This window comes from Chiloscyllium punctatum, chromosome 3 (genome assembly GCF_047496795.1).
Source record: "Chiloscyllium punctatum isolate Juve2018m chromosome 3, sChiPun1.3, whole genome shotgun sequence".
NCBI classification, from domain to species: domain Eukaryota; kingdom Metazoa; phylum Chordata; class Chondrichthyes; order Orectolobiformes; family Hemiscylliidae; genus Chiloscyllium; species Chiloscyllium punctatum.
This window is the reverse complement of record NC_092741.1, coordinates 53805934-53950112: the sequence shown is the minus strand read 5'-3', so window position 1 is coordinate 53950112 and position 144179 is coordinate 53805934. Positions and strand designations below refer to the sequence as shown.

Here is a 144179-nt window from a genome sequence, read left to right as displayed (position 1 = left end):
TCCACCTGTGCAGCAACCATCAGGTACAATGGACCTGCACTCCCAGATCTCTCTGCCCATCAACTTTTCCCAAGGCTCTTCCATTCATTGTATAATTCGCTCTAGAATTAGACTTGCCTAAATGCATCACCTCACATTTGTCTGGACTGAAAGGCCTCTGCCATTTTTCCGCCCAATTCTCCAGTCTATCTATATCCTCCTGTGTTCTCTGACAGTCCCTTATGTTTTCTGCCACTCCACCAATCTTTGTGTCATCTGCAAACTTGCTGATCATACCAACAGTGCCCTCTTCTAGATCATTTATGTATATTACAAACAACAGTGACCCCAATACTGACCCCTGTGGAACACCACTGGTCACCATTCCCCATTTCGAGAAACATATTGCCATTCCTTTGCTGTCATTGGGTCAAAATTCTGGCACTCCCTCCCTGATGACATTGTGGATCTACTTACATCAAATCGACTCCAGCTGGTCAAGAAGGCAGCTTGCCATTACCTTCTCAATAGCAACTATCGATGAACAATAAATGCAAAGACCACATCCAATGAATGAATCAAAAAAAACTGAGTGATATGCTAGGCCGTTTCAGATGGCAGTAAAGAGTCAACATCATTGCCATATCTCTGGACTCAAACAGAGGCCACACTGGTAAGGACGGTAAATTTCCTTCTCTAAAGAGCATTCGAGAATCAGATGGATTTTTATAACAATTGACAATTGTTACATGGTTGCCATTAAACTAGCTCTAAATTCCAATTTTTTAACTGAATTCAAATTTCACCATTTGCTGTAGTGGAATACAACCCCTTAGCCCTACAGCAGTACTCTGGGGTTCTGGATTGCTCACCCATTGTTATCAACACATTGTCGCTGCCTCCTCAATAGTTTGTCACTTTGGTAACAAGAATAAAAAGCCAGGGTACGACTTAAACAGCAAATGACTACAGAATTCTGAGCTGGATGCTCCAGTTCAAGAGTCACAAAGGTGTGGGGTAAGTAATTAATGCTGGCACAGCAGCCAGCCAGTCAGAGCCCACACTCAGTCAGCACCTGCGAGAAACAGAGGGCTGTTGGAGATCAGAATCGAAAAGTGTGTGCTGAAAAAGCACAGCAGGTCAGGCCGCATCCGAGAAGCAGAAAAGTTGACATTTCAGGTATAAGCCCCTCATCAGGAATGTGGTGGTGGGGGAAGGGGGCTCAGAGATTAATAGGAGGATAGGGGTGGAGTTGGGGGGGAAGGTAGTTGGTAAGGCAATAGATAGATGCAAGTGGGGGGTGATGGTGATAGGTCAGAGGCACCTTCCCTTGCCATCTCAAGAGGTGTAAAACCTGTCTCACACCTCCCCCTTCACCTCCGCCCAAGGCCACAAGGATCCTACCATATCCGGAAGAGATTTTCCTGCATATCCAAACATGTCAACTGTGTCTGTTGCAGCAGATAGATGGAAAGGAAGATGGACAGGTAGGCAGTTCAAGAGGGCGGTGATGAGTTGGAGGGTTGGATCTAGGGTGAGGTGGGGGAGGGGAGATGTGAAAACTGGTGAAATCGACATTCATGCATTGTGATTGGAGGGTCCCAAGGCATCCCAGACGGTCTCCAATTTCAAGAACTACAATTTCCCTTCCCACACGGTCAACAATGCCCTCCAGCGTATCTCCTCCAATTCCTGCCCTTCTGCCCTTGGACTCCACCCCTCCAGTTGCAGCAAGGATATATCTCCCAACACTCCCGCCCCCCACTCACCTTCCACCCCACTAATCTCTGGATACAGCGCATTATCATCTGCCTTTTCCACCACCTACAATCAGACCCCACCACCAGAGATATATTTCCCTCCCCACCCCCAACCAGCATTCTGCAGAGACCATTCCCTCTACCACTCCCTCATTAGGTCCACAACCCCATCAACCCATCCTCCACTTCTGGCACCTTCCGTTGCCAGCACAAGAGTTGTAAAACCTGTGCTCACACCGCCCCCCTCACCTCCATCCAAAGCCACAAGGATCCTACCACATCCGGAATAGATTTTCCTGCATATTAAACTACCTCATCTACTGTGTCCGTTGCTCCTGATGTGGTCTCCTCTACACTGGGGAGATAGGACACCAACTCACGGAATGTTTCAGGAAGCATCTCTGGAACACATGCACCTCATTCCAGACCCAACCTTCTAACTCATCACCGCCCTCTTTAAATGGCCAACCTGTCTATCTTCCTTCCCATCTATCTGCTCCACCTTCCCTGCCAACCATCAAACCCCACCTGCATCTATCAATCGTCTTCATAGCTACCTTCCCTCCAGCGCAACCCTCACCCTCCCATTTATCTCTCAGCCCCCTTCCCCCCCCACCCCCCACGCATTACTGATGAAGGTTTTCAGAAGATTTGTAGCTCAGGTTGAGGATGTAGGTTTGCTTGCTGAGCTGGAAAGTTCAATTCCAGACGTTTTGTCACCTTACTAGGTAACATGTTCAGTGGGCCTCCAGGCGAAGCACTGCAGATAATTCCTGCTTTCTATTTATGCATATATATGTATCAAACAGCATATATATGTATCAAACATATAAAACCCAAACTTATAAATAGAAAGCAAGAATTAGTTTAGATTACTTACAGTGTGGAAACAGGCCCTTCGGCCCAACAAGTCCACACCGACCCGCCGAAGCAACCCACCCATACCCCTTACCTAACACTATGGGCAATTTAGCATGGCCAATTCACCTGATCTGCACATCTTTGGACTGTGGGAGGAAACCGGAGCACCCGGAGGAAACCCACGCAGACACGGGGAGAATGTGCAAACTCCACACAGTCAGTTGCCTGAGGCGGGAATTGAACCCAGGTCTCTGGCGCTGTGAGGCAGCAGTGCTAACCACTGTGCCACCGTGGAGGCCCACTGAAGATGTTACCTAGTAGGGTGACGAAACATCTGGAAATGAACCTACCAGCTCAGTGAGCAAACCTACATCCTGATGAAGGGCTTAAGCCCAAAATGTCGATTCTCCTGCTCCTCAGATACTGCCTGACTTGCTGTGCTTTTCCAGCGCCATACATATTGACTCAGTCAGCACCCAAACCATCAGATGACCATGACTTCGTGCAAGCCAATTAGAAAACATAATCAGATCCCAAGGTACACCCAGGAGCAGCCAACAGTGAATCACAGTATACCTACCTGACCTGGTCTACGATAGGAACCTACTCGGAGGCAGCTGAAAAGTCTAAAGCCCAACTTGGCATTGATGGACTTCCACAGTCCACCTAATCTGTGTTCCAACCAGTTGAGGCAATTTTCACTTGACCATTGTTTTATGAGACAAGATTAGGCTCAGCTCAGATTGATTAGATGCTGGTATAGTAATTATTTAGTGTTACCTACATTACTCATTCATCTGGATTGAACCAGGAATATTGTGGTCCATTGCAGATTTCCATGGGAAGGTATTGTCATGCTCACTGAAGACAGGTTCATTCCCTCTTATCTCGTGTCAAACTGCAAAATCAGCTCTAATACTCTGTGCTGGTTAGTTTTCCTCTCTTTATGTCAGTTTTAGCATTTCCATGTATTCTTCTATCCTTTCACTTTAGCTTCACCAGCGGGCACTACATCTCCAGCTTTCCATGATGCTACTTTTGCTGATGTCTCCCAGAATATGTCCAGCCAGAGTTAGCACCCTTACTATTCTGTGTGACTTGGATACTCACACAATAAACAGGAAGCTAATTAAGTGTATTTCAAAACCACCCAACCGATGAGTGAGTGCACAAACACACAAATTGTTATGTTATTCGATTGTGAAATCCCACGTTAAATGTGTCAAACCAGTTTGAGGCACATTCATAACCTGGTCACACTCCTGTAATATAATGAGCTAATTTATTTTGCATTATAGTTATATCTGGAAGTGAATGCCAGGAGCTAAAACAAATTACTCTTACAGAAAGCAATTATGTGGCCACATCACCGACCATTAATCAGATTTCTGGCTGTTTAGAAGGTATCATTCACAATTTTTGCACCAATTTTCACTGTAATTTCTAATGTATTTGGGGGAAGCCAGGTAGATTAGTAAATTTGTTTCTTACCTAATTTGTTTCAAAGATCCTCCAAAGTCTCTGCTATTTTCCAAATTAAAATCAAACCTAGAAGCACCAACATCATGTGTTCTGCTCACCTCTGGCCTGTAAAACAGATTGTTAGCATTCGAGCTAATGGCAATACCAGACCAATCAGATCCAAGAGTGAAACTCTGCTTGATAATCTCTTCAGTTTTATTTTCATAGGGAAAAAAAATTACACAGGACAAGAACTATTGGAATGGTTTTAGTACAAACGCTAAAAAGATTTGTCCCTTACATCTCAGCAATCCCTCAGACGTTCAAATCTCAGTGAAGTGTCACGCTTATCTCCTCGCCTCTCGCTCAGCTGGCACTCGTATAATCAGTTTCCTTCCAACAAATTTCTGCGCATTCACCAGATGCTGTTTTCTTTAGTTAATGTCTCTTCCTGAGACCCATAAAATAAAATGTCAAACAGTTTTTAACAGCCTTGCATAATGTCCTCCCCTGTGACACTTCCATAGACTCCAGCTTCTTGAGCTCCCTTTTCACTGACTTCTCTGCAAGTCAGAACTTCATTTCAGCCTTGACCGCTTGGAGACTGCTCATAACAACACCTCTGATGGTTTAGGCCACCTCCCCACACCGAAATGCAGCTGCTTCTTGCTCCTTTTTGCTCTCCCTATGGTGGCCATAAAACCCAAGTCAGCAAATATAGAGTCATAGAGATGTACAGCATGGAAACAGACCCTTCGGTCCAACCTGTCCATGCCGACCAGATATCCCAACCCAATTTAGTCCCACTTGCCAGCACCTGACCCATATCCCTCCAAACCCTTCCTATTCATATACTCATCCAAATGCCTCTTAAATGTTGCAATTGTACCAGCCTCCACCACATCCTCCGGCAGCTCATTCCATGCATGTACCATCCTCTGCGTGAAAAAGTTGCCCCTTAGGTCTCTTTTATATCTTTCCCCTCTCACCCTAAACCTATGTCCTCTAGTTCTGGACTCCCGACCCCAGGGAAAAGACTTTGTCTATTTATCCTATCGATGCCCCTCATAATTTTGTAAACCTCTATAAGGTCACCCCTCAACCTCTGACGACACTTTTGCAATGATCTCTCCAGATGGCTTGCTCGTCATTTAGCTGAAATCACACGATTTTCTGTAAATTATGTTTTGAAATCAAAGTTCCGAAATGACTTTCTGACATTTAAAAACAACAGGTAAGAACTTCACAGAACCAAAAACCAAGATCCAGTTCTCCACTTTAGAATCCTAGTTCTCAAATCTTAATAGTATCTTATGAACCTTCACAACAATACACATCACTAGAGAAAGCCATATACACCAACACTCTTCAACTCTGATCTCCAGCATCTGCAGTCCTTACTTTCTCCACACTAACCTCATAAAGAGTCACCTTTATCTTCAGCAGTTCTGCTGGTCTACAACAGCATAACCAAGTGGAATTGGGAAAAGAGCAAAACAAAAATCAGAGAAATTTAAACCTGAGCAGTGCACAGCTTGTGTTTTACCTCAGTCTCTTAAACTGGTTCAAGATCCAAATTGCCTGAATTGGGCCCCCAAAGCTGCTTTTAAACTTTAAGCTTTCATTTATTGGGAAATAAGATTTACAGATTCCTGTGCAGAATTCAGAAAGAGATGAATTGCATCAGAGAATGCAGTATAAAAATAAACCCCAGTGGGTTGTGAAGAGACATTTGTACTAAAATTGGCAATCCAACATTGACTTAATTCCATCAGCTGTAGGTGGGTGTTTTGATGCTGATGCAGAAAAGACGGGATGATTTCAATGACCACTGCTGTTAAGAAAGGAGTTCCAGAATTTTGACTGTTAAGCAATAGGGATATTGTTCCAGGTAAAGGGAGGGGAACTTTCAGGTTGCAGTGTCCCCAAGCATCTACTACCCAATGGTTCTTTTAGGTAGTACAGACACGGATTTAGAAGGTGCTTGCAAATGCCTTGGTGAGTTGTTGCAGTGCATTTTGGAAATGGCCCTCACTGTCCATCAGTGGTGGTGGGGGGAGTGGAGTTTTAGTTTGTTTAATGAGGTGCCATATAAGCAGGTTGCTTTGTCCTGGATGGTGTCAAACGTCTTGAGTGTTGTTGGAGCTGCGCTGATCAGGCAAATGGAGAATATTTCATCACAGTGAAAACTTGTGCCTTGTAGATGAAGGATAGGCATTGGGGAGGTAAAGAGGTGAGTTATTTGTTACAGAATTATCAGCCTCTGATGCACTCTTGTTTTCATGCTGATTAAAATCAATTTAAGTGAACTAATATGGCTGTACTGATCCTGGTTCTGTTTCCATGTTGTAGGCAGAGCATTTGGTGGTCATTCAGCTTAAATGTTCCATTTTATTAATCCAATTATGTGGGTCCTTGACCTGTATCACTATTTCACAGAAAAACAGATTTTCCATCAACTCAAATAGGATTTTTTTTGTGGGGGAGGAAGAGAGGAGGAGCCAACATTTTTTGGAAAACTAATTCAATATAACAAATGGAAAAATAGCTAAGCTGCATTAAAAATATTCGGAATAACTATAGGTTTGAATAAATCGAATTATGAAAAATCTTAAAAGGCTTGAAAGAAATGAGATCGCATCCTTCCTGAAAGTCAGCAAGTTTTCAAAACTTAAAAAAGTGTAATGTTTCAAAAAGAAAGAATAAATGACGAAATGATGATGCCTGCAAGAAAAACAAAGCAATTAAACATTTCCCAAAGGAGGGTGAAGTTTCAGCTGGTTTTACTCCACAGCTGAAAATTTAATCAGTACAATGAAAATGGAGTCATTAATTCTGATATGGTCATGTCTAGTATTGGTGGGCACTCATCCTTGTAAGTAACACTGTGTTTGTCATGTCATTTTTCAAAAATGCTATGTTGACTGAGAATTAACATTTAAATGAGTATCCGAGAACCTGGTCTCACCCCTTGCCAAAAATGAAATCTTGTCCTGAGAATACAAAAAGAGATGAATTACACCAGGGAATGCTGTATTAAAAATAAACCCCACTGGTTTATGATGAGACATTTGTATAAAATAGCAATTCACCATCGGCTTAATTCTGTCAGCTGCTAGTAGGTGTTTTAGCACTGATGCAGTAAAAGATGGGACTGATTTTAATGGCCAGGCTCCATGTAAACCTTGTTGCCTAACTTCCCAGCCATTCTGGTAAATGTAAATAATGAGATTGGCTGCTCAGCCATCAAGCTGGGGGCCCCTCCATCTAAAACCACATGAAGGAAAGCTTCTGCTTCCATAATGTGGTCGAAAAGAAATCTTCCGCACTTTACTACTACCACAAGGCAAGTTAAAACAAAAGTACAAATGTATCTGTATGCTATCTTGCTGGCATGGCCTGCTTACTGTGCTTTTCAGGTAGCCTACTTAAAATTGAATATAATTGGGGCAAACGTGGATGTTTTACAACTCAAAGAAACCTACTGGCTTGGGTGATTTTAAGTACTGTACTTCCCTGGTTTGTGCTGTCAAGCAGCTGCCTGCTCTACATTCTGATCTCCATGTCCCAGGACAAAGAGTGAAGGGAAGTCAGACATAATTCCTTAATTACTATTCTGTGAGGCCTGCTGGGGAATGAACGGTAGTGCCAAGGAAAGATCGGCCAAGATCACGGAATCACAGAATTGTTACAGCACAGAAGGCTGCCAGTCAGCCCGCTGTGTCTGCACCAGCTCTCCAAATTAGCATTATGACGTTATGATGTAGTGCCAATGTCCTGTACCTTGCACATTGTTTCCATTTAAATAATCACTTAATGTCCTCTTGAAAGGCTGAATTGAACCTCCCTCAATCAAAGTTCTAGACCAAAACTTCTCATTGCAAGAAAAAGTATTTTCTTACATCATATTTGCACGTGGCAAATTCAGTTTAAATCTGGACCCTACCATACCTGATACTTTTAGAAGCCAGAACAGTTTCTCACTGTCCACTTCTTCCACACCACTCATAAATTTGAAAGCTTATTTGGAAAACAGCCTCAGTCTCTTACATCCAATAACTGAAGTTTCTCATCCCTGAAATTATTCTTGTGATTTTCTTTAGCCTCTCTGTAATGCATTGACATCCTTCCTCGATCACCCAAAACTGCACACAATACTCCAGCTGAGTCATGGAGCTATACAATATGGAAACTGACCCTTCAGTCCAACTTGTCCACACAGACCAGATTAGTCCCATTTGCTAGCATTTGGCTCATATCTGCCTAAATCCTTCCTATTCATGTAACCATCCAAATGCTTTCTAAATGTTGTAATCGTAGCCGTCTCCACCACCTCCTCTAGCAGTTCAGTCCATACACGCACTACCCTCTGTGTGGAAAAGTTGCCCAGTTCAGCATTATCTCCTTGCTCCAGTCCTCTGTGCTGTCATTAACAAAGTTTGGATACTGTATGCTTTATTAAACGGTCACTCCTGTCCTGCCACCTTCAATGTTCCTTCCTTTTTTTCAATTCCTGCAAATGCTGGATGAATAATTGAAAGGAAGGAATAATCAAATATAATTATCAAATTTCTTGTGGCATTGCTCACAGCAAAATGGTAGAATATTGTTTCATAATAATAGGGGTGTTTACTGTCAATGTGGTATGGGCGGGAATTATAACAGGGAGCAAGTGTTGAAAATAAATTACAAATGAGGCTCCTTCTTCTTGACATAGTCATGCTTAAAAACTGGAGAGACCTGTCTTTATTCATGCTACTTTTTAAAGCACACCATGAACAGGACTGATTCTAAACATGGAGGAAGCAAGTACCACAGCAGAAACAAGCCCTAGGAGTCAGGCTGAGGCGGGAAAATTCAGAACAGCAAGTGTTGAGGCAGGGTCAATATATATTTGACAAGAAAACAACTGGACCAGAAGAAAACAGCGAAAATCCCTGGTGTGAACAGGGGAAACCTGGACTAGGATGGACCTGTATCCTAACACAAATGTATCCCTATACTGTAGGTGCTTACATACAGAGTTTGCGATCAATCCTTTATATCAGCAACTTAAATTGTAAATATTGAAAATCATGCCATTGGAAGTTGGACAGCAAAGTCATTACCATATGAAGTATTTAATATTCAGATTTAACAAATTAAAAGTTAGAGTTATAATTGGCCTTTGATTGAGGTCAACAATTGGTTATTGAATATTGTTCTATTAAATGTTTTCCCAGATACAAATTTATATTATGCTTATTTCATCCAGATATTTGTCTCAATTTACTGTGACAAGCCAACTGAAATGGAACGGGCTTTCCAGTTCTGCATATTCCAATGTAATTCAGAACATTCAGCTTTTAGCACAGTAAGTAAATATTTCACAAAAGCTGAAAAGAGTGTTACCACCTCTATAATACTCAAGGCCAAATTGGCTGTTCTCTTACTATTCCACAAACAACTCAAAGCCCTTCAAAGACATCCATGTGTATGTCAGTAGGAGAGAGATGGGTACCTGCTGGCACTCGGAAATGACCCTGCAGTTTTCAACCCTGATTATGGAACCCATGATGTTTCAAGGCATCAGGTCATACATCGTTAAGATAATTTCCTGCTCATTACCTTCCTCCCTTACCTGATAAGTCAATATTCCTCTAAGATGAACAACACTTGAAAGTAGCACTTAAGAATAACAAGGTCACAGGATGTACTCCGGATGATCAACTTCAATATCCACCACAAAGTGTGCTTCATAGAATCACTACTGACAGTGCTGGCCACGGCAAAGGACGTATCTATCACACAAGTGAGACCACTAACAAAAAGGAAAAGCAGACTTGAATTCACCAATGTTCTCTCTGATCTAACTACAGATGCAGCTGTCCATGACAATCCTGATGGGAGTGGTCACCACAAAATCCTTGTGGAGACAACAGAGATAATAGTATAGTGGCAATGTCACTGGGTTAGAAATCCAGAGGTTCATGCTTCTGGGATGTGGGTTCAAATCCCAACCAAAGTAGCTAGCGGAATTTAAAAATTGTGGGTGAATGGTGTGATGCATTAGCTGTCTGACTTCAATGTTAATTAGAAGATAGCAGGTTCAAGTTCTAATTTGATTGTTTACGGGAGGCACTATGGCTCAGTGGTTAGTACTGCTGCCTCACAGTGCCAGTGACTTGGGTTCAATTTCAGTCTTGGGAGATTGTCTGTGTGAAGTATGCATGTCCTCCCTGTGTTTGTGTAAGTTTCCACTGGGTGCTCTGGTTGCCTTCCACATTCCAATGATGTGAAAATTAGGTGAATTGACCATGTTAAATTGTCTGTAGTGACCAGGGATGTGCAGGCTAGGTGAACTGGTCATGGTAAATGTGGAGTATTGGGGATAGGGTAGGAGACTGGGGCTGATTCTGGGTGGAATGCCGTTTCAATGGGCTTTGATTCAATGGGCTGAATGACCTCTTTCCGCACTGTCGGGATTCGAGAACAAAATCCCATGTTCATACAGAGGACACTCTCCAGAATGTTGTGCAGCATTACCAGAGGTGATAGTTTCAGACTGAAGAACTTCTTTTCTCAGAGGGTTGTAAGTCTTTGGAACTCCTTGCCACAGAGAGCTGTGAGTGCAGTGTCCATGTTTATAGTTAAGGCAGAAATAGATTCTTGACCAATCAGGAAATGAAGAATTATGGGTTCAGGGCAGGAAAGTGGATACAAGGAGGGCCCAATCAGCTAGGACCCTAATGATGGAATGCATCCCAGTATGCTGAAAGAAATGGTGGAAGTTATAGTAGATGCATTGGTGATAATTTACCAAAATTCACTGGACTCCGGGTAGGTCCTGGTAGACCGGAAGACAGCGAATATCATGGCACCATGATATCATGAGTATCATGAGAAAGGGTGTAGGCAAAAGGCAGGTAATTATAGGCCAGTTAGTTTAACATCTGTCATTTGGCAAATGCTGGAGGCTATCATTAAAGAAGAAATAGTGAGACATCTGGATTAAAAGGATTCCATCGGGCAGACTTAGCATGGATTCGGGAAGGGAAGGTTCTGTTTGACAAACTTATTGGAGGGGAACAGGTGGAAGTTGCATACTTGGATTTCCAGAAGGCATTCGATAAGGTGCTACTCAAAAGACTCATCCATAAGATAAGAATGCACGGAGTTGCGGGGAATGTACTAGCACGGATAGAGGACTGGTTAACCAATTGAAAGCAGAGAGTTGGGATAAATGGGTGTTGCTCCAGTTGGAGATCTGTGATGAGCAGGGTGCCACAAGGGGTCGGTGTTGGGCTGCCACTATTCATGATATATATAAATGGTTTGGAGTAGGAGACCAAGTGTAAGGTATCGAAGTTTACTGATGACACTAAATTGAGTGGAAAGGCAAACTATGCAGAAGATGTGAAGGTGTGCAGAGAGATTTACATGGGTTAAGTGAGAGGGCAAGGGTCTGGCAGCTCGAGTACAATGTTGGTAAATGTGAGATTATCCACTTTTGAAGGAAAAGTATTTGGTCAGAGTATTATTTAAATAGTGAGAAATTGAAGCATTGCGCAGAGGGACTTTGGAGTGCTTGTATATGAATCGCTAAAACTTGATTTGCAGGTGCAACAGGTAATCAGGAAGGAAAACAGAATATTGGCTTTCATTGTTAGAAGGATTGAATTTAAGAGCAGGGAGGTCCTGCTGCAATTGTACAAGGTTGAGAGTGTGGTGCTGGAAAAGCACAGCAGGTCAGGCAGCATCCAAGGAGCAGGAGAATCGACGTTTCGGGTAGGAGCCCTTCATCAGAAATGAGGCTTGTGGGCAAGGGAGCTGAGAGATAAATGGGAAGAAAGTGGGGTTGGGTAGCTGAGAATGTAATAAGTAGATGAAGGTAAGGGAGAAGGTGATAGGTTGGAGAGGAGAGTGGAGTGGATACATGGGAAAGGTCATGGACAGGTCATGAGGGCAGTGCCATGTTGGGGGCTTCTGACTGGGATAATGTGGGGAGAGGGGAAATGAGAAAACTGTTGAAATCCACATTGATCCTGTGTGGTTGCAGGTACCCAAGGTAGAATATGAGGCATTCTTCCTCCAGGCATTAGGTGGTAAGGGTTTGGCAATGGAGGAGGCCCAGGACCTGCATGTCCTTAACGGGGTGGGCAGGGGAGTTGAAGTGTACAGTCATGGGGTGGTGGGGTTGGTTGGTGCTGAGATGATGGGTAGATCAGCCATATCTTAATGAATAGCAGAGCAGGCTCAAATGGCCTACTCCTGCTTCTATTACTATGAAACTATGAATGGTAGAACAGACTTGAGGGGCCAAATGGCTTTCTCCTGTTCCCATTTTTTTACAGCCTTATTGCTACAATGCTAAACAGAATAAACATAGGTCAGAATCCCACAGTCCAGAGATATGCAGATTATGTAGATTAACCATGCTAAATTGCCCATAGTATGCAGGGGTGTGCAGGCTACATGGATTAGCCATGGAAAATGCAGGGTTTTGGGATAGGGTGGGGGCAGATGCTGTTCCAAGGAATGGTTTGGACCCGATGGGCCAAATGGCCTGCTTCAATACTGTAGGGATTCTATGAATTCTCAGCTCAAAACTGGACATCCATGAGACTATGTGGGCTGTCAGCAGGGGCACAATTGTAAAATGCACATATTTGCATTTATACAGGGTGATTGGAATTATTTCATTGGTTTTAAAGGACTTTAGTCCAACTGTTAGATTACTGTAGGTAACATGGCAGCCAATGTGCACAAACTCCTACAAATAGAAATGTTTAGAAAAGGTTTCAGGAGGGATGTCTGGTATCCTCCCACTTTTAGGGCATGCTGTCAGCAAGGGAAACTTTAATCCTGATACTCCGTTGATTCCATAGAAGTTTTGATGGGGTGCTGGCGAGTCATGCTACTGTCAAGTTCTGCGAACCCTTGGTTTTGGGTATGGCAGCTAATTAGTGTAATAATCTCAACTGAATACCTTTATTGCAGCCTGATTTTTGTTTTCAGTAAGTTTTTTGCACTCTAGTTCTCTCTTCGACAAAATTATAGTTCTTTGCTAAGTTAAGATACAGACAACATTAGCCATCCACTGGGACTTGGCATAAGGACCTATTTGAAATCAATCTTAAACACAGTTCCGGAGACTATTCACCAAGTGTCTTCAGACAATGAGCAAAAGCATCAGCTGACCACTTTCCTCCTGAACCCGGAGCCCTGAGGCACATTTGAACACTGATACCTGAGGAAAGATCAGTTAGCTTGGCAGCTGACTGATAAATTGTCTTTCTTGTTTTATTTATGACTTGGAGATACTGTTAGGATAAAGTTATTTGTCATAGGCATTTTGGACTATAATGGCTGGAATCTTTGAAATTCGTGGAAGTGATTTTTGGGCCGACAGCTAGAAGACACTGAAATGTTGTTAAATTGTTGCAACTATCTTGAAAAATAGTTTTTACAATACAGGCAGTTCTGCTACAACATGACATAGAAAATTGTGTAATAGCAGCAACATTTAAACTATTGGGGCCAGAATTTCGTTATAGTCAAATTTTAAAATTCATACTTTGGAGGCAGTGTCCCCAATTCGTCAATCATGTTATCGTGAAGGTGTGTTAACGAAACGCGCATTATAGCAGAACAATTGTTCTGTACTGCTGAACGACAATTGATTCAATGATATTCATGATATGGACCACAACCTCCATGCTGCCAAAAATACTTTAAACTTTCTCTCACATAGTAGAAATTTGCAAAGGTAGAGTTGTCAAGAGTCTCAAAGAACCGTGGGGCTGCTCTCTTAGCAAGAGACAACTCATGGCATGTTTAACCTAAAGGTCCTCAGGCAAGTTTGAGAAGGCATGGTGTTGATGGAAACCTCAGGACCTGGGAATTTATCCACCTTTATGCATTTTATTCAGCATCTCCCCTTCTGTAATATGGATATTTTTCAAGATGTCACCATCTATTTCCCCACATTCCTTATCTTCCATGTCCTTCTCCACAGTAAAATACAAAGGAACCTCAATTATCCGAATGAGATGGGCCAGCACTATTTCATTCGGATAATTGATTATTCGGTTAGTTGATTTCCTCTGGGGTTCGGAGTTTTCTATGAAGTCTGCTCCCCGTTCAGGAGACTAGGCAGCAGCACCCTGCGCACGAGACTCCGCGCCCCCCCCATCCACCCCACCCTGCTCCTGCATACCCCTAACCCTGTCCGTCCCCCACACCCGCCCCCAAGCCTGTCCGCTCCCACCGCGCCTGCTCCCCCAACCCCGTACCCCCATCCATCCCCACTCACTGTCCAACCCCTGTCTGTGCCCCCGCACCCCCATCCGACCTGCTACACACACAACTTTTTGACAGGTTCCATCTTTGCCCTGTACAGGACAATATTAGAGCGATTATCTAGGGAAGGGGGGGTTTAGAGTACACCCCTGTGTAGAACTCCAGGGAATGTGTGGGGGGAGGGCGGGAGGTCAGTCATTTAGAGTCGATGCCTGGACTCTCCAGGACTGTGCTCGGTAGCATTTCAGTGAGCCGGGTTCGTTTTTTAATCATTGTACCTGTAAACAAAAGACACGATCAGAGTTGAAACAGCTCTTTGACGTAACATTTTTATCGGGACCTTGAGATCCCCTTCAGATAATCTGATATTTGGATAATTGATATTCTGACAATCGAGGTTCCTCTGTACTCATTTAGTATCTCCCCATCTCCTGTGGTTCCACACATAGGCTGTCTTGCTGGTCTTTGAGGGGCCCAATTCGCTCCCTAGATACCCTTTTGTCCTTAATGTATTTGTAAACACCCCTTGGATTCTCTTTAACCCTATTTGCCAAAGCTACCTCATGTCTCCTTTTTGCCCTCCTGAATTCCCTCTTAAATATACTCCGACTGCCTTTATACGCTTAGAAGGATTCACTTGATCTCTGCTGTCTGTACCTGACATATGCTTCCTTCTTCTTCTTCTTGACCAAAACCTCAATTTCTCTAGTCATCCAGCTTTCCCTACACCTATCAGCCTTGCCTTTCACCCCAGCAGGAACATACTGTCTCTGGACTCTCATTATACCATTCTTAAGGCTTCCCTTTTTCCAGTCATCCCTTTTCCTGCCAACATCCATCCCCAATCAACTTTTGAAAGTTCTTGCCTAATACCGTCAAAATTGGCCTTCCTCCAATTTAGAACTTTAACTTTTAGATCTGGTCTATCCTTTTCCATCATTATTTTAAAACTAAAATTATGGTTGCTGGCCCCAAAGTGCTCCCCCACTGACACTTTTATAGAGTAATAATAACTCTTATGTACACCATTAACCAGAAGGGCAACTGAATAAAAGTAAAACATTTTTTCTAGCACAAGCTTAACGTAGCAGGAATCAGCAGACCATTGAGTGATTAAACTACTGTGATGACATCAATTATGCAGGAGACTACAAATCACAAAAAAATGTGAAATTTGAAACATGTTGGTCTTGAGTTCAATTAATTTTCCATCATTCTATATTTTACACAGAGACATATTCCTGACCTCTGGCACATTACAAAAATAATGTGAAATGATCAAATGCCAGCTGATTCATATTTTCCTTATTACAAATCTGAACTGTAGCCAACATAGAAATAAGGAGATAAGTACATCTGAAACTTTATGAATCATTAATAAAATGAATATAACCTCCAAGTATTGTAAATTACTTACTTTTTAGGCTGCTCTTGTTATCTCAGCTTTCCTGCAGACGTTGGGGTAGAATATCAAATGTATTAGAGACAGAGGAGAAAAGATGCTTCAAGATGAGGAAGTGAGGAGATTTGAAAGAGGTATTCAAAATCACAAGCCTTTGAAGTGTGTGGGCTAATTTAGGCTACAAACCCAAACTGGACACACTTGCCCTGGTTGGTTGTATTGTGGAGATAGACATGTCAAATCCTTTGCAATTTTGATGGAGTCAGACCAGCTTTTAAAAAACTCGTGATTCACAGCACCACAGAAGCATCATAAACCCTTGTTTGCATATGAGAAGCATTTGAAAGGCAACTTTAAAAAATATCTTCCTTCTTGTAAATGGATGCTTCTCAACCCACACTAATGGCACCTCAATTCTTCCATGTCAATGTTTGTCCTCCAACCCATCCCCAACAGTCCATCATTGACATCATAGCAGGCTATAGCCCTGCACCAACACCCCATGGTATCTCATGCCTCACAATGGCACTTACATGCCCACTGCAGCAACATTAGGATGTCTAAAGAAAAGCTTTGTAAATGTAATTCATTCATTTCTTTCCAGTTTCTTCAAATCAAAACTCATTTTTACAAATCAAATAAATGTATCAAGGATCCAGGCATTTTGAAGAATCAACAGCAGGAACTGCAAACATTAGAAACTTCTTAACCATAAAGATTATGAAATTGACAGCAGAAACAGAAAACCAGAAACTTACCAAGGTCCCTCCAACAGCACTTTTCAAATCAGCAACCTTTACCATCTGGAGGACAAGGATAGTAGCCATATGGGAATGCCATCAAAACAGAAAGTTCCTCTCCAAGTCACACATCACCCTGAGTTAGAACTTTATTAGCGTTTCCCCACTGTTGATGGGTTAAATTTTTGTAAATCCATATCTAAAAGCAGTATGAGTGTACCTACCCCTCATCAATTGCAACAGTTTAAGGCAATGTCTCACCACCACCTTCTCAAGGAAAAAGAAATATAGGTAAAAGATTTTAGTTGAATCAGAAACATCAAAATCCCAAAAATGAATAAAAAACATAGTCAGTCAAGCAGCTTTCAGATGTTTCATCAGACTAATGAATTTCTGAGCTTGCAGACAAGTTCCATATGTCTGTTTTCCTTGGATGGGACTGCACTCATCTGCTCCTCATGCCCTTGTTTACATCAAATCTCATTCACCCATCAAACCTGTCCTTGATGACCTATGTTAGCTCTTGGTGTGGCAAAACAACATTTTAAATTCTTCTGCTTGTTTACAAAACCCTTCATGGTCTGACCATCCCTATAATCTTTTCAAGCTTTGCAGCCATCTAAAATCAATGCATTCATCTAATTCTCGCTGCTTGTGAGTCCCTGATTTTAATCACTAGACCACTGGTCTCATTACCTTCAGTTGCTTGGGCACTATCCTCTTAAATTCCCTCACTAAACCTTCCAACCTCTCATTTTCCTTTAAGGCACACTCTAAAATCTTATTTACCAATTTTTTTGGTCACTTATCCTAATATTGCCATGTGTAGCTTAATATCAAATTTTATTCAGTAACTTTCAATAAAGTGCCTAAGTTAGGAACACTAACAAAATAAAAGCTGTTGTTGCAGTCATTTCTTAGCATAAAACTTTGAGCTGCAGTCATTTTCATAGCAGCTAATAGAACTGTGTTTTGTGACAGAACTGTGGCTTTAAGAGGTGCATTTTGTCTTTTTTATTGTGAAGAAATGTTAAGACAGGGGTGTCAAGCAGTCTGCTCCAGTTCCAGTAAAGTAAACAGAAATGAAAACAGAAATTGTTATAAAAGCTCAGCAGATCTGGGAGCATCTGTGAAGAGAAATCGGAGCTAACATTTTGGGTGCGGTGACCCTTCCTTAGCTTGTAAGACCTCAGGTTTTTTTAAAGTTGGAACAATAGAAGCAGACTGAATGGATAGAGTCAGGTTCCCACAGAACCAAGATTTTCTTTTAGTTTTAACAGTCAGTAGCAGTTGCTGGGGTCTTGCTTACTCCTCTCTCTGTTACAGCTAAAAGCTGGGGTTCTCTTCCTGCTGGTAGAATTGCATGTGAGATTATTGAATTTATTGAATTCGCCTTTGCCAACGGTGTGTTTATGGGATGCTACTGTTATTGGAACAGTTAATCGTAGTAGTTAATATATACATTACTTTGTTAAGCATTTTGAAAGAGTTACAGTTAAGCCAAAAATTTTGTTTGTATTTTAACTATAGTGTATTAATAAAGTGTGTTTTGTTTCAAGTCTGGTCCTCACCTCCACCCCACTAATCTCTGGATAAAGCACATTATCCTCTGCCATTTCCACCAACTACAATCAGACCCCACCACCAGAGAAATATTTCCTTCCTACCTCTATCGGCACACTGCAGAAACCATTCCCTCCGCAACTCCCCTGTTAGGTCCACATCCACCACCAACCCACCCTCCACTCCCGGCACCTTCCCTTGCTGCCGCAAGAGGTGTAAAACCTGCACCCACACCTTCCTCCTCACCTCCATCCAAGGCCCAAAATGATCCTTCCACATCTGGCAGAGATTTTCCTGCACAACCAAACACTTCATCCACTATATCTGTTGCTTTCGATATGGTCCCTTCTACACTGGGGAGACAGGACGACAATTCACAGAACATTTCAGGGAACATCTCTGGGATACACGCACCAAACAACCCCACTGCCACTTCAACTCCTCCTCCCACTTTGCCAATTTTATGCAAGTCCTGGGCCTCCTCCACTGCCAAAACCAAGCCACTTGATGCCTTGGTGCCCGACAACCACACGGCACCAACGTTGACTTTACCAGTTTCCTCATCTCCCCTCCCGCATCTCATCCCAGATCAAACCCTTCAACTCAGCACCACCCTCTTGAACTGTCCTACCTGTCTATCTTCCTTCCCATCTATCCACTCCACTCTTTCCTCCAATCTTATCACCATCAACCCCTCCACCTGCATCTACCTATTGCCTTCTAAGTACCTTGCCCCCACCCTCACTATTCTATTTATCTCTCAGCCCGCTACCACCACCAGCCCCCCAATTCCTGATGAAAGGCTTATGCCCAAAGCATTGACGCTCCTGCTCCTCAGATGCTGCCTGACCTGCTGTGCTTTTCCAGCATCACACTTTCCAACTGTAACAGTTTACATAAAAGCTAAAGGAAAAGCAGATTTAAAATGAAAGAATGCTATTTCAGGTAATAATGTCATGCTAGATTCATGCTGGTAGTCAAAGAGGCTGCTATAGCAACAAAGAAGTTGGCATGAAATCAGGGTAAAACTATAAAGAAGATTATACTTAACATTTACCCTCTAATGACAAATTATAGCTTGCATACACCATCTTATTGCTGTCTTACTATTGCTGTTACTATTGTTCCTATTACATGTTTATGAGTTTATGTCTGAATCTTGTGCTCAACTAGATGATCTGGCTGGGTCAATAAACATTGTTCTTCCTTAGCAAGTGATAGCATCATGCACTTCTGCTTTTTTTTTATAACCTCAAATTTACCAATATCTGAATACCATTGTTCCTCTGTACTGGCAGTAAGTATCATGTATCCTGAACGAGTTTGCCAAAGCAGTTACATGAATGTCAAACTATGCTGTGCTGTTGACCTGTGGTCATGAAAACAGAAAATCAAGCCAAAGATTGTTCAAATTAGATTATTTAACAACCAAAGAATAAGATTCCTTCTCCCTGATTAAATCTTCTGGCAAAGGTGAAAAACCAGTATTACCCTTGAAGCTGGTACAAAACTGAGAATTCTCTTGTCTTGAATAAAAAATATTAACAACTATATTCAGACATTAGGCGTTGCGACCATGGAAATTGTCAAAGTGTTTTTGTTTTGATATAAATACTTGAAGATAAGCACTTATATTTTAATACCAAGCTATGCTAAATGTTTTGTTTTCATAAGTATATGTATTTGTTTACTAGGATACAGTCCTAAGTCACATAATAAGTATGCAAATGTATACTGTGATTTCCTTGTATCATTGAGAACAATGAAAAATATTCATGATTTCTAATCATTTCTAAACTTAAATTTTCATTTAAATGGAGTAATTTTAATGATTTTTTTAAAGGCGCATTTCTGTTTTGGTCAAAAATCTGCATGACAACGTAAAAATGGAAAGAATCTGACAAAAAGGTAATAATCACAAAGGGCTATAAGAAGGGTGATACAATTTTAAAAGAAGTTTCACTACAGCATCTCAAGTGCATCCATTTCCTTCTCCAGGACAATAACATCACCACTATGTACAAAAAAGTTGGAGGAGATTGTAGAAACAATTAACCAACAGGATAGGCCACCTCCACTTATTAAGCACATATTAATTTGCAACCATTTAAGCTCACCCTAAAATGACAGTATTTCAATCAAGCTATTTTGACACATTCTGACACATCTCTAGAGTAGGTAGGACATGAATCCAAACTCTCTGGCACAGAGGTAAGGACATTTGACTTCAACACTTCCAATGTTCGGAAAGGCATTTCATAACAGAGATTATCCTTACACTTATGTCACCCACCATGCAGTTAAAGATAATTGACTTAAATGAAAAATAAATTATCCAGTAGACAAAGACAGTAATTTAGAAAGAAAAAGAATTGCTCTTTCATGCTACTTCTTATGAGTACTGGATGCCTTAAAGACCTTTACTGCCATTGAATTTCTTAACGCATCGCCACTATTGTAATATAGGTAATACAGTGGCCAATTTACATCAACCCCAAGAAAACAGATGGGGCTCCATTTAATAACTCATCCAAAAGGCTGCTTCTAAATTACATCATATTTCACTGGACTATCAGGTTTGATTTTTGTGCTAAACCATAGGGGTGGAACTTTGTACTTGGAACCTTACGATCGAAGCAAGAATACTATTTTTCCTGAATAGTTAAACTCTGCATGTATCATCCACACAAATTAAAATCCTAGAAACATATCGGACAAGCACCTCAAGGTTATAAATAAGAATACTGCAGCTACATATTTTAATTCTCTATGATGAAATTATAAATTATAAATTGGTTCAGTAGCATTCTGCATTAGAGAACCAACACTTTTGATTTGATTTGGTTTGGCTGTGCATTCTATCCAGGCAAATAATACCTTCCATGAGTACATCAGGATGGTATAGCTGAATACAGAGTACAGTGTTACTGCTACAGAAAAGGTGCAAAGGAAGACCAACTCTAAAATATGAGAGGTCCGTTTATAAGTCTGAAAACAGCGGGGAAGGAGTGGAGAGATACAGGTTAAGTCCCCCGCCCTAGTAGAAGGTATCAATGGAGAAGCTATCCCTCGCTTACTTGGCAAGTAAGAATTAAGTGCCGCCCCCGCTTTGTGCCTCCTCAGATCTAACAAACGGTGGCATTAAGAACGGGGTGAGGGCAAGGAGAGTACTCGTTACATCAGCACATCCTAAAGAAATAATGCAATTATTCAGATCTGAGGAAATCCATCTACCCGGAACACAGTCCTTAACTCGAACCTTCCCGCTCACTTTAGATTATGACACCGATGACAATGCATTTCCAAAGTTTTGTTGCGTATGAAAAACACATCTGAACTCCCTTTGTATCTGTGACAGCAGCAAAGAAAAATTCTAAATCCACAAATCTGCAATGGTCATTATGAGAAGTAGGTCACACATGTTATATACTGCATCATACACATTGTACTTACAGCTGGACGATAGCAATACAAGATAACGCAAAAAAACGTTAGTTTGTTTGAAGTCTGAATCCCAGTTGCACTAAAATATAATGCGTCAATAGTTCTTTATAAAAGGTCTATAAATAAATTGTATTTATTCTAGTTGCTGAAGCGAAGTCCAGCTGCAAAGCAAACATCACCCTAACCTCCAAAGCAATAACCTTCTGGTGCGGCGACAACATTCCCACTTACCGCAACAGAGGCAGAAGACGAGGCGATGAACACACGAATGACCATTTTTTCCAACGCAGGGGAGAGAGAGAACTGCGGATTAAGTGAGCAAAGAAATCTGCTCGAAACCTAACCGACAGTGCTACCCAGTTGCTGCCTACGAATGCATGACACGGAGATGCCAGGTAGTAAATAAATAGGTGCACGCTTCCCGATCTCATTCCCGATCGCAGCCTGCCTATGATTTGTAAGCGTTCTGCCCATTAACTGATGCTGCAATCGCGGATCGCTCAGCGCGGAATTCTGGGTAGTGTAGTCGTTGCCCTTAGCTACCCTCTGGGAGCGGTGGGACGGACAGACTACATCTCCCGGCGGGCAGCGCGGCACTGACTCTTGCCTCCAGTACCTAAATTGGCCAGGAGGGGTGACTCTGCCTCTGACATTGACCAATCTCCCAAAGAGGAGTGAGCCCCATTCATTAATTTTTTTTGAAGATGCGCGGCAAAGAGCCACCTGTTGTCAAGAGTGGTGCATTTCAGCTGTCCTTCCAAACTTGTATGAAATCCGAATGACAAAGGAGCATTTTGGAGATGCTGCAAATCTAGAGGTTCAGAGCAAAGTCTTGAAAGATCAACACTGCCTCAACCTGCTGAGTATTTCCAACTGTATTGCCTTGAACCATTGGAGAGCACCTTGAAAATCCTAAAGGTGGTTCAGAAAGTGAAAATTACAGAAGGCTTCCCAGCTCAGCCTTGCTGTTACGATATAGTATGGTTGTAATGTTGCTTCTTGGGTGATGACATTGAAGTTTGGTCAAGCATATTCTACTAACAAAAGTAGGACAATTCTAATGCAACCAAATTTTTTTTCTGTTCTGGTGATAGCTTTTACACCAATAATGGAAAACAGAAAAATGCGTGACTACACTTGACACAAATGTAATTTTTGACTTACTAGGGCATCAAAGAGCAATGGTAGTCAGAGGGGAAGGTGGACATAAAGGAAGATGGTTGTATGTGTTGAACAGCAGCCATCAGTGTCTTAGGATATCACAGCAAGAATTATAATGGAAATAGTCACAGCTAATGGTTCTTCATTTAAAAAAATATCAATATTGTGATATCGGTATCATTGACAAGGCCAACTTTGATGTTCATCCCTAATTGGATAATGAAGAGTCAACCACATTGCTATGAGTTGAATGTCATATGTAGACCACGTGAAGATGCCAGATTTCCTTCAAAAGAGCATGAGTGAACCATAAACAATTAATTATAGATGTCATGGTCACTGCCACTGAGGCTAGCTTCCCATTTCATAATTACAGTAATTGAATTTAAATTCTACCAGTTGTCTGTTGGGCTTGAACCCTTAGATAAAAAAGGAGCACAATGTGGTTAAATGTAAAGTTATGCACTTTGATGTGAAAAACAGAAAGCAAGATTATTATTTAACTGGTGATATATTGGAAAGTGTGGATGTACAAAGGGATCTGGGTGTCCTTATACACTACTTAATGCAAGTAGACATGCTAGTGCAGCAAGCAATTAGGAAAACAAATAGTATACTGGCCTTCACTGCAAGAGCATTTGGAGTTCAGAAGTAGGGATTTCTTACTGAAGTTATACAGAGCCTTGAAGAGAATGCACCTACAGTATAGTGTATACTTTTTGTTTCCCTCCCTAAAAAAAGGTATACATCATTGAAGGAGTGCAGTAGAGGCTCATTAGGCTGTTAGCGAGATTGGCAGGACTGTCCTATGAGGAGAGTTCAGTTTCACTTGTCATATACTGTATTCACAGGAGGTTAGAAGGATGAGAGGCAATCTGACTGAAATGTAGAAAATTCTAACAGGACTATTAGGGTGATACCATGGCTCAGTGGTTAGCACTGCTGCCTCACAACACCAGTGTCCCAGGTTTGATTCCAGGCTCGGGCGACTGTCTGTGTGGAGTTTGCACATTCTTTCTGTCTCTGCATGGGTTTCCTCCGGGTGCTCCAGTTTCCTCCCACAGTCCACAGGTGAATTGGCCATGCTAAATTGCCCATAGTGTTAGGTGCACTCCTCAGAGGGGAATGGGTCTGGTGGGTTACTCTCCAGAGGTCGGTGTGGATTTGTTGGGCCGAAGGGCCTGTTTCTACACTGTTGGGGATCTAATCTAAATGCAAGAAAGATGTATTCTCTGGTTGAAGAGTCTAGAAACAGGGGATACAGTCTTAGGATACAGAGTAGAACTATTTATGACTGAAATGTGTAAACATCTCTTCATTCAACGAGTAGTTAAGCTATGAAAGTCTCTGCCACAGAAGTTTGTGTAGGGCAGGTCAATGAATATATTCAAGAAAGAGACTTTAAGAGTTTAAAGGCATCAAAAGGTATGGGGAGAAAGCAAGAGTATGGCATTGAGATTAATCATGATCATGTTGAATTGTGGAATAGGGTCAAAGGGTCGAATGGCCTACTCCTGCACCTAATTTCTATAACCTGGACTTCTAGATTACTAATCTGGAAAACTTAGCACTATGTCACTATTTCCCCCCACCCCCAATACTTACTCATCTTCAATGACATGTTACCACATGCTTTTATTGTCATCGCTTCCAATGTTTAATTTTTGCTTCCGTTGTTCTGTGATTTTCTCATACTCTAATTTATACAGTTTCAATATATTCCATTCTTACAGTCCAATTCTTGGCTCTTGTTGGCTCAACACAATTCACACGAGTTGACAAATTTACCCATAGTTCTTATGTTTGGGTAAGTTATTCAAGTCCGGAAGTCCACATAAGAAAATAGTATTTGGAAAACTACACCAGGACCTGAATAAAAGCCAAACATTAGCTGTCTGTGCTGCATGCTCATACTACACAAGTGCTAGGTTGCAACCATCTCAAAAGAGAGAGAAAATCCAGCCCAGCCACCTCCCTTTTCCCTTCAATTGTGCTCCATTGCTGATTCTTCCATGACTTCATCATCTTGGAGGATCAGTATTGACCAAAACCTGAACTTGGTCAGTCATATGAAATCATGACTGCAAGACAAGAGTTAAGAATTCTTGTCCTTTAAAGCCTTTACATCAGTTGCAAATCCCACCACTTGAGTGGACTGCTAAAATGGCACTGAATCAGTGTAAAAATGGACCAATTTGCTTGCTTAATGTCCAACAACTGAATTCAGTATTCCCGGCACTGGAGCAAGCACAAAAGCAACTTACCAAGGTTATTTTAGTAATTCTCCTTATGTTTTCCAAGAGACATGAAGGTAAGAGAAGAACTGGGGCAAACAGATAATAAGGGGTAGATCTAGAACTAAATGTTAACGAGCAGAAATAATGTAGAATGGAAAAACATTCCACCTAGTGTTTGGAAGCTTGCAATAATTTTTAATTGGAGCATGCCAATCAAGTGTTTAAAAGAATAACCAATCCTGTGAAATGTTGCCACTGTAGCTTAGAAATATTACCATAGAAAATATGCCATATGTGTATTGGATTTGTATGACAAATTTTATCTCTTGACTTTATCTCATGATCTCATTTTACTCTGTGACTATAAGTGCAAATAAATGAAATTAGTGTACATAGTTTGGTGTTTGTTGATTGGCACAGACATGGTGGGCCAAAGGGCCTGTTTCTATGCTGTATGACTCCAAATATAAGACTTTTAATGTATGTCAAATTGATATCTAGAAGGTCTGTAATGGTAGGCAACACAATAGATGTTTCAGTTGGAAGGTTTCAGACAGACCTAGCTCCTGGACTATTCAGAAATGGTCTATGCCAATCAATTTTTTTTTAATGATAGGTTTGCTCATCAGCAGAGGATACATTTAAGCAAAAGATTGCTTTAACACAAACACCTTAATTGTTTAAAAGTGTTGCCTAACAGTGTTTAATAATAATAAATAGAACAGTACAGTTGTAGTGCTATGATGACCCTTTCACAGTACAGATAATATGATTATGATTTTTCTCCACATATACTCATATTTATGAATAACATTAGAGTTTATACTGATCTAGGTGAAAGATACTTATGTTTGAAAATTAAACTTTTTTTTATTTTAAGGAATCAAGCAGCAGTGTTTCGGACATCATGGCAGTCTCTCAACCCAGGGTGGCCTCCTCTCGGCCCAGCGTGGTGGTCTCCTGGCGTGGCGTGGTGGTCCCCCGATCTGGCAAGGAAAACTCCTGGCCCAGCATGGCCTTCTCTTGGCCCGGCATTGCAGCCTCCTCTTGGACCAACGTGGTGGTCCCCTGACCTAGTATGGAAGTCTCTCGGCAGCCTGGTGTAGTAGTCTTTCAGTGACTTGTGGTGGTCTTTCAGCCCGGCATGGCCTCAGCATAGACTTCTGGTCTCCAGGTGATTCCAGACTGGTCTCCCAACCTCGAGAACCTCAAGGTGAAACCTGACATGGTCTGGAGTCAAGGCCCAGTGTGGACTGGCAGCTAGGTGCTAGCATGGACTGGACTGGAAGGACAGTTGTTCTAATTTTTGTTATAATATTTCTCTATTTTCTAATTTATTCCTACAGTGTGTAAAGCTGGCCTTTTTTATTTCTTTACTTTTCTAAAATTTTTTCTAGCAACTTGTACCAAAGAATCTGTAATTCAGTACCTCATACCTAAGATTGTGCTATAATCGATGACATAAATTTTTCACTGAACTCATTTAAATTCATGTGATTATTTTGACAAAAATGGTAAATTTATGTGCATGTTTACAAGTAACTTAAACCATCAGTTTAGTTTTGGTTTGGGTGAAACTACTGATGGAATCTACTGAACTCATTTCTCATGGTGTAACAATTGAACTGAGACAGGAGATTTTCATCCCATTGGATCTTACATTTCTTCTATTCATTCAGAGGATGTAGGCATCACTGGCTAGGTCAGCATTTATTGCATGTTCCTAATTATTAAGAGTCAACCACATTTCTGTGGGTCACATGCAGGCCAGACCAGGTAAGGACTTCAGATTTCCTCCCCTGAAGGACATTACTTCAGCTATATTCCAGATTTTTAAGAATTCATATTTCACCATCTGCGATGGTGAGATTCAAACCCATTGGCTTGGGGTTCTCTATTGCCAGTCCAATGGCATTGCTACTACAACATCACCTCCCCAAGATGGACATTAGTGTGGTGTAGGACCTAGATACAATTAAAGGAAGAAAGAAAAAACTTGTATTTTTCTTGTATTTTTCACTTACATCAATGAATGCCTCAAAGGTCTTACCACCAATGAATTACTTTCTCAAATACAATTACTGTTCTAAAGTCGGAAATGTAGCAGACGATTTCAGCACAGTCATATTCACAAACAATGATGACATATCGAGCATAAAATCTGTTGTACATATATTGAATAATGGATACATTTTGACCAAGACACAGGAAAGAACTTTACTGCAGTTCCAATAGTGCAATCGAATTTTTTACATCTGTCTGAGAGGGCAAGTGCGTCGGTGATTAACGCCTTAACTCAAAGAAGGCATATCAGACAGTGTAGCACTCCCTCTGTAATGAATCGAAATACTTGGAATTGATTATGTGCTCAACCCTTTTTGAGGCTTGAAATCATAACCTTTGAATTGAGAGATAAGTTTTACAGTGTATGTCTGTATGTCTCATAGCTCAGTGAATAACTGCTCTATATGGCTGAATGCTTGAAATTAATCCGATTGTGGGAGGATTGTGTGGGGAGCATACATAATTTCCTTGCATTAGCTGATGCAGAAACAACACATTTAAAATCATTTAAAAATAAAAGCATTCATTTAAAAGAGAGATGAGAAGTCAAAGAAAATCATTGAGTCCTACAGCATGGGAGACAGGCCCTTGGCCCGAACTGGTCCAAAATGTACATCCATGCTAAACCCATTTCTCTGCACTTGGCCCATAGCCTTCTAGTCCTTTCCTATCCTTAAAACTCTTTTTTTCTCTGAGGGTTGAGTGTTTTTGGCATTCCTTTTCTTAAAAGGCAGTGGATGGAATATGTTTAAATATTTTTAAGACAGAAGTAGATAGAATCTTGATTAGCAAGGGGGTGAGAAACCATTGGGGATATGCAGAAATGTACAACTGAGGCCAAGATCAGGTCAACCATAATCTTATTTAATGGCAGAGCAGGCTCAAAGGTTGAGTGGCCTACTTTTGTTCGCAAATATCTATATTCAATGCAGATAATCGTTTAGATAAAGGGAACACAAATGCCATTGACAAATGACACGTTTTAAAATGGCAGAATCATCAAATGATACAAAAAAAAATTTTGCACCATCCTGCTTTTTAAAAAATTCATTCTTTCATTGGATGTGGGCCTCACCAGCTTTGCCAGAGTCTTTTGCCCTTCACAAATTGTCCTTGATAGGGTGGTTGTGTGCCACTTTCTTGAAGTGCTGCATGCCATGTGATGTAGGTACATTCATAGCATTATTAGAAAGGGAGTTTGATCCAATGACAGCAAAGGGAAGGTGACAGACATAGTTCGCAGTCAGGATGGTGTGTGTCTGAGAGGGGAACTTACTGGTAATTTGCTGCACATCTACTTGTCCTTCAGGTGATTGAAGTTGTGAGTGAAGATGCATTCAAAGGAGCCTCGGTGCCTTGCTGCCATGCATCTTTTAAACTGTACACATTTCTGTCACTGAACGTTAGCAATGGAGGGAATGCCACGTGTGGGGTGTCAATTGAGAAAGTTGTTTTGTGGTGGTGTTGAGCTTATTGAATGGTGGTGTTGGAACTTAATTGTGCCCTGTAGTTGCTGAACAAGCACTGGATAGTCAGGAGGTGAGTTACTTGCCACAGAATTCCAGCCTTTGAACTGCTCTTGTAGCCATTGTATTAAAAAGACCAGCACGGTTCAGTTTCTGGCCAATGGTCATCCAAAGGATGTTGATAATGGTGATTCAGAGATGCTAATACCATTGAAAGCCATGTGGAGCTGGTTGTATGTGTTTAGGCTAATGTAAGAATGACGTTTGGAGTGAAGTGACCCAGATAGAACCCAAACTGATTATTAGACAATAGGTTATTTCTGAGTTAGTGTCCTGTTGATGATACCTTCTTTCACTTAAGCTGGCTTTTAGCTGAACTTCCTAATTAATTTCACTTACCCAGCCTTTTACACAGCCCTGCAGTTTTGTTTCCTTTAAGTATTTATTCTTTCCCTTAAAGAGTTATTATAGAATCAGTCCCCACTATCCATTCATAGAATCACAGAATCATACAGTGCAGAAGAGGTCTTTTGGCCCATCAAATCTGTACTACTAAAAGTATACTACTACCTACTAATCCCACTTTCTCACACTAGGCTCATAGCCTTGAATGTTATGATACTTCAAGGGCTCATCCAATGACTTTTTAAAAGTTGTGAGGTCTCCTGCCTCAACTACCATCCCAGGCAGAGTATTCCAGATCACCACCAATCACTGGGAGAAAGTACTTTTTCTCAAATCCCCTCCAACCTCCTGCTTTTCTCCCTAAAGGTATGCCCTCTTGTTACTAAACCTTCAACTGGGAACAGCTGCTTTCTATTCACCCTGTCCATATCCCTCATAATCTTATACACTTCTTTCAGGTCCACCCTCAAACTTTTGTGCTGTCAAGGAAACAACCTGAGTTTATCCAGCCTGGTCCCTCCTGGGCAACATCCTGGTGAATCTCTTTTGCACCTACCTCAGTGCAATCACATCATTCCTGTGGTGCACACAGGCAAATCAAAATTTTGTATGGCTCCACATGACCTCCCTGATCTATGGCTCAACTGATAAACATCCTGTATGCCTTTTTAATTACCCTCTTAACCTGTCCTACCACCTTCAGGGATCCATGGAAAACCACCTCAAGATCTCTCTGTTTCTCTGAGCTCCTAGTGTCTTGCCAATCATTGAGCACTCCCTTGTTTGTTCCTTCTTCCAAAGTGCATCACATCCCATTTAGCAGGGTTAAATTCCATCTGCCATTAATCTGTCCAATCCATGTATATCCTCCTGTAATCTAACACCTTCCGCTTTGCTGTCAACATCTCAGCCAACCTTTGTGTCATAGAATTATAGAATCCCTATAGTGTGGAAGCAGGTCATTTGGCCCTGCAAGTCCACATTGACCCTCCAAAGAGCATCCTACCCAGACCCACCTCATCCCCATAACCCAAATTTCCCATGGCTAATTCACCTAACATGCATGCCATGAATACATGTAGGGTTTTCATTTGCAATCATTTATTTTCCTGATCTTTAAATGGTTCAAATCACTCCCAGACCCCTGGTTCTGGACACTCTACTTATGTATGGTGATGTAAATGACGAGACAATAGACAGGTGTTTAAGGATGAAAGTATCTCTCTTTATTTAAGGTACAAAAATGTAATTATGATACAAAAAATGGGTAACTTAGTAAATTCTAACAAGTTAATGCAATGAATACACAGAAACACACTACATGTTGCTATAATGCTATAATGCTCATTATATTTACGTGAATTTGCTGTAACACAATTGACACATTGGGGACACTTTCTAAAGCTCGAACTTTTAAAAAGTGTGTTGGCTGTAATGCGATTATGTTGCCAACACTTTAAGCACTGTTTCTAAAGCACGATTTCTCTGTAATGCGGGGTTGCACAAGAACACAACCATCGCTTTATAAAATAACCATGTGTTGTAGTTAAAAATACACTATGAAAAGAGATTACCACTATTAGACATTATTTACTGACACACAGAAAACAAACGGTGTTTAAATTTACATTCTTGGTGAAAGTCTCTACCAACAGGGTCCCAACACTGAGCCACCGTGGCACCCTTCTTCACCTCTGATTTTTTTTTGTTGCAAGTGGATTAATCACCTCAGGTTGTGACTGAGGACTCGATGATTCAGTGGAGTCGGTGATTGATTGAATTTGTCAGTGTCTGGTTCAGGTAGTTGTGGCGAGTGGTTGAAGTTTTTGCCGTCAGTGATCTTGAGTCAGAATAGAAACTTGTTCAGCCTGCTTGGTTTCAGATTTCTTGGTTATTTTCCCTCTTGGATATCTTTTGTTCCTATGAGACACTTAGTTCAGCTACTCTGTTGTCAGTTTGGCCTCTGTGGTCCTTGGGGGGAGGCCGGTGGGGACTGAGAGTAATAAATAGGAGGAGGGTGGGGGTGGGAGGAAGGTAGCTTGGAAATCTTCCATAGTTACACTGGTACTATTCTATACCTTTTCCTCCGCTACATTAATGACTGTATTGGCACCACCTCGTCCTCCACGATAAGTTGAACATTTCATCAACTTCATGAACACCTTCCACTCTGACCTCGAGTTCACCTGGACCATCTTGGACACCTCCCTCCCTTTCCTGGACCTCTCCATCTTCATTTCCGGTGACTGACTCAGCATGAAAATCTACTTCAAACTCACCGACTCCCACAGCACACTGTCCTGTAAAAACGCTATCCCTTACTCCCAATTCCTTCGCCTCCACTGTATTTGCTCTCAAGAGGAGCAATTCCACTGCAGAACTCTGATCTCCAGGATCTGCAGTCCTCACTTTCTCCTGTCCTGTCTGAACATCCAATATCCCAGAATTTTAGGTTGCCAGTATTGTTCCTCCCTCAACCATGCCTCTGTGATGACCACATCACAGTTCCATGTGTCAATCTGGCAATAAAATAGAGGACATCCAGCCTCTTCTTACTCCCTTGTGAAACTGTATGGCTGAACTCATTCTGCCTTTGTTCATTTTCTAATTTATACAGTGTTGCTACTAACTAATAGCAAGGCAGCTCAGTGGTCAGCACTGCTGCCTCACAGCGCCAAGGAACAGGGTTTGATTCCACCCTCAGGTAACTGTCTGTGTGGAGTTTGCACATTGTCCCCATGTCTGTGTGGATTTCCTCTGGGTATTCCAGTTTCCTCCCACCGTCCAATGATGTGCAGGTTAGGTGGATTAGCCATGAGAAATGCAACTTTACAGGAATAGGTGAGTCTGAATGGGATGCTCTTTGGAGAGTTGATGTGGATTTGATGGGCCAACTGGCCTGCTTCACACTGTAGGGATTCTTTGATTCTGATGCACTGTATTTCCTGTCCTGAGTGAATTCATTTAATCTCCTCCCAACACCACTAGAAAAAGCCCTCAGGCAAGGATATTGGCTGCCCTGCTTGTAGACCTTTCCTAGAAAGGAGAATCTAAATACCCCCCCCCCCTCCCCCAACAATCCACTAAAGCATGTAAATATAACAACTGGGTAATTATATTAGAGGATTGAGGCAGATCATATTCTATGTCTAAATAAACATTTCAGGTAGCTTCTGGTTTGTTTATCAGTTGCCCTAAATCTGTGTCTTCTTGTTTGGAATGCTGTAATCACTGGAAAATATTTCTCCTTACTTACTTTATCAAGATATTTAACTGAAGTCTTGGTACCATTTTATAAAATCTCTTCTGTACCATTTCCAATGACCTGATATCCAGTTACCTGAAGTCAAACACAATATTCAAAGTAATTCCAGGCCACTGTTTCATCAATATTTAGCAGAACATCCTCATAGGATTATAGAATCCATATTGTGGAGAAGCAGGCCATTCAGCCCATTGAGTGGTTAGCACTGCTGCCTCACAGCACCAGGGACATGGGTTTGATTTCACATTCAGGAGACTGTGTGGAGTTTACGCATTTTCCCCCTGTCTGTATGGGTTTCTGCTGAGTGCGCTGGTTTCCTTCCACAATGCAAAGATGTGCAAGTGGATTGGCCATGCTAAATTACCCATAGTGTTCAGGGTTGCATAGGTTTGGTGGTTAGCCATGGGAAATGCAGGATTACAGGGATAGGGTAGGGGCAAGGATCCAGGTGGAATGCTCTTCAGAGACTCTTTGGGCCAAATTACCTGTTTCCACACTGTAGGATTTCTGTGGAGTCCACACCTACCCTCCAAACAGTATCCCACCCAGACCCAAACCCCTGCCCCTAATCCTGAAACCCTGCATTTTCCTGAGGCTAATCCACCTAGCCTGCACATTCCTGAACACTATGGGGCAATTTAACATGGCCAATCCACCTAGCCTGCACATCCTTGGACTGTGGGAGGAAACCAGGGAAGAAAAGCAGGAGGTTTGAAGAACAGAGCAAGCCAGGCAACAACAGGAGGTGGAGAAATCAATGTTTCGGTTGTAAACCTTCTTCAGGATTGGAGACCCATGTAAAGTGAGCTGCAGATAAAGAGGGTGGAGATGGGGGAGGGTTTTGGTTGGAAGAAGTGTTCAGTGGTGAGGTAGTGACAGGTGAACACAGGTAGAGGGTACGACCTGATTGGTCGCTGGGAGAAATGAGTCCAGTTGGTAGCTGAAAGAAGGGTCAGTCAGAGGAATGGAAGAGATGGGGATGGACTGAAAGGGAGTTTGATCATAAATAAAAGATTGAAACGCAAGAGGTCGCACTGAATCTGCTAGTAGTTGGGATTACATGCAGTTCTGCATTCTGTCCTCTGGATGGCAATTTAACAGTATTTAAGCTGAAACAGCAATTCTCAGAAGCCTTGCAACAAGTTTAATTGTTGCTAGCCAGAATTTTGTGATAATCGTGACTGCATAACCGTTAACATCATCTTCATTACTCCTAAGAAATTTTCAGCATCTTCTGCAGCATGCTAATAGTTGGTGGAACATGAAAATGTTATTCTCTGCATAAGTTTGCTGTTGAAATTACAACAAACTACAAACAAGTCAAAAATGTTGATTTTGGGATGATCCCTTAATTTGACTTAAAAATAAGTAGAAACATTATGCTTTGTTAATTATGTTTTAGCTATTCAGATTTATATTAATGATAATGGTGAAAGGTCCAAGTGTAAGGAATCCAAGTGTCATGATGATCCAAATGAGGTGGAAAAGTATGCTGTGAGAACATAAAGGAATATAGATAAACTAACTGAGTGGAAAGAAATTGGAAATAGAGTATATTTAGAAAATTCTTTGGTTATTCACTTTGATTTAAAGTATATAAATGTGAATATTTTTAAATTGTTTACAAACAATTAAAATACTAGTACAGAACAATTTGGATGTGCCTGAACACAGAACGTTAGCATGTTTGATAAGGTGTTTACTGTAGGGGTTTATAATATATGGGTAAGGAAGTCTCATGGCATTTGTACGGGAGTTTGGCAATACTACATTTGGAGTAGAGTTTTATTATCCATACACAAGGAAAAAAGGTGTCTTACAGGATGTGTGTGAAGCTTCAGTGATTAATTAGAGTCACAGAGATACACAGCACGGAAACAAACCCTTTGGTCCAACTCTTCCATGCCGATCAGATATCTTAAATTAATTTAGTCCCATTTGCCAGCATTTAGTCCATATCCCACTAAACCCTTCCTATTCATATACCCATCCAGATGCCTTTTAAATGCTGCAATTCTATCAGCCTCCACTACTTCCTCTGGCAGTTCATTCCATCCATGCACCACCTCTGTGTCAAAAGATTCCCCGTAACTCCTTTTTATATCTTTCCCCTCTCACCTTAAAATTATGCCCTCTAGTTTTGGACTCTCCTGGCCTGGCGAAAAAGACTTTATCTATTTACCCAATCCATGCTCCGCACTATTTTGTAAACCTCTATGAGGTCACTCCTCAGCCTCCAATGCTCCAGGGAAAATAGTCCCAGTCTATTTGGCCTCTCCCTAAATCTCAAACCCTCCAACCCTGGCAACATCCTTGTAAATCTTTTCTGAACCTTTTCAAGTTTCACCACATCTTTCCTATTGCAGGGAGACAAGAACTGAATGCAGTTTTCCAGAAGTAGCCTATCTATGTCCTGCACAGCCACAACATGACATCCGAACTCCTATACTCAATGCACTGACCAATAAAGGCGAGGATACCAAACACCTTCTTCACTATCCTATCTACCTGTTACTCCACTTTCAAGAAACAATGAACCTGCATTCCAAGGTCTTTGTTCAGCAACACTCCCCAGGACCTTACCATTAAGTGTATAAATTCTACCCCGATTTACCTTTCTGAAACGCAGCATCTCATGTTTATCTAAATTGAACTCCATCTACCACTCCTCGGCCCATTTGATCAAGATCCCTTTGTATTCTATGGTAACCTTCTTTTCTCTTGATGTGGTCTCCTCTACATTGGGGAGACAGGACGTCAACTTGTGGAACGTTTCAGGGAACCTCTCCGGGACACACACATTAAGCAACCCCATCGCCCTGTGGCTGAATATTTAACTCCCCTCCCCACTCCACCACTCATGCAAGTCCTGGGCTTCCTCCATTGCCAAACGCTAGCCAACTGATGCCTGGAGGAAGAAAGCCTCATCTTCCACCTTGGAACCCTCCAACCACATGGGATCAATGCAAATTTTACCAGTTTCCTCATTTCCCCTCTCCCCACCTTATCCCAGATCTAACTTTCCAATTTGGCATCACCGTCTTGAACTGTCCTACCTGTCCATCTGCCTTCCTATCCACTCCACCCTTCTCTCTGACCTATCACCTTCACCCCCACCTTCATCTATCTATCACATTCCCAGCTATCTTCCCCCCAGCCCAGATTCCCCCCCCCTCCCATTTATCTCTATACTCCCTTCGGCCACCTCCACCCCCGCCCCCATTCCTGATGAAGAACTTATGCTCGAAGCATCGACTCTCCTGCTCATCGGACGCTGCCTGACCAGCTTTGCTTTTCCAGTACCATACTCTTCGACTCTAACCTTCTTCACTGTCCACTATACCTCCAATTTTGGTGTCATCCACAAACCTACTAACCATACCTCCTATGTTCACATTTATATAAATGACAAAAAGTATTCATGGAATGAGGGAGTTAATGCATGAGGATAGATGAAACAGAATGGCCTTATACCTTTTTTGAGTTTTGAAGATTAGGAAGTGATCTCATTTAAGACTCTGAAAAACTGTTTCCTTAGTTAGAGATTCCAGAACTGAGACAAAGTTTCAGAATAAGTATGGATCATTTAGAATTAAGCTGAGAAGAAACTCCATCACTAATGGAGGTTTGTGATTCAGTGGAACTCTTAACTGCAAAGAACTATAGATTTTCAATCATTATGTATATTCAAGACAAGTTGTTAGATTTTTAGGTTTTCCAAGTAAATCAATGGTTGTGAACATCAGGAACATGGAATTAAGATTAAAAAATCAGCCATGATGTTATTGAATAGTAGAACAGGGTGATCTGATCCTAATGGTATTCCAATTCTTATTTTCCTAACCTTTCTGGCCCTGGAAAACTAATTTTATAATTGATGACAATTTTTTTTCCACTGTAAAAATACTGCTTTTTTAATTTTTTAAAAAAATTTCAGTTTCTGATAGTTATATCCCCAGAGTTTCATCCAACTCTGAAGAAAATATATAAAAAAGGGGAAGGACAATCTGTAATCATTTTACTTCTTGGGTTTTCTGTCTATGAGATTATTTCAATGTAATTAGATAACTACCTTATTTTATGATCCCACTGCTGCTGAGTTCTTTTAATTCTTCTTGACACAAAATCAGAATCAAATTAACATCACAAACAGTGAAATCCATGTTTACAGAGATTGCTATGTCTTTATGCTTATTTCCTTCGAGGTCAGTGGCAAACGTCATCACTTCACTCCTAACTGTGAAATCTGAGTTATTGGTAAGTTAATGTAGATTCAAATAGAATGTTTATCCTGGATTTAATTGCAATATTTCCTTCCCAGGTGTACAAAAACAGCTGACGCTGACAGCCACTCCTATCTCAGCCCCACAACATTATATCTCAGAAATAGAAAGAATAATCTTCAATCCTAAAAGTCAATCAGCTCAGAACTGTAATACATTTTGGATTCTCCAGCTAATAACTAATAGTTTGAGGTCAGTCATCTCAGCTCCAGAACACTTCTGCAGGAGTTCCTCAGGCCCACCACCTTTAGTTGCTTCATCAATGACTTTCCCTTTACTATAAGGTCAGTTGTGGGAATATTCGTTGAGGTTTGTATAAGGTTCAGCACCATGCATAATCCCTCAGATACTGAAGCATTACAGGTTCAAAGGCAACAAGCTCTGGACAATATCCAGGCTTGCGCTGACAAGTGGCAAGTAACGTTTGCACTAAACAAATGCCAGGCAATGATAATCTCCAATATAGACAATTTAACCACTGCCCCTTGACATTCAATTGTGTTACCATTACCGAATCCCCCACTATTAACATCCTTGTAGTTACCATCGATTGGGAACTCAACTGAAGTCGCCACATTAACACAGTGGCTACAGAGGCAGGTCAGAGACTAGGAATACTGCAGCAAGTAACTCACCTCCTGACTCATCAAAACCTGCCCATCATTTACAAGGCACAGGTCAGAAGTGTGATAGAATAATGTACACTTGCTTGAATGGGTGTAACTACGACACTCAAAAAGTTTCATGTCATTCAGGACAAAGTTGCCTGCTTGATTGACATCACATTGACAAGCATTCACTCCCTCCACCACTGATGCTCAGTAGCAGTAGTGTGTACCATCCTCAAGATGCATTGCAGAAATTCACCAAAGATCTCACAACAGCATCTTCCAAACCCATGACCACTTCCATCTGGAAGGACAAGAGGAGCAGATACATGGGAACACCACCACCTGCAAGTTCTCCTCCAAGCCACTCACCATCCTGACTTGGAAAAATATTGCCATTCCATCACTGTTGCTGGGTCAAAATCCTGGAACTCCCTCCCTATGGGCAGTGTGGATCAATCTGCAGTGATTCAAGAAGGCAGCTCAACACTACATTCACAAGGGCAACTAGAATCTGGTAACAAATGCTGGCCAGCCAGCAAGGTCCATGTCCCACGAATGAATAAAAAAGTTTGCAAAGCATTGCCATAGATACAACTGCCAAGTGCATGTTTAACCATTGATGATTGTAACTATTATTGTATGTTTATTTAAATGTCTGCCAGCCAATGCTATGGACTCTATAATTTTGAGAAATAACTGATGAGTAAGAACTTCTCCATCTCCAGTAGCATGATACACTTGGATACCTGTGACACAATATTGACCATATGGCAGAAACCAAAATGGCTTCGTTATTTTATTAACTTACTTGTGCACCTAGAATGTTATGCACAAATGCGTAGGTTCTTTATGCCACACAATCTTGACTAATTTCCCAGTACAGTGATCCCTCATTACATCTAAAGCCATTTGTTTTTAAGTTCTGATTCAAGGAATGGAATGGTTACCATAATAAGTAAAAATGTTAATTTCTGTTTCAAAAATGTTAATGCTGAAACCTGGTACCATCCATCGTGTTTGTCAAGCGGGTTGCAAAACTGGTTTTTTCCACTATGCTGCTGACAATACTATACACGGGTAGTTCTTGGATAATGGGCGTTCTGGCAGAGCGATTTGCTTATAACGTCGTTATGGATTTAAGGATGGTATGTTCAAGAACACTTGCCTCTGTTGGTTGATTCGCGTTCTTCATTCTGCACATGTGCTGATGTCTGCATCAAAGTCCTCATGCTGTTCTATGTATGTGCTATAAGTTTCTTGAGCGTAAGGAGAGAATGTGATATAGCTCACTTAACAGGAATGAGGGTATCTGCATCTGCCCCTGCATTAACAATATTTTTAAAATATACTATGTTAAATTTACCTCATTTTCATTGATAAATATGATTTGCACCTTCATTCAGGCAGTGCTATACTTTATGTTAGATGTTTGGGTGAGTTTTGAGCAATTGTAAAGGATAATTTTTGCTGGTCTGCCCCAACCCTATTTTTTTCCATAGGCCCCATTTTTTTATATTAAGTGACTTTCTATTCAGCAAGGTTTTGCTGGAGTGCAATTACGGCATTATAGGAGAACTACTTGTACTAAAGTTGTGCTAAGCTATTTGTAGCAAAGTAATGAATGGAGCTTCTTATAATATAAAGGTTACTTGCAAGATTGGAAAAGCATGAAGACCCACCAACATTGTGGCACTTTGAATTCCAACCTCAATATCTGTTTTTTTATAATCATTGTGATCTTCTTTCTCATCATTACTTCTCTTTGTATCTCTTCACTTATTTTCCATGCACCATCATTTGAATGAAAGTAGACAGGCGTAACTTTGCACTCCATTAGATTTAGTGAAATATGCACCAACCATTAGTTACATTGAAATGGGTTTTGGTTGACACTCTTCAACAATTTCTCTTTAATGTCTCAGTGTTTTAATAATTATTTTCCAGGGATGTGGGCACTGCTGGTTAAGCCAGGACTTAATGCCCACCTGCAATTTCCATTCAGAAGGTGAAGGTGATACTAAACTTTCATTTAGTAATGCCCAACTTCCATTTGTTACTGGTCTCTGGATTGTCCAAAACAGAATCTTAGCAGGGTGGGGAAATCATTGGATGAAACATATGTGTGCTCAGTGTAAGACTTAGATCATAGCCAAGATATCCGCTATCAAGTTGGAGTATTCTGAAAGTTACTCATATATACATTAGAAAGCTGGTGTCAAGACTTATGATCAAGAAACTGTCATTGATTGTATTAAAAACCCATCTGATTTATTAATGTCCTTCAGAACACCCCCAGGTCCAGTCTACATATGACTCCAGACTTCTCTATGAAATAGCTTCACACAGGCAATTAGGAATAGGCAATAAATGCTGGCCCTGATAGTAATGCCCACACACCATCAAAAACATTTTAAAAATCTAAAAGAAACTGGTATTTTGTTGCCTAGTGTATTTCTTTTTGATTTTATATGAAATTCTACAGTCGGCCAATGTTCCTAAGACTATATTTCAACTTTTTATTACAGCCAACAAAATATCAGCTATTTATTATAGATTGGAGTACTTATTTGAAAATAAGTATCACCAAATTAATATGAAATCGTGGGTTATAGATCCTCAGTCTTTGACTATGTTTAAGATAGAAATCTATAGATTTCTGATTACCAGTCGTACAGCATTATGGAGATGGGGTGAGTTAAAGGTTTGAAGTGTTTCATCAGCTGTGATTGTATCAAATGGCGGGGCAGGCTTGAAGAGCTGAGTGGTCTACCCCTAATCCTAAATTCCTACATGTCAAATGATGGCAAATGCCGTGGATTTTCAGAAACTGCCTCATTATGGTATTAAGAAAATTTCCTCAAGTGCTTTGAAGCACCCTCTAGTGGAAATCGATTACATTGCATTTATAACACAAATAAAAATTTATTTTAGATAATTATATCAGAAAAGAGGAAACGTATACTACAGATAGATCACAAGTTGTTACAGAAAATATTGTCACCTGGTAAAGTAGGAATATTGGATGCCAGTTAGAGGAAAAGTGCTTAGAAATTGTTTACTGTTGATTATAATCTGCATTGTTCTGTGGAAGAATTCAAAGAAGGAATGCTAAATTTAAATTTGAACCATTAGATATCCAGATACAATTGTAAATGAGCAGGGATAGGTGTTTTGGTTTGGGATAGAATACAGACATGTTGAAATTTGTGGAGCATGATAGGGGGTCCAAGAAAACACTGTAGTGGTCAAGTCTGGAGGTTACCGAAAAATAAATGAGAATTTCAGGAGTACCTAAGCTGAGTTAGAGATAGATGTAAGCAAATTTATCAAGGTGAAAGTGGAAGATGTTTTTCACGATAATGGGACTTGAAGCTCATTCTGTTCAGAATGAATTGGTGAAGAGCCCATTTGGCAAAGGAGAAAAGAGGTGTTTCTTTCTTTTCTACCTTTCTTACTCACCTGTATTTGGTTTTCATTTTAGTACAAGGAAGAATGCTAATCTGTGACTAACTAGCATGATTTTTTTTACTTATAATAGATCATTGGCAATGATAAGGTATGGTAGGGAGGCTTGGCCAAATGTAATGTCCATCCTATGGCATTTGGCAAGTAAAGGACAAAAGGAAGTGTCACCAGCTGCAGAAGTTTCAGCTCTGGGGTTTTGAATTTGAGTGGTGACTGGAATCATAGTGGTTCATCTGCAAGGCAGAGGACGATATTGAAAACTCGGTGGGTATTATAGGAGTCTGCCCAGACGATCTTGCTTGCTTACTGGTTTTCTATTTTGGACACCAATAAGCATGATGGTTCCTCAAAGAAGTGTAAGCCAAAGGCAAATCTACAGCACAACAGGTGTATCAGCTGCCCAAAAAGGGAGAAAGAAAAAGAGAAAACCAAAAATGATAGGGGATTTGTTTGGGCATTTGATAGGGCATTTCTGTGTCCATAGACATGACTTCAGGATTGTATGTTGCTTTACTTGTGCCAGGATGAAGGAAGTCAGAGATTGACAGAAGGACATTTTTCTGAGGAAAAGTGAACAGCAAGAGGTTATGATCCACACTCATACTCACAATATATATAAGCTGGGCAATGAGGTCCTGAAAGTAGATTTTATGAAATTAGGAAAGAGATTAAACAGCAGGATTTCAAACGCAGTAATCTCTGATTACTCCTAGTGCCTTTACATATGAAGATATGAGCATTCATAGTGAAGAATAAGATATGATATAAGAACTAAGCAGTTACTTTACGTCTAGCTTTGTCAAAAAAGATACAGAAGATTACCCTGAAATGAGAGGGAACTTGTGGAAGTGAGGAACTGAAAGGAATTAGTATTAACAAAGAACTTATTAAAAAAAACCTGGAGTGAAGTTGATAAATCCCCTGGACCAGACAGGTTATACCCAAGAGTATTGAAATAAATGCCTATAATGATAATGGATTCATTGGTGGCTATCTTTAAAAATATATATTTTGGAAAGGTTCCTGCAGACTGGAAAATAGTAAATATAAGCTCTATTTCAGAAGGGAGGGAAAAATAAATGGAGAACTATAAACCGATAAATTTGATAGCAATAGTTAAAAAATGTAAGAATATATTATAAAGTTCATGATAACCAATTATTTAAAAAATAATGAAATTATTGATGATTAGAAGTCAACATGGATTAATGAAATAAAAATCACATTTGACAATCCTGCTGGGTGTTTTTTGAGGATGCTATTTATAGCATAGATAAAGAAGAATGAATGGACATGGTGTATTTGTATTTTAAGAAGACTTTTGATAAGAGCCCTTACAGGACACTAGTAAATAAAATTACTGTACATGGGGTAATACACAGACATAGATTAACAATTGAGGTTGATTGAGAATCACCTAGTTCTACTTAACAAACTTGTAAAAGTCATTTCTGGCTAATCAGAATCAACTTATTTAACTTTAAATTTAAACAAAGCCTTAAGTTAACTGTTAAACAATATTAACTCTTATTGCATTCTTCATGGCAATGTCCTTATCGATGACATCCACTTGCCAATCAGTCAGAGCTCTCTTCTTACACAGAATAAATGTTGGTATTCTTGTAAATTGCTCTGACGAGTGCAAAATGAATAGTTTCAATAAAATCAAAAACTCAAAAAAACAAAACTCAATTGCTATACTTCCAAACAACTATATGTTAGATTTGAAGCAGCAACCAAAATTTAATGGTTACTTGTATTCTCTCCAATAGTGAAATCTGTCAACCATTGAATTCTTAATGAATGGTTGTTTCCTCAATTTGTTTTTTCACTGGATGCTGTTCTGAGATGATGAGAGAAACAGGCATGGAGGCAGAGTTCCAGCTGCTGTTGTCACAGATTAATTTTTCTTTCATCTGCTCTGCTGTTCAAAAGCAGCTATGTTAATATTGTTCAGTGTATATTCCAAACTCTAGCTCCATTTTCTTTCCTAATGTGCAAAAGTATCATACATGTGTGAACTAAACAGGTGATGCAAATTTCTTGATGCTGACTCAGTTACTTGGTTTTCATATCATTAGATAACATGGTAATCTCAACAGTCCGAATTATTTCCACATGGGTCTTGAATAGTTTGCTTCAAATTGACCACTGCAGCCACTTTAGGATCATGTTTCTACCTTTTTAAAAGCATTTTAGTCTATGAAAGGTCTCAGGCATAACAATCAGATGATAGATGAAAATGAAATTTGATGTTCATTTTCATTACAGCTGTGACACATGGAATACAATGTGAATAGGTGTGAAGTTATCCACTTTGGTTGGAAAATCAGAAAGTTGGAATATTTCTAAAAATGGCGATAAATTGGAAAGTGTTTTTGTTCAAAGGGACCTGGGTGTCCTTGTTTATGACTCATAAAAAAGGGAACCCAGGACCCTTTGAACAAAAACACTTCCCAATTTATTAGCATGGAAGTACAACAATCAATTAGGAAGGCATGTTAACCTCCATTAATTCCTTTGAGAAGGGGATTTGAGTACAGGAGTAAAGATGTCCAGCAGTACTTGGGTATTTTGTATAAATTTCAGACTCATTACCTTAAGGGAGGATAGACATGCCATAGAGTACAATGAAGGTTCACCAGACTAATGTTTGGGATGGCAGGATTGACTTAGGAGAGAGTTAAGTAACTAAGACTGTATTCTCCAGAATTTTAAAGAGTGACAGGTGATCTCATTGAAACATAAAACTTTTGCAGGACTGTACACTGCAGGATGTAGATAGATGGTTCCCCTGTCCAGTGAATTTAAAACCAAGGGACAGTCTTAATATAAGGTAGGTCATTTAAGACTGAAATGAGGAGGATTTTCTTCATTTAACGGATAGTGAATAGTTGGAATTGTGGAAGTTCAATAATTGAACAGGTTCTTGCCTTGAAAGTTGAGTCCTAGGTAGACAGGATAGTGAAGAAGGTGTTTGGTATGCTTGTCTTTATTGGTCAGTGCATTGAGTATGCGAGTTGGGTGATCATGTTGCGGCTGTACAGGACATACGTTAGGCCACTTTGGGAATACTGTGTTCAATTCTAGCCTCCCTGCTCTAGGAAGGATGTTGTGAAACTTGAAAAGGTTCAGAAAAGACTTACAGGGTTGCCAGGGTTGGAGCAATAAGGAGAGGCTGAAAAGGCTGGGGCTATTTTTGCTGGAGTGTTGGAAGCTGAGGGGTGACCACATAGAGGTTTATAAATCATGAGGGGCATGGATAGGGTGAATAGCCATGGTTTTTTTTCTTGGGGTGGAGGAGTCCAAAACTAGAGGGCATAAGTTTAAGGCAAGAGGGGAAAGCTTTAAAAGGGACCTAATGGGAATCGTTTTCACAAAGAGGGTGGTGTGTGCATGAATTGAGCTGGCAGAGGAAGTGGTGGAGGCTGGAACAATTATAACAATTAAAAGGCATCTGGATGGAATGGCAGGGATGACTTAGGAGAGACTGAAGAAACAAAGACTGTATTCTCCAGGTTAAAAATCACACAACACTAGGTTATAGTCCAACAGGTTTAATTGGAAGCACACTAGCTTTCGGAGCGTCGCTCCTTCATCAGGTGGTAGTGGAGGGCTCAATCCTAACCTAAGAATTTATAGCAAAAAATTACAGTGTGAAGTAACTGAAATTATACATTGCAAAATTGGTTGTTAAATCTTTCATCTGTTTGAATACCATGATAGTTTCACTTCTTTCATGTGTAAATCACAAAACCTTTTTTTAAAAGTTGCATTCTCAGGTTAGCTATTAACAATGGGTGATAGCTAGACAATATGTTGAAGGTGTTAGCCCCCTGTGTTCTCTGTCTATGCCATGATGTTTAGATTAATTCTAATCTAAAAAGTGAGATAACGGAGTTTTACATGAATGCATGCAGTTTTTGAGCAAAGTACAATGTAACCCTGCAAGTACAAATTCACCCCACAAAATATATGTGTGCATGTGGGACTTTGTCTGTGTGTGTGTGTGTGTGTGTGTCTGTCTGTCTGGGTTGGGGGTTGTGAGTGTGAGAAAGTATATGTGTGTAGTGAGTGTAGAGTGTTTTAAGTCTGTGAGGGTGTGCATGCGTGAGTGTGGGAGTGTGTGTGTCTGTAAGGGTGTGTGTGGGTGTCTGTGTGAGCGTCAGTGTATGTGTCCATGTGTATGTGTGTATAGGAGTGCCTGAGTGTGTGTGCAGGAGTGCCTCTGTGCGCTTGTGTGTGTGTGTGTCTGTGTGTGTGTATAGTGCAATGGTGGTCACCTGTAATGTGACATGAACCCAAGGTCCCGGTTGAGGCCCTCGCTATGGACTTAGCTATAGCCCCACGCGTACACCGGATCTGCTCAGATGAGGAGGAACATGACAGACACCTGGAAGTACTCAGGGATGCCCTCACAAGAATGGGGTACGATGCCCAACTCATCGACCGCCAGTTCTGACATGCCACAGCAAGGAACCGTAATGACCTCCTCAGGAGACAGACATGTGCTGCAACCGACAGGGTATGCTTCATTGTTCAGTACTTCTCAGTACTGAAAAACTATGTCATGTTCTTCTTGACCTTCAACATATTAACGAGGATGAGCACCTCACCAAGACCTTCCCCACATCTCCACTACTTGCCTTTAAACAACCACCGAACCTCAAACAGATCACTGTCCATAGCAAGCTGCACGGCTCTCAGGACAACTCCATACAACCCTGTCATGGTAGGCGCTGCAAGATGTCTCACATTGTGGACATTGATACCACCATTACGCGTGGGGACACCTCCCACCTTGTACATGGCAGGTACTCATGTGACTCAGCCAACGTTGTCCATCTTATATGTTGCAGGCAAGGATGCCCTGAGGCATGGTACATTGGGGAAACCAAGCAAAGGCTATGACAACGGATGAATGGGCACCACACAACAATCAACAGACAGGAATGTTCCATCCCAGTTGGGGAACACTTCAGTGGTCCAGGACATTCAACCTCAGATCTTCGGGTGACCATCCTCCAAGGCCGACTTCGGGATAGGTAGCAGCGAAAAGTTGCCGAGCAGAGGCTGATAGCTAAGTTCGGTACCCATAGGGAGAGCATCAACCGGGACCTTGGGTTCATGTCACATTACAGGTGACCACTATTGCACTATATATACACACACACACTCCTATACACGGACACACATATACACAGACGTGCACACAGACATCCACACACACCCTTACAGACAGACACACACTCCCACACTCACGTATGCACCCCCTCAGACTTAAGACACTCTACATTCACTACACACATACACTTTCTCACACTCACAACCCTAACCCAGACAGACACACACAAACACACACAGACAGACAAAGACCCACATGCACACTTATATTTTGTGGGGTGAATTTGTACTTGTAGGGTTACATTGTACTTTACTCAAAAACTGCATGCATTCATGTAAAACTCTGAGCTCAAAAACTGCATGAATTCATGTAAAACTCCGTTATTTCACTTTTTAGATTAGAATCAATCTAAACATCATGGCATAGACAGAGAACACAGGGGGCTAACACCTTCAACATATTGTCTAGCTATCACTCATAGTAAACAGCTAACCTGAGAATGCAATTTTTAAAAAAAGGTTTTGTGATTTACACATGAAAGAAGTGAAACTATCATGGTATTCAAACAGATGAAAGACTTAACAATCAATTTTTCAATGTATAATTTCAGTTACATCACACTGTAAATTTTTGCTATAAATTCTTATGTTAGGATTGAGCCCTCCACTACCACCTGATGAAGGAGCAACGCTCTGAAAGCTAGTGTGCTTCCAATTAAACCTGTTGGACTATAACCTGGTGTTGTGTGATTTTTAATTTTGTACACCCCAGTCCAACACCGGCATCTCCAAATCATGTATTCTCCAGAGATTTAAAGTGTGAGAGGTGCTTTCATTGAAACATAAATCTCTTTCAGGACATTAAATTGCAGAATGTAGATAGATGGTTCTCCATGAATAGGGAGGGTTTAGAGGGACATGGGCCAAATGCTGTCAAATGGGACTAGATTAATTTAGGCTTTTTGGTCAGCATGGACAAATTGGATCAAAGAATCTACTTCCATGCTATACATCTTTATAACTCTATACAATTGATAATTTCCGGAAACCAATCAAGAGATATGAGAATAGCACAGGAAAGTGACGCTCATTTAGATGACCACGCATGATTGTTTGAATGACTGAATAAGCTTGATTGGCTGAATGACTTACTCCTATTTCGGTATTCCTAAAGAGTTTATAACAGTTCAATTCAGACTGAGTCAGAAGTGAGGCAAATTTATTGTGGCTGTTAAGGATGATGGCTTTGTTCTTGTGATAATGGCTTGCTGAAATAAGTTACAGTTCATCCAAAATTGGATGTCTGATATGGACTCTAACAGCAGAGAGGTATGCAAGTTGGAAAGATAGATTGTGGAAATTTAGATCTGGGTATAACCAACCTACATATACAAATACACAACTCCATGACTTCACCATCAGTTCTGAGGAAGGATCACTGGAAACGTTAACTCTGATTTCTCTCCACAGATGCTGCCAGACCTGCTGAGTTTTTCCAGCAATTTCTGTTTTTGTGTCCACGACTTCATTATCCAATGAAATTGGATAGGAATCTTCTGGGCTGATTTCTCTTCCTGGTGTTCTCTTTCTGTTTGTTTTGTCTCTCCCAGGAGACGGAGTCACTGCTGAGAAGGATCGCTTTATGGACTCGCTGGTCATTGCTTCTAAATGTACCTCCATTCAGAAATCAACAGATTTGGCAAATGCTCGCGTTGACCCCCAAGCCATCAACCTCTTGCTCAGGGTGCAGTTCTGAAGAAACTTGAAGCATTCGCTGAACCTCTTTGCACAAGTGCTACTTTGTCAAAAGAAAACTATAAGATTAAGACAAATGGTTTATCCAGGTTAACCCCCCCCCCCCCCCCCGCAAAAAAGTTTTTTTTACACCGAGGGATAAGACATCCCTCTCACTATGTCTCGTCGTTGAAACTTTGGACCTTAATGCATTGTCCCCGCCCCCGGCCCATTCCTGCCACAACCTTTGTGCCATGATCCTCTGAGGGTTTTTGCAGCCACTTAAGTGTTTGTTGTGGTGCAGCAGCGCGCCCAGGGTTACCCTGGTAGCCGCCGCTTTAAACATCGCTCCGGAGACGCGGTGAGGGCAAACAGGGAGAGAGGCAGAAGGAACAGACGGCCCTGTCATCGACACGACGGAGAGGAGAGGAGCTTATGCCAACCCCGCAGGGGTAGGGTCTCCCACAGCAACGGCCTCGCCCGACGGGCCTGCCTGCCCATAGCAACGGCCGAGACGGAGGGGGTCTCCCATAGCAACGGCCGAGACGGAGGGGGTCTCCCATAGCAACGGTCAAGCTCGAGGGGCTCTTGTAGTAACGGCCGAGCTCGAGGGGAGTGGGCCCGATAACAACGGCCGAGCCCGGGGCTGGGGGTGGGATCGGGATCGGGATCTTCCAGAACAACGGCCGGACCCGAGGAGGTGACCGCGGGGACTTGGAGAGGGCGACGCGCGGCCCGCGGCCCGAACCCGAGAGTCGAGGTGCCACAGCCGCCACCCTGGCCCGAACGGGATGTGGAGCCGCTCCCGCTGGTTTGATTCGGAGGTAACTCAGGAGTTTAATTCCAGCGGTTGAAGCCGATGCTGATTTGTTCGCCGGGTCCGGTGGGGCCGGAGCCGCTTTTGTCGCCGGTTTCTCGACCCGGTGGAAGGGCCTGCGTCCCCGGCCTTGACCTCTCTTCGGTAGAACGGCCTGTCCTCTGGATGGAGGATTAATTACATGGCGCCGGCCCCGAGCTAGCAACTTGGTTTCCTTGCCTTGCAGTCGGATTCGGGTGTTCACATGAGTTTACTTTCCTGTTTTTATTTTACTGAACACTTTGTCTAACTTAAATCGTCCTGGATGAGCGGTTCGATTGATTGTTATTTTCTTTACACCGATCGCCCCGAAACCAATTGTTATTTTTCTCTTTTTCTTAAAATAGATCCTCAAATCTGCAACTGGTCAGAAGCCCATCTTTGAAGGTTTAGATTAGTCAACGTAAGTGATATGTTTATTAAACTCATTGTTATTTAACCCCTGCATTTAAACAGAGATAGCAGGTTGTATTTCTGACGAGTGGCCTTGTGTGTCTAGCACCAGAATAACTTGGAATGCGTTCACTGGAATTAATTCTCCATGCAGAGGTCATGATGTCGGACCGGAGGAAGGTGGAGGCCGGGGACGCACGCCCGTCAGTCTGATCTTTGCCCACCCTGTAAATACAGGAGTTTACGCGCAAACTAGAGGGAGTCTTTAAAGTATGACCTCAGCACAGGCCTTCTCTGTAGCAGTCAGGAATGAAATGCCCTGTAGTTATAGTGTCATCTGTTGCTTTTGATTTTGTGTTACAAGATCATTTTTGCATCATGCATATCTTGTGAAACTGAACCATGCTGAATTTCCAAGAGTCCGACGATGCAATAGAGTTGTAAGAATTGATTGACTTTCCATATTTCAGCAGTTTGGTTGGGATGCCATCCTTGCGAAGTGTCTTTCTGCTTATGGTGGAGTCTATGTTGAACTCGAGTGATGAGGGTAATTCATCTAAATCAACCATGACAGGAAACTGTGAGGTAGCATCTGTCATAGTCTGGGAGATATCTGTAATATGGATGGACAGCTCACAGAAGTGTTCAGCCTAATGGAGTATCCTCAATATTTCTGCCAGTGATATCTTATCATTTGCCCAGTTCATTTAAAACATGGACAACATGCAACTATCAAGAAAATAAACTCATCAATTTCCATCATTGCTTTATGGGTATATCCTGGAAAGCCAAAATCAAAAACACAATAATCCTCTGAAAAACATATCTCCCACATCTATGTACTCTTGTCAAGCAGAAGTGCTCTAGATTGTTTTATCATATCCTTAGAATGGAAGACAGTTACGTACTCCATAACTAATGAGGTAGCTAAATAGCCAGTTTGAAGGATGCTTGCTTGCACATATGAAGGCCAAGACCCAACTTATCGCATCTGGGAGTCACAAGCTTTCAACAGAGAAAAATGATGACATCATGCAGTAGCTGGCAGCAAGATAACCAATACTTTGGCAACAGATTGCAGTATCAACAATAATAACCACAGTGACATTTTCACATGCAGCACTTATAATAGGAACTGACACTCAAAAATTGGCCTCCTGAACCATCAACAAAGGCGTGCTTTCAGAAAACGTCCTGTCTGAAGTGAAGTTCTTTGTTGCATTTCCAAAACCTTTTCTTGATGAAGAAATGCTGGAACTGAAGCCAGCTACTATTATCTTTTTATTTAAAAAAATACTCTTTCAGTTTCTTTGGATGATTGAACCAAAAACCTGTAGATAACTACTTCTGTGTACTGCCAATGGTCATGAAAATAATCACTGTTCGAAACAGATGCATTCCATCTGCAGGTGACAAGTGTACTTAAAATAATGCTGGTATTTCTATCCTTGGATTCTTCCACACAGGATGTGCTATAACAAAACTTGCTAAATATACAAAGACTATGTTTAGATTCTAACTGAAAATAACTTGCCTGCAGCAGTTCTAGATTTCCAAGAGATATGAGAAACAAAAGAGATATGTCTCTTATTGTTGTGGTTCTGTTTGCTGAGCTGGGAATTTGTGTTGCAGACGTTTCATCCCCTGTGTAGGTGACATCCTCAGTGCTTAGGAGCCTCCTGTGAAGCGCTTCTGTGATGCTTCCTCCAGCATTTATAGTGGTTTGTCTTTGCCGCTTCCGGTTGTCAGTTCCAGCTGTCCGCTGCAGTGGCCGGTATATTGGGTGCAGGTCGATGTGTTTGTTGATAGAATCTGTGGATGAATGCCATGCCTGTCCTATAATAGTAGTGTTGTCCCAGTCGAACTCATGTTGCTTGTCATCCGCGTGTGTGGCTACTAAGGATAGCTGGTCGTGTTGTTTCGTGGCTAGTTGGTGTTCATGGGTACGGATCATAAGCTGTCTTCCTGTTTGTCCTATGTAGTGTTTTGTGCAGTCCTTGCATGGGATTTCGTACACTACATTGGTTTTGCTCATGCTGGGTATCGGGTCCTTTGTCCTGGTGAGTTGTTTCTGAGAGTGGCTGTTGGATTGTGTGCTGTTATGAGTCCTAGTGGTCGTAGTAGTCTCGCTGTCAGTTCAGAAATGTTCTTGATGTATGGTAACGTGGCTAGTCCTTTGGGTTGTGGCATGTCCTCATTCCGTTGCCTTTCCCTTAGGCATCTGTTGGTAAAATTGCGGGGGTATCCATTTTTGGCGAATACGTTGTAGAGGTGTTCTTCTTCCTCTTTTTGCAGTTCTGGTGTGCTGCAGTGTGTTGTGGCCCTTTTGAACAGTGTCTTGATGCAACTTCTTTTGTGTTTGTTGGGGTGGTTGCTTTCGTAGTTCAGGACTTGGTCTGTGTGTGTGGCGTTCCTGTATACTTTTGTGGTGAATTCTCCGTTCGGTGTTCTCTGTACCATCACGTCTAGGAATGGGAGTTGGTTGTCCTTTGCTTCCTCTCTAGTGAATCTGATTCCTGTGAGTGTGGCGTTGATGATCCGGTGTGTGTTCTCTATTTCTGTGTTTTTAATTACAAAGGTGTCATCTACATATCTGACCCAGAGTTTGGGTTGAATTTGTGGTAAGACTGTTTGTTCTAATCTTTGCATTACAACTTCTGCTATGAGTCCAGAGATGGGTGAGCCCATGGGCGTGTCGTTGATTTGTTCATATATTTGGTTGTTGAATGTGAAGTGTGTTGTGAGGCACGGGTTCAGTAGTTTGAGTATGCAGTCTTTGTTGATAGGTTCCCCGTCTTGTTGTCTGTTCTGTTTGTCCAGCAGGTTGGCTATTGTTTCTCTGGCTAGGGTTTTGTCGATAGAGGTGAACAGTGCTGTTACATCGAATGAGACCATAGTTTCTTCCTTGTCTATATGTATATTTCTGATGATGTCTAAGAATTCCTGTGTTGACTGTATAGAGTGTCTGGATCTGCTGATCAGGTGTTTCAGTTTCTGTTGTAGTTCTTTAGCCAGTTTGTGTGATGGTGTCCCTGGTAGCGATACAATTGTTCTGAGGTGGGATGTCTGGTTTGTGCACTTTAGGTAGTCCATAGAATCTGGGGGTGGTGTTGCTTTCAGGTTTCATTCTCTGTAGATCAAACCTGGTTATCTGCCTGTGTTTTTGCGGGTTCCTCAGTGTGTTTATCCTATTGGTCAGCTGTAGGGCGGGGTCAAACTCTTTTGGTAGGTGTTGGTGTCTGCAAGTAGTTGTTGCGCTTTCTGGATGTACTCTGCTTTGTCCAGGATGACCATCATGCTGCCTTTGCTAAGATTAGAACAAACAGTCTTACCGCAAATTCAACCCAAACTCTGGGTCAGATATGTAGATGACACCTTTGTAATCATTAAAAACATAGAAATAGAAAACACACACCGGATCATCACCGCCACACTCACAGGAATCAGATGCACTGAGGATGTCACCTAGACAGGGGACGAAACGTCTGCAACACAAATTCCCAGCTCGGCGAACAGAACCACAACAATGAGCACCCGAGCTACAAATCTTCTCACAAACTTTGAATATGTCTCTTATATTCATTGTATTGTAGTCTGACAAAAATGGATGTGGGTGACCAAGAGAAGCTTACTTTAAGAAGGACCTTCTAAAGGGAGTGAAACAGATTACAGACCTTGATGGATAAAGGCATCCTGCTTGGGTGAAGGAAGTAGGATTGCAAAAGAGGTCAGAAGAACATTTTGGTAGAAGGAGTGAAGGTGCAGGGTAGTTCTTCAGTCATGAAACATTGTAAGTATTGATCACCATAAGTCATGGAAAGCTAGCATGGAGATACAACAACCACTATGAAAGACAAGTGATGTCTTTATTGCAAGAGGATTTGAGTACACAAGGGAGTAAAGCTACCTTCTATTATATAAGAACATAAGACTGCTGCTGGATTATTGTGTGCAGTCTTGTTCCCTTGCCAAAGGAATGATATTTTTGCCAAAGAGGAAATATAACCAAGAGTTTCATAAGTTTGATTCCTGGAATTGTGGGAACTGTTCTATGAGAAAAGATTGAGGAGACTGAACCGTATTATCTAGAGTTTAGACAAATGCGGGACTCACATAAACTAAGGAAAGGGATAGAAAGAGCAGGAGTGGAAAGGCTGTTTCACTTGGCTGTGGTGTCTGGAACCAGGGAACACAGACTCAGGAGAAAATGAGGACGCAGATGCTGGAGGTCAGAGACTAAAACTGTGCTGCTGGAAAAGCGCAGCCAGTCAGGCAGCTTCCGAGGAGCAGGAGAGTCGACATTTCAAGCATAAACTCTTCATCAGGAATTTGGTGGGGAGGCAGCTAGGTAGGTCAGAGTGGAGGATGGTGCAGATAGCTGGGAAAGAAGATGGACAGGTAGGACAGCTCAAAAGGATGGTACCGAGTTGGAGGGCTGGATCTGGGATGAGGGGAGGGGAGGGGAGATGAGGAAACTGGCAAAATCAACATTGATTCCATGTGATTGGAGGGTTCCAGGGCAGAACATGAGGTGTTCTTCATCAAGTCGTCGGGTGGCTCGGCTTTGGCTGTGAAGGAGGCCCAAGGGCTTGCATGTCCTTGGCAGAGTGGGAGGGGGAATTGAAGTGATCAGCCAAAGGGCAGTGGGGGTTGTTTAATGCATGTGTCCTGGAGATGTTCTCTGAAACATTCTGCAAGTTGGTATCCTGTCTCCCAATGTAGAGGAGACCACATCAAAAGCAATGTACACAAGGAAGATGAGGCGTTTGGAGGTGCAAGAAAATCTCTGCCGGATGTGGAAGGATCCTTTGGGGCCTTCGATGGAGGTGAGGGGGGAAATGTGGGTGTAGGTTTTACACCTCTTGCAGCAGCAAGGAAAGGTGTTGGGAGTGGTGAGTGAGTTGGTGGGGGATGTCTCAGAGTAAAAGGCAAGCAGTTTAGGACTGATATGAGGAGAGGCCTCTTTATTTAGAGGGTGATGAATCACTGGAATTTTTAGTTATTTGGTATGAGGGTATCACTAGTTATGCTAATATTTATTGCCCATCTGGAATCGCCCAAAGTTCAGTTAAGAGTCAACCACATTGCAGGCCAGACGAGGTAGTTTCCTTCCCTAAAGGACATTAGTGGACCAGATCGATCTTTATGACAATTGATTCAGAGTCATTGTTAGACTCTTAACTCCAGACTTTTTTTAAAATTGCATTCAAATTCCACCATCTGCAGTGATAGAATAGTGATAATGCTACCAGGTCATTATCTTCCCTATATTCTGTACACCAGAGAGTTGTGGAAGTTCAACTAATGAATAATTTAAAGACAGAGATTGAAAGACTTGTTACTAATAATATCAAGGGTTATGAGGATAGCACAGCAACCTGGCTTGGAATAGACAACATTATCTGAATACCAGAGCAGGCTGGAGGAGCTAAGTGGCTTAATCATGTCCTTATGTTCTTGTGTTCAGACAGACAAGTGGCAGTGGATTTTAATATTGAGAAGGGTAAGGCCATGAACAGACACCTGAAATGGGGATAAACAGTTTAAATCAGCGACGTTAGGAGATCGATCACTAGTATAGGCCAGCAAGAACAGAAATGATGGGCGTGTAGAACTAGATGCCTGTTAGGATGACCATCCAGGAATTAGCTGAACTGGAAGTGATTGCTGAGCCCCTTGCTGAGATATTTGTATTATTGATAGTCACAGGTGAGGTGCCAGAAGACTGGATATTGGCTGACATGGTGCCACTATGTAAGGTGGTAAGGAAAAGCCAGGGAACTGTACACCGGTGAGCCTGACATCAGTGGTGGTCAAGTTGTTGAAGGGAATCCTGAGGGATAGGATTTACATTTATTTGGAAAGGCAAGGACTGATTAGGGATAGTCAACATGGCTTTGTGTGTGGGAAATAATGTCTCATGAACTTGACTGAATTTTTTGAAGTATTATTTATTCTTACACTAAAAGCAAGACGGTAACCAGAGAAAGGGTTGGTCCACTAAAGGATAAGGAAGGAAGGTTGTGTGTTGAACCTGAGAAAATGAGTGAGATTCTCAATGATTACTTTGCATCAGTGTTCACTTGAGGTACGGGAGGTGAAGAATGCTGAGATTAGAGATAGAAGTTTGTTTACTCTGGGTCACATTGACATAAGGAGGGAAGATTGTGTTGGGCAGGCTAAAGGATATTAAGATGGACAAATCCCCAGGACCAGATGGGATCTATCCCAGGTTGCTGAGGGAGGCGTGAGAGGAAATAGCTGGAGTCCTAACACACAGGTGAGATGCCAGAGGACTGGAGGGTTGCTCATGTTATCCCCTGTACAAGAAGGGTTGTAGGGATATTCCTAGACCGGTGAGCCTGACGTCAGTGATGGGAAAGTTGCTGGAGAAGATACTGAGGGATAAAATCCAATTATATTTGGAAAATAATAGGCTTATCAGTGATAGGCAACATGGTTTTGTGCAGGGTAGATTGTGCCTTACCAACTTAATAGAATTCTTTGAGGAAGTGAGCAAGTCGATAGATGAAGGAAGGGCTGTAGATGTCCTATACATGAACTTTAATAAGGCGTTTGATAAGGTTCTTCATGGTAGACTAATGGAGGGGTGGCACGGTGGCACAGTGGTTAGCACTGCTGCCTCACAGCGCCAGAGACCTGGGTTCAATTCCCGCCTCAGGCGACTGACTGTGTGGAGTTTGCACGTTCTCCCTGTGTCTGTGTGGGTTTCCTCCGGGTGATCCGGTTTCCTCCCGCAGTCCAAAGATGTGCAGGTCAGGTGAATTGGCCATGCTAAATTGCCCATGCTAAATTGCCCGTAGTGTTAGCTAAGGAGTAAATGTCGGGGTATGGGTGGGTTGCACTTCGGTGGGGCGGTGTGGACTTGTTGGGCCGAAGGGCCTGTTTCCACACTGTAAGTAATCTAATCTAATCTAAGTGATCTAATCAAAAGTGAAGTCACATAGTGTGCAGCATGTTCTAGCTAGGTGGATAAAGAACTGGTTGTGCAACAGGAAACAGAGTAGTAGTTGAACGGAGTTTCTCGAAATGGAGAAAGGTGACCAGTGCTGTTCCACAGGGGTCAGTGTTGGGGCCACTGTTGTTTGTAATATACATAAATGATCTGGAATAGGGCATTATTGGTCTGATCAGTAAATTTGCAGATGACACGAAGATTGGTGGAGTAGCAAAAAGCATAGGGGACTGTCAAAGAATACAGGAGAATATAGATAGACTGGAGAGTTGAGCGGAGAATTGGCAAATGTAGTTCAAACCAAGCAAATGTGAGGTGATGCATTTTGGGAAGTCTAATTCTAGAGCAAACTATACTGTAAATAGAAGCGCCTTAGGAAAAGTTGATGAGCAGAGAGATCTGGGAATTCAGGTCCATTGTACCCTGAAGATTGGCTGCGCAGGTGGATAGAGTGGTCAAGAAGGCATATGGTATGCTTGCCTTCATCGGACAGGGTATTGAGTATAAGAGCTGACAGGTCATGTTAAAATTGTACAAGACTTTGGTTCGGCCGCATTTAGAATACTGTGTACAGTTCTGGTTGCCACATTGCCAAAAGGATGTGGATACTTTGGAAAGGGTGCAGAGAAGGTTTACGAGGATGTTGCCTGGTATGGAAAGTGCTAGCTATAAAGAGAGGTTGAGTAGGTTAGGGTTGTTTTCATTAAGAAAAAGGATATTCAAGGGGGACCTGATTGAGGACTACAAAATCATGAAGGGTGTAGAGATAAGCTTTTTCCCAGGGTGAAGGATTCAATAATGAGAGGTCAAGCATTCAAGGTGAGAGGTTAAAAGTTTAAGGAGGATATACGCGGCATGTACTTTACACAGAGGGTGGTAGGTGCCTGGAACACGTTGCCAGCAGAGGTAGTAGTGGCAGGCATGGTAGATTCATCAAAGGTGTGTCTGGACAGATGCATGAGTAGGTGGGGAGCAGAGGAATACAGATGCTTAGGAACTGGATGATAGGTTTAGACAGTGGATTTGGATCGGCTCAGGCTTGGAAAGCCGAAGGGCCCATTCCTGGGTTGTAAATTTTCTTTGTTCTTTGTTCTAAGTAACAAAGACATTTGATGAAGGCAGAACGGTAGTCGTGATATATTTGGACTTCAGTAAGGTGTTTGACAAGGTTCCTCATGGGAGACTGGTTAGCAAAGTTAGATCTCATGGAATACAGGGAGAACTGGCTATTTGGATACAGAACTGGCTCAAAGGTAGAAGACAGAGGATGGTAGTGGTGGGTTGCTTTTCAGACTGGAGGCCTGTAACCATTGCTGAAAGATGTGTTGCTGGTAAAGCGCAGCGGGTCAGGCAGCATCCAAAGAGCAGGAGAATTGACGTTTTGGGCATAAACCCTTCTTCCTGCGCTTTTCCAGCAACACATCTTTTAGCTCTGATCTCCAGCACCTGCAGTCTTCACTTTCTCCTAGTTGCCTGTAACCATTGGTCTGCCACAAGGATCAGTGCTTGGTCCACTGCTTTTTGTCATTTATATCAATTATTTGGATGTGAACATAGGAGGTATAGTTAGTAGTTTGCAGATGACACCAAAAATGGTTGTGTAGTGGACAGCGAAGAGGATTACCTCAGAGTACATTGGGATCTTGATCAGATGGGCCAATGGGCTGAGAAGTGGCAGATGGAGTTTAATTTAGATCAATGGTAGGTGCTGCAATTTGGGAAAGCAAATCAGAGCAGGACTTGTATACTTAATGGTAAACTCCTGGGGAGTGTTGCTGAACAAAGAGACCTTGAAAGTAGAGTTACAGGTACGTATGCTGGTAAAGAAGGTATTTGGTATGCTTTCCTTTATTGGTCAGAGCATTGAGTATAGGATTTTGGAAATCATGTTGCGGCTGTACAGGACATTGGTTAGGCCACTTTTGGAATATTGTGTGCAATTCTGGTCTCCTTCTTATTGGAAGGGTCTTTTTTTTAGATTATATTACTTACAGTGTGGAAACAGGCCCTTCGGCCCAACAAGTCCACACCGCCCCGCCGAAGCGTAACCCACCCATACCCCTACATCTACATTTACCCCTTACCTAACACTATGGGCAACTTAGCATGGCCAATTCACCTGGCCTGCACATCTTTGGACTGTGGGAGGAAACCGGAGCACCCGGAGGAAACCCACGCAGACACGGGGAGAACGTGCAAACTCCACACAGTCAGTCGCCTGAGGCGGGAATTGAACCCGGGTCTCTGGCGCTGTGAGGCAGCAGTGCTAACCACTGTGCCACCGTGCCAGGGTGTTGTGAAACTTGAAAGGGTTCAGAAAAGATTTGCAAGGATGTTGCCGGGGTTGAAGGATTTGAGCTGTCGAGGGAGACTGAATACACTGGGGCTGTTTTCCCTAGGAGGCTGAGGGATGACCTTATCGAAGTTTATAAAATCATGAGGGGCATGGTTAGGATAAATAGACAAGTTCTTTTCCCTGGGGTGGGGGAGTCCAGAACTAGAGGGCATAGGTTTAGGGTGAGAGGGGAAAGAGCAACTTTTTAACAGAGGTTGGTGCATGTATGGAATGAGCTGCCAGAGGTGGAGGCTGCTACAAATACAGCATTCAAAAGGCATCTGGGTGGATTTAGAGAAGGGTTTAGAGGGATATGGGCCAAGTGCTGTCAAATGGGACGAGATTAAGTTAGGATATCTGGTTGGCATGGACAAGTTGGACCGAAGGGTCTGTTTCCGTGCTGTACATGTCCATGACTCTATGATGTTTACAGAGTTGTATTACCTAAGTTTTAGAAAAGAATAGGTGAGAGCTTTGGCAAAGCTGGGAAATGTCATATGTTAGGACATCTGGATTTTATGATGGAAAGAATATAGAATTAGACATTTGGTTTGACTGAATAGGATGACAAGGTTGTAAATAATTCTGTTCAACTTGAGGATAGAAGTGCTGATTGGGTAAAATTGTAGGTTAAAGGATTTTTTTATGGTTCTTTCTAACAGCAATTGTTTTGGTCCTGCCAGAGTTTAACAAAAGGAAACTTAGCTTATATAAAACTGGATGTTGAACCTGATATAGAGAACAGTAATGACTTTTTAAAGTGAATCAGGCAAGCATTTAATGAGAAATAACAATAGTTCATTCTACACTGTAAACTTTGGCACTGTCTAGATAAACCAGAACAGGAATACAGGTATATTGAGTTGGTAAAAACTATGTGCAATATTTGCCAACTTACACAATAGTTAATTATCTGGGTCCTCTTCAGGAAACTGGTGCACTATGAGTGAAATCAAGTTGGCACTTTTTGTGTACTTTCATCTGTAAATTTGAAAATGAAGCCCCAGTTGTTTTCCTTGAAACCACAGATTGGCACATACTGTTTCACCGTAGGAAATATTAGTCTCTGTTTTTGAAATGAGTTGCATTAATACCTCATCTTCCTTCTGCTCATAGTTATTATTATCATCATCATCATTATCCAGAGATGGAAATGCTGAGAAATCATGAAATGTAGGATTTGGCTTATTGTATCAGAACCAGTTAGATCATTTCTATTTACTTGATTGCTGTTAGTGGATCAACAAATTATTTGAAGCAATGCTAATAAAAAAAATCTTGGTCACCAATGTTAAACCAAACTACAGAATATCCGTCAAACTCCAACATTGAATTTTGTGTACCTGTAATGGCATTACCATCATCCCTTCGTCCATAGGCAAAGAGCCTGTGATGTCCTTTGGAACACTTAAGGCTACCTCTTGCTACGTTTAATCTTAAACCTTCACTTTCTTCAGTAGATTGTTTCAGCACCAATCCCCTGGAGAGCATTCATTTGAATGTGTCCTTATCAGAGTGATTAAAATTTTCACTTATTGCTATCGAGTACCCAAAGCGAAAGGATTGCAATCGGCTACAATTTCATCATGTATCAGTTGTGATGATCCTATAGCTTTAAGAGACATATTTTGTCCTGGTCTTTTTATGAAGAAAGGTTTAGACAGAGGTGCTAAGCAGTCTGCTTCAAATCCCATAAACAGCTTGTGAGGCCTTGGGGCTTTTTCCTAAAGTTGGAACTGTAGAAGTAGCCAGAATGGGTGGGGTCATGCTCCCATGGAGCTAGTGTTTATAGTTTTAGTTTTTCAGCAACAGTTGATGGGATCATGCAGTTGGGTTTGGAAGCTGCAATACATTTCTCCATGCTACCCGCTCTCTGAGTTTTCTACTGATGTATTTCCTCCTGGACTGGAGAATTGTATGTGAGACAATCTATTTTACTGAATTTGCAATTGCCAAGGGTGCATTTACGGGAGGTTACTATATTGGAACAGTTACTGTTTCATCGTTAAATAATTTATTATTCTGTTAGGTTTTTCAGTAGAGTTGTTATTCCAAATTTCTTCTTTCGTTTTTTATATGTTAACTATAGTGTGTGAATATAGTATGTTTGATTTCAAGACTGGTAGTTTGACCAGTCAATTTGACCAATCAAATTGTATCTGGAATGCAAAACCTGCCACTTGCCTTTAGAATAAAAAAAAAGTTAGAGTCTAGGCTATCTTGGAGTCATAGAGTTATACCTCTTAATAAATTCTGGTCCATACCACTGTCATCTTATTCAAGTTGTTTGTAACTATTGTGCAAAGTGGAATAATCGCACAGGTAAATTAGTGAATATTGAGTGTAGTTCTTTTTGTATGTGGAGATGGGAGGGAGGGCAATTGTTAGTCTGTGGTGTCCTTGGTTCATAGGGCTGTTTGCTATATTAAGATACAAAGAAAGAGTTCCAGTCCCTAGCATGGGGTTGCCTTACTTTGATAAGCAATAACAGGATTGCATTCAACTGCTGAAATATGGTTTATTTTTATTTTTAAGCCCAAAAGTTGTGGATGAGAGCTGTCTTAGACCAACATGGAATCTCAAAATGGATACTTTGAAGACATAACAGTAGATTCAGAATCTGAAAGAAGTCCACATTCTGGCAGAGCAAGTACACAAAGAAAGTTTGTAACAAATGGTAATAACTCATGTAGTGATAAAGCAAAGAAAATCAATTCGCCTCAAAGCAGTGACAGCACAATGAGAGATCAAGGGAAGACTAAAAAGAACATGGACTATGATAAAAATAGTGACTCCTATTATTCAGATGATTATGATGATTCATCATATACATCTGATCAGTATTGCTCAGAATACTCTGCATCCAGAACACCTAGTCCAAGGAGAAAGGGACAAGCAAAACAGAAGAAGACCAGCAACCCTAGCCAGCATCAAGGTAAGCTTGTTCATTTTATTTGTAGCAAAAGTTAAATCATTTTTGGATTGAACATTAAGATAAATAACTGTTGACATAATGTAATTTTGAAAAAAGTCAATTTGGAATTTAGGAGAAGGTGATTTAGCCTGAACAAGTTTTTAAATCAGATTAAGGATTCCATCAAGTATGAATGATATTCCTTACATTTACTGTGCTTTGGACTTGCAAAATCTGAAAGGTTCAATGTGCGAGACACTAGATGAAAGAATCCAGGTTAGTATATGGTTTGAACAAGACCTTGGTTTTAACAATGGAAAACTGAGGGTGAAGTTTATGATCTGTTCTATTCAATTCCAGCCAATAAGGACTCACCCACTTTTCTTCGTCAGGCAATGCCTTCATCCTTGGAACTTGATTAGATTAGATTCCCTACAGTGTGGAAACAGGCCCTTCAACTCAACAAATCCACACTGACCCTCCGAAGAGTAACCCACCCAGACCCATTCCCCTATCCTGTATTTACCCATTCCCCTACATTTACCCCTGACTAATGGACCTAACATTATGGGCAAATTTAGCATGACCAATTCACCTAACCAGCACATCTTTGGACTGTGGGAGGAAACCGGAGCACACCCGCGCAGACACGGGGAGAATGTGCAAACTCCACACATACAGGTGCCCAAGGCCAGAATCGAACCTGGGTCCCTAGTGCTGTGAGGCAGCAGTGCTAACCACTGAACCACCATGCCGTCCTAGCCCAGTGAACCTTTGTGGATTTTCTCAAGTTCAAGTATGTCTTTCCTGAGATAAGGAGACCAAAACAGGATTGTTTTTGCAAATAATTTTGCATCTTTAGCAAAGGGGAATATGTTCTACTCAACCCCTCATTTAAATCATTCGTCGAGATTGCACTTAGGGATGGCCCAATTTCTGATCCTTGTGATAAACTACAAATTTCATCTTGCTAACCATGCCCCCTTCTCTGCTGCCTATCCATTACTCAATCCTCAGTATGTTAATATATTGTCACAATCAAATGAATCATTGTTTTGTTTAATTTATTTTAAATGGCTCTTTGAAAGGCCAAATGTATGGCCAAATCATTGGTTCCTCTTTAACAGTCTTACTAGTTACAAATGTATTGGCTTTTCATGATGTAAAACATGATTTTCCTTTAATAAATCCATAATGACAATGAAAAGTTATTGCAAAGCACTTTTGATTGTTTGTTTCATTAAAAGTGGTACATAAACATAAATTATTGTCATCTCTGTGAAGTTCACGTATCTTTTCATTTTAAAAAAGAAATTGCTTCTTCTGGGAGGAAGTAATGCACAAAAAGGAGGGCCAAATGGAAGTTGCCAAGGGCTGAAGCTGAAGGGAGGCGGGTAATTGGTGAAATATTGTGATCCTTGGGAGGTCATTATAGAATTGGCAGGTGCAGGAATCATAGTTGGCAATAATGCAGAAAGTAGGACTGATTTGATGCCAAAGGAAAAATATAGGAGTGGCAGAGCACAGAGGACACTAGAAATTGCATATAAGAGCAGGGCAAAGATAGTGAAATAGTAATAGATGACCGGACAATGAATAAATAACTTAAAGTATGAATTAAAAATATAAGAGCAGATTTTGTATTGCAAGTTAATCTAACAGTTTTTGAATTGACAAATAGTTCCATGAGTTGTACTTAGCCTTGGGTTGAGATGTACTCCAGTCTCCCCACATTCATTTTATTCTCTATTCTTGTGTCAGTTTCAAATAATATGGACATCTAATTAGAACGTTGTGTGTTCCGCTACCAGTAGAGAGACTTGACAACATAACCTAGAGTGACATAGGTGTAGTATTGAGGCTTTGATGCATAATTAGAGGAGATATTTTATGGATGGAACATTAAACTGAAAAGTTTGGTGGTATTATTCAACAACAGAGCTATTACCTTGCTGTTTTAGCCAGCATTTTTCCCTTGGTAAGTACCACTGAATCGAGATTTTCTGGTGATTTTTCTCTGTTTGGAGGATTTTGCTGTGCGTGCATTTAACATGGTTGCCCACAGTACTTAGATTACTACACTTCAAAAAGTATTTAATTGACTGTTAAATACTTGGGATAACCCAAATCTTTAAGTGCTTTAGAGACATAAAGGTCTACAGCACAGAAAAAAAGCCCCAACTATTCTCATCCCAATATTGTTATGCAACTACAATATTTTCCTTTTGTCAACACCAAAGTGTTTTGTAATTGGTAGCAGCTTGGTACTCAGTGTTTCTTAAAGATTAATTTAAGTTTATTATTTTTAAATGTTGACTTTTAAATTGACTATTTTTCAGTACTGCATTATGCTGATTTACGCCAATGTTTTGTTAGACCTGTTGAAGGGAAACTTTGTTTTCTTTTAGGCTTGAAACTTCCATTTAAACATTTCCTGAAAGGCAGAATTGATTCTCTTACTCAATAGTGGATGCTAACTTTGACTGGAAAGCATGATAGTTTAGAGCAAGGAGGTTTAATCCTTTCCTCTGATCGGTTTGTTTATATGAACAATTAATGTAACTCTCTGAAGTTGATGTGGGCTTGGAAGTGTAATCGGATAACAACCCGTTCTGTGTTGTTGCCTATACTGTTACAAAATATAAAATTAAGATTCATAAAACAGGAATAAGATGAAGAAAATAATATTGAAATTACATCTAGAATAGTGCCAATTTAATAGGGTAATAGTTGTGATTGATCTCTTTCTCTTAAGTGCCTGTTTTAGCCCTTGCACCTGCTCTTCCCTCAACTTGTCCTTTGCAACTACTCTTCCTCCCTTAATTTGTCACCCTCTCTCTGGGCTGTTTACATGCTGTAAACATTGCATATTAAAGACAGGAATATTGTACCCACTCTCATATACTCCAATGCCCTTCTCTCCCTACTCACCCCCTTCCTCCTCCTCACATATTGCTTATTCTCTTTCTCCCATCTTCGACTCCAATTTTCTTCTTTCTTTCCCTTACTTCTCCTCACTCTGTACATTTTCATTGCTTATACCAGTTTTTAGAATGAATAGCAGAAGAAAATCCATATTCGTATCTCTTAACACTATTCTAATATTTATTTTATTACAGTGAAGAAAACTCTCTGAAAATCTATTTGAAATAGTAATGAAATAGTTATTGAAGTTCCTTTGATGGTTCACTGAGCCTGCTTCATCATTTCTTTGTCCTGATTTCATTTTTTTTGACAATGCTGACATCACTACATCAATACTAGCTTCTGAGCAGATTTCTTGTTTGGGATCTGATGTGTTTGTATGTGCAAGTTGACTAATGCATGCAATGCAGATGAGAGATGTGTGTGGGTTATTACACCAAGACACTGCAGAGTGGATGATGCATTTCCTACCTTTTTTTTCTTATGAAATCACATTCTTTTAACTATTCTGACTGAGCAACATCTTGCTCATAAGCATGTGTGTGATAAGCCCAACATGAGGATTTTTCTCTGTAGGAGTAAAGGTAGGCCATTCAGCCCACCTGCCATTCTGTGCAATCATGGCTGAACTGAGAATTCTCAACACCACTTTCCTGAGTTTTCCCTAAACCCCTTGATTTTCTTACTAATTAAAAATCTGTCAATGTCAACCTTGAATATTCTTAACAATCTGTCGTTGACAGCAATCTGTGGTGAAGAACTCCACAGACTTACCAGCCTCTGAGAGAAGCAGTTCATTCTCATTTCTGTCTTAAATAAATTACCCTTTATTCTGATATTATGCTGTCTGGTCCTATACTTCCTGACAATGAGAAACAACCATTCAGTATCTAAGCCTCCTCACAATTTTATATGTTTCAAGAACTCATTCTTCTAATCTTTAGTGAGTATAGACCCAGCCTGCGCACCCTTTCCTCTTACATATATCCCTCTATGATGGGATCTACTTAGTGAACATTCTTTGAACTGCCTCCAATGCCATTACCGTGTTCATTAGATAAGAGAACCAAAACTTCACAGTTTGCAATATTTACAGTATTCCATGTGTGATGTGATTAAAGCCTTGTATAGTTTTAGTAATATTGTACTCTCTTTGAAATAAAGGCCTACATTCCATTTGCTTTCCAAATTACCCACTGAATTTGGATGCTAGTTTTTTGTGATTCATGCAGAGGATCCTTAATTTCCTGTGTAATCCAGCTTTTTACAGTCTTTCTCTGTTTAAATCATATTCAGCTCCTCTGTTCTTCCTGCCAAAATGCTTAACTTCACATTTCAACATATTATATTCCATCTACCAAGTTTTACCCTCCCTCTTAACCATGACATCTTGTATCAACCTCATCACTTGTCTTCCTGCCTGTTTTTATGTTATCTGCAAATTTGGTGATAGAACATTTACATCCAAGTCATTAATATAATTGTGGCCCCAGCACTAATCCTTGTACCACTCTTCAGTTACAGGTTGTCAACCTGAAAATATCCCCTTTATCTTAATTCTCTGTCTTTTGTTAGTGCCCAATCCTCAATCCATGCAAAAATATTAGCCCCTTACACCGTGGGCTCTTGCTAAGTAGCCTTATGTGCAAATTTATCAAACCCTTTTGGAATTTCAAATATATTACATTACTGGTTCCCCTTTTTGCCTATCCTGATGTCACCTCCTCATAGGATTCAAATAAATATGCAAATTTTCCTCATAAAGCCATGTTGACTCTGGTCAAATGCTCTGCTGTTATGTCCTTTATAACAGCCTGTTTAACATTCTCCCTGACAGTTATTAGGCTAGCTGTCCCCTAATGTTACCTGTCTCTGTCACATTGGCAATTTTCAAATCTTCTGGGACTTTGCTAAAACCTAAGGATTCTTGGAAGATTGCTATGAGAGCATCCACTATCTCCGCTTCCCTTCAGTACCCTACGATGCAACCTGTCAGGACAGGGAAATTATTGGCCTTTAGCCACATTAGTTCTTTTACTCTGGTGATGGTTATTATATTTATTTTCTCCTCGCCTTTTTCCCTTTTCAGATTGATATTTATACCTCTTACCATGATGAATGAGTGGAAGGTGCTGGCAGCATTGGATATAGGTAGTAAAAAATTATGAAGTCTGGACATAATAAAGCACAGTGGGCACTTTCCACAGCAGAAGAACTAAGACAGGGGCAGTAGTAAATGGCATTTCACAGGTAGCAGTGGTTGGTCTTTGGGGAAGATGTAGGGTATAAGCTATTTGGCTTGCTTAAATATGAGGTATTTTGTAAGAGCGAAAAGTAGAAATACAGTATAATAATTTTAAAAATGCGGCTCCTGTGATGTTCTATTATCTTGAAGATGCTCTTTGCCTGGTAGTCATCCATTCCCTCTCTGCCTGCAGAGTCTTAGCCTGTGGAGTGACCACCTCTCAGTACAAGCTAGAGACACTTCTTGCACACATTCTGGACCTAGGCGTTGAAATTATGCCCAATTTCCCACATAGAGCAGGAGGAGCACACCACAGCTTTAAGCTGTTCTTCCGTCTGAACTCCTAAATTTAAATCCTTAGATTGCTCTTAAAATCAATTAATATTCATTAGTCAAGGGCCCCTTTTCTCTGGATTAATATTGCCTGACAAACTATAAACCCGAAGTAAAGACCTCACAAACTTAAGAGACAAAAATAGTATAAGTACTCTCGAGACCTTATTCACCAATCAGCTGCTTCTTGACTCACATCACTTTTTGACACTCCTCCCAGACTGCTTCACTGTAATGCTGACTGCAGGCCACTTTTCCCAGACTGCTCCACTTTGATGTAGATTGTGGGAGTAGAAGTAGACCATTCGATTCATTGAGCCTGCTCCGCAATTCAGCATGATCATGTCTGAATCTCTTTCTCAATAAATTAATCTCGCTGTCTCCCCATACTTCTTGAAATCTTGAGCTTCTAGAAATCTATTTATTTCTCTCTTTAAATATACTCAGGAACTTGGCCTGAAGGCCTTCTGTGGTTCAGAATTTTAAAGATCTACCACCTCAATATAAAGAAATTTCTAATTTCAGTCTAAAATGGCTTACTGTAAATCCTGAGACCATGACCCCTTGTTTAGGAAGCCTAATCAGGGAAAATGTTTTTCTTGCATTCAGTCTGTCCAGCCCTGTCAGAATTTTATACATTACAATAAGATCCCCTCTCATTCTTCTAAACAAAGTGAGTTTAAAAGCAAGGAGGATATATAACAGCTGTATAGAATGCTGGTGAGGCCACACCTGGTATACCGCATGTAGTTTTGGTTTCTTCGCTTGAGAAAGGATGTAGAGGGATGCAGAAGAGGTTCACTCGGTTGTTCCGGAGTTGAAGGGGTTGGCTTAGGAGGACAGATTGAGTAGACTGGTATTATATTCATTGGAATTTAGAAGAATGAGGAGGAACTTATAGAAACATATAAAATTATGAAGGGAATAGACAAGGTAGAAGAAGAGAGGATGTTTCCACTGGCGGGTGAAACTAAGACAAGAGAGCATAGTCTCAAAATTAGGGAGAGCAGATTTAGGACTGAATTGAGAAGGAACTTCTTCAATCAGAGGATTGTGATCTATGGAATTCCCTGCCCAGTGAAGTAGTTGAGGCTTCCTCAGTAAATTATTTTGAAGCTAAGATAGATAATCTTTTGAGTAGTAAAGCAATTAAGAGTTCTACTGAGTGGGTAAGTAAAGCTGAGCCCACAAAAAGGTCACTCATGATTTTATTGAATGGCGGCACAGGCTCGAGGGGCCAGATGGCCTACTACTGCTCCTAGTTCTTATGTTCTTAAACAAGTCCAGTTGACTCAATCTTTTCTCATATGACAAACCTGCCGTAGTTCAGTGCAACAGATCTGTAGTTCTGCTTCTTAAATCTGACAGAAGACCAACCTTTACTAATCCAGGGATAATTCCTCCCAGTAAAGATTTTACTTATGACATGCTTTTTCTGTGTACAAAGTTAAAAATCAAACAACACCAGGTTATAGTCCAACAGATTTAATTGGAAGCACACTAGCTTTCGGAGCGACGCTCCTTCATCAGGTGATGTTTCTGTGTAAATAATGATATCAGTTATTTTTCCATTAGGTGGAGAGAGTGAATATTGAGTGAGGGATTATAATGCAGTCACTGATTCCATCAATTAAGTGCCAGAATAGCTTACTGGAGATTTGACACAAGCCATCCAAGTGATGTTGTCATTTAATACTTATTGCAATGTACTTTATTTCTCATTAACATGGCATCTGATAAGCTGTTGAAAATAAAAATGAATTTTCAGATGACATATATTGGACAGATTCACTTGTGTGTCTAACATGATATTTATAGTAATCAGAATTCTCTTTATACCAGAAGTGTCATATATGAATCAAACTCTCTGGTTTATGTTCATTCCCTCTGTCTACAAATAAGAGTATCCCCTTCTACCATGTTTTTAAGTGAATTGTCATTCACCCTTTTTTATAAAACTTTTATCTATTATCCTGAATATCTAAAGTAGAAGTTGCAAATTAAAATTAATTCAATCAAACTGTTAACTGCTGATCATTTAAAATCTTTTTCTCTTTAATTTTTCTTTCTTTCTCATAAAAACCCTCATGTGGGTATAGTAAGCCAAATGTCTAACCCTGTAAAGCTTGCAAAGATGATTTCCTTTCACCTATGAAATGCCACTTACAACTGCTGAAGTCTTCATTCATTTGCTGTGAAAATCCTCAGCTATGCATTATTACCTCCAAATTTTGATGTTTCAGATTTCCTGACTGGACCCCTTTAACTTCAGCAGGTGTAACATACTGCTCTCATATCCTATTCTGCATCAAATTCCAACATTATTTGTGTCCCCTTGTGGCCGAGCCCCGAAACATCTCTCTAACTCTCCCCTACCTAAAGTGATGTTGCTAATATTTTCTAATCAACTTATTCAGATATGTTATAACAGACCTCTGGAGGAGATGGAGCTTGAACTTGGACCTCCTGCTTCAGGAGTAGGGACATTACCACTGTGGCATTTAACTCTTTCCTTGGATACCAGGGACCACCCAGTGCCTTCCTCAAGTGACCATTACTTCTGTGAACCTTAAATTTGAGCTCTGGCAAACTGAGTGTAAGGGGTATTGCAGCTTTCTTCAGTTGAAATATGCAAACAGATTGCCGTGATCCCAGCTGATGTTTAGTACTGGACAAATCTAATCCCATTTAGAAATCTGCTTTGATGGATTTTTTTTAGTTTTAATTAGGTGATTTCTCACTTAAACATATTGCAGATTTGGCTTTTAACAATGAAGATGTAAGAAATTAAGATAAAATAGAATAAACCAAACTATTTACATAAACACAAGTTTAAAATTTTGATGCACATACTTAAAACAATCCCAAAAACTCTCCTGAAACTCCCCTTTGACAATATTCATACCAGAGACAATTTTCTTCTGTATTAGATATATAGATTTAATTTTACTGTTACTTCAGTTCCCAGCCTGGAAAATCTGAGCTTTTTCCTGGATCCTTCATGCACCTGAGCTTTATATTTCAATCCCTTCAAGATTTTACCCAAGCACTTATAGTCTGCAACTATTAGTAAACTCTTTACTCTGAGGAATCTATTTTTAATAATTCGAAATTATCCTCTCCCTTTCTCAGGCCACAACTGCTTTAGCCATCCATGTTTAACTAAGACTTCTGCAGAACATTACTAAACTGAAATTAAACAGAAAGTTTTCTCTCTGAGTTTCCCCTAACTTTTAAAAACACAAATCTACAATCTTCCAAGGGAAAGCCTAATGCACTGGGCTTTATATGTTGTTTGCTTGTACTCTCTTCCAAGCTAAATAAAACTCCATTAGCTCTTATGGGGCTTTCTTAATCTATTTTAAAGAAATCACAATTAAATCCTTTAAATAAATAAAAAACCCCAAATACCACCAGTTCAAAATCCTAAAATCTAACCTTAAAAAAGTTAAAATATATGTAAATCACATATCTTACATCACAAAATGAAGTTGAATTTGGTACTTAGTAATAAATAGTTGAAGACATAGCTAACTTTTCCTTCCTTAATTGATTGGAGTGCTGAGGAGAATTTTAAAGTCTAAAATATCATATATTGGTAAATGAATTTGTGACCTATTTAGTCTGTGATTCAGCTCCTCTAAGAAAATTGAACATATTATGCAAAGGAGAGAAAAATTCTTTGTGGCAGGTAGGTGATTCAGATGACAGGTGCAGAAAAGCCAAGTAACATGTGAAGCTTAGGATATTGTATGCAGCAGCCGCAAGACAATGATAGACCTGAATCTTGAAGGAAAGTAGATATCATGAGCACAATTATGGATTATAAGAAGTAGAGAGGAGTGAGCTATTTAAGCCCTTAATATCTGCTCCATATTTATTAAGAAAATAGCTGATCTGACTGAAGCTTTGATTCCATTTTTTTTGCTGCATCATCCCTCTCCTCTCCACCATAACCCTTGATATCTTTTTAAATCAAACATTTAACTAGCCCTTAAATATAATAACTCAGCCTCCAGTACTCCCTGTGAGAGTTTCAAAGACTAAGAACTCTCCGAGAGGATAAAAAAGACCTTCCTTATCTCTGCCTTAAATGGGACACTCCTTCATTTTTACATTATGCCTATTAGTTCTAGATTCACAACTGTGGAGTAAAATCCCAGCATCTACGCTATCAAGTCCCTTTATATACTTAAATACTTGTGTTAATAGGACCACCTCATATTCTTTTAGCTATTTTCTAATTAACCTGATCAGAGATGTTTTTTAACATTTATAGAGCAGGTTGATCTTGAACCTAGGCTTCCTGGTCCAGAGGTAAGGACCCTATGACTGTACAAGAACCCTAATAAGTAGATAAAGTGTAATAGTAGCCATTTTATGTAATTTGATTTACTGACTTGATGCTGGACATTCCATTTTTCACCACACCACTCCGATTTCTTTTTATATTTTCTAATTGACTTGTTCACTGATGTTATCACACATCTCTGAATTTATTTTGCTTATGATGCATTATTTTCATGCATGGAAACCTATAAGATTCTAACTGGGCTAGACAGGGTAAATACAAGAAGGAGGTGTAGTGTCCAGCGATGATCGGTGAGTCCAGATCCAGGAGTCACACTTTAAGGATGCATGGTAGGACATTTAACAATGAAGTTAGAAATTTCTTCACCCAGAAAGAGAACCTATGAGTTCTCTGCTACATAAAGCACTCAAGGCCTAGCAAATGTTTTTCAGAAGGGTTTAGATTGTTTTTGAGGGATAAAGGGATTAAAGGATATGTAGACGAAGCAGGCACATGGTAATGAATTGAATTATCAGCCATGATCATATTGCACAGTGAAACAGGCTCAATGGAGCAAATGGCCTGCACTTGCTCCTTTTTTTCTTCTTTTCAATGTTCAAATATGGTTATTTTCAAATTATTTCATAACACAGATGACACTTACAAAATTCAGTAATTTATTACTAAGAATGCTACTGTGTGGAAGAGATTTTAATTAGTAGCGGGTTTTGAGAAGATTTGTAGCCCAGGTTGAGGTTCGGGATGTAGGTTTGCTTGCTGAGCTGGAAGGTTCATTTTCCGACGTTTCATCACCACACAAGGTAATATCTTCAGTGAGCCTCCAGACGAGGCACTGCTGGTGTTTCCTGCTTTCTATTTATATGTTTGGATTTCCTTGGGTTGATTATGTCATTTCCTGTGGTGACGTCCTTTCCTATAGTGATGCCATTTCCTGTTCTTTTTCTCAGGGGGCAGTAAATGGGATCTAGGTCAGTGTGTTTGTTGATAGAGTTCCGGTTGGGATGCCATGCTTCTAGGAATTCTCATGTATGTCTCTGTTTGGATTGTCCGAGGATGGACGTGTTGTCCCAGTCAAAGTGGTATCCTCTCTTATCTGTACGTAAGGATACTAGTGAGAGAGGGCCATGTCGTTTTGTGGCTAGTTGATGTTCACGAATCCTGGTGGCTAGTTTTCTGTCTGTTTGTCCAATATAGTATTTGTTACAGTTCTTGCATGGCATTTTGTAAATGACATTAGTTTTGCTTGTGGTCTGTATAGGGTCTTTCAAGTTCATTAGTTGTGTCGGTGGGTTCGTGGCCTACCATGCTGCTAAGGGGTCTGAGTAGTCTGGCAGTCATTTCCGAGATGTCTTTGATGTAGGGAGAGTGGCTAGGGTTTCTGGATGCATTTTGTCTGCTTGTTTGGGTTTGTTGCTGAGAAATCGACGGACTGTGTTCATTGGGTACCCATTCTAATGGTAGGCAAAATTGTAGCATCATGGTTGCCCATAAACGCACTAACACACTAAAACAATAGCTAATTAACTTGAAAGACCCTATACAGACAACAAGCAAAACTAATGTAATTTACAAAATACCTTGCAAGAACTGTAACAAACACTACATTGGACAAACAGGCAGAAAACTAGCCACCAGGATACATGAACATCAACTAACCACAAAACGACATGACCCTCTCTCGCTAGTATCCTTACATACAGGTAAGGAAGGGTACCACTTCGACTGGGACAACACATCCATCCTTGGACACGCCAAACAGAGACTTGCACAAAATTTCCTAGAAGCATGGCATTCCAGCTGGAACTCTATCAATAAACACATTGACTTGGATCCCATTTACCACCTCCTGAGAAAAAGAATAGGAAATGACATCACCACAGGAAATGGCATCGCCAACTCAAGGAAACCCAAACATATAAATAAGAAGCAGGAAACACCAGCAGTGCTTCATCCGGAGGCTCACTGAAGATGTTACCTAGTATAGTATCAAAATGTCTGAAAATGAAGCTCAGCGATCAAACCTACATCTAGAATTAATTATGTTCAACAGTAGGGTTATTATTGGAGTTGCAAGTTTCAAAAGTCTGTATCGATAGTGGCATTATTAACATTCATAAGTGAAATCTAAGCATTTTACAGAGCCACGTAAAGATGGAAGCCAGTAGTGCAGAAAAGGAAACATTTGAAAAATAGGTGCTGAAAGCCCAGATTAAGGGTGTTTTAGAGACCTTTGAAAGCAGGACAGAAAAATTCAATCTAAGAGTGGAGACAAGTAATTGAAAGCACTGTAACTGATGATGGATGGAATGAAACAGACCAAGGAATAACCATTATTAGAGAATCAAACCTGCCATGCAAATCACAAAGACCTGGAATTTGAAAATATGAAATCTTCTTGCATTTGCAAACTTAGTGAGAAAAGAGGAAATGGAGGAATGAGACTCATTTCTTTGGTGTATAATTGGTAAAATGGCTGCCTCATAGCGCCAGGGACCTGGGTTTGATTCCAGCCTTGGGTGACTGTGTGGCATTTGTACACTCTCCTCGTGTCTGTGAGGATTTCTCTGGGTGCTCCGGTTTTCTCCCACAATCCAAAGGTGTGCAGGTGAGCTGAATTGGCCATGCTAAATTGCCCATAGTGTTCAGGGATGTGTGGGTTAGATGTATTAGTCAGGGGTAAATACAGAGGAACCTCGATTATCTGAAGGACATGGGTGGGGAGTATTTCATTTGGTTAATCGAGGCCAGATAACATAGTTAGCCTTGCATCAGGACCTTGTGATCTTGTTCAGATAATCCAAAATTTGGTTAATCGAATGCCAGATAATTGAGGTTCCTATGTATAGGATAATACGGTAGGAGAATGGGTCTGGGTGGGTTACTCTTCAGAGGGTCAGTGTGGATTTCTTGGGCAGAAGGGCCTTATTTCACACTGTAGAGATTCTATGATAAAGGTCTGGAGAAACTGAGCTCCCAGTTGGTGTTTTAGGGTTTTGGTATTGGAATGGAAGAAACTGACTACACCAAAGGTGAGCAACTTTTAAGTTGAAAGAAAATGGATTTGATTAAAGATCTACTGCGGTGAAAGGAATTTGGTTTTAGTCAGTATAGCATATCAAGGTGCCGTATATCTTGATTAAGGTTGAGACTATTGATGCATTGTCAGTGTCAGCAGCCAGTGCGAATTACTTCTGTTTTGTTAATTTTGTCTTGAAGAAAATTTTGATTGTGCTCAGATCGTGAAGACAGACCAACATTAAAATGGAAAAGGGTTGGTTGTATTGTAAATTGTTTTAAACTAAAATACAAATTTGTTCTATGGTCAGGTGTCCCAAAAATAATCAAGTTATTCTGGTACAAGCAAGGTTCTATTTTATGGTTATGTTTCCTTCTAATAAATCAGTGACTACATTTTAATGTACTCCGTTGGTGTTTTGGGACATGCTGAGTTTGTGGAAGATGCTGTATAAAATGCAAGTCTTTTTTTTTCCTTTGTTTGTTCTGACTTAATCCTTCATGGCAAACTCATATCTCAATTTAGCTTGCCCTATCGTTCGGTTAATGTGTACCCAAAAGAAAACATATGCCAGAATTAATCCATTAATCCTGGAATTCCTCATAATGGTATTGTGGGTCAACTCACAGCAGGTGGACTGCAACGGTTCAAGGACGCAGCTCACCAGCATCTTCTCAAGGGCAGCTAGTAATGGGCCAGCCAGTGATGCCCACATACCACAAATGAATAAAAAGTAATTATAAATCTAATGAACTAGAAGAGGACAGCATGGTGAAAGATAGAGAGAGAGTATAACTAACAAAAAGAGATGTGAAATCACCTGATGAAGGAGCAGTGCTCTGAAAGCTTGTGATTTTCAAATAAACCTGTTGGCCTGTAACCTGGTGTTGTGAGACTTCTGACTAATAAAAAATTTTTTTTAAAGTATCGGTAATAAGTAATTTAAGTACAGGTATTTAATTAACTAAAAAAATTGCAATCTTGTGTAAAACGGAAGATCTTGGCAACATATTAATTTGACATTTTACCAGGAAATGATTGGTTAGTTAAATGTATGTGTTCTTGAAACTCAACTGAACTTTTTTTCTCTGCTACCTTGAAGGCTGCAGAGATCAATGTGCCAACTCAGTTTGTTGGTAGCTGCTTGTTTCTCTGAATCGAAGTACAACAAATTTTATACTAAATTTTAATTTTTCTTCATATGCCTATTTTATTTCCTTCTAAGGGCCATAACTTAGCCCCATGGTAGGTAGTAACCCTTTGGTAGCCAATCTGAGCGGCTGTTTTAAAAAATCTATTCATATAATATATATAATATGCATCAATATTTTATGATTGTGAGTAGTATTGATATACTTAGATTTTAATAAGGTCTGCTAGGAAGCAACAAGATGGAATTTATCTTTTGTTTATTTTCTTGTACCTCTTTTCTATTTCTTAATGACACTTCCACAGTGCAGTTAAACTGGGATTAATTTTGGCACCTTTGTTTCACCCATCTGAAATGGCTGAGCTAATTGGTCTTCAGGCACAACTAATCCTCCGCTAGATTTGTTTACTCTCTTCCAGCATAGTTGATGGAGGAGTAGTTTCAGTAACCTCACCTACATTTTGCATTTGATGCCATTTGTATTCTCCTTGTTGGTATGACATGTCGGATGTACTGAATCTCAGCAGTGTTGTCATAGAGATATAGTTGGAGTCCTTTTAGTGAAAATACTGCATGACCAGGGAAGCAGCGTTTTATGCAGATTTGATTTAGCTGACGTAAGTACATTTGCTTTTACTGAGGCTACATACGCCTTGTTTATGTTTCTCTGTTTTCGTTACCCAAAGGCGCACTTGGTTTACCACACCCATGTTCTTGAATAATTAAAATACTGCCATTTTACAAGTCTTTACATAGTTGTGGATATCCGGTGAATACTGTCAAAGTAAAGCATCGGCAGCGAATTGCAGCACCTTCACTGCTGTACTCAGAACAGTGTTTGGTAAAATGAAGAGTCTGATTTTATTTTGCTTACGATGGAGCTTTTACACGCAGTGAGAATAAGACTAAAATAACATTGAAGCTTCCCTTTTCAGACACTAAATTATCAGTTCTCTGTCTTTTGACTTTTATTTTTTCCACTTAGGAACTTGACACTTGGGCTTTGAGTTATATACACCTAGTATAGATACATTGAATAAATGTATTGTTCTCCTTTCATGCCTTGAACTGTGTTTATAGTTGAAAATATATCTGAAATTCTGGCAGTGTGTCTGTTTTGCTTGTATCTGTTGAAATTTCAATTGGTGGAAATAAGTTTGATAATTGAAATAAGGTTGGTTGCTCAGTCCAATTAATTTTAGAGTTGTACAGTATTTCAGTTTATATAAATGATAGTTTCTAGATGAGCAATTGAGTTCATTTGAATGTTTGAATAATTTTTTTTGTTCCTGTTTTAATGACGTTTTTGACTTAATCTAATCAAGTTGCAGTTTATGACACCTTCGTAATTCTTTTCAGTTAATCGGAAATCTGGTTCCAAGCATCCAGCAAACCATGGTAGTTGCCGTTGGGGATCACGCACCCAGAGCTTAAACAAAGAATCTGTTCACAAAGACATAGACTTAGTGACTAAACGCATGTTATCTGCCAGGCTGCTGAAAATTAATGAACTACGAAATGAAGTTACTGAGTTGCAGGCTAAGTTGGAGGATTTGCAGAAAGAAAACAAAATTCTAAAGCGACTCCAGCACAGACAAGAGAGAGCCCTTCATAAGTTTGAGGACACAGAAAATGAGATTGCATTGCTCATATCCCATCATAATGATGAGGTTAGGGTACTTCGAGAACGACTTCGAAAATCACAGGAGAACGAGAGAGCAGTTGAAAAGCGTTTAAAAGATACTGAGGAGGAACTTTATCGCACGAAAAGCTCTCTTCAGAAATTAAAGAAACTTTCAGAAGACAAACATCTGGTGGAACGAGATGAACTAGCACAGAAGCTTGCCAAAGCTGAAGTCAAAATGGAAGAGAGTGAAAGAAAATTGAAGGTACTGTTTTACGTTTACCTTGTATGCTTCACATCACATATTTTGATGTGTGGTAGGCAAATATTTTTTTCCCATTATATATCAGAATGCACAAGACATGGGACTGAGTTTTCCCAAATGCTGCTTAATCAGTGTAAGTTTTGTCACTGGGTCATTGAAAAGAAACTAAATTAATTTATAACAGCTTGGGTGATGAGGCCTGATCAGAAACAGCTCCATAGCTAAAGCTTCAAATAATTTAAACTTTGTAAATCTTGTGATACAAGTCCAACATGTTTATAATACTCATTCATTCATGCTGTGCACTTGTCTTCTATCAACATTTGTTCATAGCTTTTAAACAATGCTTTGCACAGTCATAAGGTTAGCTTCATTTTTTTTAATGTTGAGAACCCTTAATAGGACTTGTCTTATGTTGATCACATAATTAAGGCATGACTCAAAAAGGATGCTAATTTTACATTGTGTGTCCAAAACTGAAATGGAGCTTGAGTATTTTATTATGGACAATTTGGTTGTAGGAAAGCTAATTTGTTTGATCAGTGAGCCTTAGTAGCCCAAACAAATAAAAATACCCATTTTCATTAGTGTTAATCATTCAGAATTGAAACACTTATTATGTCTTTGACAAATTTAACATTATGAAATGAGGTGAAAATCCATGTCTCTACTGGTTGCATTTTGGGCAAATTTACATAATGCAAATGTGTATTATGATCAAGTCTGCCAGGACAGCTGCATACAGAAGAATAAATCAGTAGCAATGTGTTTCAAGGATGTGTGCAACGAAATGGTAAAAGCTTTGAAATAAAAATAGAAAATGCAGGAAGTACCTGACAGATCAGGCTGCTTCTATGGAGTGAGCAGAGCGCAATGGCTTTTTGACTGGAAGGTGTTAGAGATGTAAAAAATTTGAAACAAATAAAGAGACAAGTAAAGTAGGGATATTGGGGAGGAAAGAACTAAAGGGTAGGCTTACAGTGGGGAGTGCTTATTGACACCTTTGTAGTGAGCTGCCTATATATTCAGTTAATCATTTGGCACCTTTCATCATGATGTCATCACCAAACTTGTTTTTCTCTCATTTGGTTTCACCAATTCAAAGGGTCCAATATCTTCGTTGCACATTGGGTAGCTCTGCAATCACCTAAACATCCATAGCACTTTTCTGTGCAGGCAGTGTCCTGTGCATGCCCTTTCATTAACTTGGTCATTCTGTTCAATCAACAAGAATGACCCTCTCTTGTATTCCAGCCTATTAGGCCATACTTTGCTTCGCTGCCTCTTTTTCCTAAACTCAGAAATTACTTAAAAATTTTTATGTCTCTAATATCTTCCAGCTGAAATGAAAAAACATCAGAGTTTTCTCTTTTCACGTATACTACCTGATCCTCTCCTCTCCAAGACATTTTCATACCCCATCCCTTCCCTGTATCTCCTGACTTTGTTATCTCAATTGAGCCCTTTTTCACCCACTTTCCCTCAGTCCTCTCCTCTTTCCTCATTCATTTTTTTGTGTTTGTCCTTGTTAGAAAAATCTGGTAGCAGGATGATTTGTAACATTAATTTTAGAACAACATGACCCTAATTATGTATGTCATAGTGACGGCTGCAGGGTAGTTGTGAAGGAATGATTGTGGTATAAGCAATGAGATTTTACTTACTTTTATTAAACATACATACTACACTAGCATGAAATCTGAAGCAATGTTCGTGTTTTATTAAGAATTTTTGTTGAATTAAACCAACTTCAAAAATACTCTTAATATCCTGAATTAGGATGTCCTCAAAATATCCTCAGTTAGAAATCGTTAGATTATAAGGCTAGGAACAGAACAATTTGTGCTGAGACAATGTAGCTGGAGTTGTGTTTTTAATTTTTTCATCCTAATATTTTATTTGTTTTCTGATTTATAATAGAAATGATAGATCTATGATATTAAAGGTAATAATTTTAAATGAAATCCAGGTGATTTGAATTTTAGGATTCTGAAAATTAACTGTCCATAAAACTGCAATCTTCTCCTACCTTTTAAGCCTGAGATTAACTATTTTCTCAGATTCCCAAAGGAAATTATTCTTGTTGCATCATGGACATACTGAGCACTCAAATTCTGAGTTGACCTTTATGCTCAAGGCCAGTTTCTTCAAACTGTGGGTGAAACCTGATTTTTCTAATGGATTACAGGAAGCCCTTGGTCTTCCCAGCTGGATGCCCAGAGCAAATCCTACAAACTTTTTGTGTGTTCATTGCATCAACTGTGATCAATTTTGTGGACCATCTGCTTGTAATTAAAATTATGTCCTGCCCCAAATGAAACCCAAACCTTCAGTGCCACAAGGAAATGGATATTTAAAAACAATTCATTTTTAAGGACGTGGTAAAGTTGAAGACAATGTGAGGCATAAATGTAATTTTCTAAACTTGTCTCTCATATTAAGGAACTGGAAAGAAACTTGGAGCTAACCAACCACAGCTTCCTCAGGCAAGTGGCCTCTGAGAGGAAGAAGGCACATGTGGCTCAGGAAAATGTTCAAAATCTCCAGGATACCATCCAGCATCTTGGTCAGAAACTAAAGGTATTTTACTTTATAGTGGCTGTATCAGAAAGACAAAAGTTCTTCTAGTCCATTAACAATAGTATGTTACAGACATTTTCATAGATTAAATGAAAATTATAATTGGAAATTGTTGCATGGTTTTAAAAAAGTCCTGGTTTCATCATTGTTGTTAGCTACACAGTCAGAATAAATTTAATATTTATTGTTAAAGTCAAATTTCATAGATATAGTCGAAACTGCAGATGTGTGTTGATATTCAGAGGTTTGCCAGTTATATATCCAAACGTATGCAACTGTCACTTGTTAAAGACTGTATAGAATGTGACATATGATGTTTTGTAATTTTGTGTACTTCCTTATGAATAATTTTTTGATTATTAAAAGATAGAAGCCAGTTAATATCTAATTCTGCTAATAGGGTGCTAAATGCTTAAAATACAAGGCAAGCAGTTGGTGTGAACTAATTACAGCAAACTTATTATTAACTGCCCCTGTGGGGCCAGGAGTGTCCAGGTTGATAAAATATTCCAGTTGATCAAGAGGTCAACATAAAAGCACACACTAAGTAATAGAAATGTAATGCAGAGGCTATACCGCCACTGTTCTGCTTTATTTACAGTATGAATCCCTTCAATAATAATGCAACTTTATTTTAGATAAAACTTACTGGCAAAGAGTCTTCTCACTCACATCCTCTACTGACTGAGACATTGTAGAGATCGCAATACAGGTTGTTCTGCTATAATGCACATTTCGTTAACATAAATTTGCCATAATGCGATTAACGAATTGGGGGGACAGTTTCTAAAGCGCAAACGTTTAAAATGTATGTTGGCTATAATGCAATTACATCACCGACACTCTAAGCACTGTTTGTAAAGCGCAATTTTTCTATAATGCGGAGTTGCACTAGAACACAACCGTTGCATTATAGAAGAACCAGTTGTCATACAGGAAAGTTTTGGTGTTTCAGGTATATAATTTTTGCTGGTTTATCAAGAATGCCGGTTCATAAAATGCTGATTAAAACAAAGTCTGCTGTAGTTGGTTTTCTTAAAATGTATGTAAAGAAGAGTCAGGGCTTTTGTGGTGCAGTAGTAGTGCCATTATCTCTAAGCCAGGAGGCCTGGGTTCAAGTCCAGAGGTGAGTAATAACATCTCTAAACAGGCTATTTAAAATTCTATAATGCAGAGGAGAATTTACGGTGTGTAATTGATCAAAATAAAACTCCAGCTAGAAAGTGGACTTTGAAAGCATTAAACTTCTAGTGTGCAACTAGTTAATTGTTTTTCTAATGGAATGGATCCAAAATGAAAACTTTGTTAAGAGCTTCTATTTCTTTTATAAAGCTTCCTTCCTAATTTCATAAGTGTTTTAATAGTCTTCATTTAAGACATTATTACAGGTAGACACCCTAACAATATTGCAGCAATAGTACTCAACACTAGCTGCACCTCTAGCCAAGTTTTTCCAGTATAGCTACAACATTGGCATTTACCTAACAATGTGGAAAATTGTCCAGGCATGTCCTGTGAACAAAAAAGCAGGACAAATCCAACCTGGCCAAATACCACCTAATCTTTGTAACCAGCAAAATGATGTGAGGGATGGTTGACGGTGCTGTAAAGCAGCACTTGTTAAAGAAAAATAACCTGCTCCCTGAAGTTCAGGTTGGGTTCTGCCAGTGTTATTCAGATCCTGATTCATTCCAGCCTTGATCCACAAAAGGACAACTGAGCTGAATTGAAGTGGAAGTGAACGAAAGTGAAAGTGACTAATCTTGACATCAAAGTGGCATTTGACTGGGTACAACATGAAGGAACTCTGACAAAACTAAGATGTGTGTAACTCTGGGAAAACCTGGTTGGAGTAATCTCCAGCACAAAAGTGGGCGATTGTGGTTGTTGAGGCCAGTCATCACTACTGTAGTTCCTCAGAGTAGTGATCTAGGTTCAACAATCTTAAGTTGCTTTATGAATTGTGTTCCCTATTTTTAACCTTCCGATGAAAGGATTTTATGATAATTACACAATGTTCAGCAGCATTAGTAACATCTCGGATATTGATGCAGTCCATGCCCATACCCAGCAACACCTGGACAGCATTCAGATTTGTGCTGAGTTGTGGCAAGTAACAACCATGCTACTAATGTAACAGGCAATGACCATCTTCAACAACAGATTCAAACAATCACCCCTTCATTCAATGATCGTTCCATTGCTGAATTCCCCACTATCAACATCCTGAGGTTTACCATTGACCTAAAATTGAACTGGTCCATCCATTTAAATACTGTGGCTGCTACAGCAGGCCAGAAGGATGAATTCAATGGATCACCACGGGAACACTAACACCTTCCAATTAACCTTCCAAACCACACCCCATCCTGATTTGGAATTATATCACCATTCCTTTACTGTTCTAAAACTGACTTCCTAACAGCATTCAGAGTGTACTCAAGGACCGCAGCAATTCAAGAAGCAGCTCACCACCACCTCATCCAGGATAATATGGAATGTAAAATAAATGCTGGTCCAGTCAGTCCACATCACATAAACAAAAATAGCACTTAGAAGAAAAGCTGCGAAAGAAAATATATGGCAGAGATAATGAGCGGAGCGATATTATAGCCTGTATTGATCTCATAACTCCTAGCTAGTTTTCTTTTAATGTTAAAAGCATACCTTTCAATAAATCTATTTGTACCTTCTCTGCTTCGGCTGAAATTTTGTTATAGATATAAAGAAAATATGGATCTGATCATCAAACTTTTAAATTAGCTGCTTAGCCAAAGTGTCTGTAAGAATGTGACAGACTAGTGAGAAACATGTACAGGCTCTTTCTTGTAAAATGTGTAAATATTTACTTGTCATGTTTATTAAAAGGAGAAGGAAAAGGAACTGGATGTGAAGAATATTTATGCTAATCGCATACTTAAGACATCACCAAAGAAAGACATTGAAAGTGTGGCTAAGAAGAAAGGTATTTCTTTTTCTGTTGATTTTGCTCCTGTTAAGGTCAATATTGAGTTGAATGTGTAAATTGTGCATTTCATATAGTATAATTATCATGAAGTGCAGTTTGAGCTGAAAAATGTGTTGCTGGAAAAGCGCAGCAGGTCAGGCAGCATCCAAGGAGCAGGAGAATCGATGTTTCAGGCATAAGCCCTTCTTCAGGAATGGCTTCCTGAAAGCCATTCCTGAAGAAGAGCTTATGCCTGAAACGTCGATTCTCCTGCTCCTTGGATGCTGCCTGACCTACTGCGCTTTTCCAGCAACACATTTTTCAGCTCTGATCTCCAGCATCTGCAGTCCTCACTTTCTCCATGAAGTGCAGTTTACCCATTTAGATGGCAAACAGCTTTATTTTGTAAAATTAGAAAAATTTATATGACCTGAAAGGAAGGACACTAGATTTTTAAAATTCTTATTGTGTTTGCAAAAAAGGAAGTCTGTTAAAACTATTTGGCAACTGTCTTGCAATTTTATTCATTAGAATCAGGACTATATATTACCAACCACAGGTTAACTTCAATAAATCTCAAATTAACTAATCTTAAAAACTAAGGAAACCTAATAACAGCTTCTCACAAATAGGAAACCTAATAAACAGCTTTAATCTGACTGTAAAAGCTAATTGCCTATTGACAATCTTTGTTAAGGGAAGATTGAAGTTGAATACTTTAACTTAATTTTTTGAGCAGGTAACAATAAGAATCAATTAAAGTAGCATCCTTAGTGTAGTCCACATAGTCTTTAGCAAGACATTTTTAAGTTCTGGAGTCAACACAGGCCACAAAGTGATATAGGCAGGTTAAGTAAGTGCGCAACAAAATGGCAGATGGAGCGTAATATGGAGAAGTACAGGACCTTGGTAAGGCCAGATTTGGAGTACTGTGTGCAGTTCTGGTCGCCTCATTTTAGGAAAGATATGGAAGCTTTGGAGAGGGTGCAGAGGAGATTTACCAGGATGTTGCCTGGAAAGGAGAATAGGTCGTACGAGGATAGGTTGAGAGTGCTAGGCCTTTTCTCATTGGAACAGCGAAGGATGAGGGGTGACTTGATAGAGGTTTATAAGATGATCAGGGGAATAGATAGAGTAGACAGTTAGAGACTTTTTCCCCGGGTACAACAGAGTGTTACAAGGGGACATAAATTTAAGGTGAAGGGTGGAAGGTATAGGGGGGAACGTCACATGTAGGTTCTTTACCCAGAGAGTGGTGGGGGCATGGACTGCGCTGCCTGTGGGAGTGGCAGAGTCAGAATCATTGTTGACCTTTAAGCGGCAATTGGATAGGTACATGGATAGGTGCTTAAGCTAGGACAAATGTTCGGCGCAACATCGTGGGCCGAAGGGCCTGTTCTGTGCTGTATTGTTCTATGTTCTCTATGTTTTAAGTGGCATTTCTTAATTTTGTTCATAAATCGAAAAGCAGAAAAGTTTTGGAAGGTGTGTGAATCAAATGTTAAGTGTTGAAAGAGATTTGGATGTGCTTGTACAAGGAACTCTGAAAATTAGCATGCAAGTGCAACAAGGAACTAGAAAGGCAAATGGTACATTGCATTTTATTGTGAGGTTGTTGGGTAAAAGGAATACAGTTTAGAAATTTGCAGATGATGTAGGAAGTGTTGAGTGGGACAGCAGGAGGATGTCTGTTAAATGCATAATAATCGTAAGTATATCATAATGTTGGGTAGAGGTAATGTATAAGGGGTCTTGCAGTGAACAGTGAGGTAGAGAGGAGAGAGAGACTGGCAGCCAGTGTCTGGGTTAGACTAGGACAGCAACTAGCAACGATTGGGAACCGGGAGGTAAGTAGCTTGTTAGTTCACGGCAATAATGGCAGATAGAGATGCAGTGAATTGGGTTGAAGTCTTATTCTCAGCAGGCTGGTATTGAAATTGTGGTTTATTAGGGTGAAACAAAAGCTAGGAGAAAGTGAGGACTGCAGATGCCTGATAAAGGGCTTATGGTCAAAATGTCGACTCTCCTGCTCCTCAGATGCTGCCTGACCGGAAACGAAAGCTAATCTGTGACAAAGAGTTTTGAGGGCTGTAAATCTTCTTTGGGGTGGTTGAGGATTGAAAACTTGGAAATGGAAGGAGAGGGTTTGAAGTTGCAAATCTTGTTGCGAGTGTAGGAGTTGAATGATTTGTTAAAATGGAGAGCATTTCTTAGTCAAGGGAGCTGAAAGCATACCCATTTAACACAGTGGATGTTTGAAGGTAGATTATTTGCTTTGTGTATAATATATTTGTAAGGAAGAGACAATGATGTAAATAAAGAGTTATCAGTCTTTTTTTCTGGACACATATTCCATGCTGTGTGATTAGCGCATGTCTACATACATAGCAGGTATAATAGCTTAATGGTGTAATTGTTTACACTTGCTTTCATTGGTCAGAACATTGAGTATAGGAATTGGGACGTCATGTTGTGGCTGTGCAAGACACCTTTGGAATACTGCTTATAATTTTGTTTGCCCTGCTACAGGAAAGATGTTGTTAAATTAGAAAGGGGGCAGAAAAAAATTACAAGAATGTTGTTGAAACTGGAGGATTTGAGTTAACAGAAGAGGCTGCATAGGCTGGGACTTTTCTCCCTGGCGCATCAGAGGCTGAGGGGTGATCTTATTGAGGTTTATAAAATCAGGAGGGGTATAGATATGGTGAATAGCCAAGATTTCTTCCCAAGAGTAGTGGAGTCCAAAAGTTGAAGGAAAAGGTTTAAGGTGAGAGGGGAAAGATGTAAAAGGGGTAACTTTTTCACACAGGGTGGTGCATTTATGGAATGAACTGCCAGGGTGGTAGAGGTGATATCAGTTGCAACATTTAAAAGACAGTTAGACAGGTACATTTTTAGGAAACGTTTAGAAGGATATGGAGCAAACACAGACAAATGGGACTAATTAAATTTGGGATACCTGGTTGGCATGGATGAGTGGACCGAAGGATCTGTTTCTGTGCTCTATGACCAAATTAATCTGTAACCAAACTCTGAAGACTTACTGATAAATTTACTGAAACAGATGTAAAAGAAAATTTTAATGCACAAAAAACTGCTGCAGGTGTGGAACATTGACACCAACACAGAACTGAATGACATGTTTCCTTGCTGACTCCAGAATAAACCGTAAATGTCTCCCTCTTGTATGTATTGTCTCCAAAAATAGAATTACATGCTAACGTGACAATATACAATTTTGTCAGACAAATCAAACTTGTCTTATTCACTGGTCAGAAACTAAACAATTCACTGCAAATTTCAAGTTAATTAATTAACTAATTATTTAAATGATACTTAATGTACTGATGATGTTTTAGAAAACATTGTAAAATGTGAATATGTATAGAAAATGATTAAACAGTGCCTGTATTGTGCAAGGCCATTATGGAGGGAAAGCAATCAACTTAAAGGCCTACCTTCTGAAATAAACTGGATTTTAAATAACTGACATTTGTTGGAGTCATCTGCTTTGCCAAAAGAATTTGACTTGTGTGAATGAGTAATAAAAACAAATAATGATATACTAGATAAATTGTTTTTGTGTCTCCTTTAGCAACAATACCAAAAACTGCAATTGGAGTGCAGACTGAAGAGTACTACTTGCCTTTAGAGTTCCCAACTCCACCCCTCGTTGTGTGTGGTGAAGAAGAACTGATGATAAAAGGAGAATATTCACAAATGGTATGTTTACCTAACATATATGCTTTCTACAAAATGGTTAAGAATTATTACACATCACTCCACAAAATCAATATTTGTTTTGAAAAGTCTAATAATGATGAAAAAGCTAAACATTGAGGTTACAATGCAGATAGTTATGTGGCGGATAGAATACGGGAACACCAGTTTTTGTAAGCTTTTATTTATGGAGTCACGCATTGCACATTGTACATCTTCAAGACCCACCTGCAATGGAGATGTGTATATATCAACAGTGGTAAGTTCACAATTACTGCCCACCACTTTAGTTAATATGAAATTTGCAGAGGCGATTGCATAATGGTATTATCGCTAGACTATTAGTTAGAGACCCAAATAAAGTTCTGGGGACCAGGATTCAAGTCCTGCCATGGCAGATGGTAGAATTAGAAATCAGTGGGGCAGATGGTGGTTCAGTGGTTAGCACTGCTGCCTCACAGCACCAGGGACCTGGGTTCGATTCCAGCCTTGGGCAACTGTCTGAGTGGAGTTTGCACATTCTCCTTGTGGGTTTCCTCTGGGTGCTTCAGTTTCCTCCCACAGTCCAAAAATATACAAGTTAGATGAATTGGCCAAGCTAAGTTGCCCATCGTGTTAAGGAATATGTAGGTTAGTTGCATTAGTCAGGGGAAAATGTAGGGTTGGGTCGAAGGACCTGTTCCACACTATAGGGATTCTAAGGGAAAAAAAAGATTCTAATGTAATTAAACATCCAGTTGGAAACAATGAACATTATGATGTTTGGGGAAAAGAATGTTCAGTTGTGTATAAGGAAAAAAAAGGCACTTATGGCACAGTGATAGTGTTCTTACTCTCACCTAGAAGGCTTGGGTTCAAGTCCTAACTGCTCCAGCAGTATATCACAACACTCTGAACAGTTTGATTAGAAATATTAACAAGGATAAACAATTAACGGTCATTGATTCTCATGTTATAAATGTTTATCTTGGCCAGAAGGTAGGAAAGCAATACATGCACCAACTGCATGTAGAGATCACATTGATGATTTTATATTAATGCAGTTGTCACAGTCTTGACTGTATTTAAAAGGTAAAGAAGGGATAACTAATGTCTTTATTAAATTGAATTCTAGTAATTCTACCCATTTGAAGAGACATTTGCATTAATTACAGATTATAAAAAGTGATATGGTTCCTTCCTATCAAATTGATCAGACCTTTTGTTTTCAGCCATTCTCGTCCCTCGGTAAAACAAGATCTTTCCTTAGGAATCCCTTTCTCACCAGAAAGTGGCAAAATCAAAACTATGCATGGGGTGGAATATAATCTCTGAACGCAAACTGGTTCAGTCCCATTTTCCTTCCAAAATCAGAATGGAATTTTGGTTTGATTTTAATATAATATGTTTTTTTTCTTTGCAGTAAGCAGGTACCATTGTTATTTAATAAGTTATTCCTCAACCCTCAACTCTTGTTGCAACCGATAAATTTATTTAATACAAAGTATCGAAGAAACCTGATAAGTTTGACAGTATCTGATATTGACAGTCCAGGGTTTCAAAGAAGATCACACAAAACATTAACTTTGTTTCTCTCTCCATCACTGCTACCAGACCTGATGAATTTCTCTGAGTACTTTCCGTTCTGGCATATTAATTCCTTTGCTTTTATTTTAATGGATGTATTTCTTCTCTTCATTTTAATTACCTCCAGTTTCTTTTATTTTGTTTCCCTCAAATTTTCTGTGCTGTTCTTTTCATGTTCCTTTGAGGACATTGACATTTTGCTGAGCATGTGTTTTATGATGCCTTCTGTACTCAGCCCCATAAACTTTAACATGAGGCTGTTCATATATCAGTGTTGAGCCTAATGTTTACCTCGTTTAATGTTTAATCATGAGCACATATGTATTGAGGCCACTGTTAGTGAGTAGGAGTTATGAATAATCCCTAATTCAGTGTTGAGACCAACCCTCCTGCCTTCTGATAAGATCTGGTTAAGGTTATCTAATGGTACAGAGAAGAAATTCAATCTAGAGGCTTTCTAGTCTGCAAAACCCATCTACATAGAAAAGAAACTCAGCCATTGGGAAAGCTTTATCTATTTTTCTATCAGTTCATCCTTTACTGTACTCCATTCTTTAAGAATAAAATTGACAATCCTTTTCAATACTTTTGCTGAGTCAGCTGCTAATAAACGCCAATGTGATTCAACATGACTGTCTGTTGGACCACATGTATTGTGTGGGAAACTTGAGTGTGTACTTGCATAATGTCACCATGTGACATCATATATAAAAGCATTGACATTTTGTAGTGTATTACTGGCTTTGAAAGTAGATATTCAGATGTAGAAAATTTTCTTTGTGAAATTAATTTGTAACTTAATCATCAGATTCCCAGCATAAAAGTGTTACTTAACTTTAGTAGACTTTTTATGTTGGTAGAGTGTTCATGGTGAGTCAGCAGTTTTATAACCAAAGTGATTAAAAGAAGGGTTAGAGAGTTAGACAGGTAAATATTTGGAGGAAGAAAAGCAAAGAATCCAGAGAAGAGAGTGACATATGAAACAGAAAGAGAGAAATTATCCAAAAGAAATTATCATCCAGATTAAAAAAATTATAACTGTGGAAACCAGAAATAGTAGAGAACTAAAGGGTAAAATAATGTCAGTAGATAGAGATTGGGGATTAAAGACAAATTGTGTAGAGTGAAACATTTTAAAGCAGATTTTTGGGCACGTGCTGCAAATCTGAAATATAAGCAAAGTGCTGGAAATACTCAAAAAATCAAGCGTCAGTTGTGGAGAAAGAAAGAGTTCATGTCTAATGACAGTTGTTGACCTGAAATATTAACTTTTTTTTCTTCACAACTGCTGCTTCCTGCAGTGAGCTGACCAGAACTGCACACAGTACTCCAGTTGTGGCCTGACCTCTCTTTAATGGCAGAGATTTCTAGATTTATGCTATCCTTGGTGTGGAAAAAGTGCTTTCTAATTTCACTGTTGAATGAGCTAGTTCAAATTTTAAGGTCATGTTCTTTTGTTCTTGATTTCCCCATTAGAAGAAATAATTTCTCGCCTCGTGACCCGTTACATACCTTTCAACATCTGAGAAGAGTTGATCTGATCGTCCCTCAGTCGAGGCGTACAAGCCAAGTTCACACAACCTGTCCTCCGAGTTTAACTCTCTAAGGCCATTTCTTTTGGTTAATTTGCATTTAACCCCCTCCAAGACATCCTAAGGGACATGTCGCAAACTGAATATAGTACTTTCACAAGGTTTGAACAAAGCTCTATGCAACTGATTTATAATTTAAGTATTCCAACTCTATTGGGATTAAGGCCAACATTCCAATTGTTTCTTAGTTTCCTTTTGTATCAGCTTACAATTTTGTATTGATTTGTATCTTTTAATTCCCAAATCTCTTAGATCTGTAACTGTTCTAATTTCAAATCCATTTTTTTGGGTGCCAGTAACCTTATCTCCAACTTCTTGTCTTTATTGCTTATCCTTTTTGCCATTATGATTACTCAGTTTCTTTGTCTGTACACCTGTTTCTCCTTCAGCAATAGCTGCTATACTTCAAAAGCTGCTGCATTCCTTCAACTAAGTATGCCATCAGTAAAGTAAAATACTTTTTATCTTTACCAAAAGATTATCTTTAACTTGTAGGAATTGTTTATTGTTGAAAATTGATGACCTTTCATCAGAACTGGGCAGCATCCAAAGAGCAGGAAAATTGACATTTTGGGCAGAAGCCCTTCATCGGATGCTGCCTGACCTGCTGTGCTTTTCCAGCACTACTCTAATCTTGACAGGTAAATGTAAGGTTATAGGGATACAATGAGGATCTGGGTTTGGGTCTGGATGGCATGCTCTTTGAACGGTCTGAGTGGACTTGCTGGGCTGAATGGCAATTGAGCTTTATGCACTGTAGGGATTCCATGATTTTGTCAGTGACTATGGGTAAATGGCAGACATGTTGAATGATTATTTTGCAATATTTAGGGTAGAAAAGGAGGATAGCTTGCCAGAGGTCTGGAGGAACCGGGTCAGGAACTGAGTAAAATTAAATAAAACATCAGTAATGAGAAACTTAGTGGAACGACAGAATGATCGTTTCCCATGACCTGATTATTTCCATCCAACAACTTTAATGGAAGTAGGGGAGCACATTGTAGACACCCTAACAATAACCTTAGATACAGGAGTCCTCCCACTGGATTGGAAAATTTCACGTCACTCTACTTTTTAAGAAGGGGAAGGAAGAAATGGTGAGGCGATGGCCTAGTGGTATTATCGCTAGACTATCGATGAAGGGCTTTTGCCTGAAACATCTATTTTCCTTCTCCTCGGCTGCTGCCTGACCTGATGTGCTTTTCCAGCACCACTCTAATCTGTTAATCAAGAAACTCAGTTAAAGTTCTGTGGACCCGAGTTTGAATCCTGCCAGGGCAGATAGTGGAATTTGAATTCCATTTTAAAATAATCTGGAGTTAAGAATGCACTTATTCACCAACCTTCTTCACGGAAGGCAATCTGACATCCTTACCTCGTCTGATTTACATGTGACTCCAAACGCACAGCAATGTGGTTGATTGTCAGTTGCCTTCTGAAGTGGCCAAGCAAGCCACTCAGTTGTACCAATCACTGCAAAGACTCAAAAATGAAATCAGACTGATCACCTAGCATTGACCTAGGCATCAAAAAAGTCAATAGAGACAGACCTGTTGACCCTGCAAAGTTGTCCTTCCTAACATTGGGGGCTAGTGCCACAGATTAGTCAAACAACAACCTGACACAGTCATGCTCTAGGATTCATACCTTATAGAAAATGTCCCAGACACCACTATTACCATCCTGGATATGCCCTGTCACACAGGCAGGACAGACCCAGCAGAAGTGGTGACACAGTGATATACAAATCGGAAGAGAGTTGCTCTGGGAGTCCTCAGTATTAACTTCAGACCTCATGAAGTGTTATGTCTTCAGGTTAAATATGGGCAAGGAGACCTCCTGTTGATTACCACGTACCGTCCTCCCTTGGCTAATGAATTGGTACTCCTCCATGTTAAACAATATTTGGAGCAAGCACTGAGGATCGCAAGGGCACAGAATGTACCCTGTGTAGGTGTTTCAATATCCGGCACCAAGAGTGCATTGCAGCAGTGCCACTCGTTCAGTTGGTCAAGTGCTAAAGGACGTAGCATGCTAGACTGGATCTGCAGCAGGTGGCGAGGAAACCGACGAGGGAAAATCATGCTTGACCTCATCCTTACCAATCTGCCAGCTGCAGATGCATCTGTCCATGATAATATGTAAGTATTAGATCTCATATTTTCAGTGAGAGTCCGAGGCATGGTGTACAATAACCTTTGTTTTCAATCTACAACCTATGTCAGGTTGTTGTTTGACTAATCTGTGGCACTAGCCCCCAATGTTAGGAAGGACAACTTTGCAGGGTCAACAGGGCTGTCTCTATTGACTTTTTTGATGCCTAGGTCAATGCTAGGTGATCAGTCTGATTTCATTTCTTTGAGTCTTTGCAGTGATTGGTACAACTGAGTGGCTTGCTTGGCCACTTCAGAAGGCAACTGACAATCAACCACATTGCTGTGCGTTTGGAGTCACATGTAAATCAGACGAGGTAAGGATGTCAGATTGCCTTCCGTGAAGAAGGTTGGTGAATAAGTGCATTCTTAATTCCAGATTATTTTAAAATGGAATTCAAATTCCACTATCTGCCCTGGCAGGATTCAAACTCGGGTCCACAGAACTTTATCTGAGTTTCTTGATTAACAGATTAGAGTGGTGCTGGAAAAGCACATCAGTTACAGCATACAGCAGCAAGGCATCAAGGCACGAAGGCATCTTAACTTATACAATTTAAACTTAGAGTGCACATGCTCCCCTTTGAATACTGTTGGTCAGCGAAGCCATGCTGTTTCTTTTGTAATTGGCTCTCGGCTTACAAATCACTGAGATGGACAGATTTGTTGTCTACCCCCAGTCACAAACTTTCATAGACTTTCTTGTCTTTCTTTTCACAATGCTTCACTGTGTTAATTACCAGTTAATTCGATCAGAAACCTTTACATTTCTCATTACAGGGATTATAAAAGAATATTCATTCCTCAGTGCAATGATAGGGGGAGGCAGTTTTATTGAATGAAACTGTTTTGAATCTTTTAGTGATGCTTGTAGTATATTACAGGTCAATTAAATAATTCAAGAGAAACAACTAATTTTGCAATCTTGTCTTGTTAGATGCAATGTACGGTGCTGCAATTGTTATCAAATGTGACGTGTTGTCATCTATGTCCTTGCAAGAATGATTACACATTCAGCAACCTTGAGAGGTGTTACTGTCAGCATTAATTGTGGGCAGCCCAAACAGCCATTTGTGACTGAGTTACGGGCATTTATTTGTCGATGATAACGATGAGTTCAGTACACCCTCGACAGTAAGAGTGACTACCCATACCAATCAGATATCTTAAATTAATCTAGTCCCATTTAACTCCTACCTCTTTAATCCCTTCCTATTCAAGTACTCATCCAGATGCCTTTTAAATGTTGTAACTGTACCTGCCTCCACTATTTCCTCTGGCAGCTCATTCAAATCATGCACAGCACTCCAGAGGTTACTGGCCTCCAGTCTGAAAAACAACCTTCTTCCACCACCCTCTGTCTCCTATCTACAAGCCAATTTTGTATCCAAATGAACCAAAAACGAATAATGCTGGAAATCACAGTAGGTCAGGCAGCATCCGTGGAGAGAGAGCAAGCTAATGTTTTGAGTGGAGATGACTCTTCATCACAACTTCAGAGATCTCTATTCAAATGGCGAGCTGTCTCTCTGGATTCTATGTGATCTTACCATGCGGAACAGTGTTGAATGCCTTGCTGAAGTTGATGTAGCCAAACGCAACACTTCGCCTTCATCAATCTTCTTTGCCACTTGTTCAAAAGACTCAATCAAGTTAGTAAGGCATGATTTGCCAGGCACAAAGCCATGTTAATTATCCCTAATCAGTCCTTGCCTTTCCAAATATGAGTAAATCCATTACCTCAGAATCTCCTCCGGACAACTTACCCACCACTGGTATCAGGCTCACGAGTCTACAGTTCCCTGGCTTTTCCTTGCTCCTTTTCTTAGACAACGATACTACATTAGCCAACCTCCAGTCTTCCAGCTGTCACCCATGGCTATCAAAGATACAAATATCTCAGCTAGGGTTCCAGTAATCACTTCCCTAGTTTCCCACAAAGATTTGGGAAGGTCCCAGGGATTTACCCACCTTTATGCATCTCATTCTCTGTAATATGGACACTTTTCAAGATATCACTGTTTATTTCTCCAAGTTCTCTAGCTTCCATATCCTTCTCCACAATAAATGCTGATACGAAATACTCGTTTAGCATCTCACCCATATCCTGCGGTTTCACACTTGGACAGCCTTGTTGATTTTTATGGGGCCCCTATTCTGTCCCTGGTTACTCTTTGGATTCTTACCCTATTCACCAAAGCTATCCCATGCCCCATTTTTGCCGTCCTGATTTCCTTCCTAAGTATACTTCTTCGGAGTACGTCTGGGAAAATTAACAAACAGTGAAATTCACAACTAATCTTGGAGGAACCTGTTTGGGAGAGGTCACAGCACAGAAACAGATAAGTAAATATTTTAAGCGTGGCCTTACAGTAAATCTGCAGTAGTGAGTAAGTGATTATAAGTTTTATTGAGATATGTCTCTTGATTAAACTTAAAATATAAGCCATAAGATTAATTTAACCTGGAGCAATGTTTTGTAGAGGAATAAGACAGTGCTATTTTCTGGGTCTGTAGATTCAAAGAAGCAAAAATAGTAGCGTGATATGCTCTTCTTGTTGGATGTGAGAGTTTTGGGACACTTTACAGGTTACTAAGGATTGTATCTGCAATAAATGCTGTTGTTTGCGAAACCTATCATATCGAATGGATCGGTTGGAGAGGCAGTTAGAGGCAATGAGGAATTTACAAGAGCAAGGGCATGTGAGGGGTGGCAGTTATAGAAAGGGTGGAAGAGTCGCAGATACAGTCACATAGATGGGTTAACTCCAGCAAAGGTAAGAGAGGTAGGCAGTTAGTGCAGGAACCTTCAAATAAGTATACTGTTTTGGAAAATGTAGTAGGTGATAGATTCTCAAGGGAACGTAGCACAAACAGTCAAGGTTCTGGTATTGAGACTGGCTGTAATGCAATGAGGCGTACGTCGGGTTCCAAGAGATCAATTATGTTTGGGGACTCTCTAGTCCGAGGTCCAGACAGACGTTTCTGTGGCCAGCAGCAAAAAATCAGAATGTTGTGTTGCTTCCCTGGTGCCGGGATCAAGGATTATCAGCGAGAGTGCAGAATGTTCTCAAGGCGAAGAGGGGCCAGCAGGTCATTGTACACATCGGAACCAACAAAGTAGGAAGGGAAAAGGTTGAGATTCTGAAGGGAGATTATACAGAGAGGTAGGCAGGAATTTAAAAAGGAGGTCCTCGAGAGTAGTAATATCTGGATTACTGCTAGTGTTATGGCAGTCCCAGTCTATATTTGGAAAATCCAAATCCCCTACCAATGCAACCCTATTATTCTTAGAGATTACTGAAATCTCCTTACAAATTTGCTTGTCAATTTGCTGCTGAGTATTTGGTTAGGGGGTGAGATGGGCTGACTATTATACAATCCCTATAAGGTTATCATCTTATTTCTCAGTTCCACCCATTTAATTTCACTGAACATATTCCCAGGACTGTCCCCCCCAAGTACAGTTGTAACTCTATCCTTAAGTAAAACCCCACTCCACCTCCTGTCTTGTCTCCCTTTCTATTCTTCCTGAAGCACATATACCCCAGAACATTAAGCTGCTTGTCCTGCCCTTCCCTGAGCCATATTTCTGTTATAGCTATAATATCTCAGTCTCATGTTCCCATGAGTTCATCTGCCTTACCTATTAGGCCTCTTGCATTGAAATAAAAGCAGTTTAATTCATCCATCTTACCTTGTTCTCTGCCTTGCTCTTTTCTGCCTTGACTATTTGACTTGTTCCTCTTCTCAACTGTACCAGCCTCAGACTTATCTCTTTTTAGCCTAGTGGAAACAAAGTCCTGCCTACACATTGAGAATAACCCCCATCATGTTGTGTGGCACTATCATTGTGCTCAATAGGACAGATCTCGAATGGACCTAGCAACTCAAGAGTGGGCATTCATGAGGTGCTGTGGGTGATCAACAGCAACAAAATCGTACTCCAGCCCAATCTGTAACCTTATGACCGAACATAGTCCTCACTCAACTATTACCATCAAGCCAGGGGATCAACCGTGGTTCACTGGAGAATACAGGAAGGCATGCCCGGAACAGCATCAGGCATATTTGAAAATGACGTGGCTAGCTGGTGAAGCCACCAAACAAGGCTTCTTGCATGCCAAACAGAATCAGCAATTGATGGACCGAGCTAAGCATTCCAGAACCAATGGATCAGATCACTTCCAGTTGTGAATCGTGGTGGACAATTAAACAACTCATTGTAGGAGTAGACTCCACAAATATCTCCATCGTCAATGATGGAAGAGCTTAGAACGTCATTGCAAAAGAAAAGGCTAAAGTATTCACAGCAACCTTCAGCCAGAAGTGCAGAGTGAATGATTCATCTTGCTCTCCTCCACTGGTTCCCAGCATTACAGAATACCAGTTATCAGCCAATTTGATTCACTTCGCATGATATCATGAAACATTTGGACACACTGGATACTGCAAAGGCTTGAGCCCTGACAGCATTTAGGCAATAGTATTCGAAGACTTACACTCCCTCAGCCAAGCTCTTCCAATACAGTTACAATACTGGCATCTACCCAACAATGTGGAAAATTACCCAGTTATGACCTGTACATTAAAAATCAGGACAAATCTAACCCAGCCAATTACTGCCCCCTCAGTCTACTCTTCATTATCAGTAAAGTGAAGGAAGGTGTCATCAACAGTGCTATCAAGCAGCACCTGATCTGCATTAACATGCTCAGTTATACCCCGTTTTGGATTCTGCCAGGGCCACTCAGCCCTGACCTCCTTACAGCCTTGGTTCAAACATGGACAAAAGAACTGAATTTCAGAGGTGACGGAGAATGACAGCCCTTGTCACCACGGCTGCACTCACCTGAGCATGGCATCAAGGAGCCCTAGCAAAACTGAAATGAATGGGCATCAGGGGCAAACTCTCCACTGGAATTTTACCTGGAGCAAAGGAAGGTGATCATGGTTGTTGGAGGTCAGTAATCTCAGCTCCAGGACAGCTCTGCAAGGTAGTGTCTTTGGCTCAACCATCTTCAGTTGCTTCATCAATTATCTTCCCTCCATCATAAGGTCAGAAGTAGGGATGTGTGCAACCATTTGTGAACATGTTCACCATTTATGACTCGTCAGATACTGAAGCAGTCCACGTTCAAACGCATCAAGACCTGGATAATATTCAGGCTTGAGCTGCCAAGAGGCAAGTTAATTCCCACCACACAAATGCCAGGCTATGACCGTCATCAATATGGGACAATCTCTCCACTGCCTTTTGACATTCAATAGTGTTACCGTCGCTGAATCCCCAACTATCAATATTCTGGGGGTTATCATTGACCAGAAACTTAACTGGGCTCACCACATAAACACTGACTACAAGAGCAGGTCAGAGACGAGAGTAAGTAACTTGCTTCCTGATTCCCTAAAGCTTGCCCAATCTGTACACGGCCCAAGTCAGGAGTGTGATGGAATATTCCCCACGTGCCTGGATGGGTGCAGTGCTAACAACACCCAAGAATCTTGACATCTTCCAGGACAAAGCAGCCCACTTGATTGACAACACATCCACAAGCATTCACTCCCTCCACTATTGATGCTCAGTAGCAGCAGTGTGTACTATCTACAAGATACTGCAGAAATTCACCAAAGACCTTAGACAGCACTTTCCAAACCCATGACCACATCCATCTAGAAGGAGAAGGACAGCAGATGGGAACATCCACCACTAAAAGTTCCCCTCTAAACCACTCACCATCCTGACTTGAAAATATATCACTATTCCTTCACTGTGGCTGGATCAAAATCCTGGAATTGCCTCTTTAATGGCATAGTGGATCAAACCACAGCGGGTGGACTGCAGCAGTTCAAGAGAACAGCTCACCACCACCTTCTCAAGGGCAGCTAGAAATGGGCAATAACTGCTGGCCAGCCAGCAACACCCACAGTCTACAAATGACTTTTTTTAAGGAGAAGGAAACCCAGGAATTACAGACCAGTTAGCCTAACATGTCTGGTGGGGAAATTGGTTTGAGTCTATAATCGAGAATGGGGTAATTGAACACCTTGAAAATTGTCAGTTAATCAGGGACAGCCAGCATAGATACATGACAAATAGGTTATGATTGACAAGCTTGATTGAATATGTTTGAAGAGATGACTAAAGTTAGTGGATAAGGAATGTATCTGGATGCTGCTCATATGGACTCCCAAAAGGCATTTGAAAATGTACCAAATGAGAGGTTGTTAACTACGGTAGAAGCTCATGGAATTGAGGGCATATTACTGACTGGGAAATTGGTGGAATGGCAGAGATCACATAAAGTGGGGATAATTGGTATTCAAATTGGCAAGGTGCGACCGGTGGTGTCTCTCAAGGATCTGTGTCAGGACCTAAATTATTCACATTATTTATTGCCAACTTGGATAATGGCATAGAAAGTCACATATCCAAATTTGTAGATTACACAAAATTAGATGGCATTGTAACTGTATAGATGATAGCATAACATTACAAAGGGATAGACTAGCTGAATGAGCAAAACTGGCAGATGGAGTTCAGTATAAGCAAGTGTGAGGTTATCCATTTTGGACCAAAAAAGGATAGATCAGGGCACTTGCTAGTTGGTATGAAGTTAAATACAGAGGACCTAGCGCGTTCAGGTGCTTAGGTTTTGTTTTCTGCGCTTTTATGAATTTTTAAATCAAGAAAGCTAATCAAATGTTGGCTTTTATACCAAGAAGACTGGAGTACAAGGATGTAGAAATTATGCTGCATTTATATAAAGCCCTGTTTAGACTACACTTGGAGCACTGTTAGCACATCTGGGCACCACACCTTAGATAGGATATATTGGCCTTGGCTGAAATACATTAGTTTACAAGAATGAGGTTTTAAGCTATGAGGAGAAAGTAGACAAATTAGGCTTGTTTTCTTCAGAATTTTAACATTAGGGGTTATCTGATTAAAGCCTTCAAGAAATTGACAGGAAAAGGCAGGGTAGATAAAGATAAACTATTGTAGAACTAAGGGGCAGAGTCTGAAAACTGGAGCCAGATCATTCAGTAGAAATGTCACAAAGGGAGTAGATGTTTGAAACTTGAGTCACTGCCAATCTTGCACTTGATCAGGTTACCATAACTTTTTTCTTTATTAATTGATGGCATGTGGACATTGCTGTCCAGCATTTATTACCTATGCTAAATTGCTGAAGGTTGTATAGAGGTTTTTTTTAATTTGAACAGCTGCATAACTCAGAGTGAGGTATACTACATGCTGTTAGACAGGGATTTCTAGGATATGAAGTCAATGACCATGAGGGAATAGCAATATAACTCCAGGGCAGGATATATGGGGTGTGGAAGGGAAACTGAAGGTAGTTATGGTCCTATGGATCTGCTGCCATTGTTCTTCTGGATGGATGAGTTTGCGGGTTTGGAAAGAACAGTCTAAGGAGACTTGGAGTTACTGCAGTGCATCTTGCAGATGCAATGCCATTGCTGCTGCACATTGATTGTGTAGGAAATGAGTGTTAACTGTGGTGGTCAGAATGCCAGTCAAACAGAGTTCTTTGTCCTGGATGTGTTGAGCTTCTTGAATGTTCCTGGAACTGCAACTATCCTTGTAGACGGCATTCTGATTTGTGCCTATAGATGATGAACAGGCATAGGAATGACAGGAGTTGAACTACTCACCACAGAAGTGGTAATGCATGCCAGCTGTAAAATTGAGCCAAAAACCCATTTGTCAGCACAGCTATAACAGCAGTTCATGCAAATTGGTCAGTTTTACCTCATTGTTGATAGTTGCCTTATAGTAGCTTTCTGTGGTGAGCCAACATCAATTTGCATACAGTGCCACTCTAATTTCTTCCTCATTGTTACTTCATCACTTTGATCTCTGCTGCAATTCTACAACAAAACTATGTAGCTCAAACTATCTCATACCTTGGTCGAGCCACCCACAAACACTGAATCATATTTCACTATTGTGCCCTCACTTTTATGAAGAGCAAGAGAGATCTTTTCCACAGAAGAAATGTTGAATCTATCAATGGAAATTGAGATTATCTGACTGTGCCATGTGTAACTAAGACAGATCTTGTTAAAATGTCTCTTTTTATCCTATTATTATAACCCATTCCGATCCTGAGGCTTAGGTTAAATTTTGGATTGTGATTAAAAAGCAAGTAATAGTTAACAAACAATATCTAATAGTGTTTAGAACCAGATTTATATTTATTTGTATTATTTGGCATCTTTTTGTATTTCTTCTTGCCAACTCGATTTCAGTATTTTGTAGTTTTCACAGTTTTGTTTTGGGGAGTTTTTTTTTCTTACAGTTCATTTTCTTGTTTCTCTTCTGTTTGCGGTTCACAGCAGTATGGCCCACCACAAATCTTTACAAGTCCCTGTTTGAAAAGCTACCACTCAGTTCTATTATAAATATGTAATTATATGAGGAAAGGCTAGACAGGCAAGGCCTGTATCATCTGAGTGTAGAAGAATTGGAGGTGACTTATTTGAAACATGTAAGATCCTGCAGGAACATGACAGGGTGAATATGGAAAGGATGTTTCCTGTTGAGGGAGAATTTAGAATAAGCGATGCTAGTTTAAAAACAGAAGGATGCCCATTTAAGACAGAGAAGGAAATTTTCATTCTCTGAGGGCTGTGAGTCTTTGGAATTCCCTTTCCTCAAAAGGCAGTGAATGTAAGATCTTTATTTAAGACAGCGGTAGATAAATTCTTGATTATAAAGGGGATGATAGATTATTGGGGATATGCAGGAATGTAGAATTGAGATTAAAATCAGATTGGCCATGATCTTCTTAAATAGCAGAGGAGGCTCAAAGGGCCAAGTTTTGTTCATTGTTTCTCTTGCTAAGGAAACTTTGCTCTACCTCCTTTCTTTCTCTAAAATATTCTCCAGACTAAAACTAGATTACAGTTGTGTCTAACCAGTATCTTGCTATTTTTGTTCATGACTGGCTTAAATAAACCAGAGGAATTTGGCACTGGCAGAGCAGTAGTTTTTATTACTAGTGCATCCAACAAGTGTAATGACTTGGATAAGAAAAAAAGCTTATTTAAATATTTATATATCTAGGATTTGGAGATTGCTGTCTAACTTCAGCATGGCAAGAGCTCCAACAGCAATACTGTTGTCAGCAGCTAGACATGATTCAGTGTTCAGTTATTGATATCTGTGGAATTGTGTATCAAAATATATTCAGGCTGGTAGGCACCATTTAAAACTACAAACTTAAAGGATGATAGGCTGCCATATTTGATAATTGTAGGTGTATTTAGAGTTTTAAATAAAATTGTATGCCACTTGGTAGATTTGGATGTTTATTGCCCTTCAGCTGTTTCATCTAAAGTTCCTTCAATAGAGGGTACTGCTGAAATTGTCTTGATTAAAAGCAAAGTGCTCAATCTTAATTTTATGGCTAAGACTGAGATTTGTTAAGTGTTTTGAAGGGATTTCTGCCATGTGGCTTTGCGAGTTCTCTCACTGTATCATACCATACTTTTGCTAGTCCAGCAATATTGTGGGATTTGTATTAAATTATGCAGGAAAATATGTTTATTGTAATGCTTGTTTAAGTGGTCATGTTTTTGATGTTTTCCATCTGTTCATCAGCTGAGAAAGTGTTTTGTTAGGATCCAACTATTTTGGTTTCTCATCATGCATTGTTGTCTCTGGAGTCACTGCAGGATTAATAGTGTTTTGGAATGCAGCTCCATGACTTCTAATCCTCTTTTAATCATCTGCCTACTGTCCTCTATTTGATCTTCTGCTGAAGTTTCTTACCCCACATCCTCCCCTTCATTGGCCTTCCTTTGTAAAGACCACTAATCTTTGCTTTTACCTCAGCCCCTCTTCTCCTGAAATCTTCCAAGTCTTTGCTTTCTCCAGACCTGACTTTTGATTCTTCCTGATGTTAAATTTATCCACCAGCTTCTGAATTTCAGCTTATCCAAAACTCCACTATTCATATTTTATCTTGCATCAAATCTCAGTCATTTATCATCAAGTAAAATTCATGCCATTTTTGTTCATCTCCAACAAGCAGGAATCTAACTATATCACCCTTTGACATTCAATGACATTACCATCACCGAATCCTCTGCTATCAACATACTGAAAATTACAATAAATACTGTGGCTACAAGAGCTGGTCAGAGGTTGTGAATCCTGCAATAAATAATTCACCTCCTGACCACCGAAACAGTGTCTACCATTCACAAAGGTCTAGTTACGAACACAATGAAAAGCACTCCAATTACCTGAATGAGAGTGGTTTGAACAAGAGTCAAAGCAACCTGCAGGTTGGTACCACATCCACATCCATTCAGACTCTCAGCACTGATGCTCAGTCATAGCAGTGTGTACTATCTATGAGATGCACTGCAGTAATTTACCAAAGTTTCACAGCAGTTTCAAATCCCTCAGAACCACCAACTGGAAGAACAAGGATGGCAGATAAATGGGAACACCATCATCAGTATCTAAGGAGTGGGCAATGGTGCTAAACATCAGCATATGTCACGACTTCTGACTTTATGAATGAAATAAAGCTGTTGAAGATGTTTGGGCTTAGGACACTACCCTGAGCAACTCCTGCAGTGATGTACAGGGACTGAGCTGATTGACTTCCCAAAATAATCCTTTTTTGTGTTGGGAATTACTCTTAAGCAGCAGAGAGTTCTCACATGATTCCCTTTGACTCCAGTTTTGCTCAGGCTCCTTTAAGCCTTGTTTGATCAAATGATGCCTTGATCTCAAAGACAGTTTCTTTCACCTCCTTCTTCCTATTGGACCAAGATGGTAATGTATTCAGAGGTTGAGTGAGTCCTGGTGGAACACAAGCTTAACATTCATGTGCGATAAGAAAATGGGAGAGCTGCCTGTTACTTTATTTTGCTGTTTCATTATTTTACTTTTGGCTCTTCTCATTGTGTATCAGAAACCAGACATGCAATTCCCATCCCACCCTATCATCAAAGGTGAAATTCAAGTTTTATACAGTCACTCAGTGGAGCAGAAAATTAGTACATATTGTTTGGTTCTTCATATATATATTTTTAAAAGATTGTGGTATTAACAAATTTCTTACAGATTCAAGAACATGGTGACAGTGAGACCCTGAAATTGACAGAATCTCTGAGACAAGGAAAAGAGCTGCAAGAACGAGAGTGTGAAGAAAAGCGTAAGCGAGAACAAGAACAGCACAGGTTGGAGTTAAAAGCTCAAAAGCTGAGAGAAAGTAAGAGTATAAATGTTATTTTAATTATGTTTTTACATCAAACTGAATGGAGATGGAAATATTTATCATGAGACCAACATTCAGTAAATCATGTTGGATTTTTATTTCTGCTTCTTTATCTATAGTCTTAAAATTTAATTTAGTATTTACAATATAGCTGTATCTTAATGTTGCAATAAATGTCTTCACTCAAATAAGTAAATAATCCAGTCTTTCTGACTTTCCAACAGCTATTTAATCTTGTTTCCTTCTGAAAGTTGTCTAGTAACTTCGTTGAATCCTCCTTTCCAATCATCCTCTGTGTTGATGGTGCAAATCCTAACTCTCAAAGAGAGAGCCTATGATTTTGGCTAACTATTCCTTAACTCTCAGTGTGATGGTCAACGTAAAGAACGTCTTGCATTCGTAGTTTTTAATGCACCATTGTGGCCAATGATCACTTCTGTTCCTACTAATATTCAACCATCATACAAGTTTTTTTTTAAATTCATCTCAGCCTGATGCCATTTCTTTAATCTATTCATTCACAGTGACTTCCCTTTCTAGAAATTCCATAATGACTATCAATTCCTCCAAAAGATAATCCAATTTACCTTGATATCCTTTTTATTCCTTAAGATATTTTTGAAAACTAACTATGATATTTTAATCTATACTTGCTAAAGCTTGTGCAAGGTACAAATGGACCTCAAAGTGCTGATCTAATCCTTATTTGACAATAGACAAAAAAACCAAAGAACTGCAGATGCTTGAAATCTGAAACAAAAACAGAAATTGCTGGAACAGCAGGGCTGGCAACATTTGTGGAGATAAATCTAAGTTCATGTTTTAGGTCCAGTGACCCTTCTTCTGAGAATTTCCAGCAATTTCAGTTTTTGTTCCATAATTGGCAGTGTGGTTTTTAGCATTACTATTTTGCTTATGATAACATGACAAACAAAATCCATTGATTTTGGCCTTAAAAAGCTTCATAAATTACCTTTCATTTCCTTGGAATCTCTGGAGCATTGATTAGTATCTGGATCAGTGCATTTTAAATAGATTTCCTTATAGTCTTTTGGCAATGCCATTTTCAAGGCTTTCTATACCTTTTGCATTGCTTTATATGTGGTGTCGCTAATGTCTCATCATTTGATTCTATCTATTAAGTAGGATTTTCCAAATGGTTATCATGGTTATCAGTGATCAGTTATCGTTTTTTGTCAAGTCCTGTTTACTCTGTTGATAATTCCACTCTGCTCCATTCAGATCACTGGTCCCTGGTGCATATAATCACCTTGTTAACTGTGTAACTTCTCAAATAATAGAATCCAAGGTAGAGGAAGCCATGTTCAAACTACAGAGTCTGAACAGACCATATCATGTGTCCTGAATACAAACATGAGACACTAAGGCAGTGGGAAAGAAAGCTTGGTATGAGCAGCAGGAAAGAACCAAAGAATCTTGAATTTTTCAATTTGGGAGGAGGAATCTGAGAGACTCATTTGGTGATATTTATGATAGCAAGCAGTATGAAAAGACAAACGAGTAAATTGAAGTTTTGAGAGTAGAAGTAAGGCTAAAACTGTGAAGGACAAATTTTTATTGGATAATAATTTTTTCATATAGATTGATCAATCCATTAAATGATAAAGCAGCAAAAATGAAAATTTGAAATTGTTTAAGAAGTATTTAATTAGTGCATTTGGGCATATTTTCTGATGGATAAAGTCATGACCAGCTAACTTTCTCATCTGTGGTTAAGAATTTGCAAAATAGTTGGTGGATGTCTAAATCATCTTCATTTAACTCTTTGAGACAGTAAGTGTAGTTCCTTTCAGTCCATGCCACTTGTAACCAACACAGACACCTCTTCCTTGAAATTACTCCACCTATAGTTCTCATTTTGAATGAAGAACCTGTGCTCTACTGCTCTCATGAAATCCCAAAGCATTTCCCAGCCAATGATTTACTTTTAAAGCAGATTCATTGTTATCACAGGAACAAATCTGGCAGCCAATTTGTGCTCAGAAGGGTTCCACAACCATTAAATAAATGACAGTTAAGCTACTTTAACGAGTATTGGTTAAAGGAATGGGTTAATGAAATTATTTTCAGGATTCTGTAAGGCTGATCAAGAATACATGACACTGTACCTGCACATTGCTACTTTCAATGTCAGCATACTAGTTCTGCCTGTTCACGTAATTTATTTTTGCCTTCTTTGTGGCCACTATTTCATTGGTCTAGCTGCTTGTGGTAAACAAAACTGTATTAGCAATATTTATCTACCTCTGTGATATCCATGTGATAGTGTATAAGAACTAGACCAGCCCTTGAAAGAGAAGGTAAAGCAATTGAGATGGGTCCTATTAGGGCTTAAGTGAAGTGGTTTAGTACAAAGCTTAAGTTTGGGACCAGGATCTGGGCATTTGATCCACCGACAATTGGACTGCACTCTGAGGAAATGAGTAGTTGGAAATATTTTGGAACTATGGATGGACATCAGGATTCTCATCAGGGTTGGACGCTAATTATAAGTCTCTGTAAGAAATTCAGGCATGTTTAATTTTTATTTAACTTACTGCTAATGCTTGAGATTCACAATCTATTCATTCAATCATGTTCATAACTTTATTTCCTTCTACATATAGGTATTGGTTTTTGAATTTCCATCTGTGAAGTTTCTTTGTGTAAACTTTCACAGAGAAGAGGAGGGAATATTGAACTTTCTCAGATACACAAACAGATACTGTACTGCATTAAAAAGAATTCTCATTTTTAAATGGGGTCTGTGAATGGGGAGCCTTGGACTCAAAGAAATTTAGAACACTGGGTTACGGAAAGGTTATTGGCGAGGAAAACAACTTGCATTAGTATAGTGTCTTCATAGAATAAAGCATTCCAAGCTGCTTCCTAGGGACACAAGTAGATCTCCCTACTCTTGATAAACTAGTGCTATTGGGCTTCTAACAGGTCCTCTGACAAACTTTTGTCTAGGCCCTTCATGTTAGTTTCATTCAAAATTGTTTTAAAACTTGATAAGAAAAATGCAATGATCTGAATGCAGTCTGTGGATTTTGCATTTCTGGTTGTTTTATTCTTTTTACTTGCTTTATTTGGTGTGCAATTTGCATAATACTCGCATGCGCACAGTCTTGCTCTTCAATTACAAAGATAATGAGTACTATACTGTTTGTGATCTTTTGCTTAAGTCATTATTGTCACTTGACCAAAATATTCCAGTCTAAAAATAATTTATATGGTTGATGGTTGAAAGTTACTTTCACCTTCCTTGAACTTTGTACTGCCAAATTAAAGAGGAATTTGCTTGTACTTCCATCTCTCTTGTCAGTAGTGGAAGCCCTTTTACTTAAAACAAAAAGAAAAATGTAATTAAGAAGCCAACATGTTTGGTTTATGATGTATAGATGTACCGATATTTCAGGGTGTTTCTTTTCAGAAGTATATGCAATATAAATACTATAAAAATGCATCCAAAAAGTTTTCTTTTGATTAAAAATATCATTGTAAAAAAACTGATGAGAGGAAGAAGCGTGTCACCATCTAAGACCATTGCTATCGTGTTTCTTCAAAAAAACGTTTCCCCCATAGTAAAAATTACATGTATTCATCTCTTACAGGAGGCCGTTACTCTACACCAGCCATTTATCTGAGCTGTCACTTATGCTGCTTTTCTAAATATACAAATAATGATTAAAATAAAATCTGCTTGCACAACCATGTTGCACAATTCACAGCATGCATGTGCAGGTGTTGGTGTTCTGCTTTATAATTTTGCATTTAAAACACTGGGAGTGGCTGACAACCCAGGAAAGTGGCTGGATAGCTGCTGCGATAGAGATCAAGCCGGATACTGGAGGGGGGGATATGCCAGGGTAGGTGCAGCCATTTTCTTTTAGGCGGGGTTGGCGATGCCCGGACAAACAATATCTAGATATAAAAATTCTTATTCTGTCTTCAAATCTTGCCATGGCCTCACCTCTCCTTATCTCTCTAATTTCCCTTGCCTCCACCCAGGACTTTTGCCCTTTGCCAGTTATGACCTTTCAAACATGCCCAATTTTAATCAATCCATCATTGGTAGCCGTGCCTTTAGCTGTCCAGGCACAAGGGTTAATTTCACTGCATACATCTTCCCTCTCTGTCTACCTCCAAAATGCTCCTTAAAATATGTTTCTTTGTTTAAGCCATTGGTCATCTGGCCTAATATCTCCTTATATGGCTGAGTGGCAAATTTCTGTGCCATAATACTCCACTAAAACACCTTGGAGCATTTTATCACGTTAAAGAGACAATGTAAATGCATGTTGTTATTGTTGAGAGAGGGGAGGCCTGCATTATAGTTCCAAATTGTCCCAGATCTGAGGCTATGTCTTCTGGTAAGTCTCCTAGCTCTGAGGACAAATCGGAAATTGATAGCTGAATTTATAGTAATAAAACAACAGATTTTTGTGTTGTGTAACTTTTTGTTTCTCCGAGTTGAAAACTAACAGATCAATTATTCTGTTTAGTTTCATCTCTTGAATGCTAAGGGAATTTCGTTTAATGCCTATCTTCCTGATTGCAGTTGTTTTGTTGTCTGACTCACATTTTTACTAATGTGCTATGATCTAGCTGTAGTTTTTCCCCTTTGTACCATTCTGTCTGTTGAAAGGACTGATTCCTTTTCCCATTTGTCAAAGACATTGCTACTTTTGAATGGATGTATCTATAGTATGTGAGAAGCAAATGGATCATCCTGACTAAGTTAAATCTGCTTAATTAGGACATTTTGGGAGTACTGGCTGGAAATTACCTGAACCTAAGCTAAGTTCTTGACTGAAAACATAGTTTTACAGGCTGCTATATAAGCTGCTTCATTTAAGGGCAGTGAGAATCATGACTGTTCATTCTTGTAGAGCCATCGTGGATTTTCATTTTGCCTGAGAATGAGTACAGTATGCCATTGACATACAAAGTATGGCATAATCATCAACCCCTGTTAGGCTTTGGTTCTGGCCTCCATGGTAATTATTGCTTGATATTCACTTCTAAGGGCTAATCTTAGATCATTAACTTCACCCAGCCAAAATGCTACTAAGAAAACTATGAATATATCTTTGAAGTAATACTAAAAGAATACCATGCCAAGCAGAAAGCATGCAGTTGTCTTGGTCTTGAACCTGTTTGATATACTTTGGTATATGTTTAGCTCTTTACATAAAACAGAATTCCAAGATGGTGGCAGAGTAGGATCCTTCAGCCGAAGCTCGTCCGTTTCCTTTTCTTTTCTCTGTTTTGTGTTTCTTTTTCTTCTCTCTTCTTCGCATTCTTGGACTCCCTGCCTCAATATGGCCTTGGATTCCCAGCCTCAGCGTAGATTCGGTGAGGCAGTCTCCTGACCTGGCGAGGCTGCCTCCCAGCCTAATGTGGTAGTCTCTTGGTCCGGCCTAGCGTCCTTTTGATCTGGCGTGGTGGTCTTTCAGCAGCCCATGGCGGCCTTTTGGCCCAGCGTGGCCTCAGTGTGGACTTCTGGTCTTGAGGTGATTCCAGAGCCGTGTCCTGGCCTTAAGCCTCATGGTGAAGCCCAGCATGGTTTGGAGTGGAGGCCTGGCATGGATTGGAGGCTACGTACCAGTGTGGACTGGGTTGGAAGGAATGTTGTCTGAACTTCTTATTTCTCTTATTTTCTACAATCTGCAATGCTGGAATTTTTATTTCTTTATTTTTCTAATTTTTATTTTCTGAAGAATCTGTACTTAAGTGGTAACTTGTAAACTTTTCACTTTACTCTTTTGAGTACGTCACAATAAGGCTAATTCAATAAATCTAATTCAATTCAAATCAGTTCAGTTCAATTCAGTTCAAATCAAATACTTGTATATTTCAAACTACATGTTGTTCTCCTATAGTGGGCTTTTCATTAATGCGAATTCGATGTAATGCTATTAATGAATTGGGGCCACTGTTTCTACAGTGCAAACTTTAAAATTGTTTGTTGGTTGTAGCATGATTCCGGTACCATTAATTTAAATGATGTTGTTATTGTGTGATTTTCTTATACCGCGGGATTGCACAAGAACAGAACTACCGCAGTATTACAGAACTGACTGTACTTCCATTGATATGCCTTTGCTTCTTGAACTTGCAAATGTTCTTTTGTCTAATGTTCAAATATCTAGATAAGTTTTAGGAGATCATTAGACAAGTAGTAAACTAATGTCTTCGCTTGCTCGTTACTTCATTTGATCATCGCCTGCTTCAGTGGACAGTCGAATAAATACACTGTCTGTAACTGTGGTTTCAAAAAGGGCAGGAGATTTACAGTAACTACAGGCTTAAATTCCACTGTAAATTGCATTTGAAGTCTTGTTTTCAAATCTTAACTTATCACATTTCTCTATAAGCAGCAAATCTCCCCCATCCATTGTGTTCTAGGCTCAATAGACAGTTTGACAGTCCTTCACTTCTTGCTGTGAATCCAGACTGGTAAGAATAGCTTTCAGTTGAGTAAGTAGCCAGGAATATAAAAACAGATTGTAAAAGCTTCCACAAGTGTACTTTAAAAAGGAAAGAGTAGTTAAAGTAAACATTTGTCCCTTAGAGGCAGAGAGAGGAGAGGATATTATGGAAAATGAGGAAATGGTGGAGGATTTGAATAAATAACTTTGTGAAGACATTAGAAATGAAGGGTAACCAAGGGACCACAGAATAAGAAACGTAAGGTTATTTATATGAGCAGAGAGTAAATTGGAGAAACTGAAGACTAAAACTCTCCAAATTCCTCCATGTGTGCATTCTTTCATCCTTTATCATTCCAGATTGTCATTGCACTTCCCCCAGTCTAACCTGTATGAATGAATTGTGGAAGCCAAGGGATATTTATTTCTCCACAACAGCCAAAGCTACACGCACAGAGACAAAAGGTTACAGCCTATGTTTACATAACTGTTTCACATGCTGTCCAGCTTCTGAAGATGCAGTTCAGCTGCCTGGAGGGTTGGAAGGCTTCCTATAAAATATCCCTGTAATAATGTTGCTGTGCTGATGATTTGCTGTGCTCTCCACAACATGGCTCTCCAAAGAAGTGTAAACTTTAAAGAAGTGAGGCACTAGAAGGACACAGTTTATCAAAGGAAGAGGACATGGGAGTGGAGGAGGAAAAGGGGCAATGGGAGAGGCAGAACACCAAAATGACCTGGCTGTGCAATGAGGTGGCCTGGCATAGCACTGTGTTTGAGAGTCTTGTCAAGATGTCATCAACCTTTCCTAAATGAAAGAGCCAAACAACGTTGGAACATAATTTTGATGACAATATTTAATTATTTTTCTATGATTTACTTTTTTTGCACAATTCCATAAAGCATTTCAGCTAAAAGCCCAAAGCCTTAGTTATTATTGAAGAGTGCACCACTCCTATTACGCAGTGGTGGTAAACAATGGACCATCAATTTTCAATTTCCATCACCTGATTTTAAGATTGGGACCATGTGGGCTGAAAATCCTTTTAAAAACGAAAGACATTGACTTAAAATAGTCATTATCACCTGACAACAAGTTGAGCCAAGCTTCAGGAAACCAATATGGAATTAAAAAATCATAACTAAAATTAGTCCTTTATCAAAAGAAACCAAAACAATCTGGCGTGAAACTGACATCTATTTTTAGTTTACTTCTGTTTGATAAATTTCACGTGTTGGCATTAAAAGTTTTGGTTGTAGTTATATAGTTTGAAAATAAGACACAAGCAAGCTTTTGGTGCTCTCTCTCTCTCCCCCTCTGCCACACTTCTGTCACACACACCTGCTGTATGCTCCCTGTCACTAGTGTATTCTCTCTCTCGCTCTCTTAGTGTGCTCTCTCTCTCTCTATCTGCTGTGCGCTGTCTCTGGCACACTGTCTTCACCCACCCTCCCCCTCTGTCTCTCTTTAGCATTCACTTTATCTCTAGTACACTTTCTGATCCTCGGTGTCTCTATTTCTCATTCAGTCTCTTCCTGAACACCTCAAGGACACTCTGGGAGGACTGAAAAATGCATCTTTTTATCTTTTGTGCTGGACACATCCCTTTTTAACTTTTGTACTATATGTAATGGATAATTGATGTCAAGTCTTTGTTTTTCTCCGGATTAGTCCTCAATAAAATTCTTGTTCCTTTCACTTAAGGAAGCCACATAATTGGCTCATTAATGTTTTGAGTGAACTAGTTAACTACATTTTAATTGGGGTGAAGTATAGCTGCATTTTAATAAAGAGCAGTTAATCTTTGTTGCAGCTAACTATGGTGGTTGAAAATAGGAGGGTTAATTTCCTTGTCTACTTGGCTGTAATAACAGCCATATAAAGTTAAATCATAAACTAAACATGCTTAAATGACAATGCAGAGAAGGCTACAGGTATAGTCAAAAGACATTCTTAAATTCTGATTATTCCTTGGTAACTATTTTTTGGGAACATAGATTTCTCTTTGCTTTGGTATTTCTTCTGACTTGTCTTGAGGAATGCAAGACGAAAAAACTGACAAAATACATATTTTTTTGGCAATAGTAGGTTCTGTATTACTAAACAAGTAAATGTATTTTCATACATTTTGTTATTGCAAAATCAGTTTTGAGAAAGTAATTTATATGGTTAAAAACACTGTTCAAAATTTGGGTATTTACATCTCATTTATCTTTCTCTTGACCTTAACCACAAATTCCCAATTTTATGATGTCACAAAACCATGGTTATAGATTGAGATTTATTGCGATTTCTTGGGACCACCTAGTTTGGGTTACAATGTGTCTTGTTATTTATTTACCTAACTCGCTGATTGGGATAAAACCCGCAGGTGCACTCAATTTGCTACATTTTATAGTGTCTCTTAAAGGGATTATCCATCTTGAAGTTAAACATTAATGTTGTAAATCTAAAATCAAAATACAAGTGTACTTTTTATCAAAATTACTACAAGTATGGATTTTCCTGCTTGACTGCAAATCCCTGTCACTTCTACCCTATGCAAGCATGGAGTGTTGCAGCAGAAAATTCCAACCCTATTCTGATTTTTTTATTGCACATTGGTATGGGAATATAGTTAATTTAAGTTCTTCTGGTACCTCACAACAAATAATCAGTGTCTGATATGTCAAATGCGACCAAACCTCTTATTTGTTTTTGACAAGAAGATGCTACTAAATTGTTTGAAGCTAAAATTTGATCTGAATTCTATAATGTGTTTTGTGTACTATTGGAAATTCTGTAAAAATTGAAAACCTAGCTACTTTGTGAAGGATTTTTTAAAAATCAAATATGACTGCGTGTTACAGGGACACATTCTATAAAGTAACTACTGGTGGATTTCATGTTGCAATTAGGAGTAAAACAAGACTATTCCTTTAAAATTTCACCATTATGCATTTCTAATATTTGTGTGAGAAGAAAACAGTACTTTTATGAAAATATAGTAACTGCTCAAATTATAACTTGGAAAAGCTTAGACACATTAGGTTACAAAATATATTGAAGATGGAAATCAAAGCATAATTCAGCAATAATAGTGAAATAACTCCAAGAAGGCCAGTATCCTGTCACCAAGTCACCCTTTATTTGCACAGGCATCGTACATAACATTGATCCAACTGGCTAAGAGCTGGCTCCTAGTATGAACAGAACTCCTGACACTCCTGTTTATATCTGTCAGCTAGCACTACCTGATAGGGGCGGTTAACTTGGTCCAGTCAGGGAACTCCGATTCCTGTGATATCTACCTGGCTGACCTCATTCCAATCAGTGCATCCCTCCCCATTTAAGTTCTGGGACATAGGCCTATTCTTTTTCTTGTAGCTTCTCTTGGGGCGTTTTCGCACCTAGTCTGGTTCCTGTGACTCTGCCTCGGATACTTGCAGCATATACCAGACTGTAGTCCATCTCTTGCACCCAAAATTCATCTTCTACAAGTAATGACATCAAGGCTGTGATGTCTGCCATGTCCATGTTGTCCTTAGAAGTTTCTTTGACACAGGTGGAGGGGAAGATCCCATGGGTGCTGACAGCCTTGCCAGATGTTCTGAGGGGCTGGATATGTTTTGCTCCTGTCCCAATTGCGAGGTTGCAATTTTCATGTGGTTCGCTGCCTGTTCAGGACCACCTCTCATTCCTGAAATTTTTATATTACAGGACCTGACTTCATGTCAACCATGCCTCTTACGTATAGTTACGATATGGCAGTGATAATTAAACCAAACACCCAGAAAAGCTCACCTCGTCTCATAATCTGTTAAACACGAGTGACAGAGAACTAGCAAATTCCACAATTTGAAGAAAATAACATCAGTTTATTTTTTAACTCTAAAAGTGAACATTAAACAGCAACTATTTACAACTCTAAGCCTACCTTTCTCTGAACTGCTTATTAGCTGCCTCCAACTCAATAACAATATGCTGTTCCAATAAGACACTTATTAAAATTACATCAACTTAATTTCAAAACCACACAGTGGCTGTCGTGTTTGGTATCTTTCTTCTTCTGGCTGAAGATCTCCCTGGGTTGTCTTCTTTCTTTCTTACTATGAATATGCTTTATGTGATAAGGTACCTTTGATAGAGAGTGTTTCCTAATTTCTTGGATGTATCTCGATGACAGTTGCTCTGTTTCCAATTTTCAACATGTCCGCATTTTTATATCCCCGACATTAGATCGTCTCATTGATTCGCTGTTGGCAAAACAATAAATTCAAACTCAATTGGGTTTTATCATCCTGGGGCATAACTTAAACTGGTTAAATTCGAATTGTTGTCAAAACAGCAACCAAAACTGAGGTATCCATTTCACAGCCTTCAATTTTCCAGTACACTCGGAGACTGCCATCTAGTCATATACATAGGTGCTTGTAATCTCTTAGTTGCAAACAGCATTGACTCTCTGTTAAAGGTACAGTCCATGCCTTCAACTTCATAACACCAGTCAGAGCCATTCCCATGGTTTCAACACTAAACTTCGTTCCCTGAAGTAAACTGTCTTTTTTGCTTACAGGAATTTTGTATTCTGTTCCTGAAGCCGTTCCATCCCCCTGCCCCCATCCTCCCAGGACCAGGAAGATCAGGTTTAACTTGGTGCAGAACCTTCTCCCCATGAGCAACTCTGCTGGAGATGTCCCTGTACCTGCATGAGGGGTGGTCCTATAATCAAACAAAGATTGTGACAGTTTGGTATCGGGTGAAGCTGTAGCTGTTTCTTTAAGCCTGCCTTCAACGTTTGGACTGCTCTTTCTGCCAGATAATTGTGACAATGTATGTTATAGAGCTGTCTTAGCGTGCTGAATGCCATTTGACTTCAGGAAATTCAGATTCCCTGCCGACAACTGATGGCCCTTTGTTTATGACCAACACTTCAAGGAGTCTATATTACAAGATACTCTCAACTTTTCAATCATTGTCCCTGTGTTTGATGAATGAACTCTTAGTATGTCATCCACTTTGAATGGGTGGCCACAATGACTAACAGAGCCCATGAAAGGACTGGCATTGTTGATGTGTAACTGAGTCCAGGGTTTACTTGGCCATTCCCATGAATGTGGGGGAGCTCCTCGCAGTAATTTTGTCCTTGTCGTTCTGGGCACTGCTACACCACCACAGTTTTGTTTGCATCTACTCCTGGTCACTAGGCATAACTTCTCGCCAACATCTTCACTTTGGAAATCCCTGGATATCCTTGCAGGAATTCAGCCAGTATCTGCTGGCGACTTTTGCTCAGAACAAAGATTTGGCTGAGAATCTCCCTGGGTTGTCTTTTTTCTTTCTTACTGTGAATATGTTTTATGTATCTCGATGACAGTTGCTCTGTCTCCAATTTTCAACATGTCCGCATTTCTTTATCCTCAACATTAGATCATCTCATTGATTCGATGTTTGCAAAACAATAAATTCAAACTCAATTGGGTTTTATCATCCTGAGGCATAACTTAAACTGGTTAAATTCGAATTGTTGTCAAAACAGCAACCAAAACAAAGGTATCCCCATGGGGAGACTTTTGCTCCCCATGACAGTATGCCATCCTCTATGGTGATCTTGTCTCGTTGGAGTCCAGAAAGGCTTCAATTCTGTTTGGAATGGCCCTTTTTGTTTCCCCCTCACCAGCTGTTTTGGTTTTGCCAGGGCAGGACCTTTTTGTTTCCACAGTCTGATACTATCAGCAGTGAGTCGAAGGGTGTCCAGAAAGTTTAAAACCAGAACAGACTGTTCTAGAGGCACACCTCTAGTGGTGTATCTGCCAGTGGGAGGCGGCTCATGGCATTCACATGTGCCGTTTGGTCTCCTTGGTCTCCCAAGGTGTTCCAACTTGTAATTGTATGCACTCAGAAATGAGAGCCCACCGCTGAATTTGACCTAAAGCTATGGGCGGCACAGCCCCGTCCTCTTTGAGTAGCTATATCAGGGGGTTTTGATCTGTTCTATTACAATTCCATAAAGATATTGGTGGACCTTTCTCACACCAAAGGTGACTGTCAAACCTTCCTTTTCTTTCTGGGGATATCTTGGTTCAGCATCAGCCAAGTTATTGGGCATTTCTCGCTGTTGGGCTACTGGTGAACCAACACTACCTTCTACTATGGGGAGGCATTGCATGTCAGCATCTCATCTTGCTTGGGATCATAATGTACCAACGCCTTAGACAACGATACCTGCTTCTTCTCTTCCCTAAAGGCTCTGAAAGCATTTCCAAAGCTAACCCTTTTTCAATATCAGATGTAAGCATGCCAGGACAGAGGCCAGGTTATATATGAATTTTCTATAATAATTCATCAAGGAAAGACCTAAGCTCTGGTACAGATGTTGGAGCTGGGCACCTTTGACACCCCTCCCCCCTCCAACCACGTTATCTCTGTAGGTCATTTGGGGTGCCTGGAACACACACTTTTTCCCTACTAAGGCACACCTTGGAGAAATGTTTAAGAACAATGTTCAAGTTCTCTTGATGCTCTTTATTGGTCTTCCCCGTTAGTAGCACATCATCCACGTAAATGGCGATCTGGATAGACCTTGTAAAATGTTCTCCATCTTCTGCTGAAAAGTTAGCACAAGCTGATGATACCCCAAATGGCAGTCTTATAAATTGGTACAAATACCTTGCGGGTATTAATTGTAGCCCACTTCTGAGAATCCTCATCTAATTTCAAATGTAGTTATGCTAGGCTCATGTCGAAGTTTGTGAAGGACTGCCCCCCCGAGCCAGTTTTGCATTTAAGTCCTCTGAGCAAAAGACTGTGTATCCAACTGCGAAATGTGATTTACCATGTGTTTGAAATCCCTACAAAGGCAAACCGACCTGTCAGGCTTCAGAATCGGTGTGGTTAGTGGTTTGATGATTCCTTCCCTTTCCAGTCTTCTGATTTCATAGTTTCATATTAGAAGTAGAGCCTGTTCTGCCATTCATTAAGATCATGGCTGATCTATCCATCATCCCCATAACCCTTAATTGCCCTATCATGCAAAAACCCATCCAACTGTGTTTTGAATATATTCAATGAAGCTGCCTCTGCTGCTTCCTTGGGCAGAGAATTCCATAGATTCACTACTCTGGGAAAAGCAGTTTCTCCTCAAATCTACTTCTCCTAATCTTGAGGCCATGCCCCCTAGTCCTAGTCTCACCCACCGGCAGAAGCCACTCGCCTGCTTCTATCTTATTGATCCCTTTCATAATTTTATGTGTTTCTATAAGGTCCCCTCTCATTCTTCTAAATTCTAGCGAGTACAATCCCAATCTGCTCAACCTCTCCTCATAGGGTAACCCCTTCATCTCTGGAATCCAGCTCGTGAACCTCCTCTGCACCACCTCCAAAGCCAGAGTATCCTTCCTTAAGTACGAAGGCCAGAACTGCACACAATACTCCAGGTACAACCTCACCAACACCTTGTACAATTGCAGCAGAACCTCACTGCACTTAAATTCAGTCCATTTAACAATGAAAGCCAATATTCTGTTTGCCTTCCTGATTACCTTTGGCACCTGCAAGTCAACTTTTAGCAATTCATGTACGAGCACTCCAAAGTCCCTCTGCGCAACAGCATGCTTCAATTTCTCACTGTTTAAATAATACTCTGACCAAATATTTTTACTGCAAAAGTGGATAACCTCACATTTACCAACATTATACTGCAGCTGCCAGACCCTTACCCTCTCACTTAATCCATGTAAATCTCTCTGCACACCCTTCACATCTTCTGCATAGTTTGCCTTTCCACTCAATTTGGTGTCATCAGTAAACTTCGATACCTTACACTTGGTCTCCTACTCCAAACCATTTATATATATCATGAATAGTGGCAGCCCAACACCGACCCCTTGTGGCACCCTGCTGATCACAGATCTCCAACTGGAGCAACACCCATTTATCCCAACTCTCTGCTTTCAATTGGTTAACCAGTCCTCTATCCAGGCAGAAGTGAGGACTGCAGATGCTGGAAACCAGAGTTTAGATCAGAGTGGTGCTGGAAAAGCACAGCAGGTCAGGCAGCATCCGAGGAGCAGGAAAATCGACGTTTCAGGCAAAAGCCCTTCATCAGGAATAGAGGAAGGGAGCCTCAAGGGTGGAGAGATAAATGGAGAGGGGGGGTGGGGCTGTGGAGAAAGTAGCGAAGAGTACAATAGGTGAATGGGGGTGGGGATGGAGGTGATAGGTCAGAGGGGAGGGTGGGGGAAGGTAGCAAAGAGTACAGTAGGTGAATGGGGGTGGGGATGAAGGTGATAGGTCAGAGAGGAGGGTGGGGGAAGGTAGCAAAGAGTACAGTAGGTGAATGGGGGTGGGGATGAAGGTTATAGATCAGAGGGGAGGGTGAAGTGGATAGGTGGGAAGGGAGATTGGCAGGTAGGACAGGTTGGAACTGGGATAAGGTGGGGGGAGGGGAAATGAGAAAACTGGTGAAGTCCACATTGATGCCCTGGCGTTGAAGTGTTCCGAGGCGGAAGGTGAGGCGTTCTTTCTCCAGGCCTCGGATGTTGAGAGAGCAGCAATGGAGGAGGCCCAAGACCTGCATGTCCTCGGCAGAGTGGGAGGGGGAGTTGAAATGTTCGGCCACGGGGCGGTGGGGTTGGTTGGTGCAGGTGTCCCGCAGATGTTCTCTGAAGTGCTCTGCGAGGAGTTGTCCACTGTCCCCAGTGTAGAAGAGACCGCATCGGGATCAATGGAATCCCATTCCTCTATCCATGCTAGTGCATTCCCCGCAACTCCATGCATTCTTATCTTACAGATGAGTCTTTTATGCGGCACCTTATCGAATGCCTTCTTGAAGTCCAAGTATACAACTTCCATCTGTTCCCCTCCATCCACTGCATTGTTACATCCTCAAAGAACTCTAGTAAGTTTGTCAAACACAACCTTCCCTTCCTGAATCCATGCTGCCTCTACTTTAGCACATAAGGCAAATGACATTGGGTGGGCCTTGCAGAATTGTAGAATTGCTTCTTAGTCACCATTTAAGGTGGCCTTGGCCCCTTTGGTAGTTCCTAGACAGTCATGAAAAGTGTCTGGGTATTTAATTAGGACTTTACTCAAACAGCCATATTCTAACTTAAAAATGACGAGCCAAACAAGGTGAATCTTTCTCAACCAAGTTCGACCCATTAAGTTTGGGCGTGAGTCTTTTACTGCTATCAATGGTAACTGAACCAGCTGCTTCTCATAAGAGACCAGAACTGAAGTTGTATGTTATGGGTTCCAGGTAGAGGCTGTCAGCCTGGCCAAAGTCTAACACAGACTTAAGGATTGAAGTCCAGAGCAAATTTGGTAAAGACTGGTTCTGCAGTCACTCATATATAGTAGTGCTAGTATTGACCTCCTTTAGAACTGACCGATTGTCTAACCAGATGTGTATTTTGATTGGTTCTGACTTGGATGTTGCTAAGCAATTTAACTGTTCCAAACCAGTTATAGGTGAACTTTGCAGGATGTGACTCTCCTGTATACCAGCCTATGAGTTATCTTACTCAACTCAGGCACAATGGAAGTCTTTTGCTGTCTTAAGTACCAGCAGCAACTACAATGGCCTATCAGTCCAGATCCTTGAGAAAATTTTAACTGTTTGGCCAAAGCTTGGCTTTATTTTGGTGTTTTTGCTGTGGGCTGACCGAGAGTCCCTCTGTTCAGGATATGTCCTTAGTGATGCTATGCAATTGTCTTCACTCAAATGGTGTTCCCAAGCTCAGTCAGCCTGGTGAGGGTGTCCACTTCCATCAGCATGCCCTGTAATTGATATGCTCTATTTGTTACATTTTCTAATGACAAAGCCAATTATGGTGCCCGTTTGAAGTCCAGTTGGGCTTCAGCGCTTAGGCATTTTTGCATGATCGTATCATTAATCCATCTTAACGATCAGTCTCTCAGTATCTCACTTTGTGTTAAACTAAAATCACATGCCTCTGCCAGTCGTCTTAGCCACATCAGAAATCCTGATATGGATTCTTGTAGTTTTTGAACGGCTGAGTAAAGTCGATAGCATCTCTGAGTTAGAGGAGGCTTTGGGTTGTAATAATACTTAGCTAATTCCGTCAATTCTTGAAAGGTTTAAATATCTGTGCCTTAGAACATTAGGCTTCTAATAACTGAAAAAGCTGTGGGTCTACAAGCTGTCATGAGAATTACTCATTGCTTTTCATCTGTCCCAATGTCATTTGTCCAGAAATAAAATGCATTCTTTCCACATACTGTGCCCAATCTCTGAAGGCAGGATCAAACAAGTCAAGACTCCCAAATAGCACAAGATACCAGAAATGCTTACCAGAACTCAAAGATGATTGTTGCAAGCAAATCTCTTCAAGAGCACGTTTTTCTCCCATCGCGCTGAAATAACTCCATGAAGGCTGGTGACCTGTCACCACATCACCATTTATTTACATGTGCTTAGTAAATAACACTGACCCAGCGAGCTCAGAGCTGGCTCCTAGAGTGAGCAGAACCTGGACCTTCTTGTTTATATCTGTCAGCCAGGGTTCCTTGATTGGACCAGGTTAACAGCATTAATCAGGGAACTTGTATTCTGTGATATCTACCTAGCTGACCTCGTTCCAATCACTCCAAATACACAGTTGCAATGAAAAATTATCCAGAAATTTTGTGAAGTCTACGTAATACTCTTGCAAATTTACACTATATGGAAGCACAGATCACACATGGAAAATTTATTGTTTTGTGGCCTTTCAATTATCAAAGGATCAGGGTGGTAGTGGGTGGTGTCACTTCACATAGCAAACGTAATGGATCGCTGAACCGGATTATGCAATCCAAGCTCAGGTGAAGCCACATTTTTATTTGAACCATTGACCCAGATTTTGGCCATGATAGACAGTGTCTCCATCTTGTCAAAAATGATGTAAGAGGTCAGGAATCCCTAAATTCTACCCCTGAATGCCATGTCTCATTTCTGGGGGGTCAGGTTTGGGGGTAGTTTGTATGGTTCCCCGAGATAGCTAAATGATCAGCTGCCTCTGATGAATTTTGGAGATTTTCAGATTTTGGACCCTCTACTATGTGGAACCCAAAGTGTGGAGATTAGACCAGTAAAAACATGTCTGTGGTCATTTCATTTATTTTGAGTAACTAAAGTAGCTTTTTGGAGAAGTAAGATAAACCTTTGGAATGATTTCCATTAAACATTTCAGGGGCTTAAGACGTTCTTCAGGATTATGAAAAGTGGCTATGCTTGTACGTTTAAAAGGGAATAAACTTTTTTTTTTGTTTTCCTTTGTTCATGAGACAAGCATGTCATTGGGTTAGGCAAGCGTTTATTGCCCACCCCTAGTTGCATTGAAGAAGATGGCTTGAACATAGGAGACAGAGGCTGGTGGTAGAGTGTTATTTTTCAGATTGGAGGCTTGTGACCAGCAGTGTGCCATAAAGATCTCTGCTAGGTCCATTGCTTTTTGTTAATTATTAGTGAGTTGAGTATGAGTTTAGGAGGTACAGGTAATTCTCCTATAATGCACATTTATTAAACATGATTTGTCTATAATGCAATTTGTGAAGTGGCAACCTATGTTTTATACAGCAAGCTCCTATTTGGTGTTATGTGATTCTCATCCCTGGCACTAGGTGTTGCAATGTGTGGAGGACTGGACTCCACGTCAACATCACATGATTAATCAGCTCGTGCGCTTTCTCGTGAAATACCTTTGTGAAAGGTATTGTGAAATGTTTGTGCTAGTGGACTTGAAAAAGTACTTTGAAAGTGTCTCTTCAGCCTGCGGACAAGAAGCTGGGAGGAATCTGTTAATTTAAAACGTAAAGAGTTGAGAAAAGAATGACATTTCACTGGAATTGACTAACAGTAAAAGGACAGTGTTGAGGAGCAGTTTGAAACCTGACATTGTTCTTTGTATTAAGAGCTTTGTTATCTCTTTTGTTTAAAAATATGTTTAAATGTTAAGGAATATCTGCAGAATCATGTGAAACACTAATCACTATGGTATAACCATTTGCAAAAAAAAACAATACAAGGGGCTTGGACGTGGTCAGTCAGCTGCTCAGGGTAGTCAGAATCAGGAAACTCTGCTCATACTGGGTGATGATGTGGAGGTTTGGGTGTTGGACTGGGGTGGACAAAGTTAAAATCACACAACACCAGGTTATAGTGGGTGAGGGAGAGAAAGGTGGGCGGCACACTGTTACTTTTGGAGCGTGTGTGGAGATGTCCTGAGGGGGTGAGTAGGCGCTACAGAAGAGATTCGGGGCTAGTGAGGATGAGAGTGAGAGAAGAAGATGTTGCAGTAAATGCTGGGCACAGTAGCAGTGATAGAGAGAGTGAGTGTGAGGTATCAATGAGAAGATGATGACATTTTCACTGGCAGAGCGGAGAAGGTAATTGACCATCTTGTTACATTCTGTGCATTCCATCAGATTGTTGAGACCACATTGACCAATGGGCTGAGGAGTGGCAGATGTAGTTTAGGTAAATGTGAGATGTTGCATCTGTTAAGGCAAACCAGAGTAGGACTTCTACAGTTAATGGTATGGCCCTGATGAGTGTTGCCAAACAAAAAGACCTAGGGGTGAAGGCACATAGTACCTTGAAATTGGTTTTGCTGGTAGGCAGTGTGGTGAAGAAGCTGTTTGGCAAGCTTGCCTTTATTGGTCAATGCATTGAGTGTAGGAGTTGGGATGTCATGTTGTGGCTTACAGTAAATTGGGTGAGAGGGGATAGATTTTAAAAGGACCTGAGGGGTACCTTTTTCACACAGGTGGGTATGAACTGTTAAAGGAAATGGTGAAGATGGGTGTAATTTACAACATTTAAAGGCATCTAACTAGGAAGGGTTTAGAGGGATATGGCAAATGGGATTGGGTCAGGTTGGGAGCCGACTTGGTTGGCGCAGAAAAGGAGAAAAGGCTCTGTTTCTGTGACTCTGAGTGCCTGAAATACCAAGTGAAGCAAGCTTTTGCTTCCAGCAACGGTGAGCTATCTTCCTGAGTTATTGCATTCCTTAATTGTAGCTATACCCATGATGCAATTGGGGAGACTAGAGGTGAGCAGTCTGCCACAGAATTCCTTGCCTCTGACCTGCTCTTGTAGCCACAATATATTTATGGTTGTTTAATTCAGTTTCTGGTCAGTGGTAACAATTGTAATGCCATTGTATGTTAGATGGATGTTAGGTAAACATTCTACCTTGTTGGAGTTTGTCACGGCCCAGCCCTTTTACGGTGCAACATTCTTTACCATGTGTCAGTCCAAGCCTGTATGTTGTACACATCATGCTACATACAGACATGGATTGCTTCAGGATCTGAGGAGTCACCAATTGTGCTGAACATTGTGCAATCATTAGTGAACAATCCCACTCTGACCTAATGATGAAGAGACCTCAAGAAGCAACGGAAGATGATTGGGACCAGGACACTATCCTGAGGAACTCCAGTGATGTTCTGGAATTAAAGTGATTGATCTCCAAAACCACAACTGACTTCCTTGGTTCCAGCTATGATTCCATTGATGACCACTGATTTGATTTGATATATTATTGTATTGCCTAGCATGCTAACCAGACAAATCGTACCTTAGGGTAATAGAATAGAATGCAGAATATAGTGTTATGCTAAGAGGTGCTGGAGAGAATGATCAACTCTAATATATAAGAGTTCCATTCATAAGTCTGATAACAGCAGGAACAAAGTTGTTCTTAAACTCCTTGATGGAAATCTCAGTTAAATGCTGTCATGATATCAAGGTCAGTCACTCTCACCTCACTTCTGGAGTTCATCTCTTCTGTCCATGTTTAAATCAAGGTTGTAATGAGATCAAGAGCTGAGTGTCCCTGGTAGAATCCAAGCTGAGCATGAATGAATATGTTCTTGCTAAGCAAATGCTGATCAACAGTACTGATAGCCCCTTCCATCACTTTGATAATTGAAATCATGATTGTGACTGGCCAAAGGGAACTGTCCACAAATTATGTGGAGTTTAAAAGAAAATGCTGGGGTTTCTTTAGCCATAAACCATTGTGTTGTGCATCTGATTTCCCAAACTGCTATTTTCACAATGAGAACCTATCAAACAAGCATTTTGATAAAATGCTCTGACTTCTTATAAAATAGAATGTTGTCTTACATAAAAGATTGAGCACTTAAGTGAAATGTTTGTTTTCATAAGAAATCAGTTGAAGGAATTTCATTATACTGTATTGAATGATCTTTCACTTCCATTTTTTTCAACCATGACCTCATTAATAAACAGAGAACTTTATTTTCTGTCAGCATGCTTCCTGAATTATACCCTGATGAATAGGCATGGTGAAGGAAGGGCAAAGATGGGGTATGAAATTCACATTGATAGGTGTTATAATGGTCACTAGGTATGATTGGGGGCATAGAGGTAAAAGGGCTCAATGGATAGATGGACACCGGGCAGAATGGGAGTTATGAGGGGAATGTGCAGATGAGCCTAGGGACCTGAGGGGACATGGGGAAATAGGCAAATGGGCTTTTTTTAGAATGGGTATAAGAGCATAGGATAGTATAATGAATGGTATAGGCCATTAGTTGGCATGAATAGAACTTGGAGAGTAGGCGGATGAGAGAAGGAAGGATGTCATATATTAATTTTCTTTTAAACTTTGAAGTCTCCAAACAATTTACCACTAAATCTACCCTACTGTTCAGACATGTACATCAACACCACCACAAACCCCCCTGCCCCATCCTTCCCATCACCACTTCTACCACCAGTTGCAAAGGGGAATTACAGGCCATAATTTTTAAAAGTTACCTTTTATGAGATGGGATTTCTTCTGCCCGTGTCCTGACCTGGGAATGAAAATGGAGGCAGTTGTCTCCAAAGATTTATTGTACTATAACTCAAAAACATTCACTATGAGATGTTTCCATCTAAAATGTCTAAGTGCAAGTGTTGTGATGAAAAGAAGTAAGCACACTTAAATATATGCCAAAAGTATCTACACATATTTCACATGCCCCATGCAAACCTGAACTAAGAGGTTCTAACAAACTGGAAAAGAATAATTTAAGGCTCTTTCCTATTTTTGCAGTGATAAAGCTCAGCAGTCATCTGATGTTATATGCTAGAGTAAAAGTGTTTCTGTTTGTTTGCGATGCCAACATTACAAGCCATAAGAATAAAATAATCACCAATAAATCTATTATGAAATCTCTTTACCCAAAGACTTTGCAACATGTGGATGAGGGTAGGGCAGTAGACATGGTGTACATGGACTTCAGTAAAGCCTTTGATAAGATTCCACATGGTAGGCTGCTGGAGAAAATATGGGGGCATGGGATTGAAGCATGGTTAGCAGTTTGGATTAGAAACTGGCTTTCTGTAAGAAGGCAATGAATGGTGGCTCAATGAAAATATTCAGCCTGGAGTCTGATCACTAGTGGTGTGGCACAAGGATCTGTTTTGCGACCATTGCTGTTTGTCATTTTTATAAATGACTTGGACACAAGCATAGGTGGATGGGTTAGTAAGTTTGCAGATGATACTAAAGTCAGTGGAGTGGTGGACAGTGTGGAAGAATGTTGCAGGTTGAGGGAGACTTGGATGAACTGTAGAATTGGGCTGAAAGGTGGCAATTGGAGTTCAATGCAGATAAATGTGAGGTGATTCACTTTGGGAAGAATAATGGGTCAATGGAAAGATTCTTGGTAGTGTGGATGTGCAGAGGGATCTTGGTACCCAAATGCATAGGTCCCTGAAAGTTGCCACCCAGGTTGATAGTGGTGTTAAGAAGGCATATGGTGTGTTAGGTTTTATTGATAGACGGATTGAGTTCCGGAACCGTGATGTCATGCTGCAACTGTACAAAACACTAGTGTAGCCTCACTTGGAATATTGTTTGCTGCCCCATTACAGGAAGGATGTGGAAGCATTGGAAAAGGTGCAGAGGAGATTTACCAGGATGTTGCCTGGTCTGGAGCTAAGGTATTATGAGGAAAGGCTGAGAGCTGAGAGAAGATGGCGAAGATGGGATTTAGTAGAGACATACAAGATGATCAGAGGATTAGTTAGGGTGGACAGTGAGACTCTTTTTCCTAGGATGATGACGTCTCCTTGTACAAGGAGCCATAGCTGCAAATTGAGGGGTGATAGATTTAAGATAGATGTCAGAGGCAGGCTCTTTACTCAGAGAGTGGTAAGGGCATAGAATGCACTGCCTGCCAATAAAGTTAACTCAGCCACATTAGGGGAATTTAAACAGTTCTTGGATAAGTATATGGATGATGATGGGATAGTGTAGGGTGATGGGCTTAGATTAGTTCACAGGTCGGTGCAACATCGAGGGCTGAAGGGTCTGTTCTGCGCTGTATTTTTCTATGTTCTAACATGGAACTTGTTACCTGAAGGAGTAGTTAAGATGGATAGTATGGCCACATTTAAGGGAAGCCAGATAAAGATGGAGAGAAAAAAAGATGCACTGATCAAGTTAGATGAAGATGGGTAAGATAAAGCTTCAGCATAGACCAAGTGAGTTGATGCCTGTTTCTATGCTATATTCTGTGCAAAACCCATAATGCGGTGGATTTTCAGAATTAGTTGCCTTGTTCTGTGACTTCCCATTTTTCTCACAGAAATCACCTTTATTTTCTGCCTACTTTTTTTTAATCATCTTTTATTGTTCTATAGATAAAAGTTATTCTGTTACAATGCCAAAATTGTCACTGCTTTTATTAAGATTTTTGAGTTAGTGTCTTTGTTCCCAACTGTGATGAAAGAAGACTGTGAATTACTGTCAACGCATCAAAGTATACTTTGTAGATTTCAACATTTATCAGGATAATGATTATTAGCAACAAAAAAAAAGAACTAAGCTTAAAAAGATTGAAGGTGGCATTGCATTGTCATGTAATAAGGATTATTGGTGCTTTTATATATTCAGGTCTTGTTACATGAGCTGTGAAACAGCAGTGGAGCTATAATTTTATCGTACTATTTCTGGAAAAAGAAAGATTTTCTTTAACATATTTTTCCTAATCAACCTGTTCAGATGTTATTACACACTTGAACCTGGGCCTCCCGGTCCAGGGGTAGGGTAGTTAATGGCTTAACAATATCCCAATCCAATTTACAACTCATGGGTAACTTCGGAATTCTAACTAATGTCCTTATATAGGAAGGCAGAGTCAATTTGTATACAGCAAGGTTCTATAAACAGTGAAAGACCAGATCAAAATGTGATTGGGTCTTTAAGTAAAGATAGTTCATCAGATCACTGAAAACCTCCTTGCTCTCAATTTGTGTCCAGGGATTATTATATTCACTTAGACATGCAGAAGACATCTTGCTTTAATATTTCACGCAAGAAATGACATCTCTGACAATGCAACACTCAACTGAAATGTTAGCTCATTTCGCCTGCTTAAATCTTAAGTTGGATTCAAACTTTTGTTTCAGTGATAGAAATGTTATCGACCAAGCCATGCTGGCACACCAACAGAGATAAGCACACAATCTTATTTCTTGCAATTTATGCTCCTTGATAAAATTAAATTGTTCTATGATCCTGAATCTCCTGTATACAGTCATTCATTGCACATGTTCAGAGATGTTGAGTCAAAAAAAGACAAAATAATCCTAAACCTTAGGGTTAGTGACCAAGAAATAATTGTTTAGTTCAAAACTTAAAGTGCTACGTCTGCTGGAAATTGGAAATAAAAACAGATTTTGCTAAAATGTCATTAACCTGAAACATTAACACTATCATTTCTCCAGTAATGCTACATTACTGCTTTATCATCTATTTCAAGTTAGCATCCTCCTCTCTGATGACTCTCCTCCTGTTACAATACTGGTAGAGCTTTTAGGTCTTTTCCTTATTGCTTACATTTGTTTTAGTTTCTTAGAATTTATATTCTTGTCTTTTTTCACCTTTCTCCCTCTATAGGCTTTCTCTTTATTTCATCTTAATATGTTATTCCTGTGTTTGGATCATAGAACATAGAAAAGTACAGCACAGAACAGGCCCTTTGGCCTACGAAGTTGTGCCAAGGATAAATCCTAATGTAAAATAAAATAACCAAACCCACGCACCCTTCAATTCACTGCTGTCCATGTGCATGTTCAGCAGGTGCTTAAATGTCCCTAATGATTCTGCTTCCACCATTACCACTGGCAACGCATTCCATGCATTCACAACTCTATGCATAAAGAACGTACCTCTGACGTCTCCTCTAGACCTTCCGCCTAATATCTTAAAACTATGACCACTCGTCCCAGGCAATCCTGTCCTGGGGAAAAGTCTCTGGCTATTGACTCTATCCATGCCTCTCATTAGCTTGTATACCTTGATCAGGTCACCTCTCTTCCTCCTCCTCTCCAGAGAGAAAAATCCAAGCTTAGTCAACCTCACTTCATAAGCCAAGCCCTCCAGTCCAGGCAGCATCCTGGTAAACCTTCTTTGCACCCTCTCCAAAGCCTCTGTATCTTTCCGATAGTAGGGCGACCAGAACTGCACACAATATTCTAAGTGTGGTCTCACCAGGGACTTGTAGAGCTGTAGCAAAACCTCGCAGCTCTTAAACTCGATCCTCCTGTTAATAAAAGCCAAAACACCACATGCTTTCTTAACAACCCTATCTACTTGGGTGGCAACTTTGAGGGATCTATGTACTTAAACACTAAGATCCCTCTGTTCTTCCACACTGCCAAGAATCCTGTCTTTAGTCCTATATTCAGCATTCAAGTTCGACCTTCCAAAACGCATCACTTCACATTTATTCAGGTTGAACACCATCTGCCATTTCTCAGCCCAGCTCTGCATCCTGTCTATGTCACACTGCAGCATGCAATAGCCCTAAATATTATCAGTGGCACCTCCAACCTTTGTATCGTCTGCAAATTTACTAACCCACCCTTCAATCCCCTCATCCAAGTCATTTATAAAAACTATAAAGAGCAGAGGCCCAAGAACAGAGCCCTGTGGGACACCACTCAACACTGACCTCCAGGCAGAATACTTTCCAGCTACAACCACTCTCCGTTTTCTGTCAGCCAACCAATTCTGGATCCAGATAGCCAATTCTCCCTGTATCCCATACCTCCTAACTTTATGAATGAGCCGACCATGGGGAACCTTATCAAATGCCTTGCTGAAGTCCATATACACCACATCTACTGTTCGACCTTCATCGACCTGTCTTGTCACCTCATCGAAGAACTCAATAAGATTAGTTAGACACGACCTGCCCATCTCAAAGCCATGCTGACTCCCTTTAATTATGCTATGATTTTCCAAATAGACATAAATCCTATCTTTCAGAATTCTTTCCAAAACCTCACTGACCACAGACATAAGACTGACTGGGTCTGTAATTGCCAGGGATTTCCCTACTACCTTTCTTGAAAAGAGGAACAACATTCGCCTCCTTCCAATCCTCCGGTATGACTCCTATGAAGAGTGAGGAAGCAAAGATCTTCACCAGCAGCTTAGCAACCTCCTTTCTCGCTTCCCGGAGCAACCTAGGATAAATCTGGTCTGGCCCTGGGGACTTATCAATCTTAATGTTCGCCAAAATTTCCAATGCATCAACTTAATCAATCTTGATCTGTTCAAGCCCATATACCAGCTCCCCAAAGTTCTCATTCACAACAAGATCCCTTTCCTTAGTGAAAACTGAGGCAAAAAACTCATTCAGGACTTTCCCAATCTGCTCAGACTCCACGTACAAGTTCCCTACGCTATCCCTGATCGGCCCTACCTTCTCCCTGATCATTCTCTTATTCTTCACATGAGTAAAATGCCTTTGGGTTCTCCCTAATCCTTCCTGCCAAGCCTTTCTCAAGCCCCCTCCTGGCTCTCCTCAGTCCATTTCTGAGCTCCTTTCTAGCAAGCCTGTAATCCTCTAAAGCTGTGCTAGATCCTTGCTTCCTCCACCTTACATAAGCTGCCTTCTTCCTTTTGACAAGAAGCTCCTCTGTTCTCATCATCCAAGGCTCCTTAATCTTACCCCTTCTTACCTGTATCAGAGGAACAAATTCATGCATTACTTGCAACAACTGCTCCTTAAACAGTCTCCACATGTCTGCTGTGCCCTTTCTGTGGAACAATTGCTCCCAGTCTGTACTTCCCAACTCCTGTCTGATAGCATCATATTTTCCTTTTCCTCAATTAAATATCATCCCTTGGTGACTGCTCTTTTCCCTCTCCAAGGCTATGGTAAATGTGGTCACTGTCACCAAAGTGTTCTCCCACCACGTGATCTGACACACGTCCTTGCTCATTGCTGAGCACCAAATCCAAAATGGCCTCTACCCTCGTCAGCCTGCCTACATACTGAGTAAGGAAACCCTCCTGAACACACCTAACAAAAATGGCTCCATCCAAACCATCTGCACTAAGGATGGTCCAGTCGGTATTGGGAAAAGTTGAAGTCACCCATAACAACAACCCTGCTACATCTGCATTTTTCCAAAATCTGCTGGCTTATCAGTTCTACAATCTCTCTACTGCTATTAGGGGGTCAGTAGAAAACCCCCAGTGAGGTGGCTACTCCCTTGCAGTTCCTACCTTCCACCCATTCTGACTCAGTAGACAAACCTTCCTCAACAATCTTTGTTTCTGTAGCTGTGATGCACTCTCTGATTAGCAATGCTACACCCCCTCCTCTTTTTCCACCCTCCCTGTTCTTTTTAAACGTTCTAAACCCTGGAACATTTAGCAACCATTCCTGCCCTTTTGAAACCCACGTATCGTGCTTGTTTTAACCTAAGAGTGTATGGTTTATATTCATTTGTACCTTCTACAGTAAAAGTTATCACATAAAATATAATCTTAAGTTATTTTATTTTTTTCTTCATAGTAATGACTCTCAGTCAATTCTCTTAAGACCTTCTTGCATGCTTATGACCACCAAAGCTACTTTCATTACCAGCATAATTTATTGTTTATAAACCATGTTATTTCTAGTGGTATCCCAAATATAGTGCATTAGAAAAACTGTGTAAAATATATTTTGTAGCTAAGGTTCTCGATGATTTGATTATTCTCTGTTTATATTGCTCCTGACTCATCTGATATAATGCTGAATCCCTGATCCATGCCTTTGTTACTACAAGACTTGTATATTTCAATGTTCTCAGGGCCAGCCACATGCATTTTACCATTTGTAGAAAGTTCATCCAAACTCTGTAGTTGGAATCCTAACTTTGTACAAAGTCTCATTCACCCATTGTTCTGGTGCTTGTTGACTTTGATTGACTCCTGATTAGATAATGCCTGATTTCAATATGCATATCCTTGTTTTCAAATTCTTTCTGCCCTACATTTCTCCCGAGACACCCCCAATTCCATTCTCTTAAACCTCAAACATCAATTTCAATCACTGTTTCATGGGCAATTATCCCAGGTCCCAGTTAATGTCTAGAATTCCTTTCCAAAACCTCTTCACCTCTGTAACTCTCTATCCTCTTTTGAGATGTTTCATAAAGCCTTTTTCATTTGTTCTATTATCTCTTTATCAATTTCTTTCTGATAATGTTTCTGAGGATCGTTTTGGAATACTTTGCTATTTTAAAGACAAATGCAAGTTGGTATCAATCAATTTTCACCATTTTTAATATCCTTCATACAATAGGATAAGCCTTTTTTTGTTTTTACTGATCTGAATAATAAAATATACACTTGCTGAATTGAATACATTCTGAAGTTCAATTGATACCGCGATGCTTATTTAGCTGAAGCCTTAATCTATCCCTGCAGAATTAAATGAAGGTGTCTTAAATTTGCCCTCTACTATACAGCATTTGTGTGTTACTAAAAGAAGAAATACACTATCGAAGCTCTTCTTCTGCACTCATCAGCACCAAAGCAAGAGTAACAAATTTCAAGGAAGCAATAAATTATATTACATGAGGAGAGGGTGCTGATTAGTTGACAAATCAACTTTCATTGCTCAAGGGCTTTTGTCAGGGAGAATGCACCTGGGAACTTTTGCTGTCCACACTGTTTTGTTTAGTTCAAAAACACACTATGATATATGTAGCATCTAGCTGATATTTTTAAATTGGTTGTTAATGTAATTCTTCGCATAATTAGGATTGTTATCACCTCTCCAGTTGAAAATCACATCAACATTAGACATTGTTTAAAGTTTTGCAAGTACAGGCTGGTGAAGTAGTTTTAAGTGCTTTACCTATTGTGAATTCTGGACAGCTGCAGTCTATAATAGTAAGATTTATCTCTTGAGTTATCTTTCAAGAGCTAATGCATTGGAAATATGAAGGCTTTTAATTTTTTTACAAAACAAAATGAGTTGTATTGAAGTATATCTTGGAAGTTTGCCAACCTGTATATTGTATGTCATCTGCCAAGATGCAGGATGGTCCACCTTTCTTCAGTTTAGCTCAACATGCCCTATAAAATAAAGAAAATTAATTCTACACAGATTTCCTTCAATGTTTACAATAGATCTTCTGCCTTAAAAATATTTTTAAAATTGAGTAGACCTGCCAGCTGTCCATGAGGAAATGTTTGTTTCTGAGTATCATAAAGCCCGTTAAGATTCTCTTTCTGGTTAATCCTCCCACATGACGAATTAAGTATATTTGGCTACAAGACTTCAAATTTAACCTTTCCAAAAATAAACATTCTGAAGCTTTCATTCCCACCCACAATAAGGTGATGTAACCAAATTCTAGAGTGAAAACACACCTCCCAGGCCATTAACTTCTTTTCTCCACCTCCTCTTTCTCCTCTCCACCCCCAACAACCACCACCAAATCCACAGAAAAAAGTTATCAACAAAGGTTGACATGCTCCTGCTTGTTGTTGATAGAAACCCTGCCAGAAACAAGCTAAAGTTCTATAGTTAAGAATGGACTGATTCTAATTTGAGACTTTATTATGAAAGTTCAAATCAAATGGATTTATTGAGACTGTAAATGTGTGTTCCAGACTATAATAGTGTAACAGATTTCTATAACAAATTGTCTGTTGTGTCCATTGTCAGTATCATGTTCTTGAACTTCAAAATACAAACATTAGTTCCATATTTGTGATAAATGACATTCAATTGTAGATAAGTGTGTTTCTAGTTAAAATACTGTACAACTGACTTTATTTGAACAATTGCTTTCCAATTGCTAAATTCCTCTGTTGACTAGAAAAGGTTAAAACCTTTACTCTCGGAAAATAAACTTCTGTCCTACCACTGTATCATTTATAAAGTTCATTATCTAGTATACAGACATATAAAACTCCTGGATACATAACGATTACTGCATAATACTTCTCATGTTAACTTTATGCATTGCATCTTTTCCACTGTAAAATCCGCACAATCCTGTGGAAAATTTTGAAAGTTGATTACTGTGCTGTTGAAATGAAACATTGTTTAAACAATCAGCGCAGATATTTATAAACTGGTACAACATGATTGCAATTGCATATATATGGTTGTGAGTAATCAAGACTGGGAACTGACCAGCTAAGGGCATTCAGTCTTTAGAAATGTAAAGGCAAAACTGGAAAGGAGGTAGGGTGAGTTAGTGTTGTTTGTGAATGTTGAAATCAGTGTACTAGTGAGAAAGGATATTGGCGCATGAGAACTAGATGTGGAATCAGACTTGATAAAGGTAAGCAGCAACAAGTGGTGGAAAACAGTAGTGAGAGAATTCCCTAGGTCTTCAAATTGTGATGGTAAGGTAGGGAACTGCATTAAACAAGAAATTAGAGGTGCGTGCATCAAGGTGCTACAACAGTCCTGGATGGTTTTAATGGGCAAACCGCATTAACAATAATAATACTGAGGCAGCTGTATTCTGGAGTGTGTACAGGATTTTTATTTAAACCAGTACATTGAGAAATCGACTTGGAATCAGTCTTGATAAAGGTAAGAAGCAACAAGTGGTGGAAAACATTAGTGTACGTTTTCTACAATGAAATGGGTTATTTAAATTTGTTGTTGGAGGTTCTTTGGGAAAAAGTGACATCACATTATGTAATAATTTATGGGGATAAAATAGTGAAGTAAAACTACAGTCCTAGTTCTTAACAGAGGAAACTATGAATGTATAAGGACTGAGATGTCTGTGAAACACTGCATGACTTTATTAAAGGACTTGAAGTGAATGGGCAATGGCTTAAGGAACTAAAGCATGCACTACAGCTGTTATTATACAAACTTTTCAGGCAAAACCACACAATGGGAAAAGTGACTCAAACATGGTTAACAAAAGAAATTAAGGATTATGTTAGATCTAAAGAACAGGCAAATTACATTTGTAGAAAAATCAACAAGCCTAAGAACTGAGAGCAGTTAGAATTCAGCGAAGGAGCACCTAGAGTTTAATTAAGAATGGAAAAATGAAAAGTAATTAAACTTGCAAAGGACATAAACGCAGACTGTAAGAGTTCTGTAAGTATGTAAATAGAAAAAAAGGTGAGTGAAGACAAATAGTGTAGGCAAGTACCAGTCTGAAACAGGAGAATGATAATGGAAGAAAAGGAAATGGTGGAGCAATTAAACAACTATTTTTGTTCTGTTTTAGAATCATACAGCACAGAAGAGACATTTGGCCCATCAAATCTGTAGCACCACAGAAGAGTCAAAGATAACTTTCCAGAAATGCTTGTGAAGCAAGGGTCAGCTTGAATCAGCATTAAGGAATTTAGTATTAGTGAAACGAAAAGTGCTGGAGAAACTAATAGGATTGAAAGCTGATAAATCTTCTAGGCTTGATAATCTGTATATCTGGGTAATAAAGAAGATGGCCAAGGATATGATTGTCATCTTCCAATATTTGTCGATTCAGGGTCATTTGTGGCAGAATGGAGGGTGGCAAATGTAACTGCACTGTTTAAATTAATTGGTAGAGTTTTAAAGGGTGCACAGAAATGGAGTTAGATGAAGATACACAGTAGCAGATAGTGTTTAACCCTGAAAAGTGTGAGGTATGCACTTCCAGCATCTGCAATAATTTGCTCCTCCTGATTAAGAAGGCATATGAGGCATATCAGTCAAGGCACAGATTACAAGAGTGAGGAAGTGATGTTGAAGCCATATAACACGTTAGTAAGGCCACAGCTGGATTATTGTCTGGAGTTTTGATCAGTGTACTGTAGGGGAAAGATGTGATTTTATTAGAGAGGATGCAGAAAAGGTTCACCAGGATGTTAGCTATGAAGAGAAGCATGGGTTGTTTTCTTTAAAGCAGCCGAAGCTGAGGGTGACCTTATTGAGCTGTATAAGATAATGAAGTGCATAGATAATGAGGACAGAAACTACTGTTCTTCTCAGTTGAAGAGTCAAGAATAAGGCATTTATTTATAAAGGTGACCTCTTGAGCTCCCTTGTTTTGACATTTCTCCTTGAAATAATAACTAAAATCTGATAATCGAGCCGTTCATTTCATTGCTATTTGTGAGAGCTTGATGTGTATCCATTAGCTTCTCCATTTCCTACACTATATCGACTGTAAAACACTTTGGACCGTCTTGAGTTTGTGAAAAGCACTATATCAATGCAAACTTTCAAATTTAGTGATTAAGTTTAATTTGGAAAATAAAGTCAAATGGTTGCAGAATTCCGAAATGGAGATCAAGAAATTGATATTATAACTTCTTTTACATTTGCAGAATGGGAACAAGAAGAGCAGGAAAGAAAACGAGAGGAGAAAGAAAGTACTGCAAAAGAATCCAGTTCAAGAGAGACTGAGCACCAAAACATGGAAAAAATGAACGAGAGACGCAAGAAAGAAATTCTTTTGGCAAAGATGAGAGAGATTGATGAAGAGACTAATGGAAGTTCCGTAATCTCACCGCACAATACATCACACCTATTTTCCACAGAAATGTCAAAAAGCCGTGATTCCCCAGAAAGATTGCAAAGTACTAGTAACTTTTTGAAATCTGTGGACAGTACACCAACAGAAGGTTATGGTCGCAGAGGTACCAGGACCACAAACTTCAGTGCTGAGCTGAGCTTCGGTATGTATGCACCATCCTTTGGGAAAGGAACTGGGAGGTCTGGTCTAATAGATCAGAAGAGCAGTAGCAAAGATGAGCAAATGAATGGCTATCATGACCTTCCATTTAAAGACAGAAAGTCTAACTTGATGGAACAGTTGTTTGGATCTGGAGCTGCCACTGGCTTCACGACTAAGGAAGAGAATTTTCTAATGTCTCCTGCTGTAGAGCAGCCTAAGCGGAGTAACAATTCATTCCCTTGGGAACAAACAAATAAACGCACAAGTAAAAATAATAGTGGTGATTCTATCTCTAGTGATGGCATGATCAGCCCCAATCATCACCATTCCAAATATACCTCAATTAAGCCAGCAGTAAATGTAATTGATTCACTAGAAGATGAAGTAGAAGAGGTAGTCTTATAAAAAAAATGTATTTCCAATACAGACCATTTTCATGAAAGGCATTATTAAAGTATTCAAATTCACGTAACTTTACACAAAATGTTCCAAATGATAAATAATCTTACCAGCGATATCACAAGTCATCCTTCTGTCAATACAATGTATTTGTCCCTTGTTATTTCCAAAGTTCCAAAACTAATTATTTATAAATGCCTGTTGTTTGAAGGTCCATTTCTCTATTTTGAATGATCACTGTCTTAACTCCCTTCCATGCTGTTGAATTGCTCTCTCTATTAATTTCAAAGTTGATACCCTACATTATTTACTTCTTCCAGATTTGGGAAGATGACGCATGTGTACTACTCTCCTTTTATTACTAGTTGTAAAATATTGCCTTCTGAGAAGTATTGAATTTGACCAACGTCCAATTAAATGCTGTACCTATCAACTGTATTTAGTGATGGCTTTATCAACATTTTGGTACTCCCACTTTATTATATTGTTATTAAGAACAAGCCAGAGATTTGCTTGATTCGATGTAGTAGTTTTGGATGCCACTATAATTTTGGTGGAAGAGGTACATTTAACTGGTCTGTTTTGCTTTTAGTTAATGTGAGCTCCTAGCATAAGAGGTAAGCCTAGTACCCAGTTCCTTTGGGTGCACTTATATTTCTTGTCTAGTGGACAAATCAACATGTTTAGAAGCCAGCAATCTTTTTTCTTGCTTTATCTATATTATTATGCCAGGTGTTGATCTAGTTGTGTAATCTTGGACTAAGATCCCAGTCAATGTAGTAGGGGTGGAGACCAGAGGCTCAATTTCCCCCTTACAATATTGAAGTTGCAGCCCTTATGTTTCAGCCTACTAATGTGTTGGCTCAATGTTTACAGGCCATTGCTGCAATTTGTTATTTTCCCCTGGTTGGGAAATATGGAGGATTACAACCTGATATGCACTTAAAATAATATTAGAATCACAATTTAACTTCCTGTCAAAAATTCAAGTTTCCCTCCCCATTGTATTTTCCTCAAAGTGGATGGGGTCTTGAAGCCTGTGGGAATCCTGCCAATTTGTAAATGTTAAAGCAAGCTTACTGTGGAGGTAAGAACCTTTTCTGATACATTGAAAAGGTCTCGCAAATAATGCCTCATATCCACTCCAGATTCCTTCAAATCTCTCCACACATCCTTCATAGTTACTCTTCCATTATCCAGCATGTGGAGAGATATGATCCATATAAAAACACTGGAATGCCTTTGAAATGGACCTGAAATTGACACAATAAGCAAACAGGCTTTGAAAATCTCCTTGTCTAAATAAATAGTGATCGTCTTACAACCTCGAACAATGCAAACCACTTACTCAAAACTTGTTTGGATTTTCTTGAGTTTCAGGATTATTTTGAAGATATAGTCTTAATATATGGTTTGTTGGTTTTGTACGTAGGGGATAATGGAAAGGTGAATATGAAGGGTACATAGGGATAATAGGAGGGCATGGGGGAAATGAAGGAGTGTGGAGGGGATATGAGAATGTGAAGTGGTATGGGGATACATTGGTGTGTGGAAGAGGTTGGTGGGGGTGTGAGGGCTGGGAAGCCTAACAATCATGTCATGATGACATAGCTTCCAATCTGTCTGTGTAGTCACCAACTATATAACAGCCTCAGGTCTGCTTCTGCAGGGTGTCATTTCCAATTCCATCTACCAGAGACCAAATTCTTATGTAAGTTCCTTGACATTTAGAAGTTAGGTGCACAAAGTGTTCAGCAGACATTATTGTAATTAATATTTTCAGTTCCTGTCTAGGAATAATCAACAAATCAGATAGACTGCTCCAATAAATTGTTAAATCAGTGCTATGTAATTAAAAAGATGTTGTGCTGAAACTCCCAATTTTGTTCTACTGCAGTCAAACAGCATCCTGGGTACAGCAGCACTCCTAATAAGAAGTGACGCAGAAAAATCCTTAATGATAGGTGATTAAATTATTGAGGAGAAAGTGAGGACTGCAGATGCTGGAGATCAGAGCTGAGAATGTGTTGCTGGAAAAGCGCAGCAGGTCAGGCAGCATCCAAGGAACAGGAGAATCGACGTTTTGGGCATCAGCCCTTCTTCAGGAAGGAAGAAGGGCTGATGCCCGAAACGTCGATTCTCCTGTTCCTTGGATGCTGCCTGACCTGCTGCGCTTTTCCAGCAACACATTTTCGATTAAATTATTGACGTCACTTGGATTGTTCGGCTCTGAAGGATGCTGATCCAAAGGGAACCGTAAGAGAGTTTTATAAGATATGGAATGGAAAAGACAAATCTGGAGCAATCTTCTGATAGGTTAAAAGAACTGTTCATTTTCTGAAATTGTTTCTGTCAATATTTAATATCACAGAAGTAAAGCAAGGAGACGTCAGTTTCCGTTAAATGAAAGACAAAATTTAGGTAATTATCAGGAAACTTCCTGCAAAATCTGATTAGCCCGTGAATGGATTTCAGGTGAAACAGTCTAAGCAAAACCTTGAAATTATTTAAGAGACAGATGGGGGCTGGATGGTGTTGCAGGGGGAAGGTAGACTACAGGTTTTCAGCTGAATGTAGATGGAGAAGTGGTTGTTTGGCTTTGGCTCATCATAATATGATCTTGCACATCTCTGTTGTAGCACACATGGAAAGTTTTGATAGTGCATCTTCAAAATTGAACTAACTTCCAATCAGTCTACTGTTTTTCATACGGAGTGCTGTTGCATATCTGAAGTTCACTGATAATTTCACAGATCTGAATTAATTGGCATGTACATATCTGGACCTTCATACAAATGAACAGGATCTCAATATTAGTTTATTTAAAAGGAAAGCAACAGGCTTGCGCTCAACTGGCCAATTTTTTGATAACTGGTGTGCTCAGGTATTCTAGAAATATCTATCATAATATGCCTTATGAAGTGAATAAACATTAGGAACAATGTTTAACATTGATAGTGCATTCAAAAGAGAATGCCATTGTTAATTGGACAATGGACAAAACAAACAGTAAATGCCAAGAACAGAGCAAATTGCAATGAAAATGCATTGATCTCCTTAAAGTGTTTGACTTGCCTTTTGGATGGATTAATGCGTTTAACAAAGTAACTTTCTCAGAGCAATTAGTATGCATTTGTCATGTAATATGCCATCATTTGAGTGAAATTTTATGTACAAATGTGAGAAGAATTTTAACATATGTATTAACTTTCAATCATGCTGTGTAGCACTTGCCATCAAGGTGGCCAACAGCATCGCAAGCCATAATTGTTTTAAGGGAGCTTGCTAGTTTTGATCAGTTTAACAAGTATTATTTTCTTAGAATAATTATTTGCAAAATGATGCTATGATAGATAAAATATTCATTTTATTCTTTACTCTAACAGTTGAAAATGGTTTGTTTGATAGCAACATTATCTTATAGGCACTGTTGATTACTCCTTATCAATAGGCACTGTTTCAAAAACTGCTTATTTGTTAATTACTGTACATATTGATTGCACAATTTCCAAAGAATATGTCAAGTAGTTTTAAATGCTTATTTATTGCCACATTGTATTTTTATACTATTTAAATCATTTATTAATTTCTGCTTATCCCAGCATATTGATTTGAATTATATGTTATCTTGAAAATAAATTTTAATTGTGAATATCCAATGATATTTGTTTTGCTTAACTGATTGCTTGTAGTTGTATTTATTATTTACCAGTAATATACGAACCTGTTTTGACACCATCGTCTTGATAAATTGTTGTGATCTCTGTACCTTAGTTTGTACAGTTGTGGATTACTTATTACTTAGGTTAGACTCTCGCCTTGTGACTCTTATACCTGTCATGTTTTTCCAGTCATTTGGTTTGTCTCCAGCACCACCTTATTTTTAATTTTTTGTTATTATCTCTCTGCCTTATTTAATTGGATTATAAGTCATCCCTTTGCTTGTTATTCCGCTGTTGATACTTTACTCACACCACCTGAGACTTTTTTGATCGCCTGCAGAGACTTATTATTCGACATTCCACTCACCCCATTTGTGTGATCTTTTGATTTCTCTGCCTACAAATTCTGTGCCAGTGTGCTTCTCTCTCACTTCACCTGATGAAGGGGCTACGCTCCAAAAGCTTGTGATTTCAAATAAATCTGTTGGATGATAACCAGGTGTCATGTGTCTTCTGACTTTGTCCACCCAGTCTAACACCAGTACCTCCACATCAGTGTTCTATGAAGTTGAGAAATGGAGGTCCTTGCAAGCATTTGAAGAGGAAGGCCTAGGGCCATGAGATGTAGGGAAGTGATCTGCCCTTGGGTAGATCCTCAATATGTGGCCTTTGTCAATCCTTAACACATTTTAATTTTCACTTTATTTACCTTCTCCTGGGTAATTATCAAGCTTGAGTGACTTTGAAACTTCTGAAACCTCCGTCCCTAGAGCTTCCAAGGAAATTCCTGTAGAGTCAGCTGATCAGAATTTCTTGGCACACAACTCCAATCTACCTTGCAAAAACAAGCATATGGCTACTGGAATTTCTGGGTCAACATACAACTCTAGCCCACTCACATTACAGTTCAACTCAAATTATGGAATCATGAAAGATTGCACAGGAATTTACAATAAAAATGTAAGTTATATGATCATAAATCTGTACCCTAACTCCTTTATTCCCCATTTCTTTTGCTCAGCTATGCAGTCTATCTTTTAGTATAAGCGTGAGGTTAAGAGAAGGTTAAAGGATCTCTATATTCAATATTCGACGAGCTACCCATTGGTGCTTCATATTACTTACAAGGAGACTGTGTGGTGGTTTGATTCCTTGGAGCAAGCCAAAAACTTCTTGGACACTTTAAAATAATGTAGATGTATTTATGGACATTGACAGTAGTGTATTTTTTTTGTCTTGCTTTTATTTCTTGTACTTTTACTCTTTTCCCAAAGAAGCTGTTGATGTTTTTTTTCCCCTGTTTGAGCTGGAGTAGTATTGATATATTATGGGGTGGGTGCACTGTTTTTGTTATACCTTTGTGTTTCTTCTATTGCTTGGGTTTGGGGTGCGGCTAGAGCTGGAAGGGAGGATGGAGGTGTGTGTTGGGCGGCACGGTGGCACAGTGGTTAGCATTGCTGCCTCACAGCGCCAGAGACCTGGGTTCAATTCCCGACTCAGGCGACTGACTGTGTGGAGTTTGCACATTCTCCCCGTGTCTGCGTGGGTTTCTGCCGGGTGCACTGGTTTCCTCCCACAGTCCAAAGATGTGCAGGCCAGGTGAATTGGCCATGCTAAATTGCCCGTAGTGTTAGGTAAAAAGGGGTACATGTAGGGGTATGGGTGGGTTGCGCTTCGGTGGGTCGGTGTGGACTTGTTGGGCCAAAGGGCCTGTTTCCACATTGTAAGTAATCTAAAAAAAAAATGTAAGTGCCCCTCTGCGGGCAGGGGTAGAGTCCCCTGCCCTTTGTGTTTTGTAGGTTTTGTTTTGGTTTTTTTGAAAATAGACTCTATGAGTCTCCTTTTGAGTATGCTCAGCACATTGTAAGATGAATTCTTCCTCTCAGCAGGTCAAAGGTGATTGTAAAGGATCATGGTTAGCATCTTAAATGGTGCACCTGGAATATCAGAGTGATTCACTCACCAATTAAAAGAAAAAAGACATTGTTGAGCCTTAAAAAGGAGAGGGTGGACGTTGCCCTGTTGCAGGAGACTAGTCAGGTAGACATTTGGAGACATTTACACCTATGGGCAGAGAATTTACGTTTTTTTCCAATCCTCATAAATGCCACACAAGGATTGATTATTTCCTAACTCTCATGACTTTTTTAGTATCCTGTTCGATTGAGAGTATTGCTATCTCTGATCAAGAAGCGGTGTATTTAATGATTAAGATTAAGGATGATGCAATGGGCTCACAGTAATGGCAAATGGATCCCTTCCTCCTCGAGGACAGCAAGTTTGCAGGGTATTTCTCTCAGGAACGTGAAGCTTTTTTGGCCACCAACTCAGGTACCGTTAGTAATCCATCCATTCTTTGGTAGACTGCTGAGGCCTATGGTAGAGGGATAATTATCTCATACTCTGCCAGCCAGAAACGACAGAAAGGAGAGCAGCAGCATCTGCTTGAGGCTGAGATGGCATATTACAGTAGGCCGTCAGTGACTAAGTTGCAGCGGATCATAGCTCTTCGATCCACCTTAAACTCCATGCTAACGCATACATCAAGGAAGGAAGTTTCCTTTGCAAAGCAGAGGCTGTTTGAACATTGTGATAGGCCGGGTAAATACTTGACATATTTGGTCAGGAAGAAGAATGCCTCCCAGTCTATTGCTTCTATTAGGGAAGGGAATGGGACTCTTACTTGTCATCAAGATCAATAAGGCATTTCGGAGGTTTTACTCTGAACTTTATCAGTCTGAATGTTGTAAGGACAGATGAGATAAGATGGAGGTCTTTTTTTAGGAATTTGGATCTTCCTGGTGTGAATGCTGAACAGGAAGTGCTCCATTAACAACCCTAGACATACAGGAGGCAGGGAGACAACTTTAAAGTGGTAAGGTGCCCGGCCCTGATTGCTTGCTCAGTCAGCTTTATAAAGAATTTATAAACATATTGTCAGGACCAATGCTATAACTATTCATATGGTGAGGATTACCTCCCGCCATCCTTGAGAGAGGCTAATATCTCTCTCATCCTCAAGAAAGGGAAGACCCTGGAAGACTGTGCTTCTTACAGACCCATCTCGCTTTTAAATTCTGATTTTAAATTTTTAATCAAAGATTCTGGCATTGAGGTTGGAAAGGGTGTTGCCCTCCATTGTTAAGGAGGATCAGACTGGCTTTACAAGGGGTCGCAGATCTTCTAGTATTGTTAGGAGACTGCTTAACATGATTCAAGTGTGCCAGCAACGGTTGGTTCAAGAGTTGGTGGTTTCCTTGGACACTGAGAAGGCATTTGCCTTATGGTGGAATGGCCATATCTTTTTTTATACCCTGGAGCAGTTTGGCCTGGGTGAAAAGTTTACTCGATGGGTAAGGGTCCTTTACAGTGATCCTCTGGTGACGGTTCTCACTAATGGTATAAGGTCTGATCATTTTAACATTGGTAACACAGCCGGCAAGGCTGTCCCTTCTCACCTTTGCTCTTCACATTGGTGATTGAGCCGCTAGCAGATGCCATTCGTGGGGACCCGAACATACCTGCCCCAAAGGTCGGGTCGAAGGTGCATAAGATCACATTATATGCGGATGATGTTCTCATTTTTCTTTTGTACCTGACAGTTTCAGTGCCCTATTTGATACAATATATTAATTCATTTGGCTTTTTCTCAGGTTACAAGATCAACTTTTCAAAATCGGAGGCTATGGGGGGTCTTAGGGGAATACTGGACATTGAAGGTGGGTTCCCCTTTAAGTGGGCACAAGGAGGCTTTCTTTATTTGGACCTCTCTGTTACCCCTAGTTTTGATCAGTTATTCAAGGCTAATTTTGTTCATTTGTTTGACAGGAGAAAACACGACCTTCAAAGATGGGGGAACCTTCTAGTATCATGGTTAGGTCGACTCACTCTTATTAAAATGAATGTTCTTTCTTGCTTATTATACCCTTTGTGGATGCTTCCCTTGCTTTTTCCTAGACAAACATTTCAGAAATTAACTGGTTGGTTTAGTTATTTTATTTGGCGCCATAAGCGGTCCCTTACCAAACTTACAAAATTGCAAAGGGGTTGCGACTATTGGATCTCCCAGATATCAGAACATATCAGTTGAGCTCCCTTCTCCCTGTAGGTTACAGGTCTTTTTCAACTTATAATTTCAGCTACTTCACACTGTAAACTTTTGCTATAAATTGTGTCCTATGATCTTATGCTCCACAACCACCTGATGAAGGAGCAGCGCTATAAAAGCTAGTGCTTCCAAATAAACCTGTTGGACTATAACCTGGTGTGTGATATTTAACTTTGTATCCCAGAAGTGGGCTGCCACTACCCACTTATACCTGCTCTGAAAAGTTTTAATTCCTAGTCAGCTTTTTCGGAAGTAATTTTAAATCCAGTGTACATTTCTCTAATCAAATGTACCTTAGTCATCTTTGATGGTTTGTAAACCTTGTCAAAAACTTTCTGGAACTCCATGTACATCACATGCATTCTGAAGGGTCACTGGACCCAAAATAATAGAATCATAGAATCCCTACAGCGTGGATCCAGGCAATTCAGCCCATCGAGTTCTCCATAGAACATCCTAACCAGACCCATCCCCCTTCTGTATCCCTATAACCCTGCATTTCCTATGGTTAATCCAACTAACCTGCACATCTTTGGACTGTAGGAGGAAACTGGAGCACCCAAAAGTATTGCCTCTGTTTTATAGGGTAAATAGACACGGTCTTTTCCCTGGGGTGGGGGGGGAGTCCAGAACTAGAGAGCATACTTTTAGGGTAAGAGGGAAAAATTTGAAAGGGACCTAAGGGGCAGCGCTTTCATGCAGAGGGTGGTGCGTGTGTGGAATGAGCTACCAGGAAGTTGTGGAGGCTGGTTCCATTACAACATTTAAAAAACATCTGGATGGGTATATGAATAGGAAGGGTTTAGATGGATATGGGCCAAGTACTTGCAAATAGGACTAAATTAGGTTATGATATCTGGTTGGCTTTGACGAGTTGGACCGAAGGGTCTATTTCTGTGCTGTTCATCTCTATGACCATGACTCGAAATGCTGCCAGACCGGAGTTTCCTCAGCAATTTCAGTGCTTGTTACACCACTAAATTGTCTATCTGCTATGATCAATACTACCTCATAAAGCTTTTAAGTTTTTCATCCTTAAATGATCCTTCTGAAATCTGTGTTGGTTGTAACAAATTATTTCATCCAAAATGTTATAAATCTTTAAATGTTTCCCTACCACAGCTGTTGCCACTGGTCTGTAATTTAGCTCTGATT

The 144179-nt window shown here is 40.1% G+C and overlaps 2 protein-coding genes across 4 annotated transcripts in view; one reads left to right on the top strand and one right to left on the bottom strand.

Annotated features, from left to right (window-relative positions):
• Positions 1–21971, bottom strand: part of sh3bgrl2 (SH3 domain binding glutamate-rich protein like 2) — a 112966-nt gene extending 90995 nt beyond the window's left edge. Inside the window, exon 1 of the mRNA XM_072553391.1 lies at positions 21723–21971. Within this exon, the coding sequence (XP_072409492.1) occupies positions 21723–21767 (45 nt within the window). The 5' untranslated portion in view covers positions 21768–21971. The remainder of the gene's footprint in view (positions 1–21722) is intronic.
• A 26003-nt stretch (positions 21972–47974) lies between these two features.
• Positions 47975–139411, top strand: lca5 (lebercilin LCA5). 3 transcript variants are annotated; one of them, XM_072553358.1, is made up of 9 exons: positions 47975–48130; positions 48510–48565; positions 60402–60801; positions 76121–76650; positions 79093–79230; positions 82099–82195; positions 85773–85900; positions 102316–102463; positions 134506–139411. In XM_072553358.1, the coding sequence occupies exons 3-9, from the start codon at positions 60438–60440 to the stop codon at positions 135258–135260; spliced, it is 2160 nt and encodes a 719-aa protein (XP_072409459.1). In that variant the 5' UTR covers positions 47975–48130; positions 48510–48565; positions 60402–60437; the 3' UTR covers positions 135261–139411. The 3 variants fall into 3 exon arrangements, with proteins under 3 accessions (XP_072409459.1, XP_072409461.1, XP_072409460.1); XM_072553360.1 differs by lacking the exons at positions 47975–48130; positions 48510–48565 and adding an exon at positions 49863–49964; XM_072553359.1 differs by lacking the exons at positions 47975–48130; positions 48510–48565 and adding an exon at positions 53275–53381.
• The last annotated feature ends 4768 nt before the right edge of the window (positions 139412–144179 follow it).

Bases quoted from the DNA above. Each gene is read 5' to 3' on its own strand.
- lca5 (XM_072553358.1), top strand. From the start codon at position 60,438: ATGGAATCTCAAAATGGATACTTTGAAGACATAACAGTAGATTCAGAA. The intron at 79,231-82,098 runs GTATTTTACTTT...GTTTATTAAAAG, and splicing joins ATCTTGGTCAGAAACTAAAG to GAGAAGGAAAAGGAACTGGA. The intron at 82,196-85,772 runs GTATTTCTTTTT...TGTCTCCTTTAG, and splicing joins AAGTGTGGCTAAGAAGAAAG to CAACAATACCAAAAACTGCA.